Source organism: Dama dama, chromosome 9, assembly GCF_033118175.1.
Source record: "Dama dama isolate Ldn47 chromosome 9, ASM3311817v1, whole genome shotgun sequence".
Lineage (NCBI taxonomy): Eukaryota > Metazoa > Chordata > Mammalia > Artiodactyla > Cervidae > Dama > Dama dama.
This window is the reverse complement of record NC_083689.1, coordinates 18,215,647-18,353,702: the sequence shown is the minus strand read 5'-3', so window position 1 is coordinate 18,353,702 and position 138,056 is coordinate 18,215,647. Positions and strand designations below refer to the sequence as shown.

General features: G+C 50.6%; 7 protein-coding genes and 2 non-coding genes across 13 annotated transcripts; 3 read left to right on the top strand and 6 right to left on the bottom strand.

Moving 5' to 3' along the window:
* The first annotated feature begins 6,644 nt into the window (after positions 1-6,644).
* DNMT1 (DNA methyltransferase 1) lies at positions 6,645-49,234 on the top strand. 3 transcript variants are annotated; one of them, XM_061150265.1, is made up of 41 exons: positions 6,645-6,794; positions 14,849-14,885; positions 15,576-15,683; positions 15,878-16,097; positions 16,900-16,975; positions 18,261-18,336; positions 21,229-21,263; positions 21,659-21,740; positions 23,225-23,259; positions 24,198-24,285; positions 25,967-26,001; positions 26,454-26,535; positions 27,743-27,781; positions 28,549-28,583; positions 28,889-28,934; positions 29,029-29,109; positions 29,183-29,292; positions 32,341-32,459; positions 32,790-32,882; positions 33,349-33,500; positions 33,787-33,974; positions 34,082-34,265; positions 35,505-35,602; positions 35,946-36,093; positions 37,089-37,204; positions 37,615-37,819; positions 37,899-38,032; positions 38,961-39,134; positions 40,784-41,005; positions 41,868-42,060; positions 42,965-43,049; positions 43,244-43,372; positions 43,528-43,810; positions 44,129-44,270; positions 45,278-45,444; positions 45,829-46,006; positions 46,706-46,901; positions 47,215-47,378; positions 47,501-47,617; positions 48,382-48,472; positions 48,876-49,234. In XM_061150265.1, the coding sequence occupies exons 1-41, from the start codon at positions 6,715-6,717 to the stop codon at positions 48,905-48,907; spliced, it is 4,875 nt and encodes a 1,624-aa protein (XP_061006248.1). In that variant the 5' UTR covers positions 6,645-6,714; the 3' UTR covers positions 48,908-49,234. The 3 variants fall into 3 exon arrangements, with proteins under 3 accessions (XP_061006248.1, XP_061006250.1, XP_061006251.1); XM_061150268.1 differs by lacking the exon at positions 6,645-6,794 and adding an exon at positions 7,329-7,353; XM_061150267.1 differs by lacking the exon at positions 27,743-27,781.
* Positions 49,235-60,713: 11,479 nt separating this feature from the next.
* Positions 60,714-65,530, top strand: EIF3G (eukaryotic translation initiation factor 3 subunit G). Its single transcript, XM_061150263.1, has 11 exons — positions 60,714-60,788; positions 60,929-60,975; positions 61,550-61,633; positions 61,742-61,830; positions 61,968-62,027; positions 63,393-63,497; positions 63,599-63,788; positions 64,552-64,659; positions 64,777-64,913; positions 65,001-65,107; positions 65,407-65,530. The coding sequence occupies exons 1-11, from the start codon at positions 60,769-60,771 to the stop codon at positions 65,420-65,422; spliced, it is 963 nt and encodes a 320-aa protein (XP_061006246.1). The 5' UTR covers positions 60,714-60,768; the 3' UTR covers positions 65,423-65,530.
* Position 65,531: 1 nt separating this feature from the next.
* P2RY11 (purinergic receptor P2Y11) lies at positions 65,532-68,403 on the bottom strand. Its single transcript, XM_061150262.1, has 2 exons — positions 68,095-68,403; positions 65,532-66,906 (listed from the first exon to the last, which is right to left on the bottom strand). Exons 1-2 carry the CDS (start codon positions 68,120-68,122, stop codon positions 65,807-65,809), a joined length of 1,128 nt encoding a protein of 375 aa, XP_061006245.1. The 5' UTR covers positions 68,123-68,403; the 3' UTR covers positions 65,532-65,806.
* An 81-nt stretch (positions 68,404-68,484) lies between these two features.
* On the bottom strand, positions 68,485-72,451 carry PPAN (peter pan homolog). Its single transcript, XM_061150257.1, has 12 exons — positions 72,357-72,451; positions 72,098-72,268; positions 71,480-71,581; positions 71,221-71,271; positions 70,788-70,958; positions 70,129-70,205; positions 69,822-69,929; positions 69,586-69,709; positions 69,421-69,499; positions 69,188-69,317; positions 68,948-69,114; positions 68,485-68,858 (listed from the first exon to the last, which is right to left on the bottom strand). The coding sequence occupies exons 1-12, from the start codon at positions 72,372-72,374 to the stop codon at positions 68,647-68,649; spliced, it is 1,410 nt and encodes a 469-aa protein (XP_061006240.1). The 5' UTR covers positions 72,375-72,451; the 3' UTR covers positions 68,485-68,646.
* On the bottom strand, positions 70,006-70,085 carry LOC133063035 (small nucleolar RNA U105B). The gene has a single exon (XR_009694344.1). It is a non-coding gene; the product is annotated as a small nucleolar RNA U105B (small nucleolar RNA).
* On the bottom strand, positions 71,352-71,435 carry LOC133063028 (small nucleolar RNA SNORD105). Its single transcript, XR_009694338.1, has one exon. It is a non-coding gene; the product is annotated as a small nucleolar RNA SNORD105 (small nucleolar RNA).
* ANGPTL6 (angiopoietin like 6) lies at positions 72,328-81,869 on the top strand. Of its 3 annotated transcripts, none has more exons than XM_061150261.1 (6): positions 72,328-72,457; positions 78,007-78,589; positions 79,660-79,837; positions 80,386-80,573; positions 80,648-80,918; positions 81,419-81,869. In XM_061150261.1, exons 2-6 carry the CDS (start codon positions 78,014-78,016, stop codon positions 81,607-81,609), a joined length of 1,404 nt encoding a protein of 467 aa, XP_061006244.1. In that variant the 5' UTR covers positions 72,328-72,457; positions 78,007-78,013; the 3' UTR covers positions 81,610-81,869. The 3 variants fall into 3 exon arrangements, with proteins under 3 accessions (XP_061006244.1, XP_061006242.1, XP_061006243.1); XM_061150259.1 differs by lacking the exon at positions 72,328-72,457 and adding an exon at positions 73,215-73,644; XM_061150260.1 differs by lacking the exon at positions 72,328-72,457 and adding an exon at positions 74,784-74,915.
* A 19-nt stretch (positions 81,870-81,888) lies between these two features.
* Positions 81,889-86,187, bottom strand: SHFL (shiftless antiviral inhibitor of ribosomal frameshifting). Its single transcript, XM_061150264.1, has 8 exons — positions 86,037-86,187; positions 85,456-85,579; positions 85,215-85,264; positions 83,803-83,841; positions 83,512-83,661; positions 82,967-83,070; positions 82,662-82,816; positions 81,889-82,130 (listed from the first exon to the last, which is right to left on the bottom strand). Exons 1-8 carry the CDS (start codon positions 86,055-86,057, stop codon positions 81,904-81,906), a joined length of 870 nt encoding a protein of 289 aa, XP_061006247.1. The 5' UTR covers positions 86,058-86,187; the 3' UTR covers positions 81,889-81,903.
* A 12,340-nt stretch (positions 86,188-98,527) lies between these two features.
* On the bottom strand, positions 98,528-127,609 carry LOC133062769 (complement C3-like). Its single transcript, XM_061152158.1, has 39 exons — positions 127,539-127,609; positions 127,324-127,426; positions 125,426-125,600; positions 125,159-125,229; positions 124,990-125,078; positions 124,796-124,906; positions 123,514-123,616; positions 123,254-123,341; positions 122,883-122,998; positions 122,070-122,210; positions 121,775-121,903; positions 121,362-121,568; positions 120,911-121,072; positions 120,515-120,644; positions 119,541-119,621; positions 117,556-117,753; positions 117,288-117,399; positions 116,450-116,535; positions 116,185-116,324; positions 115,498-115,704; positions 114,219-114,345; positions 113,887-114,090; positions 111,812-111,887; positions 111,409-111,577; positions 109,065-109,160; positions 108,745-108,898; positions 107,548-107,729; positions 107,194-107,352; positions 105,931-105,990; positions 104,737-104,827; positions 102,470-102,515; positions 101,349-101,436; positions 100,980-101,066; positions 100,654-100,759; positions 99,884-99,973; positions 99,516-99,602; positions 99,334-99,423; positions 99,087-99,222; positions 98,528-98,660 (listed from the first exon to the last, which is right to left on the bottom strand). The coding sequence occupies exons 1-39, from the start codon at positions 127,607-127,609 to the stop codon at positions 98,528-98,530; spliced, it is 4,701 nt and encodes a 1,566-aa protein (XP_061008141.1).
* Positions 127,610-138,056: the final 10,447 nt, after the last annotated feature.

The window sequence follows — 138,056 nt, the reverse complement described above, 5'->3', positions numbered from 1 at the left end:
TAAAGCCAGTCAATCCTAAAGGAAATCAATCCTGAATACTCATTGCAAGGACTGATCCTGAAGCTGAAGCTCCAATACTTTGGCCACCTGAAGTGACGAGCCAACTCATTGGAAAAGACCCTGATGCTCGGAAAGATTAAGGGCAAAAGGAGAAAGGGGCAGCAGAGGATGAGATGGTTGGATGGCATCACTGACTCAATGGACATGAACTTGGGCAAACTCAGAGATAGTGAAGGACAGGGAAGCCTGGTGTGCTGCAGCCCATGGGGCCACAAAGCGTTGGACACGACTAAGTGACTGAACAGCAAGAACTCAGAAGTCCTGCACCTTCACTTCCACCATACTCTCTTGGCCGTAGAGACTGGCCCCGGTTCATTCTTGGAGAGGATTCCACAAGGGCGTGAGTACTGCGAGGCAAGGAATGTTGGAGGGCCCTGTAGGAGGTGGGCTTCCACAGCTCTTAGACAGGAAGGAGTGGGGAGCCTCTAGGATGTAGCTCAGCTGGGTGAACCAAGGGATGAGTGGCAAAAGCTGATGTGGTTGGAGCTAGGCCTGTAGGGGTTGGCTTTATCCTAAGAGCCCTGAGAAGCCATTCGGGTGTCTTCAGTAGGGTAGAGAGGAAGTGATAAGATCGGATCTAGATTTTTTAAAAATAACTTTATTTATTTTTGGCTGTGCTGGGTCTTCATTACTGTGTGGGCTTTTCTCTTATTGTGGCGACTGGGGGGCTACTCTAGTTGGGGTGCATGGAGTTCCCAGTGTGGTGGTTTCTCTTGTTGTGGAGTATGAGCTCTGGGACATGAAGGTTTCAGTAATTCTGACTCATGGGCGCAATAGTTGTGGTTCCTGGGCTCTAGAGCCCAGGCACATGGGCTTAGTTGCTCCTTGGCATGTGAGATCTTCCCGGACCAGGGATCGAACCCGTGTCTCCTGCATTGGCAGGCAGGTTCCTCACCACGGAGCCACCAGGGAAGCCCCTCAGATCTAGGAACTTCACACTTCCTTGTGGAGAGTAGGTGGTAGAAGGGCTGAAGGGCAGCCCAGAAAGGAGACCAGGCAGGTGTCCAGGAGAGCGGGGAGGAATGACTTGAGCTGGGGCACTGGCCCTGGAAGGGCAGATCAGCTAACTGACTCAAGGGCTGTTTGAAGGAAAACCTGGCCAGGCTTGGTGGCAAGCCTAAACAGAAAGCCCTCAGCCTGCTCAAAGGCCCTGCAGAGGAGCAGACGGGTCTGCCCAGCACTATTTCACCATTGGTTTCCCAAGATCTGATTTCCGGTCACTTGAGCCTAGAGAGAGAGTTTGTGAGGTTCTGTCCTGGTGGTCTTTCTGCTGAGCCACCTGCCTGGGGCTGAGAGTGGCGAAGTGTCCCTGTGCAAGCCTTGGGTGCTGCTGTCGTCTCCCAGGGCCTCTGCTGGGCTGGCATCAAGTAAGAGCTCAGTGGCCGTGACTAATTCCCCAGCATGTGGCGTGACTCATCTTCGGCCTTCTAACTGACCATGGCTCAGGACATGTAGCCATCCCTCCACCAGCCCTGTGCTCTGGGCTGCCGAGACCTCAGTTGGGCTGACCCCCAGGACTCTCCAGGCCTCTGGAGTGTGGCCCTCCAGCTAGAGGCAGGAATGTAGCCCAGGAACCAGGGAGGTGGGGCAAATCTTTTTTTAATTTTTTTGATTACACTGGGTCTTTGTACACGTGGGCTTTCTCGAGTGTGGAGAGCAAGGACTGCTCTTCATCACCGTGTGCGGGCTTCTCGTTGCGGTGGCTTCTCTTGCTGCAGAGCAGGGGCTCTAGGCACATGGGCTTCAGTGGTTGCAGCACACGGGCTCAGTAGTTGTGGCACATGGGCTTGGTTGCTCTGAGGCATGTGAATCTTCCCGGAGCAGGGATTGAACCCGTGTCCCCTGCACTGGTAGGCAGATTCCTATCCACTGCTGGGGAAAATCTTCTGCAGGGAAGGAGTCTGGTGGCCCAGCCAGTCACTCTGGAAGCCATCTGTAGCCCTTTCCCCTGACCTTGGCCAACATTTCACTGATCAGGTGAGTCGAGCGAAGCAGGTGCTTCAGGGACTGGAGACAGAACCTGGGTTTGCAACTGATCTGATTTGGGCTACAGTTTCCAAGTTTGTGAAATGGAAATCCTAGTGTTGTGGCGGAGGGTGGGGGAGAAAACCACTCTATTCCTACTAACATTTGCATCAGGCACCTCCCACGTGGTATCTCCCATGTCCTATGTATTCAAAGGATATTTGGATTCCAACTGAGTGAGCCCTTGGAGACTCAGCTGTGAATGAGACAGACCACCATATCCTTGCCCTCTGGAGACCAGTCTTTTCTTTAAAAAAAATAATTGATTTAATTTATTTTTGGCTGTTCTGGGTCTTCATTGCTGCATGTCGGCCTTCTCTAGCTGAAGCAAACCAGGGGTACTCTCTAGTTGCAGTGCTCGGGCTTCTCCTTGCAGTGGATTCTCTTGTTGTAGAGCATACACTCTAGGGCGTGTAGCCTTCAGTAGTTGTGGAGCACTGGCTTAGTTTTCCCACAGCACTGGAATCTTCCCAGACCGGGGATCAAAATGGTGTCCCCTGCATTGGCAGGTAAATTCTTAACCACTGGACCACAAGGGAAGTCTTGGAGCTCATAATTTTTGCAGGGGTTGGCTTGCTAAAGCCCCTGGGCTAAATCTGGCTCAGCAAATTTTTGGAGATTAAGTTGTTTTTTTTTAAATGTAAATGAAATTTTATTGGACTACAGCTATAGCTATTCATTTGTGTATTGTCTATGGCTATTTCTATGCTAGAAAGGCAGCATTGAGTAGTTGTGACTGAACATATGGCCCGCAGAACCTAAAATACTATCTGATTCTTCATAGTAAAGCGGTCAGCCTCTGCTCTGCTCTAGTGGAACAGAAAGACTATGACAGACAGAAATAAGAGTCAGTGACAGTGGTAAGTGCCATGATGCCACAGGAAGACAGAACAGTGAGGGGTTGTTTCCAGATGAGTGGACGGGTTGGGGGATCCTGTGGGTGGCAGCAACCTTTGAGCTGTAAATCTTCTAGGAGAGTAGCCGGGGCGGAATTGACATTGAAAGCAAAGGCTCTGGGGCACTTAAGAGCTTGAAAGACTGAAAGTGGGTCAAGGAAGCTGGGGCTCACTGAGGGGGGTGGAAATGAGTTGCATCATGGCAGGACCTTGTGGTGATATTGGTGGTTTAGTCATTAAGTCGTGTCCGACTCTTGTGACTCCATGGACTGTGGCCCGCCAGGCTCCTCTGTCCATGGGATTTCCCAGGCAAGAATACTGGAGTGGGTTGCCATTTCCTTGGGCCTTGTAAAGGTAGTTACATGCATGTTACATTTTATTTCAAGGGCAGTAGAAAGTTCTGTAAGGTTCTAGTGGGAAAGAAAAGGGCATTAAAAGTTTTTAAACATGCCCTTTGGATGCAATGGGCTGAGAGACTGGGGAAGGGGCTGCTATTATAGTACATGTGAGAGATGATGGCAGTCTGGGTTGGGGTGGCAGTGCAGTGGATACACAGAAAGTCTTGTGTGTATTGCAGAGGAAGAAGCAACAGATTTCTCACCTCCAGCAGGTGAGGGGAGGAGAGAAATTAAGAGATGGTTCCTGGCTGGTTGCTCCTGAGCAACACGAGCAGATCAGCTGGGCTGAAGGTGCAGTTTTGACACCAACTTGCTGGGTTAAAGTGAAAGTGTTAGTTGCTCAGTTGTGTCCAGCTCTTTGCAACCCATGGACTGCAGCCCACCGGGTTGCTCTGTCCACAGGATTTCCAGGCAAGAATACTGTAGTGGGTTGCCATTTCCTTCTCCAGAGGCTCTTCCCAACCCAGGGATTGAACCCAGGTCTCTTGCCTTGCAGGCAGATTTTTTACCATCTGAACCACCAGGAACCTTGGCCAATCTTTGTCCCTGAGCCCTTGTCCCATTTGTAGAATGGGTCAAATTATCCCTTGGCAAAGGGATTACAAAGAGAATCTACCTGAGAGGGAGTTTCCAGTAAGTGCAGCTGCTCTCCTGTGAGCTGAGGCCCTTGAACAGCAGGACTGCTCATCTATCGCTCTCCCCTCCCTCCCCTGTCCATGAGCGCCCCCTTTCCTAAGCTGGGTTAGGGACCCAGATGTTGGCTTTTGACAGGTCAACACATTCAGGCTTTGGAGTTAAAGACACCTGGATTGATAGTTCTTCCTGCTTACTGAACCTGTGATCTTGAGTAAGCCAGCCTCCTCTGTGATGAATCTCCTAGGCCATGGGAAATGGGGGGATCTTGAAACCTCCCTTTATGGTGGTTAAGGACTGAGTGTGTGTTAGTTGCTCAGTTGTGTCCGACTCGTTGAGACCCCATGGACCCTAGCCCACCAGGCTCCTCTGTCCATGGGATTCTCCAGACAAGAATACTGGAATGGGTAGCCATTCCCTTCTCCAGGGGATCTTCCTGATCCAGGGATCGAACCCAGGTCTCCTGCATTACAGGTGGATTCTTTACCATCTAAGCCACCAGGGAAGCCTGTTAAGGACTAAATAACTCCTAAAGATCCCGGTACAGTAAGTATGGAAGTGCTGATTAAATATTCAATTAATAGCTATTAGTTTTATTCCTAATATTTCAGTTCTCCTGGATCCTGCCCTGCAGTGGGTAACCCATGGCGACCAGAGGGTCTGAGGTCCACTTCTGGAAGCTCTCCACCAGTTGCTGGGGGAACTTAGTTTATGTGCATGTTTACAAACACGTTCACTTGTAAATTGCATAATACAAAAATGTAAATGTATACTGTAACCTGGAACTCCATTCTGATGCTTACATTGTGGCAGATAAAGTACTTTAAAAAAAATGTAGTCCTATCCTATTGATGATTTATTTCTTTATTGGGATAAAAAACCATAGCATTTATCATCTTAATCGTTTTTAAGTATACAGTACATTACTAACTGTATGCACATTGTTCTGCAGCAGATCTCAGACTTTCATCTTGTGAAACTGAAACTCTATTCCTATTGAACAACTTTCCTCTTCCTCTTCCTCCCAGCCCCTGGCAACCACCATTGTTCTTTCTTTATGAGGTGACCAAGTCAGATACCTCTAAGTGGAATCACACAGTGTGTCTTTTTGTGACTAGTTTATTTCACTTAGCATAATGACCTCAAGTTTCACCCAGGCTGTTGCAAAAGGGCAGGATTGCTTTTTTTTAAGGCTGAATAATCCATTTAATACATCCATAATGTATATGCCACATTTTCTTTATCCATTCACCCATCCTGTCCTTTGGGTTGCCTCCACCTCTCGGCTATTGTGAATACTGCCACTAAGAAGATGGGTGTGCAAATATCTCTGAGATCGTATTTCCTATTCTTTTGAATATTTATCTAGAAATGGGGGTGCTGTTCATATAATTCTATTTTTAGTTTTTTCAGGAGCCTCACACTTTTCTATAGCAGCTGCAGTATTCTAAATCCCCACTGACAGTGCAAGGGGGTTCTAATTTCCATGTTCCCACCAATATTTTTTGTTTTGATACTGGCCATCCTAAAGCATGTGAGGTGATCTCATTGTGGTTTTCATTTGCATTTCCCTGATTGGTCATATTGAACCTCTTTTCATATGCTTTTGTCCATCTGTATCTACTTCATGGAACTTTCTATTCAAGTCCCCTGTTTTCTAATTGTCTTCGAGTTGTAGGAATTCTTTATATATTCTAGATATTAAGCCCTTATCAGATACACGGGTTGCCTACATTTTTCTCTCATTCTATTGGTTGCTTTTTCACTTTGATTTCTTTGCTGTTCATGAGTTCACTTTAATTTTCATGAGTTCACTTTAACATAGTCCCATTTGTCTATCTTAGTTTTTGTGACCTATGGTTTTGGTGTCATTTTCAAGATATTATTACCAAGCCCAATGTTGTGAAGCTGCCCCCTCCCCGACCAAACACACTTTCTTTTAGAAGTGCCACAGTTTTAGGTCTAGGTTTAGGTCTTTAATCCATCTTTTGAGTTAACTTTTATATGTAGTGTAAGGTAAGGGTCCAATTTCATCCTTTCGCAGGTGGATATTCGCATTCTGAGTATCTTTGGCATGTAGATAACATGGTTTCTCAGCACCATGTGTTGAAGAGACTATCCTTGCCCGAGTTCTGATGCTTCTTTAAGCACACAGGCTGTGGAAGTGGCCCAGGTCTCCCTACGCTGTGAGATCCTTCCTGCATCCTCAACACTTTCTGGAGTAAGTTCTGTTAGCTCCTTTTCACCGATAAGGAAACAGGCTGGGTCCAAGTGACCTGCCTACGGTCGTTATAGTGAGCAAATATAGTGTAGGTGGGATTGGAAATGAGTACTTGAACTTTAGAGCCCACAGGGTGGAATGCCCTGGGGATGTTCCTCGTTCCAACCCCAGCATGCGGGTAAAGAATGAATGAATGAATGTCTCAGGCAAGGCTCCCAGCAAATGGAGGAGCTTGGACAAACCCACTGCTCCGCGCAGGGGTGCTCTCCTCCGTCGCGCATGCGCGACCCCCTGTGCGCAGCCAGTTCCACTGCCTCCGCCCACTCATGGTACAGCCTCTCTCCGTGTGGTACGGCCCGACTTCCCCCACGCCTGGGCCGGGATGGTACGCGCCGCCTCCGCTCGCGGCCCCTCCCCGTCGGTTTCCGCGCGAAAAGCCAGGGTTGCCTGTGCTGCTGCCGCCTTTGCTGCACCTTCCAAGATGCCTGCCCGTACCGCCCCGGCGCGGGTGCCTGCGCTGGCCTCCCGGGCCTTCTCACTGCCTGACGATGTCCGCAGGCGGTAGGTGCCGCGGGGAACCGGGAACCTGGGTGGGTGGCACGGCGGTGGGGGTGGGGGTCATTTCCCCTCGGGGTAGCCCGTGGCCGCCGCTGACAGACGGGCGCGCATGCGTGGGATGGCGCGGCGCGCGGCTGCGGTTGGCGCGGGCAGGGTGGCACTTCCGGTCGCGCGCGCCCCTGGCCGTTTGGCGCCAAAATGGGCCAATGCCCACCCCCCCGCCCAGTTCCCTGGTGACTAGAAACTTGGGGTCTCTTTTGACCTCAGAGTAGAGCGGGCTTTGGGTTTTCCTTGGAGAGCCCCTTCCCGGAGCAGCCTCGGGCCCAGCTCCTGCCGCCAGCCTGGTCGCGCAGGAAGTGGGCAGCCTGCCGCCTCGGGATACCCCTCGGCCCGGGCATTTCGGCCTCCACTTCCGGTGCCCGGTCCACTGGAGGGGGTTCGGCTGGCCTGGTCCCCGGGGGTATTTGGGGGGATTCTCTCGGCGTCCCACGCCAAGCATCCCGATGGCAGCCTCCAGAGACAGATGCCGCCGCCGGTCGGGGCCCAGGCGCGGCCGGCTCAGGTTTGCGAGCCCTGTCTTCCTTGGCGGGCTCCCTCCATCAGCTCATACGGCTAGGGTAGTCGCATTCTGGAAGTACCCCTTATCCTTCAGTGAGGGCTAGGGCTGGGCAGCGTGAAAACTGAGTGGTTTCTTCTAGTAAATCTGAGCCGCGGGCATCAAGGAAGCCTTGCTAGGGAGTACTGGCTGGTTTCCTTGTGTATGTGTGCGTATGTATGTGCATGTGTGGGGAGGGGAGTGAGGGGGGCAGCAGCTAATATTGGGGACGCAGCTACAGCTGATCTGTGTACATGGATCTTCAGGCAAGACCATTGTGCACCCTAGGCTTCTTGCTGGTGAAGGGCATCAGTTTCACTCTTGGAAACTCGCGGACCTCACTTGCAACAATGGTCATGGAAACCAGCCCTGAATGCTTCCAACCAGATTTGTGAACCTGATTTTGCCATTTCCCTATTTCCCTTTGCTTGTTTCCTGTAGTGGTGCCAGACCAGTTCTGATTTGGGCTTTTGAGGGGTGGAGAGTAGGTGATAGGAGGTATTTGGATCTTCCTCCCAGATGTCACACAACTTCTTAGCCACAGTCAGAGGGTGATGTGCCTTGCTAAAGAATCCCTATACATCTCCCCCAAGATAAAACATGACTTGAAGTGGAAATGGATTTATGAAAGTGCCTTGCTTCATTTTAGACCCAGCACAGGGATATTGGGCCCAGCCTTCTTTACCTTGACGGTGAGAGTGCTGCCTCCACTGAGACATCTATGACCTTGGGCAAGTTTCATAAACAAGTCGCATCTGTGGACTTGGACAGTTAACATGGGCTTTAAACTGGTATTGGATTAAATGAGAATATGCCTGGCACATAAAGGCCCCCATATTAGCATTCTTGACTAATCTAACTTGGTTTTTTTCAGTTCTGCTAATTGTATAGAGCACTTTACATGATCTCACTTAATCCTCAACTGTTCTCAAGAGTGGTTGCCTCAGGAATTAACTGTAAGGAAGCAAAGATTTCTGCTAAGATCTGCTTCTTGGCAAAACCTTTCCCTTCCGTGAGGGCTCTTATTGGGCCAGAGCAAGTGTTTTGTTTGGCTGAATTTGAATGTTCTTAGGTGAGTGTTACAGTCCATCAATCCATCATTCACCCTAGGTTCCATATTACCTTGAACTAGAATTGTGTACTGTTAGGTATAGAGTCTGGTTTTAGGGTTTTTTTTTTTTTTTTTGGGTTATTTTTTGACTACGCCTCACAGCATGTGGGCTTCATCCCTGATCAGGGATCGAACCCATGCCCCCCTGCATTGGGAACATGGAATCTTAACCCCTGGACCACCAGGGAAGTCCAGTATAGACTTAGGTTTCTTCCTCAGACCTCTGACATTGTCACCTTATGTGACCCTCTCAGCAGCTTTTCTTAAATTTTTAATTTTAGCTTCTAAAATACAGACATAAATGTGGCATTCAATACTCCCTTTAAAATGTTCCCTTATACCACCTTGTAAATGGAGATATAACTTTTTGATTCATGCAAACTAGGTACCTCATATTATGGATTATACTAAATCTAGTAGAATAGGAACAAAATTTAGGCCTCGTCCTCACTGAGGAATTCTTGTCACTTATGCTAACTTGTGTTTATATGGCAGCTTCTTTTAAGACTCATACTGTTACATTAGCTATATAATGATGCTAGAAAGTGTTCTTAATATTTAGGTATTTGTAAATTTACTTATGGCTGCACTGGGTCTTTGTTGCTGTTCGTGGGCTTTCCCCAGTTGCAGCAAGCAGGGGCTACTCTTTGTTGCAATGCGCAGGCTTCTCATTGGGGCTTTTCTTTCGAAGCACAAGCTCTAGGTGTGTGGGCTTCAGTAGTTGCAGCACTCAGGCTCTACGGCACAGGTTTAGTGGTGGTGGTGCACGGGCTTAGTTGCCCTGCGACATGTAGAATCTTCCCAGACCAAGGATGGAGCCTATGTCCCTGCATTGGCAGGCAGGTTCTTATCCACTGTGCCACCAGGCAAGTCCAGTGTTTGAGTTTTTAAAGTGTAACTAAGTGTAAAACTAAGTTTAGGGCTTCCCAGGTGGTGCTCGTGTTAAAGAATCTGCCTGCTAATGCAGGAGACATAAGAGACGTGGATTCAATCCCTGGATTGGGATGATCCCCTGGAGAAGGAAATGGCAACCCACTCCATTGTTCCTGCCTGGAGAATCCCATGGACAGAGAAGCCTGGTGGGCTACAGTCCATGGGATCATAAAGAGTCGAACATGACTGAAGCGACTTAGCACACACGTGTCCTAAGTCTTCTAAAAATCAGGCCTTTCAGGACAAGCCACATTTTTCCACTTGATTTTTCTTACTCTCCAAGCCATCATCTTTTGTATAGAAAATGCAGTAGTCTTCCCACTTGTCTTTCTGTTGCCACTTAGGTCTGTTTTCTCTAAGTGGAAACTTATCCTCTTAGGATATAAGTTGGAGCCGGAGGTTTTCCTGCCCCATACACCATGTGATGACTTGAAGTCCAGGACTGCCGTCCACTTGCCTGACTCATCCTGTGCCCTTCTTTTCCTTACAAGCCATTCAGGTTATCTTTTAGGTTCTTAGGGCCTGAGACCATGCAGAGCCACCAGTGTGAGGCTGGGCTCCAGCTAACCCCTTCCCCATGGTGGCTACTGTCCATTCATTCCCAAGACTGCTCAGAAAGACAGTCCCCTTTTCCCTGCGATGAGAAGAGGTTAAATTCTGTCCATGTACCCCTCATGCTGCCTCTGCAGTCTGGAGTTGATGATCACTTGTCGTCCAAGCATATTTGCCTCATTGGTTGCATCTGCAGCTTAGAATCCAGTAGACTCAGATTCTTGCTTGCTAGACTTTCACCTTCAGTGAAGCCTGAATTGACATACTAATACTTGATACCTCCTCACACAAATGTGACTCAGCCTTTGTAATTATGACAGCTTTCCTATCTGCTAACCACTCTGATTAGATTAGACTGGGTCTTCAAGTTCTTAACTAGTCTGTGGCTCCTGAGTAGGTACGGAAGGCATAACTGACTTTTCTAGCTCTCCCCTGAAGTAGGATTCTAGACGTGCAGACTCCTGGAGTTCAAAGCCCACCCTGCCACTTGCCAGCTATATGACCAAGTAGTCTAACCTCCTGGTGCTTTATCTATAAAATGGGAGAGAGGTGCCCGCCACACCAGGACTGTGAAGACTGAGCTGAAAGAGGTAAACGGGGCAGAGCAGCACCTGAACAGAAGCCTGCTTCCCTGCTTATCCCATGGCAGCTGTATGTTTCACCTCCGTTACTGGTGGTGGGGTGGGGTGGGGGACATACCTTATTAATCAATTACCAACTTGCAAACCTGATAACTAATAGAGCAGCCCATGCCTGCTTATCATGCCAACCTTCCTATTTGCCTGGCTTCTTGTATAATCATCTGGACCTGTTCTTTTTGCTGCCACCTTAGCTTAGCTTTTGTGCCAGGTGTCCAGCCATTCCTCAGTTAAAATGGTTTCCTATCCTTAATTCTTTGTATTCTTTTTTTTTTTTTTAATTCTTTGTATTCTTGACTTTTGTGATGTTGTTTACTATCTGGGAGCTTCTTCCCTGATCTCCCCCATATTTCTTTTCACTTCTCGGACCCTTATTTTCCTCCAGTCAGGATTTCTGCTTTCGGCAGTTGAACAGTACCAGCCAGAGATGCCTCTTTGGAGAGCCAGTTCTAATTTCTAGCTGTTAAATAGCCAGGTAGATTCACTGAAATGTCTTTCACTCCTAAAATTCATGGTCTGCTCCCTTCCTCCCTGCCAAAAAGTTCTGAGTTTCTGGTATTGTATTAGTTTTTAACTGCTGTCATAACAAACTACTGCAGTCTTAGTAGCTTAAATAAAACACATTTGTTATCCTCTGATTCTGTAGGTCAGAAATGTGGTGTGGGTCTCAGGATTAAAATCAAAGCATCAGCAGGCTATCTTCCTTCCTGGAGGCTCTAGGGAAGAACCCGTTTCTTACTCTCTCAGGTTGTCAGCAGAATTCAGTTCCTTGTGGTTGTCGGACTGAGGTCCCTCTTCTTTTGCTGGCTGTAGGGTGAGAGCTGTGACAGCATCTGTTGGCTCTCAGCCCCCTTCCTCCACCTTTTAAGCCTTCAAAGTCAGTTCTCATGTCACATCTTTTTGACCATTCTGTAGTCACATTACTTGAAATGCAGCTGGGGACTTTCTCTGCTCCTAGGATTTAAATGATTTGATGGGGCCCACGTGAGTCATCCAAAATAGCCTCTCCATCTCAAGGGCTGTACCCTTAATCACATCTGCAAAGTCCCTTTTGCCACGTAAAGTAACATATTCACAGGTTCTGGGGAGTTGGGGGAGAGGGTCCATTATCCTTCCCTCCACAAATACTGTCTCCGGCAACCCTGTACCACCCACCACGCAGCCAGTTACAGAAGGTACAATTAACAGAGCTTTGTAACTTCTCCAGGATGTTCTCAACTCCTGCTGTGAAACCATATTACCGATCAGCGTTTCTGATTTAGGATGTCAAGAGTTAGCCGCTCAGTCATGTCTGACTCTGCGATCCCATGCACTATAGCCCTCCAGGCTCCTCTGTCCATCGGATTTTCCAGGCAACAATACTGGAGTGGCTAGTCATTCCCTCCTAAGAGGATCTTCCTGACCAGGGATCGAACCCAGGTCTTCTGCGTTGGCAGGCAGATTCTTTACCATCCAGCCACCAGGGAAGCCCAATTGAGGATGTTAGAGTGATTTAACACCTTATCTCTTTTTAACTAATACATATTGTATATTTCGGGCACCTTGACTTTGTTTTTCCCCAACTAAAATATGACTGATTCTTGGGTTCTATCTCCCCCATGACTCTTCCAATGGTTTGTTAACTATGGAGAAAATCTGTGATTTTTCAGGCTGACATTGCTGACCTCCTTGAGACAGGCAGCCAGCTCCTCTCAGGATTGGCCTTTCTTCCCCTGGCCCGACTCGTGTGGGCTTCTTGCCCCTGCTATGGCAGCTGCTCTGCCCAGTTCCCACTGAGCTATCAGCTTCCCTGTGCCCCTCCTTTCTGATGCCATTTATACCCTTCTTCTTCAGAAGCCTCAGACTGAAACTCTGTTGGCCTTCACAGTTGTTGACGTATGTCTTTTTTGCCTTTCGAGAACTGCTCTGATGGAAGCAGCTAGGAATGAATCATGGGATCTTGGACCAGAAGGGAGCTAAGGTTTTATATATATATATATATATATATATATATTTATATATATATATATATAAAATGTTGCCATCCTCTGTGACTACTCTACTTGGTCCTTCATAGTTGCTTCTTATCCTCCTGGCTGTGAACCTAGATGGGAGGTAGTGTCACCAGTTTTACTGGGATGGGGATAAACTCTCCAGTGAAAGCCTGGGCGTCAGGGGAGGCACACTGACCGGCCTTCCTCCTGCCCCACCTCTGCCTCCTCGGTGCCTGCCCTGGGTTCCAGCCTCCCACTCCAGGGCTGAGCAGGTTAAATCTAGTCTTCACAGGATGAGACTTTTGAGATACCCCCAATGTCTGTTTCTCCCTGCCAAGCTAAATATCCCACTTCAATAGGAAAGATTAAAAAAAATTCCGACCCCCAGATCTGTCTCCTGCCCAGATATAGGCGTTGTCAGCATTGGGCAAAGGGCCGATTGACGGGCTTCCACCTGAGCGTTGTCCTTGACACCCGAGGTGACCGGGTCGAGGTAGGAGCTGTGTCCTGCCAGGGTTTTGTGACTGAAGGTGGGTAGCTGTGGTGCTCTGGCAGCAGTGTGTGTGCCTCTGGCTCTGAGTAACCTGTTCTGCAGTCGTCCTCAACTAAGGCTCTCCCAGGACCTGAGTTGCTTTGGGGGTAGAATGACTTTTGCCTGGAAGGGACTCCACATGCCTCTGGAAAGCCTGACTCTGAATCTTGAGTCCAAATTACACAATGCATGTGATACACAGTATATTAACTACTCTGTCGGTACACTGCTATCTTTTTTTTTTTTTTGGCTGTGCTCCATGGCAGTGTGGGTTCTCAGTTTCCTGACCAGGGATCAAATCCACGCCCCCTGCAGTGGAAGCGTGATTGTCTTAACCACTGGTCCACCAGGAAGCCCCTGCTCAGTCTTTTCTATAGCCAGACCTCTGCTGACCATCCAGCGCCAGTCAGGAGGCCCCTGCCTGGCAGTGCCTATATCTCAGCACTCAGCTCGTTGCCTGAAACAGGGTCTGGTGTAGAGGAGGCACCCACAGATGATGTTTGCAGCTGGAAGCAGGATCCCCACCCACTCGGAGTAGCCACTGTCTGTCACTAGTCCAGCAGAGCCTGTCACTCCCATTCCTGTCTGTGCTGCTTACATCTGCCCTCCCTCTGGGAAGGTCCGTCTGGGAGAGCTCTATTCCCGCCCTTTAGGTTGGTGGTAACTGAGTACCTTGCCTGGGTGCCCAAAGGGAGGACCCACGCATGGTGGCGGCTCAGTCCTTCCCTGCCCATGGCAACCCCCCTCTGCTGACAGATGCTGGCTTAGCTGGTTGGACCTGTTCTCACCCCGCTGCCCGCAGGAACACTGCCCGAGCCAGAAACAACAGGCTGTCCATTTCCTCTGTGTCTTTTGCTTCTTGTTCCCTTATTCTCTTTGCGCCCTTCCCCCCAAAAGAGGCAAGACACTCATCTTCAGTAATCATGTCAGACCATGATTTTCCCAGCGGAACTCATGCCAGTTCTGCACACCTGGATGACTGGGCACAGGTGTTCACAGGATGAGCTCTTGGGGGAGGCGCCAGCCAGCTTCTCTGACTTCTGTCTCTCGCTTGTGTGGGGGGCGCCCTGTGCTGCCCCAGGTGACCCCGACTCCATTTCCTACTCATCAGTGCTGCCACTCCCGCTCTCCCCATCCTGGCCTTTGGGGATGTTAGCTGACTGTTCCGCAGCCGCCTGTTGCCCTGGTCCACTCTTTCTAACCCCTATATGTCCTTCTATGGACTCTTGGTCAGGTCCAACTGGAGGAAGACCACCTGTTGGTCACTTAACTTGGGAAGGACCCCAACTATGCTTCCCCTTTCCCAGTGTCTTTTTTTTTTTTTTTAATCTTAAGTTTTGACTGCACTGTTCAATGTGCGGGATCTTAGTTCCCCAACCAGGGATCAAACCTGTGCCCCCTGCATTGGGAGTGCAGACTCTTAACCACTGGACCGCCAGCGTCTTTAAAATAACATTGTTATAGAGTGCCTGTATCATCCCTTTCCACTCTCAGAAAAACACCCCCCAAAAGGGGAACCTCATTTAGATTGCAGATGACTTCTTAATGTGTATGTAGGCACTGCAGTGGGGGCATTCTACACATTGGGGGACGGGGGAAGAAAACCGTTGTATTTTCTAATATCCGTGTTGAAGTTATTTCCAAAGTTCTTTAAACTGTGGTATTATAGATGGACAGTGTTGCTTAACAAGTGTTTTCTTTCTTCCCTTTTTTCTTTCTCCAGGCTCAAAGATTTGGAAAGAGATAGTTTGACAGAAAAGGTATGGTCATCTCCACCTTAACAAAATCTATTATCAGATGTGACTATCTGATAGACTGTGTAACTCATAAAAAGAAAACAAGTGGAATTGGCTCTCTTTTCCTTAAAGTCTTGAGGATAACTTGGATGTTTTTGTCTAATGTGCTATATTAATAGGCTGTTATCAGTTAGCTTTTGGTAACTCATCAAGTTTCCCAATCTAGGTTCCCTATCGTCAAGTCTAGATTATAACTTGCCCTGGTCACACTGTTTTTTTCAGAATCAGTTTTGTTCTAATATACCATTATGTGTCTGTTTCACTTCCTAATCTTCTCATTTTTTACCACCCTGTAGATGGTATGATACAATCTTTTTTAAAAAAAAATATTTATTTGGCTGCACCAGATCTTAGTTGTGGCACATGAAATCTAGTTCCCTTGCCAGGGATCGAACCTGGGTCCCCTGCTTTGGGAGTGTGGAGTCGTAGCCACTGGACCACTAGGAAAGTCCCTCTTAAAAAAAAAAAAAAGTAACATGGTCTTAATGAAAATATCACAAACATGTCTTGTGACTGTCTAGTTATCTTTTTAGCCGACTCAGTGTTGTCTGCCATTCAGTCATTGTTATGTGGCTAGGCAATGTAACTGTGCCTTAGTCCATTAGTTAATAGTTTTGGAGTGTGGGGACTTCTAAACATATATCCTTCCCTTAGGAATGTGTGAAGGAGAAACTGAATCTCTTGCACGAATTTCTGCAGACAGAAATAAAGAATCAGTTATGTGATTTGGAAACCAAATTACATAAAGAAGAATTATCTGAGGTAAGTCTTCAGGGTCCTGGCGTCCGGAAGACTTGGCCTCCCGAGTAACTGGTCTGTGACCAGGGAGGCTGAATAATCCCAACTCCCCATGTCACCTGATAGTAATATATAGGGAGCACATGTGTTTCCTTATTATTCTCTCATTGCCACTTGTTTACATTCACTGCTACTCAAATTATCCTTTCCTGCTGTAGGAGGGCTACCTGGCTAAAGTCAAATCCCTTTTAAATAAAGATTTGTCCTTGGAGAACGGAGGTCATGCTTTCAGTCGGGAAGCGAATGGATGTCTAGAGAACGGGAGCCAGACAAGCAGTGAGAATTGCAGAGTGGTAATGGCAGAGAAAGGCAAGCCTTCCAAACCTGTCTCCAGACTTTACATGCCCAGGAGAAGCAAGTCTGATGGAGAAGCAAAGTGTAAGAGCATTCAACTCGTTTGACCTTGTTGGAGTGTGGTATCACCAAAGGGGAGGACAGTTAGACTCGGTGCCATAGGTTCATCCCACCCTTCCCCTGGGCAACACTTACTTCTTGTGTATCCATATGTGTATATATTTTTGGCCGCACTACTCTGGCTTGTGGGATCTTAGTTCCCTGACCAGGGATCATACCTCGGCCCATGGCAGTGAAAGTGCCCCGTCTTAGCCACTGGACCGCCAGGGAATTCCCCCTTGTGTATACTTCTAACTAGCTTAGATGTAGACTAGAAATTTTTGTCTTTGACCAAGTTTGAGAGCATTAGATCTCCAAACGTGGTTGAATTTGAGGTATAAAGTAACAGGATCTACTGATACTTAGAACTTCTAAGTTATATGCCTGTTTAAGCTAAACATTTATTCTTAGACTCCTTCCCCGTTTGTAGTCAGAGTCACTCTTCTGAAATTTTTAAAAGAATAAGAGCATGGAACTTGAGCTCAGGTCAGTCTCTTGACCACTTCACCTTCTGAAGACGTAAGCAGAGGTTCTGTTTTCTGTTTCCTTGTGTGTGTCAGGGTTGGGCCCGTCATATAAGAGGTTGTGTTAAAATGGTTCAGCAAACTGGCAGGTGCTAATTCGGTGACTTTAATCAAGATGGTGGTTGCTGAGAATAAGAAGAGGAGGATTCTTAATCCTCAGAAGCTGGTCTCTGTAGCAGCCTGGTAATTCTGAAGAACTGTACCTTTGCTGTTAACTTTTTTATTTCTTAATGATTTTTTTTTGTTTCTTTTTCTTTAAACAGCTGAAGTCTCGTCTAGCCCCAGGATTACAAGGCAGGCTACCAGGCAGACCACCATCACATCTCATTTCACACGGGGGTCAGTATATAATGAATAGACAAGCCCCTCTTTTAAGGGCCAACTGTTTTTGGTAAAACACGTATAGAATTAGTAGGATGTAATTTAGTAATTCTGACTTCCACATTGCCTGGGTTTTCACTTTGGTATTTTGTTATTATATACTCATGAACAGCATTTCTGAAGACCTCATCCATTTTTACTGTTAATGTTGTTGTTCAGTTGCTAAGTCCTGTCCGCCTCTTTGCAACCCCATGGAGTGCTACACAGCAGGCTTCCCTGTTCTTCACTATCGCCCAGAGTTTATTCAAACTCAAGACAGTCGAGTTGGTGATGCCCTCCAACCATCTCATTCTCTCGCCCCCTTCTACTCCTGCCCTCAGTCTTTCTAGGAAGCTTCAAATATCTATACACAAAATCACCAAGAATAGTAAAATGAACCCCTGTGTATATGGCCCAGTGACAGCAGTTAATAGCTCCTGGTGATCATTTCATCTACAGCCCCATGTGCTCCAACTGAATTATTCCAAATGAATTACAACTCCATACATACCACATCCCCCTAATTGGGTTAGTTTGAAACAAGTCAGACATGTCATCTTATCCATAAATACTGTATTCTAGATGACAGGGTCTTCCTCTGACAAGTTTTAATTCATATTTTGCTATAGTTGCTAACATTTAGCAAATAGTCTTTCTAAGAAGACAGAACAGAACTGTAATTTCACGCCTCACAAAGTGTAATAGCTCCTGACTCCCAGGGATACAGCAGTGCTCACACTTCTGCATGTGTTAACAGAGTTTGGTTGATTTCTTCCTTAGTCCTTTTAAGAGTCCTTATTTTCTTGCCATCTATTTAAAGAAACTAGGTCTTGATTTAGCTTCTGGATCTGGCTGACCTCATCATTAATGGTGGTTAATGTGTTCACTTGTCTCTGGTTTTCTATAAACTGGTAGCTAGGTCTAAAGGCTTGTTCAGATTCCAGCTTTATTTTCTGAAACTTCATTGATCAACTGGGGCTGTCCATCAGAGGCATGTCAGGTCTCTTCGGTGATGTTAGCAGCTGTTGATCAAAGTCTAGATCCATGATTTCATAAGGTTTGCAAAATGGTGGTATTCTAAACCTGTCATTTGAAGAAACATTAAACTTTAACATCCTGACAATGAGGGCTTCTTGGAGGGAAGGGAGAGTCCATGCCCTGAATCTTCCCAAGCAGAGGGAGGAATGTATCAGTAAGTTGCTTCTTGCCCACTGGAGGTCTAGGGTTGGGCTGAGCTAACAGTTGGCTTTACTCTGTGTGACAGCCCTGCCAAACGAAAACCCGAGGAAGAACCTGAAAAAGTGAAGTCAGATGATTCTGTTGATGAAGAAAAAGACCAGGTAGGGCTTGCGTTAAGTTTCTTAACTCTGCATTATTTTGTTACATTTTCTGTAATTGTGAATTTATGCTTGGTCTGTCTATGGACCAGAAGTGACTGAGAAGGTGTTAGAACATATCCCTGGACCCAGGGCAGTACAAAGTGTATCATGATTAGACCCGAGGGCTTAGCAGGCCCATAACTTTAGTCTGTTCTCTCCTGTCTACTTTCCTTCCTGTCCACCTGTCAAGATTAGATAAACCAGCAGATATGTGTGTAAAGCATTTGCTTCTGACATCAGATACGCTCCTTTCCCACATCTAATTTTTCTATAAGAGCAGAATTGTCGTGTTATTATGTGCATTGTAATAATGCTGCTTAGACTTTTTAGGTTGGAAAACTGATGACTTGCCAAAGGCCTCCGGTAAAGACAGTGCCTCTGGTGCTGTGGCTTAAGGGCAAATCTAGGTAATACCAGCTGGCCACATGCTGTCTATTTCAGTTCTGCCACAGGATTAGCTGTGTAATTCGGGAAGTCTGTAGGCTTTTGGGTGGGTAGTAAATGCCTTGTTACCTGCTAAAGATGAATATCCATGGTTTGTTCTAAGGCTGGATGTCTCAACCAAGGCCTTGACTTTTGGGGGCAAGTAAACCTTTGCTGTGGGGGTCAGTCCTGTACACCGGAGAGTGTTCAGCAAGGTCCCAACCCCTGCTCACTAGATGCCGGTGACATTCCTTCTGTCTCCCAGTGTGACAACCAAAATCACTTTCAGTCTTTCCCAGATGTCTCAGAGGGGCAAAACTGCCCTGAGTGGAAAGCACTGAGCCTGGTATCACTGAGATAGACTTGATAAGACATGCTCATTCTCCTGTCTTATTGGAAATTATATGCGATCGTTCATGACCCTTATTCAGGTGTCTGTAGACTTAGCAGCAGCAGCAGCAGTTAGGTTTAGTCAGAGTACCCACTCACAGTGGGAAACCGAGACAGGGGAAATGTCTTGTCTAAGCCATGTGGCCAAGTCCCTTGCCTCCCAGGAGAACATGTCATGGGAAAGCTGGCTCTTACAATATTGATAAGTCTTTTAAAAAAACAAAAACACATGTACCAGTTTGAGTTGTTTTTTTCCCCTCTTCTGACATCTTGGAGGGCTTACATAGCCTTTTCTTTTCACTTTTAAAGAAATTAGCCAGGGCATTCTTTCCCAAGTAGGAAGCTGTTTCACTGGTGGTGTGTGTGAGGCCTTGGGGACTTCGAGGTTGAACCCCTGTAGGAACAGGGTTTATTCCAGCATGCTAGAGTCCTAGTGCACCAAACCAGTGATATCAGATGGTATTGGGCAAATAAGTAGTAATACGGAGGTAACCTTATACTTTAGCCAGTTTAAAGTATCTTTTTTAAAAAAATATTTTTGTGTTTATTTGGCTGCATTGGGTCTTAGTTGTGGCCCGCAGGCTTAGTTGCTCCACGCTGTGTGGGATCTTAGTTCCCCGACCAAGGTTTGAACCCTGCATTAAAAGGCGGATTATTTACTGCTGGACCACCAGGGAAGTCCCCCAATTTAAAGTTTTGTGACCTTACTATGTTTTTTTTCTTAAAACAAGTATGACCTACATTTGGTAAAACAGTACAAATAGCTATTGGGTACAAAGGGGTGGTACTCCCACCCTTCTGTCCATCCTTCTCCCGTCCCTCCTTCCTGTCTGTCCTTCTAGAGGCGAGCATTTATCAGTTTCTAATACATTGTTTTGGATTGTATGTCTATACATAGTACTGTATTATATTAGTATATAATCTGTATTAGGGTTCTCCAGAGAAATAGAGTCAGTGATATCTGTATATATGAGATTGATTTTAAGCAGCTGATTCACATGATGTCAGACTGGCAGGTCCAAAATATGCAGGACAAGCCAGTAGGCTGCAGATGCAGGGAAGTGTTGATGTTGTAGCTCAAGTCTGAAAGCAATCTGGAGTCAGAATTTTATATATAATACACACACACATAGACTAATTCCATATAATATATTATGGAGGGGTTCTGTGTAATTTACCCAACTTTCTCCAATGGTAACATCTCAACTGTAATACACCAGTAAAACCAAGGAATGGACATTGGTATAATCTACAGACTTTGTTCACTCTGCATGCATAGTCAGATGTATGTGTGTGTGAATTCTTGTAATCTCCACCTCAAACAAGGTATCTGCTTCATCACCACAATATTTTTATCCTGTTTAAATACATACATACAGATATCCTAGAAATGGCAAATCTTGTGAACCTAGGGAAGCAGTGTCCTGGCTGTTCATCAGAGGAGAGCTGGTAGCCAGTGTAGGTTGTCATCAGCACTCCCTGATGGGAATCCCAAAGTACTGGCTTGATGTTTTTGCTAACATTAACAAATCCCTGACATGAGGTGGATCTTTGACTTCACATAGCATCACTAGACAACCTCTAGTTGTGCAGACGTGTGCTGGGTCAACTCCTGGGCCTCTCCTTTGTTTTGAGGCTGGTGGGACATCAACACCAGAGTGACAGTTGCCCACATCTTTCCCAAACTCAGATTACCCCCAACGCCTGTTTATAACCGTGCATGCATGCATGCTGAGTTGCTTCAGTTGTGTCCGACTCTTTGTGACTCTCTGGACCGTAGCCCTCCAGGCTCCTCTGTCCATGGGATTCTCCAGGCAAGAATACTGGAGTGGGTTGCCATGCCCTCCTGCAGATTTTCCTGACCCAGGGATCGAACCCGTATCTCTTGTCTCCTGCATTGGCAGGCAAGTTCTTCACTACTAGCGCCACCTGGGAAGCCTGTATTTAAGCATATCAAATGTATTTACTTAACGCTTTGACTCGTGCTTTTGGTTTTGATCTTCTTTTGAAATATTCTTCTCGTCCCTTCTCTTCACATAGGAGGAAAAGAGACGTCGAGTTACATCCAGAGAACGGTAAGAGTTTATACCTTTTTGTTCTATGTAATTTGTAATCTTGACTACTGAAATTACTTTTCTGAAATGTTTTGAAAGGAAGAACTAGCGAGTTGCCAGGGTGATCATAGATAGCTTAAGGATGCTGAGTTTGCAGCCAGATTATTAAACCTTGTGATTCAGGTCAAATTCTCTTGCAAAGAGTGAATTGGGGTGGGGGGCAACTGGCAGTTATCAGAAGTAGATCTAAAGGTTGTATTGAATATTAAATGTTAAAGTAATATGTACTTTTCAGGGCTATTGAGATAAGGATTGGCTTTTGGTGGTCGGGGGGAGGAAGGAAGCCCTTTTGAAAACTGCTTCCAGGGGAGGAGTCTCTGAAAGTCATCCTTAGGGTGTATTATCTTGCTTGACAGAGTTGCTGGGCTGCTCCCTGCAGAAGAACCAGGAAGAGTAAGACCAGGAACACACATGGAAGAAGAAGGAAGAGATGATAAAGTAAAGCCTGGTCACCTCCGTGTTTGTCACTTCCACCTGAATCAGAGTCCCCATTGGTTCTAGGAAGAGGGATCAGGGAATGGAGAGCATGTAGGAACAGAATGACTTTCACTAATGATCACAATGACCTTGACTTAGCAAAAATGCTCTTCAAACTCCTCTTTCTGCTGCTTCTCTATGTGGAAGGTGTGTTTATGTGGTTCTGGTGACAGTAAACCACTGATAGGCCTAGAAGTCATCTGGACCTCTGTTCTTGATCAGTTAATCACACAGCTTCAGCCTCTCCCCTCGCCTGCGCATCTCAGTTGCTCACGAGGTCTTAGTGGAGATCTCACTTTCAGCCACACAAGGTGCTCAAGTGCTCTAGCGTTGTGCAGGGTTAAAGCTGCATTCTTAACTGAGATCAGGCCAGTTCTTTCCCCAGACTTGTGGCTCCTTTGTAAAAATCAGGGTGGGCTTAAGGTTCTGTGAAATACAGATTTACCACTGAATCCCATCTTAGGAGCTTGGGCGGGGATAGAAGAAGTAATTGGGGGTCTAAAAGTGGGAGCTTTACCATGAGACAGGACTGCCCCATATGATAAAAGGCTGACATTGGTCAGTCACAGGTGGTGGAACAAGCTCAGATCCCCAAAAGTTTTATGACCACACTGATTAGAATTTTCTCAGAAACTCCCATGGGTGGTGTGTGCTCTTGAGAGCCTGTTGAAGAATGGGTATCTGTTATTTTGTCCTAATGGGGAATCAACCAAGATGCATGATAATTCTTGAACCATTGGGTACTTGAAGCTAGTCTTTAATTGATCACTTCCCTACTCTGATCCTAGTTAAAGTTAGCAGCGGTTACAGTTGGGACACATGTTAAATCGTTTGAGAACAAGAGGTTCTGGTAGACTGGCTCAGACACCACCCTCCGAAGAAGGATTTAGGGCGTGATTGAAATCCCTCGTCTATGACCAGACTCTTGGGATCTCCTCTTGCAGTAGCAGAGTCTCCATGTGTTTTTTCTGTTTACATCACCAACCTTTGATCTCACAGAGTGGGAGGGGTTCCTGAGGCTGAATTCTGGAGACATGCGTTTAGCTCTCTAAATTCAGACTCAAAATGATTTGTTGTCCATGTTTGAGATGGAGCTCTTGTTCCAGTTGGGTCATACTACTTCATTCCTTTATATAGATTCTTGTTTGATAAAGTTATCAAGGAGATTGTCAACACTTAATCCTGACAAGTGACAGTAATTTTGCCCACAAATCCATCTTAAACAGCAGAATCTGTCTAAAAGTTCTTTAACTTCCTGCCTACCTACCCCACCAAAAAAAAAATGTGCTATCTGAAAAGAAGAGAATTCTTCTTACTAGCTAGACTATAGGATCAGTTTAGGTATTTTATTTCCGTAAAGTTCTTTAGTAGAAAGATTAGAATCAAATGGGGGTAAATTAACTAGTCTTTTTTTTTTTTTTTGCCTCCCCGTTCCATCCAATTAGGAAGAAAAGAGACTCAGAAGTCAAACCAAAGAATCGTAAGTACAGTTAACATAACATGCCTTTTGTACTTTGTGAAATTTACTTCCAAATTTACTTCCAAAAGTAAGTGTTCTCGTAAAAATTATGGATTGGACAGAGCATTAAGGTCATACATGTAATGTGTGGGTAACTTCTGTTCTTGGAAGGTCAGGCAACCACAGGGTAGGCTGAGGTCAACTGAGATTTACCTGACCTTGACCGCTGGCCTGTCCTTAGTGGTCTGTCCTTACTGGTGTTCACATAGGAAGCAGTTTGTCAGGTGGTGTTTAAGGAGCGTTGAGCAGCTCTGCCTCTCGCCCACAGCTGTGGAGACTATGTGACAAACCGCCCCAAAGCTCAGCGGCTTAGGACAGTAGGCACTTTTTGAGCTTATATGTTTGTGGCTCAGTGGCCATTGACTGACCTTGGCCAGGCAGACCCGCTTCAGCCCTCGGCCTAGGCCAGCTGGGGCGTGCACCCTCAGCAGTGGCAGTGTGTGAGGGCGGCAGTGGAGAGCAGCCTCTGACATGCAGTGGGCTGAAGCAGGTGGGCCTGAGTCTGGGGTGGGCAGAACTCCTGAGCCGAGTGCCCGGGCCCTGGTGGAAGGAGGGGAAGACTTGTCAGATGTCACCTCAGGCCAGCTAGCAATCCTGCACAGGAGTCCAGCACATGCAGGGTTCCCGTCAGGTTATCAGGGATCAGGGGAGCCCTTTTGTCCCTTGTTTTTAAACTGCGGCATGTCTCAGCAACACAGGGAGTGTTGGTGGCACTTCTGAGATCGTAAGTTCTGAAGTACCAAATGCCTCTTGGGTTTCTTGCAATGAAAACTTACCCTTCAGATGAGAAAAATCATCCATGCTCTAACTTGGGGGAGGGAACCGTGTAAACCCTCACTGGGGCTTCTTGAAAGGGAGATGGGCTCCCTGAGCTGACTGTGTGTTTCCTTCTGTGACAGGACATCTAGACAGAAAGCTCAGGAGGAGCCAGACAGAGATGCGATGCCTGGAGGAGCTCAGGCTGAAATGAGTGAAGGAGAAGACAAAGTAAAGACTGACTCGTATCACTTATCTCTAACCGACCCTTGTGTTCCCAGTTGGTTGGGAGAAATGTCATTGGTTGGGGCTGTGCGTTGAAATCCAGCCCTACCTTCCCTGGGGTGGTTTTGGGCAGGTGACCTGCCCCTCCTTGTGGGGGTTGGCAGCTGTCGCTGCATGTTAGCGCCTGATACGTAGTGAGCGTGCAGTTGTCTACTTATGGTAATGGTGGCAAGGGCCTGTGTGTGCCTGGACCAAGATGTTTGTGGAACCAGCTTCTCTTCATAGCCTCTGGCCTGAGAAGTCTTGACGTGTCACCCCAGTACACGTGTCATCATGCTTGTCCTGCTTTATCAACCAGCCAGTCTCCTGAGTTCTGAGTCTAGCACCTCGTATCCCCGCCAGCTCCCACAGTTCAGCTTAGTGAGCATAGTTAAACCCTGAAATATTGTACACTGACCCAGGGGGGCCTGTATAAAAGCCTCAGATGGTGAGGTTATCCACAGGGCTGTAAACTCCAGGGGAGTGGGCTACATCTGCTGGGGGCCGCAGCACAGGGATCTTATTAGGCTCCTTAGCAATTTGCTCTGAGAAAAGCCAAACCAGGATGGTCCCAAGACCATCTCTGGTTTTCTGTGAGACCCAGGGAGCAGAGCCTGAGGTCGGACGTGCTGGTCCTGAGTGTTGTCGCTCCAGTGGGCGTCCTGCTTGTTCTGTGGCACGTGATCCTTTCGGTGTATCACCTCCAGCTTGTTCTAACCTCTTACTGTCTCATCTTTTCTGATTACTTGTGATCTTAATCGTCGGCACTTGCCTGGGATCCCTTCAGGCCTAGAGAGATCTCAGCGATGGTGTCAGACCATCCGTTTTCCTCAGACAGCAGCTGGTAGGAGCTTCAGACTCCACAGCCAGCGCTCTTGTCTCATGGCAGAAAAGGACAAAAGGACCAAAAGTTTGACTTTGTCTAGTTTTTTTAAAAATTATTGACAATCTGTGTGTATACTTCTTTATAAAAATCAGTAGCATATCAGAAAGATAGTTTTTGTATGTGGGCTCAGCTGTCTTGAATGAGTTTGTGACCAAGTTGGGAATTCCTACTTTTGTTTCTTTCCCATACTGGATTCCAAAGTTTAGTTTTGTCACCCTCTTTCCCCACTCCTGTCCCAGTGCCTGTTTATATGACATCTTCACCCCTGACCAAATGACAGATGGAGCTATAGACATTTGGGCCAACATAAGCGAAATGGCTCTAATAGTCCCTTTTGCTTTGAGCTATCCCAGGACAGGGGTATGTAAATTGTGGTCCACAGGCCAAAGTTGGCCCTCTGCCTGTTTTCATAAAGTTTTATTGCAACACAGCCGTGCCATTTCACTTAGGTATTGTTTCTGGCTGTTCTGGTGCTGCAGTGGCGCAGTTGAGTAGCTGTGACGCAGGCCTGTGGCTTGGAAACCTGAAAATGTCTATTTTTTGGCCCTTTACAGGAAATCTGCCAACTCTTGTTTGTAGGCGTTAGGGAAATGACTTAAAATTTTTGAAGCCTCATCTCTAGCCTGTAGACCTGCCCAGATTTTCCAATTCTTTCATCCCACGGTGCTGCAATCATTAACTAATACTTTGGGGTTTTGTCTCACTCTTGCTCAAATTAATTTTCCCCCCTTTATTTCTCTACCCACACGTTTCCCCTCTCAGGATGAAAAGAGGCACAGAAGTCAACCCAAAGATCTGTAAGTGGCTAAAATGCTTGTGCTTTTGTGCTGTGCTTTCTGTAGTTTAAATTACCAAAATAACTGTTGGAGGTCTGTATGGAAGACTGGATCGGTTTGGGTGGGGCTGGATGAGAAATCAACCTGTGGGCCCATCTTACCTGTTGCCCTCTGCCACGTGGGTAGCACTCCTATCACCACACTGTCACGTGTCTTAGTCTCCAGTATCTCATCAGGCCCCACGTCTGAGGGTCACACGGGGCGTCTGAAGGCCTCTTTTCAGGGTCACGTGTTAGTGATGCACCTTTGCAGCCACTGTGACAAGGGACTTTCTTTTGGATGGGAAGAAAGTGTTCACCAGATCTGTTCTGAATATTTTGCTTTTCTATAGGGAGGCATTAGTTTGTCATTTTTTATGTGAACTGGCAATATAGGTTTTAAGCTGACATTCGGCTTATTTATTTATCCAATAGAGCTAGCAAACGGAGACCAGAAGAGAAAGAACCTGAAAGAGTAAAACCACAAGTTTCTGATGAGAAAGATGAAGATGAAAAGGTAAGCTTTTTAAAAAAAAAAGAAAAGAAAAGGTAAGCTTTTGTTTTTTCAATTCTACTGTTTCATAATCTCCCGTTGGCTGGAATATCTTAAAGTGATTTTTAAACAGTTTTCCTCATGGTGACTTTCAAATGTACCCCAGAGTAGGCAGAAAAGGGTAGTGCCCCCATATTGTCATCAACCTTCATCAGTTATCAACCCATGACTAGGCATGTTTTACCCAAGCCTCAGTTATTCTCCTTGCCCTCCCTCACTCTGATAAACAGATCCCAGACATATTACTGAAATATTAACAGAAGTGCTTCTATAAGGTGCTTCCTTCTAAAAAGGAAAAGAGTCTCTTGAAGATCATCACAGGGACTTCCCTGGTGGTCCAGTGGTTAAAACTTTACCTTCCAATGCAGGGGGTGCAGGTTCAGTTCCTGGTTGGGGAGCTAAGACCTCACATGCCTTGTAGCCAAAAAAACCAAAACATGGAACAGAAGCAATATTGTAACCAGTACAGTAAAGACTGTAAAAATGATCCACATCAAAAAATACTAAAATTAAATAAACATCACCACAATACCATTTTCCTAACACCGTAGTATCAGAGTCCAGTCTCTGTCCAGGTTTCCCTGATGGTCTGCATTGCGAGTTTTACTGTCTGGTCCAGGACCCCAGCTGAGTCTATACGAAATACTTGGTTGCTATTTGTCCTCAGTGTGCCATCTACAGTGTCACCCCATCCTCTTACTTGCAACTGGTGTAAGTAGCCAGCTTACCCATAGCATTTGTGGGTCCTGAGAACCCACAACCCTGTCCCCTGCAGACCACTCGTTAGGTCCAGAGGCTTGACCAGAGGCGTGTCTCTTGTTTCCCAGAGGACTTCTAAGGTGGTACTGTGTGCTTCCTGTTACATCACACCAGAGGCATGGTTATCTTTGTAAGGCTTTAGGACTAATCACTGAACCCAGGTGCCCTCAGCCTGATTCATCCATTATAAAGTTCCCCTCAGCTTTTCACCTTTTCACCTGTTTTTAACAATCATTGCTTAAATCCATTATTTAACTGGGAGTTGCAGAGTGATAGTTCTGTCATTCCTTCATTTACTCAGAATAATTCTAGAAATAAGTTTCTCATATTAGTCACCAGGGGTGGGGATGGTACCATAACCAAATACGACAGCCTGGGTGACTTAACCAACAGACGTTTATTTTTCTTACAGTTCTGGAGAATACAGTTCACATATCAAAGTACCAGCAGGGTTAGTTTCTGGAGAAGTCTTTCTTCCTGACGTGTGGATGGCTGCCTTCTTTCTGGGTCCTCACATGACCTTTCCCTGTGCAAGCACATAGGGAGAAGGAGAGCGCTCTGGTGTCCTGTTGGATTCGGTCTCTCCCACTTACGACCTCACTTAACCACAGTCACTTCCTTAAAAGCCTCATCTCTAAATACAGTCGCATTTGAGGTTAGGGCTTCAACATAAGAATTGGGTTGGGGAGCAGGGACAAAACTCAGTCCATAGCTCCCCATATCAATTATATACTTACTGAGGTACCACTTAATGCAGGAGAGCTAATTTTTGTCAGACTTCTCTGGTGGCTCAGGGATAAAGAATCTGCCTGCTAATGCAGGTTCTATACCTGGGTGGGGAAGATCTCCTGGAGGAGGAAATGGCAACCCACTCCAGTATTCTTGCCTGGGAAATCCCATGGACAGAGGAACCTGGTGGGCTGCAGTTCTCTGGGGTCTTCAAAGAGTCAGACGCGACTTGGTGACTGAACAACAAAAGTTTCTGTCTTTTTTAAAAAAACTAATCTCTTATGAGTCTTTTAAGGAAGTCTGGTTATAAGAATTTTGTTTATAAGACTAGACACTGGAGGTGGCTTGGGTCTCACTGGTTTTCTGACTGCCTTCCTGCCTCTGACTAGGTTTTGTGATGACCGTGTACATAAAATTCTTTTAACTTTGCAACATAGTCCGGATGGAAAAGACTTTTTTACCCATCACTCTTCTGTTTTCTCTACTTAGGAGGAGAAGAGACGCAGAACTACATACAGAGAACTGTAAGAACTTATTTTTTGTCTTTCTACCAAGCAGATCATAATACTAAAACAGTTGTCTGAGAAAGAAAGAAAAGGGGGCGTTCAGTGACTCCCTGGAGCCGCCTTAGCTGTGTGTGTGATGAATAGTGAGTGCAGGACTGAGCCGTGCCAGTTCTGCTGTGTGAGGCAGGTCCCCTCTGCATGGTAAAGACACACTTGCCCCTTAGGCAGCAGCTGGCGCTCATCTCTGTCTGGATCCAGTATGACTTTGGCAGAGTCTGACGTGTCATGTAATAACTAAAACAAACCTTCTGCTTTGTTCCCAGAACCGAGAAGAAAATGACTCGAACCAAAATAGCAGTAGTGTCCAAGGTAAACGCCCACCTGGGAATAGAAGCCGCTGTGCGGCGCTCAGGGGCGGGCTCGGGGCGGCCTCTGAGCGCCGTCTGTGCCCTTGTCCCCGCAGCCCGACCCTCCCAAGTGCACCGAGTGCTTGCAGTACCTGGACGACCCCGAGCTGAGATACGAGCAGCATCCCCCCGACGCGGTGAGTCCCCGCTCCGTCTGCGGCCGCGTGGTCCCGTCTCCTGCGTCTCTGCTCACTGGTCCATGTCTCTCAGGTGGAAGAGATACAGATACTGACCAACGAAAGGTTGTCCATCTTTGATGCCAACGAATCTGGCTTTGAGAGTTATGAGGATTTGCCCCAACACAAACTAACCTGCTTCAGGTAACTGATAGGTTTTGTGTGTGCGTGTGTGTTTTATTTTATTTTTTTTCCCTTAAATCCTGCTGGAGTCTTTTTTATTTATTTGGCTGTGCTGGGTCTTTGTTACCCCCTGGGTTTTTCTCTGGTTGTGGCGAGCAGGGGCTACTGTCTAGTTGCAGTGTGCAGGCTTCTCGTTTCGGTGACGGGGCTTCAGTAGTTGCAGCTTACGGGCTCTAGAGCACAGGCTCAGTAGTTGTGGTACGCGGACTCAGTTGCTCTGTGGCATGTGGGGTCTTCCCAGACCAGGGATCGAACCCATGTCCCCTGCATTGGCAGGAGGATTCTTTACCACTAAGTCACCAAGGAAGCACAGGTAACTAATATGCTTCTTATCATAACCGGGCATTTTCCTAAAGACACCTGAGTTCTTAATATCCTAGTAAAGTTTTCAACACCTAATTTGCAACATTTCTTAAGCTGCTAACACTTCAGGGCCACCAAGCTGGTAGACAAGTGGTAGGTCTTTGGTTGTTAAAGCTATACCTGTTAGATCTTGAGTAGGTAAATATCCTTTAAAAAAAATCACTTATTTGGCTGTGCCAAGTCTTAGTTGTGGCTTGCAAATCTTTAGTTCTGGTGTGTGGGATCTGGTTACCTGAAGAATTGAACCTGGCTCCCCTGCATTGGGGAGCATGGAGCCTTAGCCACTGGACCACCAGGGAAGGCCCTTGAGTAGGAAAATATCCTAAAGCTCATTCATTCTGCTGAGGGCCAGCTATGTGCAGTGGGTATTATAGATATAGCACTTCAGGCCCCTGGTTTCATGGAAGCAGAACAAGCTGTGCCTGTGGGTAGTGAAATTGTGATGGATGTGAAAAGCATGGGGAGCAGAGAGAGTGGGTGGGAGAAAGTTGTTCAGAATGGAGGGGAAGGGACTTGAGCAAAGACCTCAGCTTTAGAAGAAGCCAAGGAGATAGTGAGGGAAAGACATCCAGGAGGAGGGAACAGCAGATGAAGGCTGGGAGGGGGCGCGTGGGCTGTGGAAGACTGGGTAAGAGGCTGTGTGGCTGGAGTGGAAGGGCCGGCGGCGGGGTGAGTGGTAGGGGATGTGGTCGGGGAACAGGGACCCAGGGCGGGGGCTGGATCCTGCGGGACTCTTCATGTCGAGGCAGTGATGCTGGGGTCTTCTTAGTGGAGGTGCGTGGAGTTTGGACTGTGTTTGGGGCTCAGACAAGCCTGTGATTGAGCAGAGTCCCCCTCCTCTCCAGCCTCCTTCGTTCTGCTCTCTCCTGCTCACTGGAGGTGCTTCCCTTTCCTTCTCTGTGGGAAATAGCTTGGCTCCAGCTCTTGTCTCCTTTCAGGCCTCGGCACGTGCTTTCCCTCTCCCTGGACAAGAGAATAGTAGGGGCGGCTGGATCGCCTGTTATAAAGCCTCAGGTGGAATCATCTCGAGATGGTCTTTCTGACATTCCTGCCCCACAGTGGGCTGGAGGGCTCTAGGAAACCCCAGTGTGTTTCTTCCGCAGCACTCTGTATGATCGTCATGGTTGGGTGTGTCTCCCCCTCCCCACGAGCAGGAGCCTGATCCGCGCTGGGATGCTGTCCATGTCCCGGCCACTCCCCGGCTCAAACCTCTGCCTGACAGCACGACTGAAACGTGTTGTTAGCGTCACTCATGTTCACGGCCTCGTGCTTCCCTGTGGCGCTGCTAGGGCAGAGGCTCGCGAGAACCCAGGGCTGGAGCCACTACAATCAGGAGTGTCAGGGCTTGGGGTCTCTGGGTGGCTCCTCGAGAATAGGTCTGCCCCAGACTTCTTCCTGTGGGTTGGGAGGTAAGAACACATGTCCCAGGAATGACATGCCTTTGAGCATCAGGCCGTTGAATCCAGACCACCGGGGTTAGCTGGGGACTCTGTTTATCTCTGGTCCTTGGGCTGAAAGTGGCAGGTGGAAAGTAGCCCCTTCTGCATCCTAGTCGGCCCTGCCCCCGCCTGGGACTCAGCACTTCTCCCTGATGTCACCTTTCCTGACGAAGCACGTGGACAGTCTGTCAGGCTGGGCCCTGGACCCTCCCCTTCTGTGCATCCACAGCGTCCTGCCCTCCATGGGTATGTGTCCATCTTTCCCCCATCTTCAGGTCCTAATGACAAGGCCGTGACCCTTGTCTGTCTGCTATGCCTGGTGCAAGAGCTCCACTCAAAGTACTCATGTTTTCATTTTTTTTAATTTGGTAAGATTCCAAGATGAGAATTTCTTGGCTTCCAGGGGCCTCGGCGGTGGGAATGTGGTAGGGGGTACTCTCAGACCTGCACAGCACCTCTGGCCTTGAGGCACACACGGGCAGGTCCGTAAGCAGAACCCACCCCAGTCCCATCCTGTTTTCTCAAATTCAGCGTCCTGCTCAATGATGCACATTCTGCAGATGTCACGGAGCATCTCTAGGGGTTGGATGTTCTTGAACTTGAGGCTTAACCCCCCAGAAGGAGGTGGAAGTCCCTCCTTCCTGTGTCCTTAATGCACCTCGCCTCTTATGATGTTGTGTAATATGCGTTATTTTAATTTTTTTGAGGTGAAAGTCGTAATGCAAAACTAACATATAAAATAGTGTGAAGCAGTAAATCCAGAGAAACAAAGCAGATCAGGACTTGCCGGGGTGGTGTGGGGAGGGGGGAAGGAGTGACAGCTCAGTGGCTGTGAGGTTTCATTTTCAGCAACAAGAACGTTTTGGAGCCAGAGGGTGGTGGCACAAGTCGGTAGGATGTATTGGAGCAGCCAGTGCGTCTGCACAAGCCGCTCCCCAACGGAGGGCGCGCCAGGGGCTCCCCTGTGAGGCTTCCCGCTGTCGATCTTGCTGACCTCGCCACGTCCCCTTTTCATACTCTTACTCTTGGTACCCAGGGGGCAGATCAGAAGCTGTGGGGTGGAAGAGCACCGTACTGATCCAGTGTTCTGGCAGCCAGGGAGATAGTGGAGTCTAGGAACCACATCTCGTCCCCCCGTGTCTGAGCTTGACTCTGTACCTCTGCCTGCCTTTGGTCTCCTGGTAAATGGCCTCTGTCACCCGTCTAGCGTGTACTGTAAACGCGGTCACCTTTGCCCGATCGACACCGGCCTCATTGAGAAAGATGTCGAGCTCCTCTTTTCCGGTTCAGCAAAGCCGATATATGAGGATGACCCATCTCCCGAAGGTAAGGGGAATGTTCCACGTTGTCTGGGACGGTCAGTTTATAAGCCGAACAGAGTCTGGGCTGTGAGCAGATACGAGCAGTCTCGCTCTGATGGCTGCAGTAAGGCTGCCCGGCTCACCTGACTGGAGGTGTGGCTCAGGTGGGGACTCAGTGCCACTTAACCTGCTTGGGTTTTTGAGGCATATTCTTTTAGTCATGTCCAACTCTGCAACCCCATGGACTGTAGCCCGTCAAGGCTCCTCTGTCCATGGGATTTTCCAGGCAAGAAGACGAGTGAGTTGCCATTTCTTAGTCCACTTCATTTCAAGAAACCTTTTCCTCCTCTTTTAGGTGGTATTAATGGCAAAAATTTTGGCCCCATAAACGAATGGTGGATTGCTGGTTTTGATGGAGGTGAAAAGGCTCTTCTTGGCTTTAGCACCTGTAAGTATGTGGCCAACTGTGGACTGTTCTGGAATCTGAAAGATGCTTCTGTCTTCCACGGGGCTTGGTTGGGCTCTGGGAAGTCTCAGGCTCCCATGACCGGGCTTGGTTGGGCTCTGGAAAGTCTGAGACTCTTGTGACTGTGTGGGAAGCATGTCAGGCTTGATTGGGATGGCCTCTTGTACTAGTTACAACTGACCCTGGAACTGACCTTGCAGCTGAAACCCAGACTGAATTCCAAAAGCCAGACTCAAGCTAGAGGAAAGCCACTTGGCCAGTCTGTTCTCTGGTTGGCTTTACAGGCCCCTTCTGAATGAGCTAATCCTGACCATACGTCATGGGTTTTGACATTTGAGTGTGAAATGACTTTCTGCCTGTTCCGTGAGCCTTGTAGCCTCATCCCTGCCCTTTGGCTACTGCTGCTGCCATCAGGTTCACACTGCTCTTATCCATCTGTCCATTCCAGCATTTGCCGAGTATATCTTGATGGATCCCAGCCCAGAGTACGCACCACTATTCAGCGTGATGCAGGAGAAGATCTACATAAGTAAGATAGTGGTTGAGTTCCTGCAGAGCAACCCTGACTCCACCTATGAAGACCTGATCAATAAGATTGAGGTAAGAGGCTTAGGTCCTTCATTATCTGGGATTCACAGATTGTTTACATGTGATGTTGTTCATTCACTGATTTGGGTCCAACTCTTGGCGACCCCATGGGTGGCAGCCCTCCAGGCTCCTCTGTCCATGGGGTTTCCTGGGAAAGGATACTGGCAGGCGAGTTCTTTACCACTGAGCCACATGGGAAGTCCCACTTACATGTGATACAGATGTACTACATGTTTGTTTGACGTAAACCAGTTTTACTTAAGCCTAAGAGAAACTTCTGTGTTTTTTTCCCCGAAAGACCACTGTTCCTCCGTGTATGCTCAACTTGAATCGATTCACAGAGGATTCTCTCCTGCGGCATGCCCAGTTCGTGGTGGAGCAAGTAGAGAGTTATGATCGGGCAGGGGACAGTGATGAGCAGCCCATCTTCCTGAGCCCCTGCATGAGAGACCTCATCAAACTGGCCGGGGTCACCCTGGGAAAAAGGTGAGGGTGCAGCAGGAGTGAGCCTGAAGACCTGAGATGGAGTCTGGAAGGCCGGGCACTGCAGGAGCTCTTCCTGGGCCACTAACACCGTGGAATCTCTCTCCCAGGCGAGCCGAAAGGCGGCAGACCATCCGGCAACCTGCCAAGGAGAAGGACAAGGGCCCCACCAAGGCCACCACCACCAAGCTGGTCTACCAGATCTTCGACACTTTCTTTGCGGAGCAAATTGAAAAAGATGACAAGGAAGACAAGGAGAATGCCTTCAAGCGCCGGCGCTGTGGCGTCTGTGAGGTAACCTCGCCTAAGCCGGCTCTCCTGCCCCTCATGATCTCTGAGGAGCTCGCTGTTTTCTCTTTTTGGCCTGAGTGTCTTACTGCATAGACATGACCCCCCAGAAACAGAGCTCGGAGAAGGAGTTATCTGGGGGACTTGCATGTCTAACAAGACAGCTGTCAAAAGAGGCATGCTCAGGCACTTTGCCATCAGTGCCACTGCTGCTACCAAGGAGTCTGGCCATGTCCCATTGTGTCCTCAGGCCCTGGCGTGAGGGTGAGGGGGGTGACTGCCCCACGGAGGCCAGCACTGCTTCCTCCAAGTGGGGTCATCCTCCCAGGATCCTGTCTTGTCTCATGGTGTAACTTCCCTCAGAAAGTGGGGGCTTCATCCAGCTTAGCTTTGATGCCTGAGATGACCTCGCTCTGAATTTTTTAGTATAATATATATTTACTTCACCCTGGAGGAATTAATCTCCCTAATTCTATCACTGACCCAGATATCAGATCTGTTTTGGTGTCTGTTTGACTTAATTTGGATGAAAGCTTAAAAGTGAAAATACAGCACCTGCCTTTAGAACCGCCCTCCATTCACACTAGTCCCTGGATTCTGAGGGTCTCCTCTGTCTTCAGTGCTGCCCTCAGTAGAAATTTGCGTGTTGAACCCGTGTCCCCGAAGCAGTGGAAACACGGAGACCTAACCACTGGGCCACCAGTGAATTCCCTGTCCTTACCATTCTTGTTTTGGTTTTTATTTCATCTAGCACATGCGTATCCAAGCTTTAAATTTTCTTTTTTTTTTTTTTTTTAGTATACATAAACTGGCATCTTTCACAACTACTGTGTGTTGATCCGGGTAGACACAGTTACCACTTTATTCCATAGTATTTCACTGTGACTCTCCCAGCCTATCCCTCGGTGATGGGCAGTGTGATATTCTAATGTGTCTTCTGTGATTCTTCACTACTTAGAAGCAGAATTGCTGGGGTGTAGGTTACATACTTGACTTTGATCTCGAACACTGTTTTCCAGAGTGGTGTCACCAGCTTACCTCTGGGCCACCTGAGTTCTTCTTTCCCCATACCTGTGCCAGCACCATGTCTCAGGTTAACCTTTACAGACCTCATGGCTTGTTCCTAACTCTCACTTCCCTGAGTTCTAATGAGGTTAAACTTACATATGTATTTTAAAATTCACCAAAAACTGGTTATCAGTTGTGACTAATGGCCGTTTAATTTTTTTTTTTAATGTGTTTTAGATTTGTCAACAGCCCGAGTGTGGAAAGTGTAAGGCCTGTAAGGATATGGTTAAATTTGGTGGTAGCGGACGGAGCAAGCAGGCTTGCCAAAAGAGGAGGTAAGTTTGGCCAATGACTGTTTTTGGAATGGAGGGAAATGCCAGCTGATGGCAAATAGGCTTTGTGTGGGACAGCTGGGTTGACACGTATAGAACAGGCAAGATCCCTTTGTTTAACGTCGCCAGACCTGTCCCTGTTTTCTTAGTGAAACATTTTCAGTTGGTTTTACTTTTTTTTTCCGGCTGCACTGTGGGGGCTTGTGGGATCCTAGTTCCCCGACCAGGGATTGAACCTGGGCCCTTGGCAGTGAGAGCACAGAGTCCCAACCCCTGGACCACCAGGGAATTCCCAGTTGGTCTTATTTTTTAAAGAAGACCTTGCTTATCACAAGTGATTTTGTAGGTGTCCCAACATGGCCATGAAGGAGGCAGATGATGACGAGGAAGTGGATGACAATATTCCAGAGATGCCATCACCCAAAAAGATGCATCAGGGGAAGAAAAAGAAGCAGAACAAGAATCGGATCTCTTGGGTTGGAGATGCCGTCAAGGTAATCCAGGAGTGGGCTCTCGGCTGTCCTGCTGCACTACTGAGCAGCCAGCTGTCTCCTGCCAGCTGCTCTGAGAGCGGCCGGAGCCCTGGAGCTGAGAAACCTACCCATGCATCCCGCAGCCGTGAGCGGAGCAGAGCTGGCTGAGAGGCTGGGTCTGTGGTCAAGCACCAAAAATGCGTTTTTACTTGTTTGCCAAAGGACTCGATGTTCCTCGCCCTCCAAAGTGGGCATTTGATACGGTCCTGGTGTGTGAGACTGGTTCCCCTGTGAAGCTGGTTTTGAGGAGAGCCCTCACTGCCCCTCGGGCCTAGGAGTTGGTGTTTGGGAGCACTAGCAAACCGCCTCCGGGGCTTCTGTGCTCACCTGCCTAAGAGTCAAGTCCTTTACCACAGCTGGAGAGTGAATGTGTTCTCCGTGTTGGTCCCTTGGTGTCCATAAGCTGGAGATGGGCCAGTTCCCTCAGCAAGCCTGAGGCCTACCCCTGCTGGGTGCTGCTCTAGGTCTGGGCGACACAAGTGCTGTCAGGCGGGTGGGGCACGGGAAGGGAGCTGGGGCCACGGAGGCTTCTTGGTGGAACAACATCCCGAAGGGTTGGAGAGCAGCCGGCCACTTAAAGTCTTTGAGAGGAACCAGGGCAGAGGCCCTGTGGTGGGAACCAGCTTTCCTTGTGGGAGAGAAGGAAGGGGGTCCGTGTGTCTGAGGTGGGTGTGATGAGTGGGATGTGGTGCTGTTCTAATTGAAGGCTAGATCTGACTTGCTGCTGACAGAGGAGGTCAGAGCTGACGACAGAGGGCTGTGAGTGCCTTGGCTGCAGGCTTCTAGCCAGAGGAGGGGCTGCTCTCTGTAGTCAATAGCCAGGCTGCTGGAGCTCGCGGCTTCTTAGAGAAATCGTCATAAGCTATGCTTTGCTGTAAAGCAGCAGGAACTCGCAGGACAAGCCTTGCACAGACCTTCAGATCCATCCTCTCCTGAAACTAAGCTCTTGTTTTCAGACTGACGGGAAGAAGAGTTACTACAAGAAGGTATGCATCGACTCGGAAACCCTGGAAGTGGGGGACTGTGTTTCTGTTATTCCAGACGACTCTTCAAAACCACTGTATCTAGCAAGGTTTGTATCCTTCCTTCCGCCTAACTTCAGCCCATACTTTGAGTAAAAGCAGGAGGTGCCTGTTTTGCAAAAATAGCAACAGCTCTTTGCCCTAAACTAAAACCAAGAAATGACTTCCCTGGTGACTCAGTGGTAAAGAGTTCGCCTGCCAATGTAGGAGACCTGGGTTTGGTCCCTGGGTTGGGAAAATCCCCTGGAGAAGGAAATGGCAACCCACACCAGTATTCTTGCATGGAAAATCCCATGAACAGAGGAGTCTGGTGGACTGCAGTCCATAGGGTCGCAAGGAGTCAGACATGACTGAGTACACACGCCGGCAATACCAAAAAATTAACTGTACTCCTGAGGAGCCTCGGTCCAGCTCCACTGGTCGAGTTAGAACCTTCTCCCTCCCCGTCTTCCGGTTCCAGGGTCACCGCGCTGTGGGAGGACGGCAGCAATGGGCAGATGTTCCACGCCCACTGGTTCTGTGCTGGGACGGACACGGTCCTTGGGGCCACCTCGGACCCCCTGGAGCTGTTCCTGGTTGACGAGTGTGAGGACATGCAGCTCTCATACATCCACAGCAAGGTGCAGGTCGTCTATAAGGCTCCCTCGGAGAACTGGGCCTTGGAGGTGAGTGCCCGGTCCCCCGCATGTGTCCCCACCCCTTGCTGCACGCGGTCATCATGGCTGACGGTGGCCCCATCCCCAGGGAGGCGTGGACCCCGAGGCCCTGATGTCGGAGGATGACGGGAAGACCTACTTCTACCAGCTGTGGTATGACCAAGACTACGCGAGATTTGAGTCCCCTCCGAAAACTCAGCCGACGGAGGACAACAAGTACAAGTGAGTGTGGGGCCAGGGCTCCCAGGCCGCCCTGTCGGTGCTCTAGGATGCTGTGTGAGTGCCTGAACCCCCCTGCTTGTTCTATGCTTCTCTCTGCTGGGTCTGCTGTCCCCGCCAACCAGAGACCAGCCTGACTCGGTTGCAGTGGCTGTGAGCATGTGGACAGTCTGGTTGGGGGTGGGGGTCACCCCCTGAGAAGCTGTCCCACTCGGGTAGGATGTGTCTTTCTGTGTCTGTCCCACAAATCTGTGTCTTTCCTCATAGGTGAGATCTTTGATTCCATTTAACTCTAATGCTTTTAGAGAGGCTTGCTTCTTAAATGCTTAGTGCTCCTGTTTTCCTTTCTAACCTTGATACCTCACTTTTTTTAACTAAAGGTGGTGACTGGAGTCTTCCATCATGAGCAGTGTGTGGGAGTGAGGCTGGGAGGGCTCGCTGAGCTGCCTCTGGTATTTCTCCGGTCAGCCTGGGTCTGCTTTGGGGCTTGATCTGTTTTTAAGGCACTCTAACTCTCCTCTGAAGGGTTTATTAATCAGGAATGTTGCATTTTACCAAATCCCTCTTCAGCCTTTAGAGATAATAGTGTGAGCCTCGTTTGACATGGTTTGAGTTCCTGACTTTACCGTGGTCTGCATTATCATTCATGGTGGATTCTTAACCAGATTCTAGGTCATTTGCTAATGTCTCTGGGGTTTTATGTCAGCTACTCAAAAGTGGGGTCGACTTTTCGTTTTCCTGTTGTGCATATCTCTGGGCTTTGGTCCCCAGTCAAAGAGTGAACATAAAAGTGCAGGAGAGCCAGTGCCCTCTAACATCCATGCATACTTCCTCTTGGTCACCAGAGTCTCTGGAAACACGCCAGCAGCAGCTGCTTATAGTCACCACCAGCCACTCAAGGGCCTTTGGTTTCTGTCCACCGCTCCTTCAGGTTCTGCACGAGCTGTGCGCGTCTGGCCGAAATGAGGCAGAAGGAAATCCCCAGGGTCGTGGAGCAGCTCCAGGACCTGGAAGGCCGCGTCCTCTACAGCCTTGCCACCAAGAATGGCGTCCAGTACCGGGTGGGCGACGGCGTGTACCTCCCTCCCGAGGCCTTCACCTTCAAGTGAGTGCCCCTTGGAGCCAGCGGGGCCAGGCGCTCCGGGCCAGCAGCAGGCTGGCTCCACCACGTGCCCCCACCTCCGCCCACTACCAGCTGCTGCCGGGCCGTCGCACTGGCGTCTGTGGTGAGCAGACGCCATCCAGCGGTCCTGTGTGGAGCCGCTGCCCCTCTGTGGCAGTGAAGCTGTCTTTGAGAGAAGTCAGACAGAACCTGCTGGTAAAAGGAGGATGATGGCTTCCTGCCCAGCTGGTCATGTCAGACCCCGCCCCCAGTTCCCGTTATCAGAGGGGGACAGGAGTATCTTGTCTTGCCTGCCAGATGTCTAAGGGATAAGTGAGTTAGAAGTGCTTATTAGGGACTTCCCTTGTGGTCCAGTGGTTAAGACTCTGCCCTTCCAGTGCAGGGGGCACAGGTTCAATCCCTGGTCAGGGAACTAAGATCCCACATGCCCCATGGTATGGCCAAAAAAATTTTAAAACAAAAAAAAAAAGTGCTAATTAGCACAGCGCCTGGCTTAGTGTAAAAGCTGACTGTGAGTTACTGCTTGGTAACTGGGAATTGCATCAAAAGACTTCCACATCAAAGGACTGAAGCTCTTCAGGGAAAAATCAAAGCCACAGATATTTCCCACACTTGATCCCTTCCTCGTTGGCTCTTAGAACTAGTGTGTGGTTGGATTTACAACCAGCATTTTGGCAAGCTTAGCTCAGTTTCCCGACTTATTTTCCTCGAGTCCTCATTGGAACCCATTCAACTGAATGGGTTCAACCCAATCACCCCATGCACTGAATTGCAGAGCCGCAGTCCTCCCAGCCCTGCGCAGTGGGTGTACATGGCGCCCTTAAGCACCAGCTCTTGGCCTGGAAGGGGAGGCCGCTCTGTAGGGCTGTTGACCAGGTACTCCTGGCCCAGCCGGAAGTGAGAGCACAGGTGTTCAGAGGGCCTCTGGGGCCTGACAGACTTTGGGGGGCCTGGCGGGAACACATGGCAGCTGCCTTCCTGAACTGCTCAACTTCCTGTCTTCAGAGTGGGGCCCTGTGGTCCTGGCAGCTTGGCATCTGATGTGATGGCTGATTCCGCCAGTACATGGCCAGGCCAGGTTCGGCTAGCCCAGACTGCCCATCTTCTCCCCTGGCCTCTCCCGCAGTGCCCCGAGGTTAGTGCCTGTGTCGGAATGTAGGTTATGCCACGGCCGCAACTCTCAGATCACGCAAGTTTACCTCTTGCTTGGATTGTGTGTCCACTGTGGTTCGGAGAGTCAGACTGTGTGTCACTCAGGGACTGGGTTGACAGTGCCTCTGCCTTCTCAGAAGTGGCCCGTCCAAGGCAAGGGGAAGCGCACTGGCAGCTCTCCTGCCAGGGCTGGGCTTGTGTATTACGGCTGCTCGCACCCGTGGAGCTGAACACGTCACCTGCCAGGAAGTCCTGCCCTGAGGCCGGGTGTGGGGAGAATGTGAACAACCTCAGCAGCAAGACCCAGAGCACAGATGGGGAATGCCTGGATGAGATTGAATCTCTAAATCTGTGCTAAGGGTACTGAGCTGCGCTAGTTCAGGCGCTGGAATTTAAACAGTGATTATCACTGGTCAGTCACGCTGAACCACTTTCTAATGTTTCATGTTCAGTTACTCAGAGCAGTTGCTTCTCTGCAGCATCAAGCTGTCCAGTCCTGTGAAACGCCCCCGGAAGGAGCCTGTGGATGAAGCTCTGTATCCAGAACACTACCGGAAGTACTCCGACTACATCAAGGGCAGCAACCTGGATGCCCCTGAGCCCTACCGTATTGGCCGCATAAAGGAGATCTTCTGCAGCAAAAAGAGCAACGGCCGGCCCAATGAGACAGACATCAAGATCAGGGTTAACAAGTTCTACAGGTCAGTGAGGGCTCTGCCCTCCAGGGGCCTCTGCCTGAGTCTTGGGATGTAGAGAATCGCACTCACAGTGGTGGTCTAAGGGGGGGAGGAGGTGGTCCTCCCAGGTGTTCCTGATTACCTGCTGGTGCTGAGAATCACTGCAACTGTAGAGCACTGCCCTGGATTCCTGTCTTAAGGCTGCAGAGCTTTGTCCAAAAGAAATCAGTGAGCGGAGGTCCAAAGTGCGACCAAGGCAGGCATGGACTATCCTGGGCTCTGTCTGAGGTGCCATCAGAACCCTGATATCTGTTTAAACTGTCCTTGTGTTCCACGCCTCCCTGCTGCCAGTCCTCCTGTCCTTTTCAGGCCCTCTTCCCCATTTCTGGGGTTTCTCTCTGTTCCAAGATCTTGGCTTCACTGAGTTTCTGGGATCCTAATAGTAGTTAGGAGCTTAATCTGAAGCTAATCCATACAGATAGGTCTCCAGTTGCTCCACTTCTTAGCTAATGTACAGGAAAGATTTCCTGAGGTCTTTGAAATAACGAGGTACTGAGAGAACAAGGAGTCTGGCAGGCATAGGGGGAAGAAGACAGCTCTAGACATGCTTCTCAATAGGAGGTCAGCAACTGGTCTCAACCCAGGCCCACCCAGTCTTCTTGGAGGCATAAAGAGCAAACAAACCCTTAGTTGAGTTCATGGTAAGAAATCCCACTTAGTTTGTGGTGTTCAGTGCCGACTAAGGGGGTTAGTAATCAAGGTGACTTAGTGAGGCATGGGGCCTCGTCTTTACCCACTGATCGCATGAGCACATCCCCAGGAATATGCCATTTAATCCATTTTCAACCTGCTGCAGACAAACTAACAAAGACTCTTGCACTCCCAGGCCAGAGAACACACACAAGTCTACCCCGGCCAGTTACCACGCAGACATCAACCTGCTTTACTGGAGCGATGAGGAGGCCGTGGTGGACTTCAAGGCCGTGCAGGGCCGCTGCACCGTGGAGTACGGAGAGGATCTGCCTGAGTGCCTCCAGGACTTCTCCGCCGGTGGCCCCGATCGCTTCTACTTTCTCGAGGTGGGGCCCTGGGCTCACTGCAGGGAGGGCCTCCGGGTCAGACACAGTGCCCAAGAAGTTTACTTACCCAGAGCACAAGTCTGTGACACTCAGGTTGTTCTGGAATTTAACACTTAAAACGAAATATTTTAATGTCCTAATACAATAACTCAGACTTTCCTGGTGGCTCAGACAGTAAAGAATCCACCTGGAATGCGGAAGACCTGGGTTCAGTCTCTAGGTTGGGAAGAGTCCCTGAAGAAGGGAATGGCAACCCACTCCAGTATTCCTGCCTGAAGAATTCCATAGACAGAGGAGTCTGGCGGGCTACAGCCCATGGCATTGCAAAGAGCCAGACACAACTGAGTGACTAACACACACACACACAATGCAATAACAATTTTTGTAGACTGTTAGGTGGCCTCTGCTGGCCCGGCCAGTGTCTGTGAGTTAGGGAAATGGACCTCTGGCCCCAGGAGGTGAAGCCCTGCCCCTAGTCCCTTCAGTCTCAGCTGAGCTTGTGGCCTGGTTACTGAGAGAAGAGCCAGGGGTCTGTTGATTTAAGCTAATCACTTTTAAATTGTTTGAGCATGGCTTTTTTGTGACAGGTATGTATGATCTTAAGATAACCTGTGTCTCCCCCAGGTTCCGGTCTGTACAGCCTGATTACAAACAACATTTGCTGCCTATTTTTAGAATGAGTAGTCCAGGTACTTAAAATAGCAGGGATTTTTGTCAGCCACATAAAACATTTTTATTAATAGAATTTTCCCCTTCTCTCTATTATAGAATCAAAGTCCTCTTGGCTTCTGGCCATACTTAGGGAGAAATGAAGTATATTCTTATCAAATTAACTTAAATCCTATTTGTTAGAGAAGGGAACTGGTGTTTCTCTTCCAGACCACTATGGTTCTTTCCCCCTCAGGCCTATAACGCCAAGAGCAAAAGCTTTGAAGATCCTCCCAACCATGCCCGGAGCACTGGAAATAAAGGGAAGGGGAAGGGGAAAGGTATGTCGTGGTATGTCATTCCCCTAGGCTCCTTTTCAAGTCTGTGTCCTCTAACTTGGATACTCATGAGTCAATCAGTATGAAAGAGCAGCCTCTGATGTTGCCTTCCTCAAAACGAGGTGGACTCTGAGTCCCAGGGACTTTGAGGAGAGCAGGTCAGGACACTGCTCTGACTTGGGGCCCATCTCCTGCAGGAAAAAACAGGACGAAATCTCAGACATGTGAGCCGAGTGAACTGGAGACAGAAATCAAACTGCCAAAGCTGCGGACCCTGGACGTGTTTTCCGGCTGTGGGGGACTGTCGGAAGGCTTCCACCAAGCAGGTGCGCTCCAGGGGCGTCTCTCCAAACACCCTGTTAAAAACTGGATCGGACAGGCTGTGTCTGGAAGACCTCTGTGGGCCTGGTCACAGTTGTGACTAGAGAGTCTCTTTCTGGGGAGTTCGTGACACGTCTGTGTCCCTATATCTCCCACCCAGGCATCTCGGAGACACTGTGGGCCATCGAGATGTGGGACCCCGCAGCCCAGGCATTCCGGCTCAACAACCCTGGGTCCACGGTGTTCACAGAGGACTGCAACGTCCTGCTGAAGCTGGTCATGGCCGGGGAGGTGACCAACTCCCGCGGCCAGAAGCTGCCTCAGAAGGGAGATGTGGAGATGCTGTGTGGCGGGCCACCCTGCCAGGGCTTCAGTGGCATGAACCGCTTCAACTCTCGAACCTACTCCAAGTTCAAGAACTCCCTCGTGGTCTCCTTCCTCAGGTAAACAGAGTGAAAGCCCCTCTGCGTTCAGTGCCACCCAAGGGCAACTAGACGGCCTGCCCCTGCGCTGCAACGCCTGGTGCCAGGGCCAAGCAGTCACCGCTTTAGCCTTCACTCCTGCAGAAGGCCGCTGCTGAGTGAGGCGCCAGTCTCAGCCTTGAGGGAGTTCACGGCTCCCTCTCCACTAGGGAGAGACCCTGAGAGCCGGCAGGTGCGTCTTGACAAGCATCTAAGCAGCTGGGAGTGGCTTCTGGCCGAGGAGGCCTCTCTGCTCTCTCCAGGCGCGGGGCTGACTCCCGGCCACTCCTGCCCCCACAGCTACTGCGACTACTACCGGCCCCGCTACTTCCTCCTGGAGAATGTCCGGAACTTCGTCTCCTTCAAGCGCTCCATGGTCCTGAAGCTGACGCTGCGCTGCCTGGTCCGCATGGGCTACCAGTGCACCTTCGGCGTGCTGCAGGTGCGCCAGGTTGGGGGCAGACGCAGAGGCCAGAGACGGGCGGCCATCCCTGGGCTGCAACAAACGGTCCCTAACTGAAAGCAGAGCTCCAAAGGGGACTTCCCCAGCACTTCCACTGCAGGGGGTGTGGGTTCGATCCCTGGTGGGGAACTAAGACCCTACATGCTGCTGAATGCGGCCAAAAATTAAAAACAAAACAAAAGCGCTCAAAGGGTCAGTCTTTAGGGTGATGACCTTTAGTGTGGGGGAGGCAGATACTGGGGCGTCTGCAGTGACAGGGCCTTGGGATGGTCAGAGGGGACGAGGCCTCTTCTGAAGAGCAGCTGCCCTGTGTGTGCCTGATCAGTAACTGACGGCACAACTAAACCTGAAACAAGTGCTGAAACAGGAGGGAGAGCTGGCCGAAAACAGTGTGTGTGTGGAGGGGAGGGTGGCCCTCGGCCCCAAGCCCTTCCAGCCGGTGTCCGCAGTCTCAGCCTCACTGAACGAGCCTCGTTGGCGGCCGTGCTCTGTCCCTGTGACTGCGGGCTGCCAGCGGGAGGCGTGGCCCCCGGTGTCTCCTCTGGCCACTCTCCTCCCCACTGCTGAGCCCACGGTACCTCCGTGTGTCCAAAGAGCCGGCTGAGAGCATCTGCGGGGTTCACGCCCACCTCCTCCGCGGGCTGCCGGCCGCCTCCTGGGATCGCTTGTCCCTCCCTCTGGCCTCGCTCTGATCAGGTGTGAGCCTGTGGGTTAACTTCCTGGAGAACGACATAGCAACCCACTCCAGTGTTCCTGCCTGGGGGATCCCATGGACAGGGGAGTCTGGCGGGCTGCAGTCCATGGGATCGCAGATTGGGATGCGACTGAAGCAACTTAGCACTGGCACTGGGGTTAAGTAGGGGCTCTCTGGGTGAGCTTCACACCAGTCAGCTGCTCCCCAAAGTCAGGTGCCACGGGCCCCAGCCCTCAGACCAGCGAGTCAGGGTGCCCGCTGACTGTGTGTGTCTCTGGCCCTCCCTGCACAGGCTGGTCAGTACGGCGTGGCCCAGACTCGGAGGCGAGCCATCATCCTGGCCGCAGCCCCTGGGGAGCCACTCCCTCTGTTCCCGGAGCCGTTGCACGTGTTTGCACCCCGGGCCTGCCAGCTGAGTGTCGTGGTGGATGACAAGAAGTTTGTCAGCAACATCACCAGGTAGGAGCCTTGCCCACCTGTGGTCGTGGTGCTGGTGAGGCTCGGGGGAGCAGGGGGGATCCAGGGGACCTCAGTGACAAGGCCCGGGCCCAGAGAAAGTGTTAGTGAGGAGCAGTGGTGTGGGATCCAGCGTGACCCCAGAACGCTCTGCCCCTCTGGGCTCATCCTGCCCTAGCACCCTGAGTGCAGGGCCACAGCCAGAGCCCACACTCTACACAGGGTCTGAGGAGAGTGCTGCCTCGGTGACCTTGGGTGGCCCTTTGACCCGAAGTCAAGGTCCCCTTTTCTGGAGAAGACGGTGCTAGTCATCAGGGATAGCAGCTGTGACTCAGGTGACAGTAGCTATGTGTCCCAGAGGTGCCAACCCTCCATGCTTTGTTGCAGGTTGAGCTCGGGTCCCTTCCGAACCATCACCGTGCGGGACACCATGTCCGACCTCCCTGAAATCCGGAACGGGGCCTCGGCACTGGAGATCTCATACAACGGGGAGCCCCAGTCCTGGTTCCAGAGGCAGCTCCGGGGCTCGCAGTACCAGCCTATCCTCAGGGATCACATTTGCAAGGTGACCAGAGCAGGCCTTCCTGCAGCTGCCTCTTGGGGACAGAACTGCGGGTAGATCCCAGCCTGGGCTGGGGGGAGCTGATGTCCGCCCCTCCCCTTCCACTCCTTCTGCTCTTGATCCCTCACCCCTAGACCAGCGTTATCTCAGCCGCCCCCAGCCTCACCACCTCACTGCCTCCTGCTTCTCCTCTTACTTCCCACCCTCTCACCACCACCACCCTACCCCACCGCAGTACTTGGTTGCGGGAAGTGTTCATCAGAGCTTACACTCTGAAGTAATAGGTCTAGGAAGACCTCACTAGGTCTAGGAAGTGTAAACTCTTCCTAGAGTAGGTCTGGAATGGCCACTGTTTGCCACCACGTCTCTCACCACCCCTGTTCTCTGGGTGACCCCGGGGCTCTCCGCCTCTGGCTCCACCTGTGCCACGTCCGCTCCTCCAAATCCTCCCCGCACTTGGCGGAAGCCACCTCTTCACCCATGCCCCCTTACCCCCGTCCCCGCTCTGGAGCTGCCATGGCACGTGTATGACTCCAGGCTGTGCCCCGTGGTTCCTGTCAGTCTCCCCCAGTGGGATGCGACCCGGGGGGCTCCCAGTCGCCGCCAGTGCGCCCAGTGCCCCCACGACAGTGCCCAGCCCCCATGGCACCTGCTCGGTGCTCCCCGAGCTGGGCGACAGCCGGGCCTACTGTGCTCCTCCAGGACATGAGCGCCTTGGTGGCCGCCCGCATGCGGCACATCCCCCTGGCCCCGGGCTCGGACTGGCGTGACCTGCCCAACATTGAGGTGCGGCTCTCTGACGGCACCCTGGCCCGGAAGCTGCGGTACAACTACCACGACAAGAAGAACGGCTGCAGCAGCACCGGCGCCCTCCGCGGGGTCTGCTCCTGTGTGGAAGGTGGGGCACCCCCTCCCCGTGCCCTGGCCCCCGGGCCCCGGGTCGGGCTTCCTCCTGCTTGGTGCAAAGCTTCCAGCCCCCTTAGGGTCTGCAGCCACGCGGGGGGCTCAAGGGGAGGGGCACGGTCTCAGGCTTTGTCAACAGGAGGTACAGGGGCTCAGGAGCCCAACGGCCCTGAGCTGGGTGCAGACCCCCTGGACCTGGGTGTCCCTGCTCTAATAAAGGCTGCTGACGGGCTTATGGGGCGGCTCCGCCCGGGGCACTGTCCACACGTCCCGCCCCACAGCCCCGTCACCGCCCTCTCTCCCTGCAGGCAAGCCCTGTGAGCCTGCGGCCCGACAGTTCAACACCCTCATCCCCTGGTGCCTGCCCCACACCGGGAACAGGCACAACCACTGGGCCGGCCTCTACGGGCGTCTCGAGTGGGACGGCTTCTTCAGCACAACCGTCACCAACCCCGAGCCCATGGGCAAGCAGGTAGGTCTGCGGGCCCCTTGGGCCTGCGTGGGGGCGGACTCGCCGGCCAGGGCCAGGTGGCCTCCTGTGGCACGGTCGTAGGCGTTGCCCTCACACCCGCCCCCACCACGCTTCTCGCCCAGGGCCGCGTGCTCCACCCGGAGCAGCACCGAGTGGTGAGTGTCCGCGAGTGCGCCCGCTCCCAGGGCTTCCCAGACACCTACCGGCTCTTCGGCAACATCCTGGACAAACACCGGCAGGTCAGTGGATGGACATGGAGGCGGGCCGCCGGCGGCTCCCACGGAGCAGGCCTGGCGAGAGGAGGGCGGGGTGGGTCCGTGGGGAGCTCGGCTCACACGGTCACTTCTGAGGGGATGCTGAACCCCCTCAGCTGGTTGACTGGCTGGCCTCTGTTCCCAGGAGGGCGGTGGTAAGAAAGGGGTAACCCGCCCTCCCTGGGGCCTCGGGTCCTCATGGGTCAGACGGAATCACTAAGCGTGTGATTGTTGTTGACAGCTGAAGGAGATTTAGCCCAAAGGAAACTTCCAGCACGTCACACACAGCAGGCTAAGTGTGTGGTGGTGCAGACTCACTGTCTTGTCACCAGGCGTTGAAATGAACCAGTATCTCCTTCTGTTTTTCAGAGCACTGGGTTTGGCTCTTAAGTAAGGTTCATCTAAGTAATGCAGGTGCTTGGCTGGGGTTACAGTGGGACCTTGCCATTTCACACCGCCCTAACCCCCCAACATCCTGTTCTCCCGGAGTATCAACTCTCAGCCAGAAGTGAGACCTGGCAGCTTCTGTATCTGGATTCTGAGATTTTCTAAAGCCTTTTAAAGCCCCTTTCGCTGGCTGATTCTTGACCCATCAGTGTTTGGGGTGGGAGGAGGGTGCACCATCCCAATGGAAGGGCTTTGGAGGCCCCGTGAGCCTGAGGCCAGGGTCCCAGTGCCCGGGCCTGAATGGAGGCTGGTGCGGACTCCGGCCGTGCCAAACCAGGTGTTGCCCTCCTTCCCTCCTGCAGGTTGGTAATGCTGTGCCGCCGCCACTGGCCAAAGCCATCGGCTTGGAGATCAAGTGCTGCATGTTGGCCAAAGCGCGGGAGAGCACCTCAGGTATGGTGCGGGCGGAGCCAGCAAGGGTGTGGCGTCAGGCTCTGGGACTGGGGTGACTCACCCAGGGGCCTCGCGTCACTCAGGGCTGCTGAGAGACTGAGCAGGCGGGCGGGTGGGTAAGTGGACAGGCGCTGGGGCCCGGTTCTGTCCTGTGACGGAGTCTGGCTCAGTTGGGCCCACCGTGCACGCTAACCCAGGCAGTCTGGAAGCCTTTAGGGGACACCTGAGCAGTGCTCAGTCTCTGAATGTTGATACAGAGCTGCCGCAGGCTCTTACCTGGTTGTCCTGTAATGTCGACACCTGGGCATTAGCATAGCTCCTGATGAATGTACCTGTTGTACTTGTCTGTTGCTTACTGTAACATATGTTCCCTGCTGTGACTCTCCCTTTTATTTCCCTTCAGCTAAAATCAAGGAGGAGGCTGCCAAGGACTAGTTCTGTCCTCCCATCACCCATGTTTCTGCCACCAGAGATCCCCAACGTGCACTGATATTGTTGTATTTTTCACATGTCAATCAGTCAGTTCAGGTGTGTCGTATGCGGTGTTTGTGGCCTTGGCTGACACGAAGCTCTTCAGTGAGATTTGCCTATTGGCTAATTTGACTTAGTGATCAAACTGTGCAGTACTTTGTCCATTCTGGATTTTAAAAGTTTTTTATTACGCATTATATCAAATTTACCACTGTATGAAGTGGAAATTAAGACTTTATGTAGTTTTTATATGTTGTAATATTTCTTCAAATAAATCTCTCCTATAAATCACCCTGGGTGGCGACTCACAATTTACAAGGGACTTCTGGCTGCCTCTCCACTGAGGCCGGATGAGAGTGGGGTCATTAGTGCCGAGTATGACCCCACAGAGGTGTTCGTCTGAAGTTAGATCATGCCATGTGTGTTTGGGGTAGAGACTGTGACTCAGTGCTGGCCAATGACATGTAAGTAGAACTTGCTGGGGTTGTTTCCAGGAAAGCCTTTTATTTATTTATTTTTTGGCTACACTGTGAAGCATGCAGGATCTTAGTTTCCCAACCAGGGATCAAACCCATGCCACCTGCACTGGGAGCATGGAGTCTTAACCACTGGACCACTAGGGAAGTCCCCAGGAAGTCTTAGTTGGCCTTCATCATGGCCTTGAATCTCTTTGGTCTGGAGTGGGCTGTGATGCCTGGCAGTGCAGCAACTATCTTGTGACCACGAGGCCAGAAGCCCCACACAACAGATGGTGGCACAAGACGAGAAGCATCACTTGGACCCCTGGCCTGCCACCCCCAGACAGACCCTTTATTTGCTTAAGAATCTGTTAGGTGGACTTTCCACACTTTCAGCCTGACTCAATGCTACTGAACTCTAGGAGTATCTAGGAGTATTTTCTTTGGTTCATCTTTGGGAAAGACCTGCTGTAAAACGACGATGAAGCAGAAGCAGACCGAGAAGTGTCACTCCCCAGCACACACGCCCCAGAGGGCCACTGTTAGGATGTCAGGTAGCACCTGCCCCACCTCTTATCTACTCAGGAGGGCACTCGGTGGCGCCTCTACTGGAACATGCCATGTAAGTCACAGGTGCCTTAATCACAAGACTAAAGGACTAGAGAGCGTTCAGATGAAAAATCATTCAGCTCCTTCATAAGTAGTCTGGCTTCCCTGGTGGCTCAGTCAGTAAAGAATCTGCCTGCCAATGCAGGAGACAGGTTTGATCCCTGGGTCAGGAAGATCCCCTCAAGAAGGAAATAGCAACCCACTCTGGAGTTCTTGCCTGGAGAATCCCCATGGACAGAAGAGCCTGGTAGGCTACAGTCCATGGGGCTGCAAGAGTCAGACACGACTTCACAACTTAGCGACTAATCCACCACATAGTAAGTAATTAAATGTTTCATCTTCCTGCTGTTGTAAACGGCACCATGCTTGGCATCCTTGTGTGGACTCTTCTACTGTGTCACAAAGGTCCATCTAGTCAAAGCTATGGTTTTTTCCAGTAGTCATATAGCTGTGAGAATTGGACCATAAAGAAGGCTGAGCGCCAAAGAATTGATGCTTTCGAACCATCGTTCTGGAGAAGACTTGAGAGCCCCTAGGACTGCAAGGAGATCAAACCAGTCAATCCTAAAGGAAATCAACCCTGAATATTTATTGGGAAGGATTGATGCTGAAGCTAAAGCTCCAATACTTTGGCCACTTGATGTGAAGAGCCCAACTCATTAGAAAAGACCTTGAGGCTGGGAAAGATTGAAGGCAGGAGGAAAAGGGGATGACAGGATGAGATGGTTGGATGGCATCCCTGACTCAATGGACATGTGTTTGAGCAAACTCTGGGAGTTGGTGATGGACAGGGAGGCCTGGCGTGCTGCAATCCATGGGGTCGCAGAGTCCGAAATGACTTAACGACTGAATGATGATCTAATTTATTCTGTCAAAAATCATGACTGAGATTTGAGGGGTTTTTAAGCCTTTTTTTGTATGTTTGTGTACAGTTCAATGGCATTCAATACAATCACTCTATTGTAGAACCATCACCACTATGTATTTCCAGAACATTTTTGTCATCCCAAACAGAAACTTTATAGCCACTAAATAATAACCCCTCACTCCCCATCTTCCCCTGCCCAGCCCCTGGTAACCTCTACCCTGTACTTTCTGAGTTTCCCCATTCTAGGCATCTCATATAAATGGGACCACAGTTAGCCTTCTGTGTCTGACTTCTTTCACTCAGCAGAACACTTTCTAGGCTCATCCATGTTGTAGCACTGGTTAGAACTTCCTTTTTAAGGATGAATAATATTCCCTTGTATGTATACACATTTTGTCCATCAATCTGTCACTGGACATTTGCATTGCTTCCACCCTCTGGCTATTGTGAATAATGCTGGAGTAAACACTGATATACAAGTATCTCTCTGAGTTCCCGCTTTCAGGTCTCTGGAGTATATACCTAGGAACAGAATTGCTGGATCACACAGTACTTCTATGTTTAACTTTTTGAGGAACCAGCAAAAAAAAAACAACTTCTTTACAGCAACTGTACCATTTTATGTTTGTGCTAGCAACACACAGATGTTCAACTCTCTTTATATCTTTGCCCACACTTGTTATTTTCTGTTTCATAATAGCCATCCTAATAGTGTCTCGCTGTGGTTTTTACTGGTTTCAGGTTTATGGTGTGTGTGTGTGTGCATGTTCATTTTTATTTTTTTAAATTGTGAAATACATATGATGTAATTTTCCATCTTAACCATTTTTAAGCGTGCAGTTCAATGGCACTAAGTAATTTCACACTGCAATTACATCAGTATCATCCATCTCTAGAGCTCTCTTCATCTTGTGAAACTGAAACTGTCCCCATTAAACACCAATTCTGAAGGCTGAGGGAAGGATGGATTGGGAGTCTGGGGTCAGCAGATGCAAATTGTATATAGGATGGATAAACAAGGTCCTACTGTGTAGCACAAGGAACTATATTCAAAAGCCTGTGATAAACCACAGTGGAAAAGAATATGAAAAGAATATATACATATATAATTGACTCAGTTTGCTGTACAACAGAAATTAACAATACTGTAAATCAACTACACTTAGGAAAAAACCCTAACCCCCCATCCCTCCCCAACCTCAGCCCCAAGCTCCCACCATCTACTTTCTGTCTCTATGGGTTTGACTCCTCTAGGGACTTCATAGGAGCTGGAATCATACAGTATTCCTCTAGGGACCTCATTGGAGCTGGAGTCATGGAATCAGTACTGCATGGAATCATGCAGTACTTGTCCCCCTTTTTTTTTTTTTTTTTTGTCTTTTATTTGTTTTGGTTTTTTGTTTTGGCCATGCCCTGCAGCTTGCAGAATCTTTTCTTAAATTTTAATTTTTATTGGCGTATATGAAAGTGAAAGTTGCTTAGTCGTGTCCGACACTTTGCGACCCCGTGGACTCTAGCCTGCCAGGCTCCTCTGTCCATGGGATTCTCTGGGCTAGAATAGTGGAGTGGGTTCCCTTCTCCATGGGATCTTCCCAAACAAGGGATTGAACCCAGGTCTCCCGCATTGCAGGCAGATTCTTTACTGTCTGAGACACCAGGGCAGCCCACAAAAACTCAAGTGGGTAGGTAGGCTATCCCTTCTCCAGGAGATCTTCCCAACCCAGGGATCAAACCCCCGTCTCTTACATCTGCACTGGCAGACGGGCTCTTTACCAGTAGCACCACCTGGGAGGCCCTTAGGTCACCACAGAACATTGAATAGAGTTCCCTGTGCTATATAGTAGGTTCTCATTAGTTGTATATTATATATCGTAGTGTATATATGTCAGTTTCAGTCTCCCATTTCATCCCACCCTCTTCCCTTGATATCCGTAAGTTATTCTCTATATCTGTATCTCTATTTCTGCTTGGCAAATAAATTCCTCTGTACCGTTTTTCTAGATTCCACAATATTTTTCTCTTTCTGACTTACTTCACCCTGCATGCCAGTCTCTAGGTCCATCCATATCTCTGCAAATAGCACTATTTCATTCCTTTTTTATGGCTGAGTAATATTCCATTGGATATATGTACCACATCTTCTTTATCTATTCCTCTGTTGATGGACATTTAGGTTTCTTCCATGTCCTGGCTATTGTAAATAGTGTTGCATTGAACATTATGGTACATGTATCTTTTTGAGTTATGGTTCTCTCTGGGTATATGCCCATGACAGCTTGTAGAATTTTAGTTTCCTGACCACGGACTGAATAAACCTGGGCCCTCAGCAGTGAGAGCCCAGAGTCCTAACCACTGGACCACCAGGGAATTCCCAGAAGTTCCTTCCCTTTTAAGACTGAATAAAAAAAAAAAGTGAATAATATTCCACTGTATGGATGGACCACGTTTTGTTCATTCGTTCATCCATCAATGGACACTAGGGTTGCTTCCACATTCAGGCTAGCGTGGATCATGCTGCTATGAATGTGGATGTACAAACACCTGTTCAAGGCCATACTTTCAATTCCTTTCTGTATATACCCAGAAGTAGAATTGCTGGGTCATATTTCTATTCTGTAGTCATTTTATTTCTACATTTTTGAGGACCCATCATACTGTTTTCCATAACAGCCAAGTTGTGTTTTTGTTTTTTATTTTTTGGCTTCACCCCACGGCATGTGGGACCCTAATTCCCTGATCAGGGATTGAACCCACATCCCCTGCATTGAAAGATGGAGTCTTAACCACTGGACCACTGGGGAAGTCCAGATTGTTTTGTTTTGTTTTAAATGAAATAAGTATTGAAAGGACAGGTGAAGACTCTTGGTCTTCCCCGCTGCTACCTCCTCAGATGCAACCATGATGAAAGTGTTGCTGTGTTTCTTTCCTGTCCAGGTTTTTACCATTACCACATGTTCCTAAACTCAGTTAGTCTCTGCATCTTTAAAAAACATTAGGTTCATCTATTCTACTACACGTATCTATCGGCAACCTGTTCTTCTCCCTCATGCACGTTTGCAATTTTCAAACAAAGGCAAGCTATAGAAAAAAAAGACAACACTGAATCCCACAATGGCCAGAAAGAATGGTCAGTATTTGTTTCCCATTTTTGTGTCACAAGGAAGCTTTTCTAACACCCCATCGTCGCCACAATGACCACGATCACGCACATATGTAATGTGTCCACACTGACAAGCAATTGTTTGCAACTGCTAACTGAAAACTGACACAAACAATCACACAACCACTGACTATTCCAGCACTGGTTCCAGTGCTGGGCATGCATGCAACAATCACACAGACCAACATCATCCCCACTGTCTCAAGAGAAAAGCGGGCAGACAAACTCCACAAAGAGTGAGGGTTTTTTTTTTATTTGTTTGTTTGTTTTTGAATGAGGGGGTTTTAAAAAGCAAGAAATACTACAATCAAAATAAAGCAGAGAACTTGGGGATTTCTCTGGTGGTCCAGTAGCTAAGACTCCATGCTCCCAATGCAGGGGGCTCAGGTTTGATCCCTGGTAAGGGAACTAGATCCTGCATGCTACAACTAAGAGTTTGCATGCTGCAACTCAAGATCCTACATGCCACAACAAAGACAGAAAATTCCACTTGGCCAAATACATGATTTTTTTTTTAAAGCAATGAATTGGGATGGTCTGACTCTGACTCTGATCCTTACTTTGTTCCTCTCCAGATTTTATTATTAAAATGCACACATCTTATATATGCAGCTGGACTGTTTTCTAAGGATCTGGCTCTTTTTTTTCTTTTTTAAAGGATAGCTGGACTTTCTACTTGTGTATTTGCTTATGTCATCAACTTCCCAGATCAAGATGAAGAAAATTCCCTTCACCTGCCTGGCACTGCAAGCTGGTTCCATCTCCATTAAGAGATGATCACAGATGATTTGTTACTATGGATTAGTTATGCCTGCTAGAGAATTTCACACCAGTGGAATCATATGGTGTCTATTCGTTTGTGTCTGAGACATGCATCCATGTCACTGTATCAGTCATTTGCTTCCCTTTATTGCTACATGGTACTCCATTGTAGAGATGAACAGTTTGTCCATGCCTCTGCTGAGGGATTTTTTTTTTTTTTTTTTTGCTGATGGATTTTTGAATTCTGTTATGTCCTGAACTGTGTCTCCTACAAAATTCGTATGTTGTACCTCAGAATGTGAATATATTTTAGGATAGAATCTTTAGTATATGTGCTGCCGAATCGAGCACAGGATAGAATCTTAAAAAAAATTTTTTTTAATTAAAAATTTTTTTAAAAGATAAATAAAACGAGATCATTAGGGTGGGCCCTAAGCCAATAGGCCTGGTGTCCTTATAAGGACCATGTGAAGATGCAGGGAGAAGACAGCCATCCACAAGCCAGGGAGATAGGACTCAGAAGGACATTTTGATCTCAGACTCCCAATCTCCAGAACTGTGAGAACATAAATTTTTGTTGTTTATAAGCTGTTCAGTCTGTGGTATTTTGTTATGGCAGAAACAAATTCAAATGGTTCCCAATTTGGGCCATTGTGAATAAATCTGCTATGAAAGTTCATGTGCATGTCGGAATATGTGACCTTCTGTGGATGTGTGTTTCTGGTGCTCTTGAAGAATATCAAGAAGTGGAATTCCACCTGTGGGCACCAGTGAGTCCCTTGGAACTGCTGCCAAGTTTCCGAGCGGGGCCACACCCTGAGCATCCACACTCCCCTCCTGACGCCCTTTGTAGAGTGCCTTCTGCTTTTGTCTTTTTTTTTTTTTTAATTAATTATCTTTACTTTTGGCTGCACTGGGTCTTTGCTGCTGCGTTCGGGCTTTTCTCTAGCTGTGGGGAGCAGGGGGCTTCTCACTGCTGCGGCTTCTCTTGTGGTGCACGGGTTCCAGGCACGGGCCGGCTTCAGCAGGTGCCGCTCGCGGGCTCACTAGTTGCAGCTCCCAAGCTCCGGGTGCGCCAGCTCAGGAGCAGCACGGGAGGCTAGTGCTGCACGGCATGTGGGATCTTCCCAGACTGGGGATCAAACCCCTGTCCCCTGCATTGGCAGGCAGATGCTTTCCCACCGGACCACCAGGGAAGTCCTGCTCTTATCTTGGCTGCTGTCCTGTGGAATCTCTGGACATGGAAAGAATGTTGGTGTGATGATGAAGGACCAAAAGAATGGCTCAGGGACTTCTTTTCCATCCAACCTTGGACTCAGGCTTCTCCCCACTGTCCTAAGCTTCCCTTGCCCCCCTTTTATTACTCCTTAGAAATACCTGATTTGAAAGAAAAATACATATTCAGTGTTTAAGAAAAAGTTTTCCAGGGACTTCCCTGGCAGTCCAGTGGTTAAAACTCTGTGCTTCCACTGAAGCGGGTGCAGGTTCAAGTCTCAGTCAGGGAACTAAGGTCTCACATGATGTGTGGTGCAGCCACCACATAAAAAAATAAATAGAGAACTAAAACGAAAATTGTATTCCATACAGAAAGAATACTGAAATGGAAGTACAAGCAAACCTCAGAGATGTCGCAGGTTTAGTTGTAAACCACTGCAGTAAAGCAAATATTGAAATCAATCAATAAAGAAAATATCATGAGTCACAAATTTTTAAAAATTTTCTAGGGCATATAAAAGTCATGTTTGGGGGCTTCCTTGATGGCTCAGTGGTAAAGAATCTGCCGGCCAATGCAGGAGACATGGATTCACTCCCTGATCCAGGAAGATCCACATGCTGCAGGCCAGAATACTGGAGTGAGTAGCCTTTCCCTTCTCCAGGGGATTTTCCCAACCCAGGGATCAAACCCAGGTCTCCCGCATTGCAGACGTATTCTTTACCAGCTGAGCCACAAAGGAAGACAGCCAGTGCGGAGAAGAGGGGTTCAATCCCTGGCCCAAGAAGATTCCACATGCCATGGGGCAACTAAGCCTGTGAGCCACAACTACTGAGCCTGTGATCTAAAGACCCTGCTGTGCAACAAGGGAGGCCACCACAAGGAGAAATCCCCTTGGCTGCAACTGGAGATGTGGCCTCACAGTAATGAAGACCCAGCGCAGCCCAAAGTAAATAAAATAATTTTTTAAAAGGTCATGTTTACACTATGTGTATATGTGTGTGTGTGCTCAGTGGTGTCCAACTCTTCGTGACCCTGTGGACTGTAGCCCGCTAGGCTCCTCTGTCCATGGCATTCTACAGGCAAGAATACTGGAGTGGGTTGCCATTTTCTTCTCCAGGGAATCTTCCTGACCCAGGGATCAAACCCACATCTCCTGCACAGGCAGTTGGATTCTTTACCACCAGCGCCACCTGGGAAGCCCTATGTAGCCTATTTAAAGTGCACAATAGTATTATGTCTAGAAAAAAAAAACCAAACTTTTAATTTAATAATACTTTACTGCTAAAAATGCTAAATAAACATCATCTGATCATGCAGGGTTCCCACAAACCTCCAATTGGTAGAAAATCTATACAGTGCAATGAAACAAAGTATGCCTGTAAAGATGAGGCCAAATCGAAACACCCAGAAACATCAGTGTTTAGTGGTTAAGGTCCTTCTGGGTAGCCAGAAATGGGCACAGTTTTCTCTAACAGGGGTGAAGCTCATTGGGCAAAATTTAGCTAATCCCTTAATCATGACAATTGTGCTGTTTTCAATTCCAACCCTTTAAGCCACACTGCGCTGGACGCCTTCTTATAGCCAGTTTAGTGCACTTGGATGTATATTTCCTTAGGCCCCTTCTAGAAGAGGACATGCAAATTTGTGAATATGAAAAACACGTTAAAAGGACTTCCCTGGTGGTCCAGTGGCTAAGACTTCAAGTTATCAATGCAAGGGGTGGGGGAGGGGGCCCGGTTCAATCCCTGGTCAGGGAACTAGACTCCACATGCTGCAACTAAGAATTTGCATGCTGCAACTAAAAATCCCACATGCAACTAAGACACGGTGCAGCCAAGTAAGTAAATACAAAAAAAGAAGAGATTTAAAAAACATATTAAAATACATATATATATATTACATCTTACATATATAACATAGGATGTGTGCTATATATTAATATGAAAAATACAATTTTATAGTTGATGTATATATTTATATTTAAACCAAAAAAAAATCAGATGGTAAAAATTTTCAGTAAAGCAGAAAAGTTTAAAAATATGCTTCTCTTTCCTGATGGCTTCCTCTCAAAGCATTCCCTCAGCAACAGTTTGATAATTCTGTCCTAAAATAGCTTGAATGTATCTACATATCTATCTACTATTATTAAAGATGTACAAAAATTGGTTCCTATAGCATATGCCATTTTCTACCTTGCTTCCTCTCCTTTTCTTGGATGTATTTTTTTTTTTAACTTTTTATTTTCTTATTGCAGTATATTGGATGTATTTTTAACATGACCTCAAGTAGATCTACGTTCTTAAGGACTGAATAGCATTTAATTGATTACAGCATAGCATGTCTTTTTTTCTTTTAATATTTACTTATTTGGCTGCACCAGGTTTTAGCTGCAGCATGCCAGATCTTCCCTGACCAGGGATCAAACCCAGGCACCCTTCATCGGGAGCTTGAGTCTTAGCCACTGGACCACCAGGAAAGTCCCAGCAGCATAACATGTCTTAATCTATTTAACCAGCCACTGTTAATGGACAGATAGGAATTTCCAGTTTTTGCTATCATGAACAACAGTCCTCGGATAGCTTGTTCTCACATCTTTACCTACATTCCCAGGTTTTTCTCACAGGTTGAATTGTCAACTGGTTCAAAGGAAAACACATATGTGTATTTAAGTTTTAGTAGATATCATCAATATGCCATCTAAAGAGTTTGCATAATCTCACTAACAAAGTACAGGGGTGTCTTTTTCTCTGTATCTTTGCTACCATTGAGTAATATCAAATTTTTACAGCTTTGCCCATCTGCAACATTCATTGTTTGGATTTTGCATTTCTTGAAGTAAACGAGTGAGTTTGCACAAATGTTTATTGACCCTTTGTACAAACTTTATAATAGTTTCATCTGTTGTCAGACTGCCCTCTTTCTTTCTTTTTTTTTTTTTGGTGGTGCCTCACAGCTTGCAGTCCTAGTTTTCTGACCAGGAATTGACCCCATGACCTCTACAACAGAAGTTTGAAGTCCTAACCACTGACTGTTACTGTTGTTCAGTTGCTAAGTCTTGTCAGACTCTTTGTAACCCCATGGACTGCAGCATGCCAAACATCTCTGTCCTTCACTATCTCTCAGAGTTTGCTCAAATTCATGTCTACTGAGTCAGTGATGCTATCTAACCATCTCATCCTCTGGTGGCCTCTGGACCACCAGGAATTCCCAACCACCCTCTTTATTTACTTACTTTCCCAGCCTCCTTCCTGGTCTCCTGCTAATTTATTCCTTTCCACCCTATCCTCTACAGGCTTCCAGAATAATCTTTCTCACAAGAAAATCTGGTCACATTGGGTCACCATTCAGAACACGTCAGTGCCTCACCCACACCTCACAGCCTGCAGGATAAAGAGCCTATGCTGGGAATTCCCTTGTGGTCCAGTGGCTAAGACTCTATGCTCCTGATACAGGGGGGCTGGGTTCGATCCCTGGTTAGGGAACTAGATCTGACATGCCACAACTAAGACTCTATGCAGCCAAATAAATAGAAATAAATGTTTTTAAAAACCTTATATATATATAAAGACTATGATCTTTAGTCTAGTTTTTAAAGTCCTTTATAATCTGGTTCCTATCAGTCCCAAATACCCATGAATTGAGCACTTATCAAGTGTAGACACTCTGAAGGTGCTGGGGACCCAGAGGCAAATGAAGCAGGCAAATGTCTTTCTGCAGCAGTCTACAGCAGTTTTTACCATTTTTTTCATTATCATCCCTCTAAAGGAGAAAAATGGAATTATCTTTAATTTAAATCAGTGTTAATCTAATTACATTTAATTTCTCCCTCATAATAGAAATTAAATGTTTAGGAATAAGATATTGTCCGGGAGGGTAGGCTTTGGAGGGCCACAAGTCATTGTCATCTCCAAGTTGGTTTTTTCTTTTTTTGCCACGGAACAATTAATTTTGGTTCCCTTGGGAGTCATATCACTCCCACTGAGAATGCATGCGGTTGAGGGAAAGCTGGACAATAAGCAATAAATTAAAGAAAATGGAAAATATTATATCAGGGAGCCAAGAATGTTACTAGGAATTCCCTGGTGGTCCAGTGGTTAAGACTCTGCACTTCCACCGCAGGGCCCAGGTCTGATACCTGGTTAGGGAATTAAGATCCTATAAGCCTCACCGTGCGGGGGGCGGGGGGGGGGGGGGGGGGGGGGGAAGAAAAAGTTACTCACGGAGGCAGAACGGTTAGGGGGTGACTTGATATCTTGATCATTTGAATCAGGAAAGTTCTTTCCGGACAAGGAAACCAGTTTTGGTTTCTTCAGCTGAAAAATGGAAATTATAATTTCCTCCTCACAGTTCCTGCAAACAGTAAGAGCTCTATAATTGAGCTTTATTGTCATTATTTTTAATTTTTTAAAAAAGGTAAAAGAGGTTCTTCCTTGGTGGTCCGGTGGTGAAGACTCAGTGACCCCAATGCAGGCGCTTCTGGTCCAGGAACTAGACCCCACATGCTGCAACTAAGACCCAGCGCAGCCAAATAAATACATAAATAAGATTTTAAGGTAAATGAGCTGAGCCTCTATTCAGCTATTTATATAAGATACCAGGGCCCAGCCTCTCACACAGCCGGCGCCTCTACCTCCGTCCGTAGGGGTCGCTGTGGAGTGCTACGGCTTCTCTAGGCAGCGGAACCGGAAGCCTCTTTCACCTCTTACTTCCGGTCCTTGGTCCAGGCTTGGGCTGCGTGGAGAAGCTCTTGCAATGCCGACTGGAGATTTTGAGTGAGTCTGGGGTCGTGAAGAGGGGTTTGGGAGGCAGACGGGAGGGTCCTAGGAGTTAGTATGGAGCCTGGGTGCGTCGAGGCCGCGGGAGCCGGGCCTCGGCTCATTCATCCCTCCTTTTGACAAACTTGTCCCCGCAGTTCGAAGCCCAGTTGGGCGGACCAGGTGGAAGAGGAAGGAGAGGACGGTGAGTATACCTTGTCGCCTCGGATCACCACAGCCCGGCCTCCCCCCGCCGCCCTCAGGCCGTCACTGCTGCCTGCTCTGATCCTTCATCCTGGCACCGCCGTCAGGCCCTGCATCTCCCCTGACGGCCAGTCCCTGCCCCGCGCCACTCTCATCTGGGCCAGCCTATCACCAGTTCCATATGTTCACCAGCCAGCCCATCTTCTGCCATGCCACCGCCCAAGTCCTTGATGCCAGCAATGATGCTTCCCTACTCCGGGGAGGAAATTGTAACAGCCACATTCCTGCCTTTATTAATACTAGCGCCCGGCTGCCTATGGCCCGCGCCTGTCCTCAGGCCAGGGATCGCCTATGCTTCTCATTGCTGGAAGTTACTACTGGCCAGCTCCGTGTCCCTGGATGGCTATCCCAAGACACTTCCTAGCCAGTCCTCTGCCCTTGGTCCGGCCTTTCTCAGCTCCTGGTGCAGACATTATCCCAAAGTTCCCTTGATTTCAGCTTGGGAGTTCCTGTCCCTGCCCCCCTCCACCCCCCCACCCCCAGCTGACCCCTGCTCCTTCCACTCCCTGTCACAGACAAATGTGTCACCAGCGAACTCCTCAAGGGGATCCCCCTGGCCACTGGGGATACCAGTCCAGAGCCTGAATTATTGCCGGGAGGTGAGTGCCCGACTCCACTCCAGCCCCAGGCTGTCTCTCTCCCCAGCCTCCTTCCTTCTGGTCCCTGTTACCCAGGGCTCAGTTCCTTTGTCTCTTCCCCTCTCCCAGCTCCACTGCCGCCTCCCAAGGAGGTCATCAATGGAAACATCAAGACAGTGACGGAGTATAAGATAGATGAGGATGGCAAGAAGTTCAAGGTGAGGCTGGGGAAGAGGCGCGCTTGAGGGGCACTTGGACTAGGAGAGAGTGGTGTGTTGGATGTCTTGATGAGGAAGATCTGCTGGCTCTAGCAACCTTGAGCAGGAGGCCCACACCTTTCCCCTCCTGTCCACAGATTGTCCGCACCTTCAGAATTGAGACCCGGAAGGCCTCGAAGGCTGTGGCAAGGAGGAAGGTAAGACCCTTCTCCCCCTGTCCAGGGCTGACTCAGAGGAAAAATTGGAGTTCTTTTCCCCATTGCCTTCATTTTTAGAAGTGGGCTTTAACTGTTTGTGGGCTTCCCTGGTGGCTCAGTGGTAAAGAATCTGCCTGCAATGCAGGAGATGCCGGTTCATCCCTGGGTCGGGATGATACCCTGGAGAAGGGGATGTCTACCCACTCCAGTTTTCTTGCCTGGAGAATTCCATGGACAGAGGAGCCTGGTGGGCTACAGTCCATAAGGTCGCAAAGAGTTGGACATGATTGAGTGACTAATGCTTTTTTGTTTTTTTTCTAATTTTTTGGTTGCACCACACAGCATGTGGGATCTTAGTTCCCCCAGCAAGGCTTGAACCCACGCCTCGTGCATTGGGAGTGCGGAGTCTTAACCACTGGGCCACCAGGGAAGTCCCCTGGGTGTACCTGTTTTGTTGGAGCAGAACTGAGGCCTGTGTGCAGTCCGTGGGGGCCCTGAAAAGTCCAGCAGGTGCAGGAGTAGGGGCGGAGGGGTTGGTTCTTACTTCTCTTGGCTTGTCGCCTGGGAGGAACAGCCAATACCGCCTGTGAGGTGGTTGTAGCAGCAGAAGTGATGGCAGTAAATATATTTTGCACGGTTACCTACATACTCTGTGTTAGACCCAGGTGCTTCATGGGAAGTATTTTCTCATTCAGTCCCCGTAGCATTCCAGGGAGGTGTGGGGAGCATTGTGGTCCCTTAAAGGGAAGGCTGCCGAGGTGCAGGTAGTTTAAAGAGGTCAAGTGAAGTGAAGTCGCTCCGTCGTGTCCGACTTTTGGCGACCCCATCGACTGCAGCCTCCCAGGCTCCTCCGTCCATGGGATTTTCCAGGCAGGATATTGGAGTGGGTTGCCATTTCCTTCTCCAGGGGATCTTCCCGACCCAGGGGTTGAACCCAGGTCTCCCGCATTGCAGGCAGATGCTTTAACCTCTGAGCCACCAGGGAAGCCCACCCCTGGAAATCTGGGTGACCCTGCACACCTCTGAGTATCACTCGGTGGGAGCTAGTCTGTCTGTTACCCGCACAGCCCCGCCAGGGGTTGATGGCTCTGGGCCTGTTTACCCCTGAGCTTCAGTCTCATCTGTAACATGAGGCTGAGAGCTGCCCCTACGACCTCCTGGAGCTGGCCTGAAGCTGGGGCCTGGCATGCCCTCAGGGAACAGAAACTGTCATCGTCACTTCTCCAAGGAGCATTTGAGGAGGGCAGTGAATGGGGTTCAAGGCCCACCCACCCTCAGGGTGGCTCTTGTTAAGTCTAGGGTGCACATGGAGGGGGTCCCACTTGTCCCTGCCCTGACCTGTCCCCCATCCTGCCTTGAGCTCAGAACTGGAAGAAGTTTGGGAACTCAGAATTTGACCCACCGGGGCCCAACGTAGCCACCACCACAGTCAGCGATGATGTATCCATGACATTCATCACCAGCAAAGAGGTAAGTGGGGTGGCTGGCTGGGGGAGCCAGTGGCCAGGGTGTTGGTGGAGGCAGCGGGGGAGTGGCTGCCCCGTCTGAACTGCCCCCACCTGCCCTGCCAGGATCTGAACTGCCAGGAAGAGGAGGACCCAATGAACAAGCTCAAGGGCCAGAAGATCGTGTCCTGCCGAATCTGCAAGGGCGACCACTGGACCACCCGCTGCCCCTACAAGGACACGCTGGGGCCCATGCAGAAGGAGCTGGCCGAACAGCTGGGCCTGTCCACTGGCGAGAAGGAGAAGCTCCCCGGAGGTGCCAGGGCCCTGGGATATGGGATTCGGCTGGCAGACTTGGGGGTTGGGGGCAGGAGTGGGGGTGGAGCACAGGCATTGCGTGCATCTCTGGAAGTCGTGGGTCCTCACCTGGGGTCCGGACAGGACCACCGCTGTCGCTGCTTATCACCTCCCACACAACAGCAAGGCTGTGGCCACAGCCCACGTTGGTTTGTGTGAGAAACTGCAGGTGGGTGCTCTGCCGGTGACGTCACCTGTCTCTCCCTGTTGGGGTTTGTGAGAGCCTCTAGTGAGCACAGCTGCGGGTGTAAGGACATTGCGAGTGGTGAGGGGAGACGGCTGTTCTCTCAGTGTGTCTGTTCTGACTGGAGCTTGCTGTGTTTGCACGCATGTGTTTGCACACGCACGTGCGCGTGCACACACACACATTGGAGTTCTATCCTTGTGACTCGTGTGCACAGCCACTTGCCAGGTGTCCCAGGGTCAGGAACCTGGGGGCTGTTGCTACCCTGTCTTGGTGTGTGTGCATGAGGCTGGGCATTTTCTCACTGTGGGTTCTCTCGCTCTTCCTGTGCTGCTAGCAGGCACGGCATGTAAGTGGGTCAGCTTCCTGGATGTGACCTTTAAGTCCTTTTAAGACCTTTAGCCCTTGAAGAGATCCCCCAGATGCCTGTGGTTTGAGAGAGAGGGTGCTTGGGGCTGGATCATGGCCAGAGTGGCTAGCGTCCTGGGCCAGGCCTGTGCGAGGGGAGGCTTGACTTAACCTTGCTTTTGGTCCCCAGAGCTGGAGCCTGTGCAGGCCACTCAAAACAAGACTGGGAAGTATGTGCCTCCGAGCCTGCGTGACGGGGCCAGTCGCCGCGGGGAGTCCATGCAGCCCAACCGCAGAGGTGAGGCGGGGAGGGCACCCAGTGCCAGGCTGATGTGTGGGCGGGCACCTCCTGTACCCTATGATTATCCCACGGGCGGGGCCAGCCCCTCACTGACGCCTGTCCTTGCCTGCCCAGCTGATGACAATGCCACCATCCGTGTCACCAACTTGTCCGAGGACACTCGTGAGACCGACCTGCAGGAGCTCTTCCGGCCCTTTGGCTCCATCTCCCGCATCTACCTGGCAAAGGACAAGACCACCGGCCAGTCCAAGGTGGGCCAGCAGCCGTGGGGGCGGGGTGGGGTCCTGACTCCCAGCTGTGCCCTGAGCGTTGTCCCTGACCCCCACTCCCTCCCCCAGGGCTTTGCCTTCATCAGCTTCCACCGCCGCGAGGATGCTGCACGTGCCATCGCCGGGGTGTCCGGCTTTGGCTACGACCACCTCATCCTCAACGTCGAGTGGGCCAAGTAAGACCTCTGCCCCCCGCCGCCCCTCGTGGCATCAGAGCTGATACTTGGGCTGACTGTGGGCCTTACCAGGGTTGTCCCTGGGCCTGGGTCTCTGACTGTCCTCCCTTCTCCTGGAGGGCCTGTCTGGCCCCTGGTGTACTCTGCGCCTCCGCCCCATCTTTTCCTGCCCTGTCCCCCCACCCTGCCCCCATTGAGTTGTGTTGTGTATGTAAGATGGGTGGTGGTCCTGGGACTCCCTAAAGGGTCTAGAGCCCCCCCACTTGCCATCCTCACTCACCTCATGCTTCCCTTTCTAGGCCATCAACCAATTAAGTCAGCTACTGCTGTTGCTGCTCAGCCCCTGGCCCCGGGACCCTTCAGTGACAGAAGGCAGCCTCCTGGAGCAGGGGGCTTCAAGGGCAATAAAAAGTCTCTAGTTCCCTTGTGCTGTTCCATCCATTTATTCCCTGATGTCAATCACACTGTTGTGGGTGGGGCCAGCCCCCCCCCCGCCCCGCCCCCAATCATGGGTTTGCTCCGAGGCCCTGCCCAGGTTTAGTGCTGTGAGTGGAAGCTCCTGCAGCTCTGGCATGGGGGCCCCCTGGTTCCACCGGAGGCCCTTCTGTGGGGAGGAAGGGGGGACTCCTGGCCTGTTGGGGGGGCTCAGGGCTGGGTTCCAGCATCTTGTGATGAGGAGGGGGCTGAAGGTGGGCCAGGTCATGGGCTCAGTTCGGGAGACTGGAGCCCTGAGGTTTGGGGGGTGGCTGTGACGTTGAGGGGCAGGGCTTGGCATGCAGTGTCCCCTGGGGTCTGGCCCTGCCTGCAGCCTGGGCAGCATTGGCGGCAGCAGTCCAGGCTGGGCACCACAGCCATGTAGAGCAGCGGGTGGATGCAGATGGCCAGGGGCACCAGGCCCCGGGTCACCTGGTGGGCAAAGTACGTTCTCCAGGCCAGGGCCTTCTCAGCCGCGGCCTTGCTCTCAAAACCCGGGCAGAGGGCTTGCCAGCGCAGCCGGGCGTACATGTTAAGTGCTGCTGTGACGTAGTAGGGCACATAGGAACTCGCGTAGAGGGCCACGCCGCTGGCCACCAGCACCGTGACCTGCAGCTTGCTGGCCGCCGTCATGCCGTGGCTGTGCTGCACGGCCCGCACCAGGGCGCTGTAGGCTGCCAGGGTCAGCAGCAGCGGCAGGCCACAGCCCAGGGCCACCAGCACCAGGTGGTAGACCCGGTAGGCCTCGAGCTGGCTGTCATCTGCTGTCCCCAGGCACTTGGTACAGGCCCCCGGGCTGGCCACAGAGCACTGGCCTTTCTGCTGGGACCGGCTCAGGTGAGAGAAGCTGAGCGTGGGGGCAGCAAGCAGGACCGCCAGCGCCCAGCCAGCAGTGCTGACAGCCCAGGCGTGCTTGGGCCGCAGTTGGCTGTGGGTGAAGAAGGGGTGGACGATGCCCATGTAGCGGTTGAGGCTGATGCAGGTGATGAAGATGACGCTACCCAGCATGTTGCAGGTGAAGAGGAAGCGCTCCAGGCGGCAGGCAGCCTCCCCGTAGCTCCAGTGCTTGGGTGGGTAGAAGTAGGCAGCCAGGGGGGGCAGCGTCAGGGCGTAGAGCAGGTCGCTGACCGCCAGCTGGGCCGAGAAGATCACAGCTGGGGGCCAAGGGCGCTGCTCCCGGCTGCAGAAGCGGTACAGGGCCAGGCTATTGCCGACCAAGGCCACCAGGAACTCGGCTACCAGCATGGGCCACAGAAAGTCCTCCTGGAGGCCATTGAGGATGCGATCCGCAGCCTCTGAGAAGTTGACTGGGCACTGCATGGCACCTGTGAGCAGAGGGCGTGGCACAGCCCGGTCCCTCACTGTGGCTCCCGCTCTGGCACCCTTGCCTATTGTGTGCCAGGAGCCCCTTGTGGGCATGTTTCCAGAGTGCTTTTCCACACCCAGGAGGGGGAGTGCCAGCTACAGCACCTGTGTACAGAGGGACTCAGGCCAAGGAAGGTTAGAAGCCCAGAGTCTATTAGGCTCTGTGTCCTGGGGCAAGAACCAGGTATGCGCATAACCGGGCATTGACCACCAGAACCCTCAGGGCCTGGGGTGGAGAAGCATGAGCCTGAGGGAGGGGGAGGACCCCCACCCCCAGCCCCCTCTACAACTCCTAAGTCCCACGTGTCAATTTGTCACCCCAAGTGTCACCATCTACCTGGGCCAGTAGTCTGGTCCACCTTGGTGTCCCTGCTCCCACCCTCATCATCCATCTGTTCTCTCACAGCCTCTATAGGGCACCTGAGTCAGGTTACAACCGTACACTCCCAGACTCTCTCCCTACCTACCTGGAAGAAAGATCGGTGCTCACTGGAAAAACCAGTGCTCATCTCTTCCCACAATGCCCCGAGGAAGCTCCCGCTCCCACCAACCATGGTGTCCTGGCTGTTCCTTAGGGCAAAACCTACCTCAGGGCCTTTGCACTCAATGATGCACCAGGCATCCCTGGAGGCAGTCCCCCTCACCTCCTGGTCTCTGACCCTGAGATGACCCTAACCTGGCGACTGCTCCCCGTGGTCCCCTACCCTGCTTATTTTTCCTCCACAGCTCTATCCCCATCCATGTGACCACTATAAGGAAAATCCCCAGAACTTTCCCTCCCGAGGGTAGAAGTGCCATGCTCCTGGGCTCCCCATGCCAGCACCTGGGACGCAGCAGCACAGGGGAGCTGAGCTCTCTAGTCTGTCCTTCACACACCCCCCTCAACCTCAGCTTTCTGAGGAATGGCCTGGACTCCTGGCTGGTCCAGCAGGCTGGCCATAAGCTCTGTGCACGTACCCCTTCCGTGACCCAGACGGCTCCTCCACTTTCACTTCTGCTTTCCTATCCCATCCCTCTTGTCTGGGAGGAAGTGAGTCCAGCAGTGATTCCTTACCCATCTCCCCACCACCCTCTAGGAGCTGGCCACCTCCACCCCCAAGGCCCTGGATGTGCCTGGCTTCACTAGCGCCGTAGCGCTGGCTCCTCACCTGAGATGTTGCTGGCTAGGGCCCGCATGCCTGCCTCTGGGTCTGCAGCCACACTTTGCCCCGTGCAGCGTGGTCCCTTCTGAGGCACAAGCCGCTGGCTCCTCCCCTTCCTGGCAGCACCACCTTCAGCCCGCGAAGCGGGTCTGGGCTCACGCCTCACTTCCACTTCCTGCTTCCCTCCTTCTGACAGCACCCAACCTCCAGAGCTGGTTCATCTGCTGTGGGGGCACTAGGTAGGCTGGGGAGGGGTCCAGGACCCCAGGGCACCACAGGAGGGTCACACCTGTGTCACCCTGGGGTATGAAATAAGGTCTTGCACGTCCACTGCCCAGGTGCAGACAGGGGCCTGGGTGTGGAGCAGAAAGCAAGCTCGCCATTTCAAACGCAGACTCAGCCTCATGAGAAATGAGTTTATTAGAGGGGAAGGTGGAAAAGCAGCTCTCCTTTATGAAAGGAAACCGAGGGCTGCGCCTGGAGGCCCAGGAGGGGAGCCCAGCACAGCATCTCTCGGGCCCCAATCTGGGGCATTCCATCTGCCATCCAGGCTTGGCCTCAGGTTGCCCTCTTGGGTGGCCGAGGTCGGCCTTGCCCACGGTTCCTGGCAGGCCTCCTGGGTCCCACCTTGGCCTGGGCCCCTGGGCCCCTGCCCTTGGCCTTTTGAGGTCTCCGGTCACTGCCTCGGTCCAGCTTCCGTCCCTTCAGCCGCTGCTTCTTGCCTGGGGGCCCAGCAGGCCGCCTCCTCTTGGCTGCCTTTGGAAACATGTCTGCAGGGAGAAGCGGTGTCAGGGCCACCAGGCGTAGGGACAGACAGGCCCATGGTACCCAGGTGCCCAGAGCCCTGCCTGCCACACACCTTCATCAGGCTCCTCGCCCACAGCCTGGCGGAAATACTCAGCCTCATCCTCTTCTTCCTCTTGCTGGCTGGTCCCCTCTGCCTCTGGCGGGGCCCCGGGGTCCTCTGCATCACTATCTCCATCGGCCTCTGCCCGCGCCCGCTTCATGCCTGCCAGGCTCTTCTTCCTGGAGGAGGGACATTGGTCAACGTGGCAGCCTGCACCTGGGACCCCGCCTCAACTGCCTGTTGACCACACACTTGTGAGCCTCTCGCTGCTCCCGCTTGCGCCGAACGTTCTGGGCCTGCTGGTCCTGTCTCTGGGCCTTGAGCCGGAGCTTTTCCTCCTTGGCAGCCAGGATGGCCTGCAGCTCCTCCTCAGTTTTGTGCACTGAGCAGGAAGAGGAGGCCACTGAGCGCTTCATCCCCAAGACCCAGGTGAGCCCACCGTGGCCAGGCCTCGGGCCCCACTCTGCCCCTGGCCCCGCCCTCACCGAGCCTGTGGAACAGCACGTTGCCCTCTCCGACCCCCTCTTGGATCTTGATGAGCTCCAGCGTCATCCGAGGCCCAATCTGGAAGGATGGCAGAAGACGGGATGGGGTGTCAGTCCTTCCTGGGGGATGGGGGAGCACCAGGCCTGCCCCGCACTGAGCCTCACCTCCGTGAGCCGCACGGCGCTCTGCTGGGCCCGCATGTTGCCGCGCCCCGCCACAGCCTGTGGCAGCTCTGTGATGTTGTGCTCGCCGTCGGGCTCCGCCTCGCTCTCCGACAGCCCTGCACCCCTGCGTGGGGCACACAAGGGGCTCAGCAGGGGCTCCCTGGCTCCGAGGACAGCTTTGGGGTCCCCTGGAGTGTGGTGCCCCCCTCCCTGCCACCAGCCCAAGCCCTCCTCACGTGGCCAGCAGTTCACTGATGTCCTGCAGGCGACTCATGTTGGGGAACTTCTCCTGGAGAAGCTTCTTCATCCCACGACTGGCACCCACAGGGACCACCTTGATGCTGCTGCAGGGGTGGGAGGGAGGCGAGGATGGGGGTCAGGAGCCATGGGGTCACAGGTCAGCCCTACCCTGCCAACCCTTTCCAGTGCGTCAGCGCGTTTACTTTGAGACTGAGAAATCACAGAGTCTCAGCAGCTGTGCTGTCATCAGCCGCACATGGGGCCACGCACCCCCTACCCGCCCACTCCCCACTGAGAACTCACTAGTGACGGAAATCCAGCTCCTGGGAGTCAGGGTTGTAGTTGATGAGAAGGCAGCGCTTGATGGTGTTCAGGTTCACCTGGGGGAGAAAAGAGGGCAGGGCACCTGCTGAGAGGGCCATGGGCCCCCCTGTGTACTGCAGCCCCTGCTGAGCCCTGGCTATGGCCATACTCCACAAAGGCGGCCTGGGTGCTGCCAGCACTGCAGGGACGGATGGGGCTGCAACTGGTGTCCACGGGCTACCTGAGGCTAGAAATCCAGCTTGCGAGGCCCGCTGAGGTTACCCACACTGGACTCCCTGATGCCAGGGATCAGGAGCTGGGGCTCTGGAGCCAGACAGATTTAAAGAATTCAGTCCTACCTTCTTGTCCTTCATATCTAACCTGAGATTAGTATCTTCACCTCTGTCAGCCTCAGTTTCCCTCTCTGTAAAATGGAACATGCTACTTAGCTTAGATCAGCATTCAATGAATGCACCCTTAGGAAATGAAATACCACGGACATTATTTCCCCTGCCAGATGGGAGAGCATGAATGGGTTTAGAACTCAGGATCCAGAACTCTCAGCCTTAGGGCTGGGAGGTAAAGACTGAGGCTGAGTGTGGTGGTCCTTGCTGCCTGCTTCACCTACACTCACCTTCATCACACATGGCCTGGCTCACCTTATGCACATTGATGGAGGGGAACAGGTTCTGGAACATGGTGGCCATGAGCTTCACGTGCATGCCATGGGGGCCAAAGCTGTTAAGCACCAGGAGGGGTGGGTGGGCAAACTGCTGCTCATGCATGCGGTGCCGGCGTAGCGAGGAGACCACATCACGCACCAACGTGTACTGCAGGGCAAGGTGAGGAATGGGTGACCACCTGTCCAGCACACGCAGCTGGTGCAATCCCCAAACCCATCTCCTGCCCCTTGGAGGCCTCATGTCACCTCTTGTGTTGTTGTGAAAGTCGCTCAGTCGTGTCTGACTCTGCGACCCCATAGACACAGTCCATGGAATTCTCCAGGCCAAAATACTGGGATCAAACCCAGGTCTCCTGGGTTTGCAGGCCGATTCTTTACCAGCTGAGCCCCATGTCGCTTCGAGTCCTTACCTTGTTGATCCGGAAGGTGAGGGTAGGGCCTCCTGGGAGACGCATCAGTTTCTGCAGAAGAAAAGATCTGTGAGGGTTGAGGTGTCTAATTCAGGAGCGGGGTTGGGGGGGTGGGGGTGGGAAATGGAGATCACCGCCCATCTCTTCAGAGCGTTTACTTTGAAGCCAGAATCAGGGCAGCTCAGAGGCACAAGGGTCATCATGAGAGCTGGCGGCGGAGGAGGGTGTGGGGAGTGAGGGGGCGAGAGCATCCACTCACAAAGTAGACGTTGGTCTCTGTTTTGCTCACAATCAGGAAGTGAGTGACCCCAAGGGGCCCAGCCACTGCTACACAATCTTTCAGAGAGTTTTTCTTCCGTATCTGAAAACAATAAAAAGAAAAATGGATGATCACAGATAACCTCTTATTAAGCAAAGCCTTTAAGCCTAACCTGTTATGCCATTTCTTGCACTTAACCCTTTAGAGAACTAGGGGGAGAGGGGAATGGAATGCTCTTGGCCTCTAGAGCCAATCAGACTTTAACTGAAGCTTCTGTCTCTTGACACTGTATCACCACATTTTTCAGAGGGCCCATCTGAGGCTCAGCGAGGTTAAGTAACTTGGCTCGGGCCTTTGAGAGAAGCCAGCTTTGCTAACTCGAGTCCCCTCTTAACCATCAACCTTAGGCATTCAGCTAAGCTCCAGGCTGGGTGCGTTCATCTGCTCGCCCTCGCTGCTGCCCCTCAAATCCCTGAGAGGCAGGCATGATGGTCCCCATAAGGTTCCCTTTCTCCAGCCTAGGAAACTGAGGCCTCCAGCGGTTTCGAGGATGAAGCCACCCCCGCAGCTGAGAAGACGAGGCCCAGGGCGGGTGGAGGTGGGTTGGGTGATGCAGACCTGCAGGCGGGTGGCGGTGAGCGGCTCCATGACCCGCCTCAAGTCCATACTGAGCTGCTGGACGCTGCGACCTACGCGGCCCCGAGCGAACACAAACGAGTGCGGCTGCGCGGCATAGGCTTCGAGGTTCCGGAGATGGGCCTGGGCGCGCGCGCGCTTCTGGTGCCGGGACTGCGGGGACGAGAGGCAAGAGGTGAGTCTCGCTGCCGCTGGCGGAACCCCGCCCGCGCTGCCCGCTTTCCTGGCCGCTGCGACTCACCCTTCCCGACTGTCCCATGCCGCCGTCCTTTCCACGAGGCCTCGTCTGCCGGCTGCTTCCGGCGCCGCTCAGCTCACTTCCGGCTCCGGCGAGGCTACTAGGTGAGGCGCCTCGATGACGTCACCAACAGTGCATGCGCACCAGGTGGCGGGAAAAAAAAGTCCTCGGAGGGGTTGCTATGGAAACACCAAAGGGCCTGTTTCTACGGAAACCAGGGCGGGGCCATGGTTCTAAATGAGCCGCTGGTTCGAATCCCGCCTCGGCCATTTCCACCAGCTGTGCGATTTTGAGAGCCAAGTTCTCCACTCTGAGTCTCCTAAAATATCCTCAATGATCATCATTTCCTCTCTGACTCGCGAATTAAGAGAGATGATGTGTACACAATACTTGGCACCCTGGCGCCAGGCACTTGGGAGCCTGAGAAGGGGGTAGTGCCTTGGCAATTACTCGATTTGGCCCCCAGCTCCTGAGGATCATCTGTCCCTCGCAGAGGCCCTGTCTGTGGACTGGCTGGGGGATGGAAACTCCACATCATCTTCTGGAAATTCAGGGCAAGGCGGGCGCTTGGTCAATAATTCCCCCCCTCCCAGTTTCCACTCAAAGCCCCAGTCTTGGCCTCAGGCCTCTGGCTTCTTCCCCAGAACCTTCGGGTGGGGGAAGAGATTTCCCCCAACATCTCTCACCCTGTTCCATCTGTTTCCTTCCCCTGTCTTCCCTCCCCACTTTACTTCCCTCCCCCATTTGTCTCCTCCCCATTTGCTTCCCCTCTCCTGTCTCCCCACTCCAATTTTTTCTCCTCTCCCCACTTCTGTCTCCCCCTCCCCATCCCTGTCTTCTCCCTGTCTGCCTCCCTCTCCCAGCCTTGCTCCTGCCATCAATTGTCTCCTTCATCATCTATAAGTTTCCGTCTTTCTCCTCTCTCTGCCCCATTCCCATTTCTCTCTTCTCATCTGTCTCTTCATCGCCCACCTTTCTCCCCATCTTCCCTACGTCTTTCCTCTGTCTCTTGGACACTCTCTTCCACTGGCCCCTCTCCTTGACTTCTGAGGTTTCCTTCTCTGCGGCCAAAAGGGGGAGCCGGAGGAGACTACCAGTGGGGGGCGGAGGGGCCCCAGCCCAGGCCCAGAGCCCAGCCTGGCAGCGTCTCTCAGATCTGGGACGACCATTTCCTCCTTCAGCCCGGGAGGCCACTCGGGTTACAAGCTCAGGACAGTAGCAACTGGGAGAGTGTGTCTGCTGGTCGGGGAGGCCTTCTTACAAGGAGACCCTGGTCCGGTGGGGGCTCTACGTGAGTCACTTTGTACCTCTGAGAGATGAGTGTGTGGTTACTGCTGCCTGTTTTCGTCCTTGCAGGACTTGACCTGTGTGAGGATGTGAGAGTGTGTGGGAGATAAATGGAAACTTGAAGTGGGTGGCAGGCGGGTATCAGGGGCTTGTCTCTGCACTTTCCAGTTGGTTTGTGTCTCTGCCCTTGCTGGTGTGTGACTGAGTGTACTTGGGTGTGCATGTGCCTGACGCACAGATATGGACACACTCAGCCCATGGGATATTTTCCTTTGTCGTGATGTATGTGTGTATGTGACCACGCTTTGAAAAGTCACTGCCCAAATCTGTGCTGTTTCCAGCTGTCTTTTTTTCTTTTTTTTTTTTGCCACACCACAAGGCTTGTGGGATCCTAGTTCCCTGATCAGGGATGCAACCTGGCCCCTGGCAGTGAAAGAGCAGAATCCTACCACTGGGCCACCAGGGAATTCCCTCCAGTTGTGTCTTTATAATTGGGTGTGCCAGGCAAATCCATGGACACACACACATACACACAGATTCCATCGATCTTTGCTGCTTTGTGCAATGGTTTGCATGTCTTATTGGGGTATCTGTATGTCTTTGTGCTGCACTGTTAACAGGAGTATGTGGCTGTCGTGGTCATGTGTGTGAGTTCTGAAGCCATGTTACTTGGGCTGAATCCCACTGCTGATCTTTTCTTAGGCTGTGAGCCACAGGCCAGTTGCTCACCCTCTCTGAGGCTCAGTTCTCTGCTGTAAAATGTGGCTCCTTACAGAAACCAGCTCAGGTGGCCAGGATTAAATGAGATACAAAATGTCACGTTTAGAGTCACCCCTGCCAGGCAGCAGGTGCTGCTGCTATTCGCCGTTGTGGTTCTCTGTGATGTGTGTCTGTGTGTCTATGTCTGAGGCTGGGATCTGCCCCAGCCTCCTGGGCCTGCAGCCTCCCACGCTCTGAGCTCTGCTGTTGGGGGAACGTTCAGGGCACTGAACTGTGTTATCAGGCTCTGGTGGCCTGAGCAGGAGGGTCTGGCAATTCCCCCTCTGTCCTCACGTGGGAAATGCTAAATATTTACAGTTGGAGCTCCTTGGCTTAGCATTTCACAGCTCCAGTTCCAGGCTCTGGGTGGCTGGGGGTGGTTACCACGCCTCCTTCCTCCTTGCTCTCCCACTAGCCTCTCCCCTTCTCCAGAGGTCCTGCTGGACACTCGGCTCCTTCTCGGACTTCTTGTGTCTGCTGTGGGCCTTGTGAAACTCAGGGTCTTGGTCGTGAGAGGTGAGAGTGCAGGAGGGTGGGAGGGTAGGTGGAGGCTGAATCTGTCTGTTGGGAAACCTGGGCCTCGGTTTGGCTGGGGGGCTCCCCAGGCCTCCTCTTTACCACAGGCTGAGATCCCAAAAGGCAGCAGATGTTACACACATAGTTCCGAGGGGTTTGTGTGTGTGCATGTTCAGTGGTGTCCAACTGTTTTGCGACCCCATTGACTGTAGCCCGCCAGGCTCCTCTGTCCGTGGGATTTCCCAGGCAAGAATACTGGCGTGGGTTGCCATTTCCTACTCTAGGGGATCTTGCAGACCTGGGATTGAACCCGCGTCTCCTGCGTTAGCAGTCAGATTCTTTACCTGGGAAAGCCTCCAAGGGGTTTGGTCCATCCCTATTATGTAGGGCCTGATGTCTTCCAGGGTTGGGGGCAAGGAGAGGACCCTGCTCTGCTCTGGAGAGTTAGTGCTTGGTGTTTGAGTACCGTTGTGAATATGCCTTTCTGCAGCTCAGAACCCTCCCACTGCTCCCACGGAAGTTGGAGTAAAACTCCAGATCCTCCTCTGGTCCCTGCACACTGTGCCTCCATCACCTCCTTGTCCTCTCCCCCTCTCATTCCATTCCAGCCTCACAGGCCTCTCTGCTATTCCCTGGGCATATCAAGTTAGGTTCCACATTTCTCTCTTCCCTTTATCTCTCTTCCTTCACGTCTTCACTCAAGTGTCATTTTCTCAGTGAGGTCTGACTCCTCTACTTATTTATTATTTTTTTTTTGCCTCGCCATATGGCTTGTGGGATTTTAGCTCCCTGACCAGGGATAGAACCCAGGCCCCTGGCAATGAAAGCGAATTCTGACTCCTTTATTTAAAGTGCCCCCCAGCCCAGGTCTCTCACATCCTTCCATATTTTTTCTCCTAAGACTTAGCACTCTAAGACCTACTTACTGTGTTTTTTTCCAATCTGCTCTGTGAGGGCAGGGGTTTTGTCTGTGTTGGTCACAGCTGTGTCCCCATCTCCTGGCACACAATAGGTGCTCAAGGAATGTTTGTTGAGTGTGTGAACAAGGTAATGTGTGTGACCACCAGTTATGTGTGGGTTTGGACAAAGTGGATGTTGGTGCCGACAGGGCTGACATGTGGACCATTTTCTGAATGTGGGCAAATGCACATGGGAGGAAGGAACTTGTTTCCCCATCTGAGAGGCTGCAAGTGTGTGAACCCCAGGAATGAAGACAGTGGGGGCCTGGGTGTGGATCCTGCAGCGGGGTTAGTGGCCACAAGTATACATCCTTGAGCGAAGACACCTATATGAGCTTACCTGTGGGAGTCACGGAACACCTTGGGGGGAGCACGTGGGTGCTGCAGGGCGCGTGTGGCACCAAGCGCTGTTTTAGGAGCTGGGGACAGAGCAGTGAACAAAACCCAGACTCAGCCTCTGGGAGCTGATATTTTGGTGGAGGAATTCAGAGCATAAACAGTGGCAAATCAATGAGGCAAATGCAGAATGACAAATGCTAAAATGACAAAGACCATGGGGACTTCAAAGGTGGTTTACTGGCTGAGACTCTACGCTCTCAATGCAGGGGGCCTGGGTTAAATCCCTGGTCAGGAAACTAGACCCCACATGCCACAACTAAGACCGGTGCAGCCAAATAAATAAATATTAAAAAAGAAAGAAAGAAAAAGTCCATATAGGGTGTGCCCAGAAGGGGCGACTCTAAATGGGGTAGTCAAGGAGGGCTTCTAAGGAGACAGCTGAGACCTGAATAAGGAGAGGGAGGCATGATAAATTGAGGAAAGAATATTCCAGGCTGAGAAAACAGCAAGTGCAAATGCCTTGAGGCTGAAGGATGCCTTGTGTGTTTGAGGAACAGCCAGGAGGCCAGGGTGGCTGAAGCAGAGTGAGTGGGGTGAACAGGAGGAGGTGAGGAAGCAAGGGGACTGGACAGAGCTTGTAGAACTTTCTGCGCTGCAGGAGGACTCGGGCTTTTCCTCTAAGTGAGGGGAAATGACCTGACTTGGGTGTTCACAGGCATTCTCTGGCTGCTGTTGGAAAAACAGAGCAGAGCCTGAGGACAGAAGCCTGGAGACCTGGGAGGTAGCGACTCTAAGGAAAGCCAGATGGTGTCTTGAGCTTGGATCATGGGAGAGGGTTAGCATGGTGGTGGCGGCGGGTGAATGTGGAGGAATTCAGGGTCTAAACACCAGAACTGACAGGCCTGGCTGATGGGTTCCATCTGCCATGCAGAAAGAGACAGGGACAACCCTGGGATTTGGGGCTGGGTATATGGGAAATGTGGTGTCCGCTACTAGACTGAATTAGGGGGACTTTTCCCTCATCCCTTCTCTCCCCATTTTCCCATGGTTTCTGCTTCAGCCTCCTCCAGGTACTTTAATATATCAGGCATGATCCACCCTCAGGGCTTTTAAAATTTCAGTTCCCCCTGCCAGGGACCTCTTCTCCCCTAGAAACCCCCCTGGTTTCCTCCCTCAGGTTTTTGTATAAAAATGTCACCTCCTCCAGGTCTTCCCTCCTCTCAGATCCCCGTATCTCTGTCTTTTTACCGGTGTCTTTTTTTTTTTTTTTTTTTTTGCCTCTTGCGGGATCTCAGCTCCTGGACCGACCAGGGACGGAATCCAAGTCCCGAGCGGCGAAAGCACACAGTTAAACTACTGACGGCCAGGGTATTCTCCTGTCCTTTACTGTTATCCTTAGTACAAACTAGGGCCGTCTAATACTCTATTAATTCTAACTTAATTTTGTTCCTTGCTCACCGGGGCAGGGATTTTTTTGTGTGCTACCCCGACTGTATTCCCAAGCGCCTAGAACTGAGGCCAGCAAACAGTCAGCTCTCAGTGAAGACTTGCAGAGTGAATGCACGAAGCATATTGACCTGTAGGGCGCCTGGAACTCAGTGGTGAGGCCAGGGGCGGGTTCTACTGCAGCATCTCCAACCTCGGGGCTGGGAAGGGGATGTATCTGCTGTGTGCGGCCCCTGATACACGCAGGTGTAGACATGTGCGTTCCCGTGTGGGAGCGGACAGGGTTTGGTCCGACTTCAAAGTCGGGGGTCCAGCCCCCCTACTTCCCGTTCATTCTCTGCCCGCAGGTCCGCCATGTCGGCACCCCGGCTGCTCACGTTGCAGCTGCTGCTCCTGCTGGGCGCGTGGTGGGCGCGCGCGGCCGCCCCGCGTTGCACCTACACCTTCGTGCTGCCCCCGCAGAAGTTCACGGGCGCCGTGTGCTGGAGCGGGCCGGCGGCCGCGCGCCCGACGCCGGAGGCTGTGAACGCCAGTGAGGTGGCGGCGCTGCGCGTGCGCGTGAGCCGCCACGAGGAATTGCTGCGCGAACTTCAGCGGCTGGCAACGGCCGACGGCGCCGTAGCCGGCGAAGTGCGTGCGCTGCGCAAGGAGAGCCGAGGTTTGAGCGCGCGCCTGGGCCAGCTGCGCGCGCAGCTGCAGCACGAGGCGGGCCCGGGGGCGGGGCCTAGCCCGGGGGCGGAGCCCGCCTCCGCGCTAGCGCTGCTCGGGGATCGCGTGCTGAACGCCTCAGCCGAGGCGCAGCGCGCTGCCGCCCGCTTCCACCAGCTGGACGTCAAGTTCCGCGAGCTGGCACAGCTAGTCAGCCAGCAGAGTGGCCTCATCGCCCGCCTGGAGCGCTTGTGCCCGGGGAGTGCGGGCGGGCAGCAGCAGGTAACTCCGAAACTATCACCCTCCCCAAATCGCAGACACTTCTTGTGGGCATTGTCAGTAAGGTGAGGCCTCCTGAAACCCCACGATCTCTTATCCGCGGTTCTGAAGTACAAAAAGCTCCATAAACCGGATCCCTCTCTCTCCTCCAACAACTCATTTGGGTCAAAACGCTACTGGTAGCTACTTAAAGTCTTTACTTATCTACCTGATATGAATACTCATAGTGGTGGTGGTTTAGTCGCTAAGTCGTGTCCGATTCTTGCGACCCCATGGACTGTAGCCTGCCAGGCTCCTCTGTCCATGGGATTCTCCAGGCAAGAATACTGGAGTGGGTTGCCATTTCCTTCTTCAGGGGTTCTTCCCGACCCAGGAATTGAACCCAGCTCTCCTGCATTGCAGGCAGGTTCCTGTAATCAGGTATATTACTAATACGTGCATGAAGACCAGAGACCTCATTGGGGATGCTAGGGAATATATGTAGACCCTGTGTTACTGTTTCTTGTTGTCCTTTAGTCTAAGTCCTGTCTGACTCACTGCAACCCCATAGAGTGGGTTGCCATTTCCTTCTGTAGTTACTGTTTCTAACTCTTGCTGTATTATTCAGAGTTCTGGACTATGTCTGGCCTTGGGTTTTGAATAAGAGATTGTTGCTCTGATAGTAGTCACCTTACAGCTTTGGGAGGCTTCAGTAAGTTAATACTCAAGTGTTGGATTGCCTCATATTATCCCTGCTTTACAGAAAAGTTTGGAGGCACAGATTGGTTAAGCTGTGGACACCAGAGCTAGAGTTCAAGCCCAGCTCTGTCTCTTTTTTAATTTTTTGGCCACACCTTGAGGCATGGGGGAATCTTAGTTCCCCGACCAGGGACCGAACCACCCCCCCCAGGAGTAGAAGCACAGTCTTAACTGCTGGACCACCGGGAAGTCCGGCTCTGTCTCTTGACTGCTGGAGTTAGTCTTGGGAGGATCAAGCCATGCTCCTGCTTGATCGCCTTCCCATCTGGGTGCTGGGAAATGTAGGAGCCTAGAGCCTCCAGGGCTAAGGTATCTGACTTTCTTGGTTACCCCAGGTCCTGCCCCCACCACTGGTACCTGTGGTCCCTGTCAGTTTGGTGGGTGGCACTGGCGACACCGGCAGGAGGCTAGACTCAGCCGCAGAACCTCAGAGAGATCAGACCCTGAGACAGCCAAGACCCCTGGCCTCTCCTCTGCCCTCGGGGCACCCTGCTGTTCCTGCTAAGCCAGCAGGTAAGTCAGGGCCGTGGCTGTTGTGGGTGTGAGGAGCCAGGGGATTCCCAGTGCAGCGTGAACAGAGGGAAATAGGAGGCAGGACCTTAATGCGAGATTCCTCTTATGGTGAGGGGGCTGGGGGGAAATGATGCATTTTATTCTGTTGATGGAACAGTGAGATATGGCTCTGACTCTGATAAGGAACAAAATTCTTACTATGGTGTGAAACTAGGAGAGGTACTCTTATTTTGATGAGAGGGCAGCAGATTTAAGAATGCTACTTTGGTGAGCATTGGAGGAAGTTTAGAGGGCCATGTTCAGGACCTCTCTTCTGGTGAAACCATAGGATTTAAGAATCCCAGGCTCCACATTGGCTCTACTGAGAGAAGAGTGACTTAGAGTCTTATTTAGGTAAGAAAATGTGTATTGGGGCTTTTATTCTGGAGAGGGAATAAGAGAAGCAGTGCTGCTATTCTGGAGAGGGGACCAGTGAGAATCAAGATTCTTACTCCAGTAAGGGGTTGACTGGTCCAGCTTGTGCCTCTCCCATATCCCTGTGCCCATAGGCCCATGGCGGGATTGTGCAGAGGCCCGCCAGGCAGGCCATGGACAGAGTGGAGTGTATGAGTTACGAGTGGGCCGGCATGTGGTGTCAGCATGGTGCGAGCAACAGCTGGAGGGAGGAGGCTGGACTGTGATTCAGAGGCGGCAAGATGGCTCGGTCAACTTCTTCACTACCTGGCAGCACTACAAGGTGGGCACAGGTGGGTGGGGCGGGGCTGGGCAGGGGAAGGGGACCAGCTCCTGACTTTCTGACTTTTCTGCCAGGTGGGCTTCGGGCAGCCTGATGGGGAATACTGGCTGGGCCTTGAACCTGTGCATCAGCTCACCAGCCGTGGGGACCATGAGCTACTGGTGCTCCTTGAAGACTGGGGAGGCCGTGGGGCACGCGCCCACTATGATGGTTTTTCCCTGGAGCCTGAGAGTGACCACTACCGCCTGCGGCTTGGCCAGTACCATGGGGATGCTGGAGACTCTCTTTCCTGGCACAATGACAAGCCTTTCAGCACCGTGGATAGAGACCGAGACTCCTATTCTGGTAAAGGGCTCTTATTTTGGTGGTGTGTGGGGGCAGGATAGAAGACTCTTAGTGAGGAAATGAAAGAGGGTGGGGTAAGACTTTCCTCTGGTAGGGATCAGGGCAAACAAGAGCATGGAGGACAGGACTCTTATTCTGGTGAGGGAGTCTAGATTCATTCTCTAATGAGTCAATAAGTCACGGTCCCTGCCTTTGTGAAAGGGGTGGTGGGGGAAAGCGGGAGCTGTGAGACCTAGGACTTTTAATTATTCTAGAAAGAAAGTAGAGAAGGTTGTTTTTTCTGATAAAGGAATGAGAGGTAAAGCTCCTAGTTTGCAGAAAGGATGGAGAAAAATGTGACTTGTACTTTGGTAAGGGGATAAGGAAGAAACTAAGGCTATTACTTTGAAGTAGGGGGACAGAGGATGCCTGGCAAAAGCCTTGTGCTAGTGAGTTGCTGGTAGAGGCTTTTATGCTGGTGAGAAGAATAAAATAAGGCTTTTTTTCCCCTTTCTCCTCAGGTAACTGTGCCCTGTACCAGCGGGGAGGCTGGTGGTACCATGCCTGTGCCCACTCCAACCTCAATGGGGTGTGGCATCGAGGTGGCCACTACCGTAGCCGCTACCAGGACGGGGTCTACTGGGCCGAGTTTCGTGGTGGGGCTTACTCTCTCAAGAAGGCTGCCATGCTGATCAGGCCCCTGAGGCTGTGACCCTCTGTCCATCTGTCCCTCAGGTCCCAGGGGATGTGTGTCAGCAGGAGCCCAAGTTGTCCTGGTCACCCCTCCTTCGTGGCTCCACGCAGACCACGCCCCACAGACCTTTTCCAGTTGTGGATCTGCAGGGCTTCCCCAGAGCTCTGCAGACAGTGCCCAGGAATCCCCCTGCCAATATCTTGGACCCAGACAGCTCCCCAAGGGCATTGAGATTTCAGTTTGAGCTCATATTTTATAACAACACAAAATATCCACAGACCGTGTCTGGTTTGCATCTGCATCTGGCAGGGGTCACTCCCCATGCCCGCCCTCCTCCTCCTCCTCCTCTTCCTCCTCCTCCTCCTTCAGGTCCTCCAGAATGAGGTTGTCCAGGTCTTCCAGGAGGCCCCCCTGGCTCAGGCAGGTGGCCACAGTGGAGCCACTGCTGATGTGGAGGTTGCTGGGGTGCAGGACTTTGGGCAGGTGGTTCTGCTTTCGGCTCTTGGGGTGTGCACAGGACGTCCCAGGCACGTGGGGCTCTGGGGAGGGAGAGGTTCTGAGCCCCCTCCTGGGGCTGGAGGCCACGGGGTGCTCTGGGGGAGGGGAGGGGCTGAGGCCACAGGCTCTAGGGCAGAGGTGGAAGTCACAGACGTTGAAGCCACAGGAGACCCAGGGTCATGGGCATCACCTGAGACTACAGAGGACAAAACAGGAGCCAAGAACACAGAGGGACTACAGGGGCTGAGTCCACAGGACACCGGGATGTGGGTCATCAGGGTGAAACCACAAAGCCTTATGGGTGAAAACATGGAGGGTGGCTGATGCCATGGGAGGTGAGTGAGGAGGGACCCCCCTCCAGGCAAGGAGGTGGAGGACGGTGGAAGATGTGGAAGGAGGGGCCCATGGGGTAAGAGGTGAAATGGCCTCCAGAACTAGGACCTTAGGAGTTAGGTGGAAGAAGCAGGCAGACACCTTGGTGCTTAAAGCCCCAGAGACGGAAGTCCCAGGAGTCCACGCCACATAGATGGCCCGGAATAGGGGGAGGCCACCGGGACGCACCAGGCGCTCACCTCTCCGATTGTAGCAGTCCTCAGCGGAGCAGGAGTGGGTGTGGGTGCTGCGGCGATCCGGGTCGCGATCCCAGCGCGGAGGGAGGATCCGTGTCGGATACACAGGGAAGCCGCACCCGTAGCAGGGGGACCGGGACCCCATCTGTGCCCAGCCCCTGGGGGCGGGCAGGGCCGTGAGGGTCCAAAGGCCAGCCGGGCCAGGACGCCAGGACCGGGCCAGGGTAGGGAGGGGCGGGGCGGGGCTGGGGCGGGGCCGAGGGTGAGGGGGTGGGGTCAGCTCCCTCTCGGGGAAGTTGTGCCCTCACCGGAAGTTGTGCCGACATTTCGGGCAGTGGAATTCAGCCACGCCCCACATCTTGTCACTGGGCACCGGATCATAGCGCTTCCGGCATTTCCTGCATCTGGACACCTAGGGGTAGAGAAGAGCGGAGCAGATGGGCACTGATAGCCTGATGGTGTTCGCGGTGGGGTTTACACCATCGAAACTGGCAAACACTGTAAGTCTGGGGGCACTTCCGACAAGGGCTGGTTATTAGGCATTTACCAGAAGCACGCCACTGGTCAGGGGGTTCAGAAGCCAAATTTGGGGCTCAGGTTTGATTTCTGTGGTAGCGGTCAAACTGCGTAGTCAGAGTTCAGGGGTAAGTTGAGCTTCTCCAGTTGAATGTTAAGTTGGAAGTCCAACTCTGGGTCAGCATTGGGGCTGAGATTGGGGTTGATCTCTGAGGCTGCAGGTGTCTGGGGTTGGGTTCTCAGAGGCCGATGTTCTTGGGTAAGTTGGTTTGGACACTGGGAGTGGGGGTTGGGAGCAGAGCCAGGACAGAACCAAGGGCAGGGGTTGGGTCATCACCTCCTTCCGCTGAGGCACGCGACGCCACCAGACATGGTCACAGGAGGAGCAGGCAAACTGCCGGTCCACGGCAGGGATGAGGTCTTCCTGGGCACGCTGGAACATGCGTAGGTTGTCTTCTGTCAGCGGCAGGAGGGATGTCGCCACCGCCTGCAGAATGGGGTGGGTGGGGCCAAGAGGATGGTCAGTCCTCTTCTCTTCCAGCCCCTAAAGTGTCCCTCCTCCTCACGTATGGACACCCCCAGGGGTGTGCTCACCGCTCTACCTCCCTGTCCCACACCCTGGACTCACCTGGATGTCTCGGTCCTGCTTCATGTCCTCTGGGGGGTCCTGGGCAGAAACACCAGGGGCAGAAACTGGGGAGGTGGCTCATGCCTCTTTTCTGGGGGCAGGGCTTCTGGAGGGGGAGGCAGGGTTCTGGCCCCATATGAGTAAGGTGTCCCCAACTCAAGAGGAGTTAATTGAGCAGCCTCCACTTCCTGAGGGCAAGGGTGTGTGATCTCAGTTGTCCTTATAGCAACCCTGAGAGGTGGGCACACCTGTGATCCCCATTGCTCAGATGGGGAAACTGAGGCCCAGAGCCCTGAGAGGGCTTGCCTGAGATTACCCTGAGTGAGTGTGGGACAACAGGCCTGGGCCCTGTGCTCCCTTCATGCTGGCACACACTTGCTGGCATTGTGACAGGTCGCCTCTTTGAGGCTATGCTGCTTTAGGCTAAGTGCTTGAGCTCTGGATTCAGAGACCCACAGGTTGGAATCCTGGCCTCATCACTTCCAGCTGTAGGGTCATGGCCAAGCCACTCTCCCTAATGAAGGACATCTAGGAGTCCAGGTTCTGACTCTAGGTGACCTGGGTTCAAATCCCAGTTGCCACCTGCATTCAGCATGAACCTGGTGAGTGACTTCATCACCCTGTGTCTCAGTTTCCTCATCTGTCAAGTGGATATGATAAATAATAGGACTTGTCTTACAGGACCTGTGGCAATAAGTCAACAGGTAGAATTCCTGGAGTCCTACTGCAGGGAAAGTGCTCAATCAATGACACTCTTTGCTAGTTTTATTATACTCATTATATGTATAACTGTAAATATATAAATGTTAAAGTATAAAACATACTTTATTATACTCTTTAACAACTCTGTGCTGGGCGCTTTCAGACAGGCGAGCCAGTGCACCAGTTACCAAGGCCATCTAAGGGGCAAAGTGGCCGTACAAAGCCTTTCATTCATTCATTGTTTTATTCATTCATTCACATGGGCTTCCCTGCCCCTCTTTCCTCCCCCATCTCCCGCTCGTCCCAGCCTGTCTGCAAGTACCTCTGCTCAGGTCACCCTCTCTTCCAGGAAGATCTCCAACCCCTCCCCTTCCCAGGGATCACTCCTCCCTAGGCTTGAAGAATGTGGTACCACCTCCTCCAGGAAGCCTTCCCTGACCTCTTTGGCTCCTCTGTAATGATGATAATCCTGATTCTTTTCACTGCCTAGTTTCTTGTCTCTCTCTTCTATTTCATACAATCAGCATGTAATGAGCTCCTATGGTTTGCAGCCTTCTTGGTCAGATCCATGACTGAGGTGAGTAAGTGAATGAGGCTAGACCATGAGTTGTGGATGGACAGTGCATAGAAGGAGCTCTGCCATGGATGAGCCTGACCCTTCCATTCTTCCTCCCCTTACCACGTGTTTTGAGGGGAGGGGGGCAGTTTACCTGGGTATCCAGATCATTACTCAGTTCCTGTCCATCCTTCTGCTTTACCCCTGGTGGGGAGAGTAAGTGTAAGTGAAGGCCCCTTGAAAGGTTTTGTGGGAATTTCAGGGCCCCCAGAACCCCGATCCAGACCGCCCCCCAAAGAGATGATCTCATCGCCTCTTCCAGCCCCCAGCACAGACCACACCCCCTCCCTGCCCCCCAGCTTAACTCTCACCAGGCAGGACCCCCACCTGCTCACCATACACGATGGAGCGCCCCACTCCAGTGTGGTCGCTGCCAAATTTCCTCATCAGAGTCCCCGCCTTCTTGGAGGATACCTTTCCATGAAACTTCTCCCGGAGGCGCCGGACGCTTTTCTCCAGCTGGGGTGGGGACAGATGGGAGAAGGAGAGCGCAGTTGCCCTTCCTCCATCCCTAGGCTTCCTTTTTTCACGGCCTGAACTTGACCCTGGGTTTTGGCCTCCGTACCCCCCCCCCTCCATCCCTCTACTGCATTTCCTGGAAAAAGCCAAAGTCCCCATAGGGCACTGGGGGAGGGAGCGGACTAGGGCGAGCGTCCCAGGCTAAGGGATGAGGCCAGCCAGATGACCCCTGGCCTCTGACCCTTGACCCAGCAGCCCCCGCTTTTCCTCGAGGAGGCCGCATTTTGCTCCGGGGCATGTGGCGGTCACTCTCCTTTCCGAGGTGGACGAGTGCCAGCCTTGGGGGGAAGGTCTGGGCTTGGATGGAGTCCCCAGCAACTGCGAAGCCCGCTCCGTGCCCCTAGCTCCTCCTCAGCATCTCTCGGGGGCCCCCGGCCCAGTTGTAGCCATCTCCTACCTCCACACCTTCTTGAGACATGGTGGCGGCGTAGGTCCCCGCGAGGGTCCGCACTGCGCGCTCAGCGGCCCCCTACCTGGGCGCGCCCGTCGGTCCGGCCGCGCAGGGCAGGGGGCGGGGCCTCCAGGCCGGCTCCGCCCTTCCTTTCCTGCGCTCCGTTTCGCTTTCGTTTGGGACCGGGGGGGTGGACGGGGAGCGCTAGCTCCGCCCTGGCTCCGCCTCTGCTCTTGCGCCCCAAACCCAGGCGGGCGCCCCGGATCTGCACCCTGCGGCGGAGCGCGCAGAACTCGGGCGGGGGAAGCGGCGCGGCCTCTGCAGTCGGTCACATGTCCCCACGCTGCGCGGGGTCCGCGTCTTCACGTCCCTCGTGGGGGCGGGGCCGCATCTGAAGGCCGCGGCGAGTCTCCGTGCCCCCGCCTGTTCGCGCTCCCCTGTTCACCGCTCGGTCCCCTCCCTCCCCCGGGAATCAGGCGCTAATGAGGATCTGGACCCCTGTCTAGCTTTGAGTGTCTTACCCGGCTATGTCGCCTCTCTGAACCTCAGTTTACTTCTCTGTAAAATGGGGATGATGATAGTGGCTACATCCTGGGGGCGGGTTTGTGTACGCGCGCGCGCTCCTATCTGTGCGCGCGCGCGCGCACGTGCCAGGATTCGGGATCCCCAGGTCGAATATTTCGTAGCGCCTGGCATGCTGTAGACGTTCAACTAGTCACTGGGCCACCTACTATGTGCAAGATATTAAGAAGCAGGCAGTTGTGGTGGGGAGAAGGTGCTTGTTAAAAATACGGATTCCTGGTCCTTCGCAGTCTTGCAGAATCGGTCTGTCTAGGGGTTCCAGGGAATTTGCGCTGAAAAACGGAAGATTGAGAACCCCGAGGGATCAGGACAATTTTAGCCCAGCATGGGGGGTGGGCGAGGGGGCTGGAGGAGCCCTGCCTAGCGGCATCAGAAATGGTTTCTTAAAAAAAAAAAAAAAAGAAATGGCTTCTTGGAGGAGTCCGGAAGAGCGAGGTCTCAGCAGTCAGAAGATCGGAGTGCGGGATGGAACAGCTTTGGGTGCAGAGAGCCCCGAAAAAAGTGACTAGCGCTTTAAGCCAGGGCTTCTCAACCTCAACACTATTGACACTTGGGGCTGGGTGATCCTGGGGGCCTGGTCTGTGCATTGTAGGATATTTAGCAGCAGCCGTGGCTTCAACCCACTGGATGCCCGTGGCACCCTTGCCCCAGTCGTGGTAACTGAAAATGTCTCCAGACGTTGCCAAATGTTCTCTGGGGGTGGCAAAATTGTTAGGATAAATGACACCCCTCAAATTGTTTAACGTGCACCTCCATCAGTAAAAATGTGGAAGCTCAATTCCCCGAAGATTGTTTGTTTATGAATTATATACAGATAGTTATGCTCAGATTCTGTGGTGGTGGTTTAGTCTCTGTGTCCAACGCTTGCGACCCCATGGACCGCCAGGTTCCTCTGTCCATGAGATTTTCCAGGCAAGAATACTGGAATGGGTTGCCATTTCCTTCTCCATGGGACCTTTCCGACCCAGGAATCGAACCCGGGTCTCCTGCATTGCAGGCAGATTCTTTCCCAACTGAGCTACAAGGGAAGCCCAACTGAGCTACTAGAGAATGATCAGATTCTGTAGATCATTTTATAATAATGTATTTATTACATAATGATATTCCTTGGCCTTCCCAGGTGGCGCTAGTGGTAAAGAATCCATGCTAGTAGTAAAGAATCTGCCTGCCAATGCAGGAGACTCCAGAGATGGGGGTTCAATTCCTGGGTGGGGAAGATCCCCAATGATTAAAAATATAGATGTTCTAATGTTTTCTGCTCGAACTCCAAAGTTTTGTTTGTGGGGTCTAGGCACTCCTCCCTGGAGCCTACTCTTTTAGCAAATGTAAACAGTTCATGGTTCTTTGTGGCTGAGTGGTGGAGTTTCAGGTAGGAATGGGGGACTGTAGGTGTCACAGAGCAGTGGTCCCCAACCTCTGGGATCTGATGCCTGATGATTTGAGGTGGAGCTGATGCAATAATAATAGAAATAAATTGCACACTAAATGTAATGCACTTGAATCATCCTGAAAACCATCCCCCCACCCTCCACCCCATCTGTGGAAAAATTGTCTTCCAGGAAAATGGTCTCTGGTGCAGAAGAGGTTGAGGACTGCTGAGAGGACCTGGGATTTTATCCCAGGGAAGTGGGGAGGCATGGAGGGGCTCTCTTGCTATAGTTCCCAACTACTGCTTACCCAGTGGAAGGGGAGGTCACAGCTATGTCCCATCTCTGGTCATGGTGAGCACAGAACAGGCAGGAAACAGGTGGGAATCTGATCCAGCCCCAACACAACTCAAGTCTGTTTGATTCTCATCCTAATGATCACCATAGTGAGAGCTTGCTCTGTGCCAGGCACTGTTCCATCCACCATGGACACAGCATCGCAGGAAACAAAGACCCCTGCCCTGCAGAGCTAGCATTCTAGTGGGGGAGATAGAAGAAACAAATATGTGATGGGTATGCAGCTTCACTGGTGGCTCAGACAGTAAAGAATCTGCCCGCAATGCGGGAGACCTGGGTTCCATCCCTGGGTCAGGAAGATCCCCTGGAGAAGGGAATGGCTACCCATGCCAGTATTCTTGCCTGGAGAATCCCATGGACAGAGGAGCCTGGTGGGCTACAGTTCATGGAGTTGCAGTTGGACACAACTGAGTGACTAACACTCTTACTACTTTCAGGAGATAATACATGCCAGGATGAAAAATAAACTGCCACAGGGGGATGGGTAAAGAGAGTTTAGGGAAGGCTGTGCGAAGTCACATCTGAGTAGAGACCTGAAGGATATAGAGGAAGAGGGTTCCAGGAAGAATGGGAACTGGGGACTCTTGTTATCAGGTGTGGTAGTTCTCTGTTGCTATGAAACAAATTATCTCCCCAAATGTAATGGCTTAAGGGCTTCCCAGGTGGTGCTAGTGGTAAAAGAACCCGCCTGCCAATGCAGGAGACGTGGGTTCGATCCCAGGGGTTAGGAAGATCCCCTAGAAGAGGGCATGGCAAACCCACTCCAGTATTCTTGTCTGGAGAATCCTCATGGACAGAGGAGTCTAGCGGGTTACAGTCCACGGGGTGACAGAGTTGGACACAACTGAAGTGACTTCGCACACACACACGTAGTGACTTAAAACAAGAAACACTTATTAGCTCACGCAATGTTTGTGGGTCAGGAATCCAGGGACGGCTTTAGTAGGCTTTCTGGCTCAGGGTCTCCATAAGGTTGTAGTCGACATGTTGACTGGGGCTGCATTCCTCTGAAGGCTTGGCTGGGGCTGAAGGATCTCGCTTCCGAGGAAGCTCACTCACACAGGACCGGCAGGTGAGTGCTGGTTGTTGGCCGGATGCCTCAGTTCCTCCCTACCTAGGTTGACTTGAGCTTGATACGCACAACCTGGCAGCTGGCCTCTCCAGGGCAGGCAACCCAAGAGAAGCAAAGCCAGGCGGCAGTTGTATCATTTCATGACCTAGCATTGAAAGTCCCAGAGCATCACTTCAGCCGCCACATCCAGTGTGATAAAATTGAGTTGCTAGATCCAGCCAGTGTTTAGGAAGAGGAGGATAAAGACCCTGCCCTCTCTCCCCTCCTCCCTCCCCATCTCCTACTGGAGTCTCTCGCTTCTGGCGCCAGAAGGCAAGGAAGGGAAGGGAGCGGGTCAGGCAGTCAGCCTGTCAGGGCACAGAGCAGGAGGAGAGGGTGAGAGTCAATCTGGAAGGACAGAGATACAGCCTGTGACTATTGAATTTTGGCACTTGTAGATGAACAGAGAGCTTCCCTGGTGGCTTGGCAGTTTCCACCTGCCAATGCAGGAGATGCAGTTTGATCCCTGAGCTGAGAAGATGCCCTGGAGAAGGAAATGGCACCCTACTCCAATATTCATGCCTGGGAAATCCCATGGACAGAGGAGCCTAGCGGGCCACTGTCCATGGGGTCACAAAAGTCTCTGATGCGACTTAGCGACTAAACATGATGAACAGAAAAACAAAGATTCCTAGCGATCACATGGAGGCGCTGCCTACCTCAAAGTTTAGTTTGAACTTTGTAACCATCTTGGTCTGTCTGGACAGATATAGATAGCTTTGTTGTCCCATGATGTGAACACGAATGCATTTTATTCTTTGCCTTTATGGAAAGGTGTGAAAAGGGGGGGAAATGGATGTGGTGATAACAGTGATAAAAAGTGTAACCTCTGACATTTTAGTAATTGAATCAAAGATGGAGCCCATTTGACCCATCCATTCATTAATTGGACAGACATGGATCAAACACCTATCTGGCAGGCATGGTGCTGGGCACCATTTCTGCTCTTCTGGAGTCATGGTCTTAATCTGAAAGAGAAACAAGAAGCAGATGATAGCACAAGTAATTAGTTAATTATATTTATGGTATGTGCCAAAAAGAGAAATTGAGAGATTCATGCGAAAGGATAACAGATGGGAACCAGACGTGGGTAGGGCAGTCAGGGAGAGCTTCATGGATGAGGTGTCTCTCGAACTGAAGTTTTTATTTTTTTTTGCCGCATTTTGTGGCTTGCCGGATCTTAGTTCCTTTACAGGGATGGAACCTGGGGCCATGACAGTGAAAGCTATGAGTCCTAACCACTGGAGGCAAGGGAAGCCCCACTGAACTGAAGTCTTGACACTTTCTGAAACACTGTGTTAAGTGTTTTGAACTATGTATCTCATTGGATCCAGACAGAAATCATATAAAGGGGGTAATATTACTACAAAGGGGAAAATAAGAACCTCCCAGGGATGGGGGTCTCTCCAAAGGATGAATAGGCACTACCTAGGAGAAAGGGAAAAGGAGTATGTCAAGGTTGTATATTGTCGCCCTGCTTATTTAACTTATATACAGAGTACATCATGAGAAATGCTGGGCTGGAAGAAGCACAAACTGGAATCAGGATTGCCGGGAGAAATATCGATAACCTCAGATATGCAGATGACACCACCCTTATGGCAGAAAGTGAAGAGGAACTAAAAAGCCTCTTGATGAAAGTGAAAGAGGAGAGTGGAAAATTTGGCTTAAAGCTTAACATTCAGAAAACTAAGATCACGGCATCAGGTCCCACCACTTCATGGCAAATAGATGGGGAGACAGTGGAAACAGTGTCAGCCTTTATTTTTTTGGGCTCCAAAATCACTGCAGATGGTGACTGCAGCCATGAAATTAAAAGACACTTACTCCTTGGAAGGAAAGTTATGACCAACCTAGATAGCATATTAAAAAGCAGAGACATTACTTTGCCAACAAAGGTCCATCTGGTCAAGGCTGTGGTTTTTCCAGTGGTCATGTATGGATGTGAGAGATGGACTATGAAGAAAGCTGAGCGCCGAAAAATTGATGCTTTTGAACTGTGGTGTTGGAGAAGACTCTTGAGAGTCCCTTGGACTGCAAGGAGATCCAACCAGTCCATCCCAAAGGAGATCAGTCCTGGGTGTTCCTTGGAAGGACTGATGCTGAAGCTGAAACTCCAATACTTTGGCCACCTCATGCGAAGAGTTTACTCATTGGAAAAGACCCTGATGCTGGGAGGGATTGGGGGCGGGAGGAGAAGGGGACGACAGAGGATGAGATGGCTGGATGGCATCACCGACTCGATGGGCATGAGTTTGAGTAAACTCCGGGAGTTGGTGATGGACAGGGAGGCCTGGCGTGCTGCGATTCATAGGGTCGCAAAGAGTCAGACACAAATGAGCAAGTGAACTGAACTGAACTGAGGAGAAGGCAATGGCAACCCACTCCAGTACTCTTGCCTGGAAAATCCCATGGACATAGGAGCCTGGTAGGTTGCAGTCCATGGGGTCGCGAAGAGCCGGACACAACTGAATGACTTCACTTTCACTTTTCACTTTCCTGCATTGGAGAAGGAAATGGCAACCCACTCCAGTGTTCTTGCCTGGAGAATCCCAGGGACGGGGGAGCCTGGTGGGCAGCTGTCTATGGGGTCTCACAGAGTCGGACATGATTGAAACGACTTAGCAGCAGCAGCAGCAGCAGGGAAAAAATGGAAACAGTGACAAACTTTATTTCTTGGGCTCCAAAATCACTGCAGATGGTGACTGCAGCCTTGAAATTAAAAGACGCTTGCTCTTTGGAAGAAAAGCTGTGAGAAAGCAGAGATATCACTTTGCAGACAAAGGTCTGTCCAGTCAAAGCTACGGTTTTTCCAGTAGTCATGTATGGATGTGAGAGCTGGACAATAAAGAAAGCTGAGTGCTAAAGAACTGATGCTTTCAAACTGTAGTGCTGGAGAAGACTCTTGACAGTCCCTCGGGCAACAAGGAGATCAAATCAGTCAATCCTAAAGGAAATCAACCCTGGATACTCGCTGGAAGGACTGATGCTGAAGCTGAAGCTTCAATACTTTGGCCACCTGATGTGAAAAGCCAACTCACTGGAAATGACCCTGATGTTGGGGAAGATTGAGGGCAAGAGGAGAAGGGGGCAACAGGAGATGAGATGGTTGGACGGCATCACTGACTCAATGGACAGGAGTTTGAGCAAACTGTGGGAGATGGTGAAGAACAGGGAGGCCTGGGGTGCTGCTGTCCATGGGGTCACAAGGAGTCAGACACGACTGAGCAACTGAATAACAACAAGATGATGAGGTAGGTAGAGAGAGCAGCATGTGCAAAGGTCCTGAGGTGGGAGGGGGCTGGGTATATTGCAGGACTCTGTAGGCCACCTTGGCTGGGGTTTAGTGAGCAGGGTGGAGAGTGAACGGAGGGGAAGCTCATGCCCAAATCTTGACCTTCAACTGGGCCTTCAGAGGCATATGCTGGGTGAAAGTATGTTTAGTTGGGGAGGAAATGGACATGATTGGAGGATGTGTGTGCTTTTCACAACCTAGTCAATTTCTCCCTCAGCTTAATTAATTAGACCACGATGAGCAGCATGCAGCATCTTAGTTCCCTAACCAGGGGTTGAACCTGTGCCCCCTGCAGTGGAAGCACAGAGTCTTAACTACTGGACCGCTGGTTAAATCCCTCCCTCAGTTTAACCAAATGAAGAAATTTGGGAATGCCCAGAACTGAAGATGTTGGGGTATGGGAAATCTCCATATTGTTGGTCGGAAAGGGTGTCCCTTGGTAGAACTGTTGGAGAGAGCAACTCTGCAACACCTACTAAAGCATGTTTTTTTTTTTTTTTTTTTAATAACAAAGTGTTTTTATTAATTAACTGTCAAGCATGCCTCTCCAAACTTTCCCACCACATTTTATGGCTATATACTCTTTAACCAAGGCTTCCCAGGTGGCATAGTGGTAAAGAATCTGCCTGCAATTCAGGGAACTCAGGTTCGATCCCTGGGCCAGGAAGATCCCCTGGAGACTGAAATGGCTACCCACGCCAGTATTCTTACCTGGGAAATCTCATGGACAGAGGAGCCTGGCAGGCTATAGTCCATGGGGTCACAAAGAATCGGTCATGACTTAGTGGCTAAACAACAACAAACTCTTTAACTGACTCTTCATATGACACTGATTTGTATTATTTTCTTCAGATTGACTACAAAGATAATTTATTTTTTCTCTAGCATGGTTGATCAGTATTTGTTTTTTATCATTTATGGCTCAGAAAAAGATTTCATCCACATAGTTCATTATGTGTGTGTGTGTGTGTGTGTATGTATGAAATTTCAGAATATTGTGTGTTATTTTAATTGTCTTTTTCAACCTCTGTATTCTGATGCTTTGACAGCTGGGGCCTCGCTGACACTCCCTTGGCACACACACCCCATCTGTGTGCATTTCTGCATGTGGATCCCCCACACCACCTTTACTCTCAACATGAATTATTTCTCAGAGTATCAAATTTTTTTTTTATTCGCAACAAGCATCCATCACTTTTGTAATGAGAATCAAGAAAATACACAATAAGACAAATCCAATTACTTTTTAAAATAACATGTACGAGACCCTGGGAATCTGTCTTTGACAATGACACCTAAGAGGTGAGAAGTAATTTGGAATGTCATAATTTGTGTAGTCCTTTGTAAATGGAGTGCCCTTGACAGCACAGCAATCTATTGTTCTAGTTGTGCAGAATCGGCTACAAACACATTTTCAAGAATGTGTTATGTGCAAAGTTGGGTGGCCCAAATGAATTCAGTGAATAGAGAAATCACAGTGGCAGAAATAGCCTGCGTGTACCCAGGGGTCAGCGGCGTGCCGGACTCTGTGGAGTGTCCTCCAGGCTTTAGGCTAGCAAGTGACCCCTCAACCTTCTGGCTTAGGTATAATGATGAAGAATATGAAATTTCAGAGGAATTAAGCAAATCATGCAGTGACCTGGCTTGTAAGTGGCATGGTCAGGACTTGAACCCAGGACAGCTGAGCGCATTGCTCCTTCCAGATGGAATTGAGGATGAGTATAGAGGCCGAGGGGGTACACCTTGGAACCAGACAGTCTGGGTTTGAGTCCATTGCTAGCTCTCTGAGCAGTTTCTTCTGCTAAACTTTGGAGCCTAAATTTCCACATCTATGAAATGGGAATAGAGTTCTTGTAAAGATTCCATGAGTTAATATAAACCATTAAGGACTGGGCTGTCTGATAGGGTAGCCGCTGGTCACAGGTAGCACTTGAGCCCTCGGAATATGGTAGCTCCTTATTCAGATGTGTTGTCAGTGTCAAATGCACGTTGGATTTTGAAGATTTATGTGAAATAACACATTTTAAACTTTTTGTACTGATTACATTTTGAAATGATAATATTTTAGATATATTGGGCTAAATACAATTGTTATAATTAATTTCACTAGTTTTGTTTTGTCTTTTTAATGTGATGACTAGAATATTTAAAATTATATGTATGGGGACTTCTCTGGTGGTCCAGCAGTTAAGAATCCGCCTGCCAATGCAGGGGACACAGATTCGATCCCTGCTCAGGGAAGATCCCACATGTGGAGGGGCAACTAAGCCTGCGTGCCACAACTACTGAAGCCCGCAGCCTAGAGCCCGTACTCTGTGATAAGAGAGGCCACTCCAATGAGAAGCCTGTGCAATGCAACGAAGAGTAGCCCCCCTCTCGCCACAATTAGAGAAAGCCTGTGAACAGCAATGAAGACCCAGTGCAGCCAAAAACTTTTAAAAATCTTACAAAAAATTAAATGTGACTTTCCTTATATTCTTATGGGATTGTGTTGATTTAGAGGCTACAAAGCATAGTAATCCTTCAAGGACCATGTAGCTATTTTTATGATCATACTACCTTGGTTTATGGGCTTCCCAGGTGGTTCAGCGGTAAAGAATGCACCTGCCAATGCAGGAGGCACAGCTTTGATCCCTGGGTCAGGAAGATCCCCTAGAATCCACGGGATTCTCCAGGCAACCCACTCCAGTATTCTTCCCTGGAGAATCCCATGGACAGAGGAGCCTGGCGGGCTATAGTCCGTGGGGTCACAAAGAGTCGGACAGAACTGAGCAACTGAGTATGCAAGCACCTTGGTTTCTGTCGCTTTTCCTGAAGGTGTGAACTGTGGGAAAACAGTTCCGTGCTCCAGCCCTGGGCCTGTAGCCTTGTCTCTGCTTCTGGCAGCTGAAGCATTCACAGTTAATCATTGATCCCACATTCCGGAAAGCTCACAGGAAAAGTTTCAGGAAAGTGCGTGAGGTAACTCAGCTCTGGGAGCTCGGGTGGCCAGATGACTTCATCTCTTTCTATGTCACAGTTTGAAATTTCCAATCTGTGGAAATCCCCCTTGAGAAAAATAAGACTCTGCCCCCCCTTTTTTCCCCTGATTGCAAGAATTATGTGTTTGTTCTTAAAAAGAAAAAACAGATAAACATTAAGAAATGTTTGATTTAGGAAGAGGAGGTCTTTTTTTTTTTTTTTTTTTAAGAGGAGGTCTTTATATACATAGGAAATCAAAACCTTAAGTTATAGTTTTGCCTGTGGTCATCAGAGTGTCCATAAACAGCAGGAAAGAGAACATGGGGCATGCATGCAAACCATGGACAGTTCTAGTTCCTTTGTGGAGGGAACAGGGGGGCCTCACATTTTTTTCTCTTTATATCTGCCTTTTGGGGAATATTTTTTTTGCTAGAAGATCTTCATGTGTGATTAAAAATAACAAGAGGAAGAAGAAGAAGAATATAAGAAGGGGTAACTCCTTCTTGCAATAACTCCTCATTGCCCTGGTCCCAGGATAAGTCCCATTAAATTAAAAATAAAAATAATTACTTATTTGGCCATGCCGGTTGCTAGTTGCAGCATTCGGTATCTAATTCCCTGACCAGGGATCAAACCTGGGCCCTCTGAATTGGGAGTGTGGAGTCTTAGCCATTGGACCATCAGGGAAGTCTCACCTGGGCGGGGGTGGCGGGGGGAGGTTGGGCAGGGATTGCTGTGATCTGATTTTCTTTGACTGTGTGAATTCCAGCAGTTTTACTCCCTCCCCAAGGCCTCTTATCTGACTCACTGATAATAAGGCCGATGAAGGTTTATTGAATACTTAGAACTGAATACTTAGAACGCTGGACACTCACAGTAACTCTCTGATGGGAATAAGGTTAGAGATGAGGAAACCAAGGCACAAAGAGGTGAATAACTAGGTTAAGGCCGCACACAGCCATGAAGAGGTGAGGCAGTTAGAATTCAGGTGGCTGCAGCCATGCTATCCTGCGGGCCCACAACCCCAGCCTCCTCTTCAGCTTTCTTGCCATCAACTCAGTTTCTGCCCATCAGTCAACTGGGCCATTCCACCTCAGAGCTGGTCAAGTCCTCTTCCTGCTCAAACACCTTCCATGGCTCCCCACCACCCTTCGTAATGACCAAGCCCTTTAGCGTGGTGTTCAGAACACCATCTTTCTTTTTCTCCCTCACTTTCAGCCCCTCCTTGGCACTCTGAGTTCAAGCCATTCTGGATGACTTGCAATCCCTCCAGAACTCCTTGGGAGTGGGGGGGGGGGGGTCCCTTGACCCCATGGGCTACTCCCTTGGCTTGCCAGTCCCCTACTCCCATTCCAGCCCACAATGATGAAACTCAGTCATCCTACCCTGCCCCTTTTCTCAATTCTCCAGTTTCCTAGGATTCCTGGTCAAAGCTTCCATCAAGACCAAGTGCAGAGTGTATACTAAATTCATTCGTTCATTCAACAGTCATTTCCTGAGCACCTTCTGTATACCATCCCCTGCTACTGGAACTGGGAATTCCACAGTGAACCAGACAGACATATGGTCTCAATGAGCTGATATTGTGGGGCAAGAGAAATACCTGATTAGCTAACCATCAAATCAATAAATGTCACATACTATGTATTTTAACTGTTATTGAGAGTGATGGGAGGAGGCCTATTTTACTTATTAAAATATATTTATTTGTTTATTTTTGGCTGCATCAGGTCTTAATTATGGCACAGGGGGTCTCTTGTGGCTTGTGGGCTTAGTTGCTCTGCAGCATGTGGGATCACTGGTGGCCCAGATAGTAAGAAATCTGCCTGCAATGCAAGAGACCTAAGTTCGATCCCTGGGTCAGGAAGATGGAAGGCAACCCACTGCAGTATCCCTGGGTCAGGAAGAGGAAATGGCAACCCACTGCAGTATCCTTGCCTGGAGAATTTCATGGACAAAGGAGCCTGGCGGACTACAGTCCATGGGGTCACAAAGAGTCAGGCACAGCTTAGAGACTAACACTCTCACTCTCTCTCCTGTGGGATCTTAGTTCCCTGACCAGGGATTGAACTTATATCTCCTGCATTGGAAGGCAGATTCTTAACCATTGGACCACCAGGGAAGTCTTAAGAGAGGAGGTCTATTTTAGATGTTATTAAAGCATATATCTTTGAGGAAGTGATATTAAAACAGAGTCCAGAGATTTTCCTGGTGGTCCAGTGGTTAAGAATCTGCCTGTCAATGCAGGGGACACAGGTTCACTCCCTGGTCCGGAAAGATCCCAAATGCTGCGGAGCAACTAAGCCCATGCGTCACAACTATTGAAGCCCACAAGCCCATGCTCTGCAACAAGAGAAGCCACAGCAATGAGTAGCCCCTGCTGTCTACAACTAGAGAAAGTCTGCATGAAGCAACGAAGACCCAGCACGGCCATAAATTAACTAATTAAATTAAACAACCAAAGCGAACAACTTCCTCCCCCAGATTGCAAATAAGGTAAGTGTTCAACCTGTAAAGAAATCTGGAGGAAGGGTGTCCCTGACAGAGGGGACAGGGCCCTGTGCAAAGGCCCTGTGGTGGGAATCAACTTGGGTGTTGGAAAGGCACAAAGAAGGCCAGTGTGACTGGAATGGAATAGGAGTGACAAAGAGGAGGCAGGTCCATGTCAGAGCAGGTTCTGCAGGGTCCCTGCTTAATTCTCCAGGTTAGGAACACATCTCTGGAGTTTGGGTACAGCATTCTATGCTCTTTATTTGAGGTTAAGCCCCGGGGCTCAGGCGCGCTTGAAGACACCCTCCTGCGAGCAGCAGAAGCCCTTAGGGTCTCAGGACTCGCAGCCATGGGTGTGCATATAGTCTGAAAACCCTGCCAATTGGTCCAGCAATTCCTTCTTGCCCGCTGTCCCATTCGCTGGCCAGTGCATGAGAAACGTCTCCTTGCCCAGGACATGGATGTATCTGTGGATGAGAGGTGGTAAGGACAGTGAGGAGAGCCTGCTGCTTTGAAAGTGTGGAGACCTTTCTGACTTGCCCCTCTGCCCTGCTCGATGGAGCCCCAGAACCACAACCTATAATGTCCTCCACAAGGCCGTCTTGCCACCACCCCCCCCCCAATACTACTGGGGCTTAAAAAGGTCTCCCTTTTCCCTGACTCTTTCCTGCCCCCTGTTGGAAAACCACCATCGATATCTACTGCATCCCCTAATGAACAGTGTCCCCACTGTTCACAGCACACAGCCTACACCTTCATTCAGGGCAGCCCTGAAGCCCAAGACTGCTGTTGACAGGTGCAGTAGAAATTTTGACACCAAGGACTGGCCTGGGGTAGGGAAAGGGGCCCAGGCCTGAGTCCCCAGGGTAGCAGGAGCCCCCCCAGCCACGCACTCAGATTTGACTCTCCACAGGTCTGAAATCTGGCCCATTATGAGGTACGTCTCGTGTTCCTGCAGCCCCAGCGAGTCTTGGCAGGTGGTGTGAGTGACGAATTTCTTCACGGTGAGGGGTCTGGCAGAGTCTGTGCCTGGAGGAGAGGAGACCCGGTGTGTGTTCACTTGCATGGGTCTGGCCTGCCCCCATTTTGGGGCCCCCGGGGTGGGCCCCCACACCGTCTCCTCTGCGACCTCGGACATACCACTCTTGATGATGGCTTGGAGCTTCATGTTGTAGTAGATGTAGGGGTTGGAGTCGGAGGTCTCCACGGACTCCAGACTGGTCTTGTACACTGGGGAAGGGGGCCAGGGGTGTGTCGTGTTGGCGTCGTCTGAAGGTGTCCTGCCCCCCCTCCCCTCCGCCCCCGCCAAGCCCCACACTCACCGAAGTCCACTCCAGCCTCACAGGCTGCTGTCTGGAGCTCCTCCTGACTCAGGTAGCTACTGTCCTTCTTGGGGGATGGGCACTGCTCTGGAAGGTTGGGGGAGGGGAGGATGGGCTGGCTGCGCGCGGGGTGGGACCTCCCTCCACTCTGACCCCCATCCGGCCCCAGGCTCGACCCCCGGGGGCGGGGCGTGTCTGGCCTTTCTGGTCTGTAGCGTGCTCTGTCCTCCTCTGTCTATCTGTCTTTCTCTCTCTCTCTCTCTCTCCCTCTCGCTGTCTAAGCTCAACCCAGAAGGCACCCAGGAGGTGATAAAAAGCTCTTGAATCCCTAGCCTGGCAACCCCAGCCCTCCGTCTCCATGGCCTCACCCTCCGCGCATCTGCACACGTCTTTGTCGCAGATCTTCCGCAGGGAAGCGTGCTCTGTGGGCAGGTTGTAGAAGGAGGTGCACCTTCGGGCTGCGAGACGGGGCGAGTAACCCGGGTTGGCTTGGGCCTCTGCTCCTGGAGGGCTGGGCGCCGGTCTGGCCCCGCCCCCAGAAGGCCCCGCCCCACCGGCCCTGACCAACATTTGAACATTCTTCACGCTTCAGCCGTGTCCGACTTTTTGCGACCCCTTGGACTGCAGCCCACAAGTCTCCTCTGACCATGGGATTCTCCAGGTGAGAATACTGGGGTGGGTTGGGAATCTTCCCGACCCAGGGATCGAACCCGCATCTCTTAATGTCTCCTGAAGCGTCAGGAGGGTTCTTTACCACTAGCGGCCACCTGGGTGCCCAGCCACCCCCCTAACAGGTCTCTGCTCTTTGAAGACCCTGCCTGCTTTTTGCCCCCGTGACCCAGCAGGCCACGCCCAGTCCCTTCTCAGCTCGGCCACACTCCCTTCCGGGCAACCTACCACCCCACCTCCCCGCCACTTTAACCACCAAGGAAGGACATGCCCCTCAGCACCACGCGCCTTAAGTCCCTTCCCGCACCCTTCTGGCCAGCCCTCCCAGAGCCAAAGAAGACCCTCTCTGCCGCGCCCCATTTCGTTTTTGGGCTCCGCGCGCCTCTCCCTTCTGTTTTGTCTTCTGGCCCCATCCTTCTCAGGCCTTGCACGCCCTGAGGGTCCCCTCCATTCCCAGGCCCCTGCTCACAAGGCTCGTAGTAGTCGTAGACTGTGACCTGGGCAGCCTGCAGGAACTCGGCCTTCAGCATCCTGTGGACCCGGAAGCCCAGCACCGTGTCTTCTTTGTGGGAGAGCTGGAGGAGGGGCGTACTGTCTGAGGCGCAGGGCCACTGAGCATGGGGCTACCGACTACAGGGCCTTGGTCATGGCCACTGACCACGTGGTCTTGAATCCTGAAGAGCCGACCTTGGAGGACATGACTCTCCAGCGTCACTGACCAGGGTGCTGACCGTGGTTTCTCGGCCTACCCTGCTGCCCGCACGCCCCTGGCAGAGGACGCCTGGCTTGCCTTACCTTCTCCAGGTAGAGGACAACGGTGCTGTCGCTGGAGTTCATCTTGGTCTCGTACTGAAAGGCATACCTCTCCACCTCGCTTGTGAGCTGGGACAGAAGGTGAGACCTGCCGGTTGGCAGAGATCCACAGAGGCACCCAGCCCTGAGAGCTCCACTCTTAGAGCTCCCAACCTTTGTCCAGTCAGCTCCAGTGTTGGGGAAACTGAGGCACAATCAGGGCAAAGGTTTAGCTAAAGTCAGCCATGGCCACTGACCTTGGGGCACGGACCGTGCGGGCATTAACCTGGGGGCCTTGACCCACAGACAGGCGCTCTGCACTCACTTGGGGGGTGTGGGAGGTTTCCAGGGCATCCCCGCCCTGCTCATTACCTGTTTGAGGTCATCCTGGTTGGGGTAGAAGCCAGTGAGCAGGGAGACCTCCATGATGGTCATTGTGGCGTCTTGACGACCCTGGAACCTGGGGATTTCACAGCGCGAGTCTGTCCCCACTGTCCCCTTGCCCCTCCCCCACACTCCCACTGTTGTCACCTCTAGCCTGGACAAGGGCTGTAGCCTCCTCCTGTGACTCCCTGCCATTCTTCTGCCCCCAAATACAGCTTTAACAAACAGAAATCTGATACATCGCCTCCTGGTTTACCCTCCTGTCTTTACAAAACGCCTGGTCTCATCCTTCCAGTTCACTTCCTCCCACTCCAGCCTCCAATTGATTGCTCTGAAGTGTTGGTCTCTCTCCTGCCACTGGACCTTGGCACATGCTGCTCTCTCAGCCTAGAATTCTCCTTCCTCCCTCTTTGCCCTGAAAAACCCTTTCATCTTTGCAGCCTCACCTGATGCCTCCCTTCACCAACCGCCTCCCCCCACCCAGAAGCCTTCCTCCGCCCTCACAATCGATCATTCTCTAATTTGCCGTCCTGTGGCTCTGCGGACCTCTCCTTCACCACATTGAATCACAGCGGTCATTTTGCATTGATTCTGGGTGATTATTCAGTTATTGTTTGTCTCTCCTGAGAGGCTGTGGGCTTCACCAGGCAAGGAGGAGCTGTCTTGCTCACAACTGTCTCCGTAGCTCCTAGAACAGAGCCTGACACCCAGGAGGCACTCACTACATGTTTTGCTATCTAGACCTGGGCAAGGGTATGTGGGAGACATAGCCAGACTGGAGTGGGAGCTGGAATGTCTGGAGAAGATGAAGACAGGGGAGAGCCGCCAGGCTTGCCGCAGGCTCTGGGCATCTGGGTCACGGTGCGTGTCCACCATTCAGGAGCCTGCCCTTCTGGGACATGGCAGGATGGAGGACAGGACTGGGGCAGTGGGATGGTAGACGAGCAGGGGAGGGCAGGATGAGAGGTAGCGATGATGGAGCAGGCATGGAGTGGTGGGTTTGGCTGGTTTCCAGCCTCCACTCAGTACACAGGGAGAGCTGCTAAGGGCCTCTGGACCCCAGGAGGTGCATCCTTCCTCCTGCCTAGGTGAAGATCCTGTTTCCTGACCTTGTTTCCATCCGGAGCCGAAAGGTTGCTTCCCCCTTTTTATTCTCTGCAGAAAGAAAGCAGGGATTTAGAGGCTGGGTAACACAGTCTCTGGAGCTGGCTTCCTGGGTTCGAATCCTGGCTCTGCTGTGTGGCTTTGAGCAAGTTGTTTAACCTCTCTGTGCCTCGGTTTCTTTTTTTTTTTGGGGGGGGACAGCTTGGGGAGTTTATTTGGCTTCATTGGATCCTGAGGCCATGGCCCCAGCCCTGGCTGGGGCAGCAGGAAGGCACCCAGAGAGCCCCGGCCCCAGATGACCCCCAGGGCAGGGGGGCCCAGGCACTAAGGCCGGGCCTGCTCCCCTATGCCTCGGTTTCTTAATCTGGGAAAGGGGATCGTGATATTCCCAGCCAAGTTGGCTAATTTTAAGTGAGTAAATACAAGTGAAGCATTTAATATAGTGCTGGATCAGGGCTTTCTAACGGTCAGTTAGAAAGTACTATTAAGAAACGTGACCCCAACCAAAGTCCTGGTCTCTTTTATTTTCGTGTATTTATTTGTTGACTGCTCAGTGTGTGGGATCTTAGTCCCCTGACCAGGGATTGAACAAGTGCTCTGTGCATTTGGGCATGGAATCTTAACTACTGGACCACCAGGAAAGTCCCCTCTTGGTCACTTTTAGTCCCCAAAAGTCTTGGGACTGGTGAGGCTTGTTTCCCCCCCTACTCTGACAGTGAGTTCCCAGTGGCAGAGCCTTGGCTCTTCCTTCTTGGTACTCAGGACTGGAAATTCTAGAGTCCATTTCTTCCTTTTTAAAAAAATTTATTTTTTGGCCACACCATGTGACATGTGGGATCTTAGTTCCCTGACCAGGGATTGAACCCACACCCTCTGCATTGAAAGTGCAGAGTCTTAACCACTGGACCACCAGGCAAGTCCATTTCTGATCATCTCCAACACCCCTTCCCTGGTCCAGCCCATCATCTCCTGCAGGAACAGCGCAGTTGCTGCCTCCTTGTCCTCCCAGCTCCCACCTGTGCCCTCTATAGTCTGTTTCCCCCAGAGGGAACCTGTGCAAGCCTGTGCTATATCATGTCCCTCCTCTGTCCAGAACCCCCTCTGGCTCCTACTTCCCTCCAAGCCAAACCCAAAGTCCTCACCATGGTCCGCAAGTCCCCGCCTCATCAGCTCTCCAGCTCTTCCTCCTAAAACTACCCCTTCCTTCTCTGGGGGCTTCTCTGGTGGTTCAGACAGTTAAGAATCTGCCTGTAATGGAAGAGAGCTGGGGTTGATCCCTGGGTCAGGAAGATCCCCTGGAGAAGGGAATGGCTACCCACTCCAGTGTTCTTGCCTGGAGAATTCCATGGACAGAGGAGCCTGGCGGCTACAGTCCACGGGGTCGCAAAGAGTAGGACATGACTGAGCAACTTTCACCTCTGCTCCTCTGCAGCCACACTGGCCTCCCTGCTGTTACTCAAGCCAGGTGACCTCATTCTTGCCTCAGGGCCTTTGCACCTGCTGTTTTGCCTGCCTGGAGTGCCCTTCCCGCAGATCCTCCACAGCTCACTCTCTCACTTCTTCCATATCTCAGTAGAAAGCAGGCTGGGGAGAGCTTCCCCTGGACCTCCTTCAAGTCTGTAGCACCTCTTCCTACTTTATTTTATGTGGTACTTAGTCATCACCTGCTACTATGCTACATATTACATTTTACAATGCAGGTTAACTTATGTTATAAATAAATAACAATAAACATATGCCATACTGCTTTTATCATATTGCTTGTGTCCCTCTACTAAAGTGTGATTTCCCAGAGAAGGGCTGTTTTTCTTGTTCATGCCTATGTTCCCAGGACCAAGAAACTGAGTGAAGCACATGGTAAATGCTCACAAATTCTTTGTTTGAATGGCTGAATGAAGCAATAGATGTGATTACTGAATGGCAGCTAAAATAAAATAATAAAAAAGAAGAGTTAGGGACTTCCCTGGTGATGACAGTGGTAATAATTTGCCTGCCAATGCAGGGGACATGAGTTCGATCGCTGGTCTGGGAAGATTCCACATGTTGCAGAGCAACTAAACCCATGACCTGCAACTACTGAAGTCTGAGCTGAGAGCCTGTGCTCTGCAACAAGAGAAGCCACTGCAATGAGAAGCCCGGGCACCGCAACCTGCTTGCTGCAAATAGAGCAAGCCTGTAGCACAGCAATGAAGACCCAGCACAACCAAAAGTAAATGCATAAATACAATTATATTAAAAAAAAGAAGAAGAGCATCTCTGGGTCCAGGCTCACCTTCCTCGTTGTCGTTTAGAGTCACACTCAGGTGATACTGCTTGCAGGTGTCCTCCAGGAACTCTGGGGACCTGTGGTACATGGTCAGGATCTGTCGGGTAGGAGAGAGGTCAGAGCTCATTCACACCTACTCCTTTGCTCCTTGCTTCAATTCTTGCCTGCCCAGCTCTCTGCTCCATGGGGGATTCACAGCGAGGTCTTCCCTCCTCAATCTAGTAGGTTCAGTGGCCAGAACAGCCTATGGAGTCTACGCCACGTCTGTGCAATAGAACTTCCTGCACTGATGGCAAAATAGCCTCTATCTGTGCTTTCCATGTGGCAGCCACTGGACGCATGTGGCTATTTTTAGTTGTGACATACAGGATCTTAGTTCCCTGACCAGGGATTGAACCCATGCCCTTTGCAGTGGAAGTGCAGAGTCTTAACCCACTGGATTGCCGGAGAAGTCCACACATGTGGCCAACCGAGCACTTGAAATGTGGCCAGTTCCACTGAGGAACTGAATTTTTTATTTTATTTACTTTAAAATTGACTGAAGTTAAAGGCAGAGTGTGACTTGCCTGAGGTCATGCAATAAAGGCAGGGATTCAACTGTGACTCCATTGCCTGACACATGATAGCAGGCTACCTTGAATTCAGTGATCAAGAGGGCTGTCCTCCTGGATCACAGGGCATAGGGCCAGATGATATAATGGAGCCCCCAGATATTTGGGGAAGGATGGAGTTATTCTCTGGGCCTTGGGAGGCACCCAGGAGGGAGAATCTTCCCTTGGGGGGCAAGAAAAGAGACATCTTTTCAGGACTCAACATAGGAAGGGCAGAAGTCGTCCAAAAATCTTTGGCCTCGAGACTGCCCTGGGGGTCCAGTGGTTAGGACTCTGTGCTTCCACTGCTGGGGATGTGGGTTCCATCCCTGGTGGGAGAACTAAGATCATACCTGCTGCATGGTGTGGCCTAAACAAAACAAACCAAAACCCCAAGTATCTCTGGCCTTTACCCCAACTCTTGACTTACTGCAAGTAAAAACCTTATTTCTTCACCTGTCAAATGGAGCTGATATTTTTACCTACTTCTCAGGGTTTTTTTTGAGGTGTCCTTAGTTTGATTCCCATATTTGTGCTCTAAATGATAGCTAGGCTTTCTTCCCATGAACAGGGAGAGCCCTGGGCTCTAGCTAAGGAACACAAGACCTACCGAGATGGTGCCTCTTCCAGTGCCGCTGGCTTTGATCTGTAGGTCTTCCTCAGCAGAGAACTGAAATGAAGGGGGAGGAGGATTTGAGGGCAGAGAAAGCAACAAAACATGGCTCACATGCAATGAGGATGAAGAGGGAAGCGTCCATGGGCACTGGGGACTCAATTATTTCCCTAACTTGGGGTCTAGTGACTCTCTTGTCCCTCTCCATGAAGATGGCTTGACTTTTCCTTCTTGACTGAGCATTTGTGGTGTCTACACTGTCACAGATCAACTACAAATGCTGACTCAGTCCTAATGTAGATCTGTCTGCACCATCAACTTTGCAGTGTCTCTGAACTTCCCCATGTGTGAAGCCCCCCCACTCAAGACTCTTTTCTTTGGCTTCTCTGCACCCATTCTTGTTCCCCTCATACATTCTTCCCTCATTGGCCTGAGCAAAATCTTACGCATTCACATCCAATCACATCACGCTTGCTTAAATCCCACTGCTATTCTTACAACACTCTGGCCTCAGGGCCTTTGCACTTGCTGTTTATTCTGCCTAGATCTCCAGAAGGATCACACCTTCCTTTCTTTAAGATCTTTGCTCAAGTGCAACCTTCTTGGTGAGACCTTCCCTGCCCAACCTACTTAAAATGACAACCGCTTGATGTTCCTACCTCTCTCCCTGTTTCACTTTCCCGTAGCACTTGTCATCACTTAACACATTGCATATCTTACTTATTCACATCTCCTTATTGTCTGTTCTCACTAAAATATAAAATTCTACAGGGACAAGGATTTTTTGTCCTGTCTCATTAATGGCCATATTCCCAGAACCTAGAACAGTGCCTGGCACCCAGTAAATGCCCAGTAAAGATAACTGAGTGACTGAAGGTAAGTATCACCTCCTCCATGAGGTAAGGTCATGGAGATTACCTTTTCCACCATACCCAGGTTATTTTTTTCCTTTATACACTTATTTCCTTCCCCCGTGTTCAGAAAGCTTAAAACAGAATGTAGAATTAAATTTATTGTCTTAGTTTCTTTCTAGACTGTAAGTTCCTTGAGAACAGGGATCACAGATGCCTAATAATGTACCCCAGGAGAATGTCTGGCACACAGTGGGTATTCAGGAAGAATAAATGAACCAATACATTGACAGTATAGCCTATGGTGGCTAGATAATATTGGTGAGGGAGACTGTCAGGGACATGACTCCTGGCTTCATCTCCAGTGCCACTTCTGTGTGGACTTCCTGTCTGCCCCTGAGTTCCATACCTTTGCTGACCGTAGCTGGTAAGCGTTCTTTTCATCAATGACCCATTCCACATGCATGGCTCTCTTGGAACTTTTGATCTGGATGTGGAGATCCTGGACACCGTCGAAGGGGACAGCTTCGCGGAAGCGAGTGAGGGCTTCGATGGCCACGACCGTGGTCTGGGTGTTGGGACGGGGGTGGTGGGTATGTGTCGGATCAGCACCAGGGACAGCACATTGGGACCCCCCCCCCCACCAATCCGTGGGTACCAGCACCATGGACAGCTCCTCCCAAGGGCCAGTCGTGTCAGCACCTCGGCTAGCAACCCAACCCTCCACCCTCGACCCCTCCACCCCTAGTTTCCGTCCAGTCACCTGGGTGGACTTGAAGCCTCCTCCCAGCTGCCGTTTCTTCAATAGCCAGTTGGCGATGGCATGCGTTTCATTGCGCCGACCCAGCTCTAGTTTCTGCATCAGTGCGTAGGCCGTGGCCTCAATGGTGTATAGGGAGTCATCTAGATCCAGGTCATCCAAACCCACTGGCCAGTGGGTTTTGTCTAGAAGATGGGTGTCCCCCTGGTCATGTCGATCTGGAACCGCCTCCCTGAACCTGTCCTCTCCTTGTGTCATTGCTGGTGTTCCGCTGCCAAGTCCAAGTCATGTCTGACTCTCTGCAACCCCATGGACTGCAGCACGCCAGGCCTCCCTGTCCCCCACCATCTCCTGGAGTTTGCCCAAGTTCATGTCCATTGAATCAGTGATGTCATCCCACTGTCTCATCCTTCGTCACCCTCATGGCTATTTTATGGAGCACCTGCTTTATGTGAAAACCTTTGCTGAGGAGACATATGGACACTGCATTTTTCAGAACCACTCTAGGGGACAGGGACACTATTTAGAGTTGAGGACACTGAGGTTCAAAGGAACGCCTCCACATCCTTCCCAGACCCACCACAAGTGAGTTTCTCTAACTCCACTCCTCTCGACTTGGGGGATGGAGAGGATGAGATAAGGACCCTCAGGGATGGGATAGGGCAAGACCATGGGAAGCAGACCCCTCTCAATTACCTATGTCTAATGACCTTCTTTCTAGCCTCAAACATACCAAGCACTTGCCCACCTCAGGGCATTTGCGTGAGCCAGCCCCTCTGCTTGGAATAACTTTGACCTTTCATGTAGGTGAGCCTTCTCATCTTTCATTTCAGCTGAGGGGGTTGCCTTTTCACAGAGGCCTTTCCCAGCAATCTGGTCTATACTTCCTTCCCCTCATCATCATGGCTCCCACCCCCCTTGTATGTTACTATCTCAGCGCCCATCTCAATTTGTAATTCTCTATTGACCTGTTTGTCTTCTGCCAGCCTCCCCTAACTACAGTGGTAGTTTTGAGGAGAGGGGCCACATCGGTCTTGTTCACCTTGATTTCTCAGAGCCTGAGCTCAAGGGTTGGCACACAATAGGTGCTTAATAAATGATGAATCACACCTTGCTGGATTTGAGATCGTGCAATCTCCCTCACTCTGCCTCCATGGCTATGGTGAACACATAGCTGGTTAAAAAGTGGCCCACACCCACCCTTGCTGGCAAAGCTGTCCAGGTGGTCATTGGCTCGGGGGCTCCTGATGAGGGCCAGAGCATAGGAGGTTATGGCCATGGCAAAAGTTGTCTGAATGTGGGGGAGTTTTTTCTCCAGGAAGTCACCGGCACGCTTCATGCTGTCAGCCAAACTCTAGAAAGTCAAGAAAGGAGGCTAGAGGGAGGTGATGGGGTGGGGGGGTAAGGGGTCTGGGAGTTAGAAGAGAGGGATGCAATGAGAAGGACATGATGGCAAGGGGGCATCCTGTGTGCAAGGGTTACGGCACCTTGCAGAGCCTGCCCTCCTCTTTGAGTCCTACCGGTATCTTCTGGCTGCACAACTCCTTCCCCTCATTCAGGGCGATCAGGACAAGAGCTGTGAGTGATATGTCTGCCTCAGAGCCTTGGTAGCCACCCTGCAAATGCAGAACCACACCCATGACCCCTTTGCCATCTAGGAGGCACCTTCCCCAGGCTCTCCTCCCTGACCTTGAACAGCTCCTGGGTGCTCAGCTCTGGGCCGGATGATGTTGAAAGCAGGATGTGGAGACAGGGAAGGGAGGAGGAGTTATCTTGAGACTGGCCTGTGTGGGGTCTGCCTTACTAACAAAAGCTGACAGCCATGGGGGATGCTGTGCTAAACTCTAAGCTAGCTCGAAACATTCTTGCAGCGGCTCCATTTTCTTGACAAGGAACCGTAGGCTTGGAGACGTGTCTCCATTGCTAGTAAATGACCAACGTAAGGTTCAAACTCTTCTCCTGTCTCCCGGGTTCCACCCTCAATCCCTGTGCTGGGTTGAATAATGTCCACTCCCCGCCCCCCCCCCCCCCCCCCCGCCAATTCTTTTCCACCTAGAACGTTGGAATGTGATCTTATTAGGAAATAGGGTCTTTGTAGATGTAACTCGCTAAGTGAAGAACAGGTTATACTGGGACTTCCCTGGTAACTCAGTGGTGAGGAATCTGCCTGCTAATGCAAGAGACAAGTGTTCGATCCCTGGTCTGGAAAGATCCCACATGCCGTGGAGCAACTAAGCCCCTGTGCCACAACTACTGAGCCTGTGCTCTGGAGCCCGGGAACCACAACTACCAAACCCATGTGCTACAATTACTGAAGCCCGAGAGCTCTAGAGCCCGTGCTTTGCAACGAGAGAAGGCATGGCAATGAGAAGTCTACTCATTGCAACTGGAGAGTAGTCCCCACTCGCCACAACTAGAGAAAGTCCATGTGTAGCAATGAAGACCCAGTGCAGCCAAAAATAAATAAATAAAATGTAAAACTTAAGAAAATTTGGAAAAGAACAGGTTCTACTGCTTCCCTTGGTGGCTCAGATGGTAAAGAATCTGCCTGCCATGCAAGAAACTTGGGTTCAATTTCTGGGTTGGGAAGGTCCCCTGGAGGAGGAAATGGCAACCCACTCCAGCATTCTCGCCTGGAGAATTTCATGGCAGAGGAGCCTGGTGGTCATGGGGTCACAAAGAGTCAGACACGACTGAGCGGCTAGTAAAGTTCTACTGGGTTAGGGGGTGCCCAATATCCAATAACTGGTGCACATATAATAAAGCACACACAGAAGGAAGAAAGGCATGTGATGTTGGATGCAGAGATTGGAGGGATGTGGCTACAAGCCAAAGGATGCCAAGGATTGCCAGGAACCACTAAGCTGCTTTGTTTCGGAAGCTAATACATAGCCCACAGCTCCTTCTTCCCAGAGTGGCCAATGAAGCCTGTGAACTCTTGGATCAGTTTGCATCCATCCTCTGCTCAGAATCTTCTGTGGCTCCCACCTTCACTCAGGGGGAAAGCTCAAGTCCTCCCTTTGGCCCAGAAGGCCCTGCACAATCTGTACCACCATCTCCCTCCCCTCACCTCCTTCCCCTCTCCCCTTGCTCACTCTGTCCCAGACACACAAGCCTCCTCACTCTTGCTCAAACCTGTTGGACACATTCCAGTCTCAGGACCTTTGCACACGCTGCTTCCTCTGCTTGAAACACTCTGGCCTTAGTTATCCACTGGGATTGTTCCCTCACCTCCCCAGGTCTGTATAAATATCATGAATACAGGCGCTTGGTCACTCAGTCATGTCCGACTCTTTGCAACCCCATAAACTGTAGCCCACCAGGTTCCTCTGTCCATGGGATTCTCTAGGCAAGAATATTGGAGTGGGTTGCCATTTCCTCCTCCAGGGGATCTTCCCAAACCAGGGATCAAACCCACATCTCTTATGTCCCCTGCATTAGCAGGCAAATTCTTTATCACTGAGCTACCTGGGAAGCCCATCATCTCCTCATGAAGCCTTCCAGAATTTCATACCTCCCACTTTAAAAGTTGTTTCTGGAGGCTGGTGTGGAGGAATACTTGGTAAGGATGGGTGTATTGACTCAGGGAACAGGGAGGACTCAGACCCAGAGAAAGGTGGGCCAGGACTGGCAACTCGTTGAAGTGGGGTTGGAGGTGGGTGGGTCCTGGATGTACCCCACCTCCCCACATTGTAGTAGAGTCCAGGATGGTCCAGAGCAGGGAGATGTGATGCTGGGTGCTGGGCCTCAGCCCTTTCCTGTTCTCGTTCTACCTGTGAACATGCCAGGGGGCTGACATCCCCTCCCCGTACGCAGAGCCCTGGGGTTTTATGTGAACAGCTCAGCCAGGGGGACGGTGGGTACCTGCATGGACCACATGACCACAGGACTTTCCTCCACAAAGTTCCCATGCATCCCCTGTCTGTGGGTGATGATCCAGTTGGCGATGTTGCAGATAGAATCAAGACTGAGTGCCCTGATTGTCATGGTGGGGTAGGCCAAGGCATAGACTCGGAATACGTAACTCGTGAGCCTGTCGGGAGGGAGATGGGTGGGTGATGGCTGGCAACATTAACCAAGGCATTCCAGGACAGGGGCTTCTACTCTGTGGGGAAGTCTATGCCAGACACCATAGCAGCTTGGAACACCGCTGGCCCCACAGTCTGCCTGCCCCCACAGTCTGCCTGCCCCAAGATCCGACAGTGGGGGTACTCCTGGGGTCCCCCAGCCCCAGGCTGGCCCCTCCCACCAGTGTCCTCATCCTTACCAGGTGCTTCCTGGGTTCCCCTTGCTGGTGTGGTAGCTGCCGTCTTCACTCCGGTGGGTCAACATCCGGCTGTACCCTGGGGAAATAGGTGGATGGGAAATTTACAGGGAGAGTTGCTGTTTGGGTGTGGTTGTCAAGGGAGGAGCCAGTTACCAGGCAGAATCTGGGGAGCAGGGTGTGGGTGAGACTTAGGGGTGCCTTGCATATTGATGGAACCCGGAGGTGGTGACTTGTCCAGGTGCAGAATGGAGGGGCCTGTAGGGCCCAGGTGTAAATGTGTGACCATGGGATCCAGGGGACAGTTGTATATGGGAATAAACTGGAAAGTGCTGTCCTCTGGGGAAGGGTGTGATGGGGAATTACTGCTACCAAGGATTGTGGAAGGTAAAACTCAGGAAAGGGCATATTCTGAGGGGCCATTATTATTTAGTCGCTCAGTCATGTCTGACTCTTCCCGTGGACTGTAGCCCACCAGGCTCCTCTGTCCATGGGATTCTCCAGGCAAAAATGCTGGAGTGGGTTGCCATTCCCTTCCCCAGGGGATCTTCCCGACCCAGGGATGAACCAGCATCTCCTGCATTTTCAGGCAGATTCTTTACCACTGAGCCACCAGGAAAACCGTGAGGGGCCACGACCTGGTGTTTTTTCGGGGGCTATTTCTTGGCTGTAATCTAAAGGTGTCAGTAGTAGTCAGAAGGGGTTACTCCTGGGTGTAGTCTGTAGGGGGCACCTCTGCTGGATGCTGAGCATTGCTACTTGGGTATTATCTGAAGGTTATCTGGAGGCTTCCTGTTTTATTTTTTAAATTATTTACTTGGCTGCCCTGGGTCTTAGTTTCAGCATGTGGGATCTTCGATTTTCATTGTAGGCATGCAGGATCTTTCATCGTGGCATGCGGAATCTAGTTCCCTGACTAGGGATGGAACCCAGGCCCCTGCATTGGGAGTGCAGAGTCTTAGCCACTGGGCCCTCAGGGAAGTTCAGGTTTACTGTTTGGGTTTAACATGGGATGATAGCGTCTGGGTGTTAGCTGGATGGAGCACAATCCAGAGCACGTGGATGGAGGGTTGGTGTCTGAGTGTAACCAGGGAGAGGAGGGGTGAGTGTCCAAACTAACTTGAGGGTTTCTGTCTGGGGAAGTAGAAACTTGAGTCTGGTGCCTTAGACCACTTGGCCATCCTGACATGCTTGAGGGTTGCTGTCTGGGTGTAAGTAGGGTGTGTATCTCTGTTTGTTACCTAGGGGGTTTGGATGTAACCTGGGAAAGTGTTGTCATTCAGGTGTAACCAGGAAGCCACCACCTGGGATTATTCTGGAATTTTCTATGTGGGGATTCCCTGGGAATGTAGCCCAGGGCATGGAACTGACTAGCTAAAGCCTGGGACAGTGTCTAAATATAACATAACCTGGGAAGTTGCTGCTTTAGGGTAAACCAGGGTGTCTGTTATGAGATGTGTAGCCTGGGAGAAGGGTCAGGGTGAAGGAATACCCTGGGGGTCAGTCATAGTTGGAGGTCACCTGGGGAACTTGGTATCAGGCTGTCAACTGGGAGAGAAGTCAGAGTTTGAGAATTTTTTTTTTTGGCTGTGCCACAGTGCATGCAGATTCTTAGTTCCCTGACTAGGGATCCAGGGCTTCCCAGGTAGCTCAGTGGTAAAGAATCTGCCTGCCAGGTCAGGAGATACAAGAGATGCAGTTTTGAACCCTGGGTTGGGAAGATCCCCTGGAGGAGGGCGTGGCAACCCATTCCAGTATTCTAGTCTGGAGAATCCCATGGACAGAGGAGCCTGGCGGACTACAGTCCATAGGGTTGCAAAAGAGTCGGACATGACTGAACGACTGAGTGTGCACACCGCATGCACACTTGCAATCAAGGAGCCAACCCATGCCCCTTGCATTGGAAGTGTGGAGTCTTAATACTGGTGCAGCAGGGAAGTCCCCTGGGGGTCAGAATTTGGGTGCTATTGTCTGGGAGGGTCCAGTGGGGGCCTCCTCCAGCCCCAAGGGTACCTCAGCACTCTGCCTGAGAGACTCAGACGCCCTCATCAAGGTCCCAGGAGGTGACCCACTCTCACCGCTGGCCAGGTTCTTCATCACCTGCTGCCTGAGCTCCACCCCAACCTTGTCCCACTGGCCCGTGGTATCCAGGTAACGCGTCAGGATGACCACGGGGGTCAGGGAGCTCAGCGTCTGCTCGGGGCAGCCAGACGGGATCCTCAGCAGCCGCCACATTTCACTGGGAGTCAGGGTCCCCAGCATGGTCTCGCCAAGGATGTCGCCTGTCAGGTGGGCAGAGTCTAAGCCACCAGGTCTCCCCACCACTCTGTGCCCAGGCGGGCTCTGGAGGAGCCAGCGCGGCCCCACCCCCCACCCCAGCCCCCACAGGAACCAGCTGTTTCCCAGGTACCTTGGACGCTGACAAACACTTCCGCCTCTGTGTTGGGCATCTTGTTCAAGAATTCTTGTTTTGGCACCAGCTGCGTCTGGGTCTGACCTGAGCAGGCACAGCCTTGTGTGATGAGTGGGCTCTGGGACTGGGGAGGTCAGGGTGTGCAGACTTTGGGAGAAGCTCAGACGGCCCACCTGGCCAGAGCCCCTCATTTCAGACCTTCCCTCCACCAGAGCATGGCCCCAGGATCCCACAAGCCCCATGAAAACCCCACAAACCTTGGGGGTTCAGGAGGAAGCTCTGGGATATTTGCTCAATCTGACCTCCTGCCTGTAGGATGCAATGAAGAAGCAGGTTAAAAACAATAGTCATAATGACATTCATAATGACAGTAAGAGGAAGTCTTGCTTAGCTATTAAGAGCAGACTCAGTCTTTCCTGGCGGTCCAATGATTAAGACTCCTCCTGCTAATGCAGGGGACATGGGTTCAATCCCTGGTCCGGGAAAATTCCACATGCTTTGAGGCAACTAAGTCTATGGACCACAACTACTGAGCTCACTGCACCCTAGGGCCAGTGCTCTGCAACAAGAGAAGCCGCCACAATGAGAAGCCCGTGCACCACAAATAGAGAGTGGCCCCACTTGCTGCAACTAGAGAAAGCTGACAAGCAGCAACAAAGATCCAGCACAGCCACAAACAAACAAGTTAAAAAAAAAAAAAAAGACCACAGACTCTGGAGCTCAGATAACGAGGTTCAAATTCCAGCATTTTTGCTTCCTAGCTGCACGACTTTGGACAAAATACTTCATCCCCCTGTGCCTCAGTGTTCTCATCCATAAAAGGGAGAGGATAATAACTCCTACCTCACAGAGTTGTTCTGAGGGCTCAATGAGTTAATATCTTCAAAGTGCTATAACCTAAGTGTTAAACACGTGTTTGTCAAGTAAATAAAGTATTAATACTGATGGGTCAGGCACTGATTGTGTGTAATGTTCACAGCTCTCTGATCACTCATGGCTATGAGGATTATTCTCATCCTGCAAATGAGGCTCAGAGACATTAAGTAAGTTGCCCAAGATCACACAGCAGACACAAGGTTTGAACCCAAGCCTGACTCCAAAGTCCCAAAGCGGGGGGCTTTGTGATTGAACTTTTAAATCATCGTCATGCCCCTCACTCCTGCCTGTTTGTTGATCCTGGAACCACCACCCGCTCCCATGATCATACAACTTGGAGCCCCAAGTGTAGACACCCCACTGTCTACATGGGCAGCAAGGGCTGGGGAGTACCCATTACCTGGACCAGGAGTGTCTTCCTCACGTGGTCCTGGACCCCAGAGCCTCTGGCCTTGACCTCCACATCCACTTTGCCTATTTCAAGTGGAAGAAGCACGAAGGGCACCACCTTGGAGGAGGAGGGGGGCACAGCCACTATCTGGCGGGAAGGGGCATCTGGCTTTGCTGCACTGCATAATGACTCCTTGTGAGGGAACTCCACTCGGACCTGGGGCAGAGGGCACGGTTAGGAGGTCCTGATTGCATGAGGAGGCCCAGGACCCTAAAGTCACAGTCTCCTCCCTGCCTCCAGCCTGAGAATCCTGAGTATGTGACAATGTAGCTCAGTGGTTGAGAGTAAAGACCCTGCCTGGGTTCAACCCCCTTCTGTCCCTTATTGTTGATGTTCAGCCGCTAAGTGTTCGACTCTTTGTGACCCCATGAGCTGCAGCATGCCAGGCTTCTGTCACCACTTCCTGTGGTGTAACCCCAGGAAGCAATGTAAGTTTCCTTATCTCTAAACCGAGAATGGTCAGAGCCTCCATCTCCTGGGGTTATTGTGAGGCTTAAATGAGAAAATGTCTTAGAAGCTTTCGCAAAAATGCTGCCACTTCAGTGGCCCCTTCGGTAAACAGACAGGCTCCATCCCTTTTCATAAAACACACCAACAGATATGTTTGAAGGGACGGGGGAAGGCTGGGGGCTTCACCTTGACTGACTGCTGCAAGAAATTGTACAGTACAGCTTGGATCTGGACTTGCTCGTTCCTGATCACGGAGAAGGGCAACTTAAGATCCACAAAGAAGGGTTTCATAACTGTCAGCTCAAAGGGATCTGAGACGCAAATACCTAGAACCAGGAGAGCACTCGCCGTTAAGCAAAGGCCAACTGTCCTGGGTGTCGGGGCAGTGGAGGGGGGTGCTGGTCAGGGCCATTGTTCTCCTGTTTCCTCAGCACTGGGCTTGTGGGGTCACCTTGTCCAGTCTTGATGCTGACAGCCACGAACTGCCATGTGGTGATGGAATCGGGCATGGTCACATCGGTGATGTAGTGGGAGATGCTGCAGGAAGCCCCAGGGGGTGGGTGGAGGGAACATGATGAGTCTGTGCTGCCTGGACAGAGCCTCTGATTTGAGGGTCACTGTCTTGGGCTTAACATCACTATGGAGGGGTCAGTGAGTCACCCAATTGGAGAGATTATCCTTAGGGGACCATCATTTGGGAGGGGAACCCACTGGGATCTTTATCCCCATCCAGGAAGGCATGGGGTGATTCTGAGAGCTCAATGTCACCCTGGGAGCACTGACCTTGGGAAAAGTACATAATATGAATAGCTGTTTTATTTATGGCAATAATCAAGTTATATTACTGACCTATAGCTGTTCTAATCATGTTATGTGGTAGACAATAAGATGGCTAAATTGTTATATTTTTTAATCTTTAAGTGCATGCCTTCAGTTAGCTAATTTAGAAGCATTCAACTTGCAGAGAAGTTGAGCAACAGAGAGGTCAATACATTGGCCCAGGGTCACACAGCTCACGAGCAGCAGAGCTGGGGGTGGAATTTATGCCACTGCTTCTGTCTCTCTTCCTCCTTTCTTTTGGAGAGGTATGGGTGATGCCATGTTTACTTATTAAAGATGCAATCTTGGGACTTCCCTGGCAGTGCAGTGGTTAGGAATCTGCCTACCTAAGCAGGGGACACGGGTTCGATCCCTGGTCTGAGAAGATTCCACATGCCGTGGAGCAACATCCCCTGATAATGCATGGAAGGGCCAGGGGCCAGAGGCTGGCACGAGGGTCATAATCCTACCCCGATGTGCTTTCTGGCAGAGTAATGGTCTTCCAGAACCAACTTTCAGGGAACAAGCTCCGGACAGGCTCATCCTCCAGGAAGAAGTCGTCTAAATCATCATCTTCATCCGCTGCAGGGGGCAGATGCAGGGCAGGGTCTCCTCTACACACCTCCCATGACCCACCAGACCCTTCAGTGGGGCCCTCCCACTGAAACCCTCCATCGCACTCCACGCCTCCTCAGTGGGGCCCTCCCAACCCTGTGCTTCCTGCCATGGCCCCCTCACTTGTCCCCAGAAGCAGCTGCTCCTCTCGGGCCTCCCGAGTCAGGGTCTCAGACAGCTGGCAGCAGCTCAGGAAGGCAGCGATGCAGACTGGTCCATAGCGGACATACTGGCTCCTCTCCTTACACGACAGCCCCACTGGGTTCTCCCGGAGCCCAGCCTCACAGCACTTCTGCTCCAGCGCTGTCTCGAACTTGTTCACTGCAGGCCAGAGTTAGAGGGACAGAGGAGGGGCTGGGGGGGACCTGAGGAAGTGGGGACTCATCCACCTAAGCACCATGACATCAGCCTCTGTTTAGCCACATCTCTGGCAGTGCCGTCCCCAGAGCTTTGCCTATATCTTTCCCCTGAAGCTTCACATTGAACCCTTCCCTTGTGATGTGTTCTAATGAGGAAGTTGAGAGAGATCAGTTCCCTGGTCCAGGGTCACACTGCTCAGAAGCTGGAATTTATGGAATTCTAGGGGCTGGAATTTATGGTCCTGTTACTTCTGCTCCTCTTCCTCCTTCCTTTTGGACGGGGATTGGCAATGCCGTTTATTTATTAAAGATGCAATTTTGGGACTCCCCTCGTGGGGCAGTGATTAGGAATCTGCCCGTCAAGGCAGGGGACACAGGTTCGATCCCTGATCTGGGAAGATTTCACATGCCACAGGGCATCTAAGACCATGCACCACAACCACTGGGCCTGTGCCCTAGAGCTTGTGCTCCACAACAAGAGAAGCCGCCTCATTGAGAAGCCTGCGCATGGCAACGAGAGCACGGCCCCTGCTCCCTGCACCTAGAGAAAGCCTACCTGCAATAACGAAGACCCAGCACAACCAAAAATAACTAAATAAGCCTTAGAAAGATGCAATTTTGACTCCTGGTTCCATGGTGTATTTTTTAAAAATGAAAACGCAAAACTTGCTATAGAGCATGATGTCAAGTTGAAGGCTTCTAAATTAGCCAACTGAAGGAATGCACTTAAAGATTAAAATATTACAGCAATTTAAAAATCTTGCCATCCACCATATAACACGATTAGAACATCTATAGTTAAGTAATATGACTGATTGTTATCGTAAATATAACAACAGTTTATAGCATGTACTTTTCCATGAAGGTTAGCATAATTTTTGATATTGAAATTAGACAGCGTTTTACCTAAATTTTTATTAGACTTCACTTATTTCCCATTTATTTAGACCCACAAAATAATTAGCACTGCTCAAAGAGACTGAAAAGTCTAATATTCACAGAATCCATCTTCTAAAAACACCTAGTTTTACCTCCCATCTTTCTTCAGCTCTAGACTTCTTCATCCTGTCCACACCCTGCTCTTCACCTACATGTTATCCTTCTCCCCTTTCAGTATCACAGACTCTAGACATCTAAAAACTACATTTCCCGACTCCCTTGCTGCTAGGGTTCTGGATGGAATGAGATTCTGCCGCTGAGAAACTCTTGTAGGGGCTTTCCTGGTGGCTCAGACGGTAAAAGATCCGCCTGCAATGCCGGAGACCCGGGTTTGATCTCTGAGTCAGGAAGATCCCCTGGAGAAGGTAATGGCTACTCACTCCAGTATTCTTGCCTGGAGAATTCCATTTCACTTTCATTTTTCAGACACTCTTGTATAGGATTTGGAAGGTGGAAGAGAGGTGGAGACCATTTTCCCTACCATCAGTGGTAGTTGATGGGTGGGCTACAATCTGTTTTTGTAGCAGGCATAATTCTGTGTTTCATTATTAACCCATCAGCTTCCCAAAGAATACTGACAGCAATTTCCTGAGATTCTGTGCATTGCAAGATCTCCAGTGGCATGAACTTGAGTCCCAGGAAACACCCTTCCAACTTCCATTCCGAAGCTCAGCTAATGAATTTCAAAGCACTAAACTCCCATCATTAAATCACTCGTCTCCTCATTGGAGTTATCTAGAGTGGTTTCAGTTTTCTGTTCTAAGCCCTGGTTAGGGAGCCAAGAGGGCCACATCCAGCTTTAGTACTAACCTGCTTTCCTCTTGGTCTCCAACCTCTTCAAGGAGCGGCGGCGGCGGTGGCTGGGAGAGGGGCTTGGGGGGCAGTGCCAGTCTGGAGGTCAGAGGTAAGAGTGAGAGGACAAGTCAAGATCATTATTCACATTCTTGATACTTATTGGGTGCTTACTGCCTACCCAGTGCTTTATATGTATCACCTCATTTTATCTCATAGCCTCTTCGCACTCAAGTTTTGACACTTAAAAGTTGTGCAATCTTCAGCAAGTCAACCTCTCTGGGTTTTAATTTCTTCAGCGGTGTAAAATGGAATAATCATAGTTCTATCTGTGAGATCATGCATATAAAAGTACTTAGCACAGGCTCCAGCTTGCAGTAAATAGAAATCATTATTGTTTTCACTATTTATAGCTGAAAGAAGATACACCTAGTTGTCCCCATATATCCATTCTCCCCTGTGGTTTGTGGCAATTAAGCCTCCATCTTTAATGTATCACTCAGAAATGAATACTACATTTCCCAGCCTCCCTTGCATCTAGATGGGCCATGTGACTGAATTTTGGCCAATAAGATGAGAGAGAAGTGTCTTCTTCTCAAGTCCCTTTGTCCTGGTGCCTGGCAGGAGGTCCTGATGAGATTCCATCTTGGGATACAGCAGAGCAATAAGCTTGAAGGAGCCTGAGTCCCAGAATAATCTCTGGCCTGTTACTGAGCAAGAAATAAATGCCTCTCTTGTTTAAGATAATGTTAATTTGTATCTTTGATACACATGGCTAAAATTGCATCTTAATCAGCACACAGTGAATTACTTCTATTACTACGTATATTTTATGGTTAGAGAAACTGAGAATCAGAGAGGAAATATGACCGACCTACGGTAAGTGGCAGAGTCCTAGATTTTAGCTCATCTGTTTCACACCAAAGCCCATGTGCCTAACCACTGGATAGCATTTTCCCTACCTCTACCCTCCTCCTGTCCCCGGGCTATACCTGTGCTTGCCAGAGTGCCCATCCCTGTGCTCATCTTCATGTCCAATCCAGCATCCTTGAACACGGCAAGTCTGTCTTTCCCACTGCCTGCTGTGCAGCCGATGTCATGTTCCTCTACCGTATCCCAGATCTGAGGGTCAAGAGAGGACCCTGGATTTGGAACTTGTATTATCCCTCCAGGGAAGGTGCAATGGTACACTGTAATTGCTGGTTCAAATAATAATTTTCACACCATCATCGATTTATTGGGCTCTTACTACCTGCCAACTTCTATGCTGTCCACAGGCTCCTTGGATCCTTGCAATTATAAATATTACCCATTTAATAGGTGAAGAAACTGAGGCTCCAGCTAGAATCTCCAGGCAGTCTTTTGGCTCAAAGCCCACATGCTCTTACCTTCTTCTGTGTGAACTTGTGCTTGCTGTTCAAGATATGGACAGCCTTGTCCACAGCTACTAGCCCCACTGTGGCCTCTGCATCACCTGTAACCTTCAATGCCACCTTGCTGCTTGGTTGTATAGGCTGGAGGTATGCGTCATTCTTCAAGTCAATCTTCAGCTAAGCAAGGAAAAAGAGAGATGTGAGGAAAAGAGGCTCATAGGTCACCAAGAGGCTTCCCCAAGTCCACTTTCAAGTTCATGCTCCCTTCAGCTCTGATGGTGCATCTGGGAACTCCCCCAGGCCATTCGCAACTCTGCACACTTACTTGCATCTTCTTCACCTCTGAGGTTGAGCTTTTAATGCCACATCACTTCCTCTTGCCCCCAGACTGAGAGCCTTTGAATTTGTACAGACTATCTCCCAAGAATTATGACGGTGGTGTACAACTGTAAGGAGTTAGGCTCACCTTCTCCTGGCATTTGTCATTCACATCAATCAAAATGGAATCAGCCACCAGTTCAGGGTCCTGTCCTGTCCCCTTAGGCAGTAAATAAAAGGCGAGAATGCGGAAGGAGGGCAGCATCTTGGAAGTCACATCAATAATGGTGGATGCGAAGACACTCCCATGATTTTTTAATTCTTTGGCATGCACAATCTGACCCTTGCTCAAGACCTTGGAGACAAGGGAGATTAAGGATGAGAAGGACAGGACCAGCCCTTCCCCAAGGCTATCCCAGCCCACAAGGGAGGCCCATAGTCTCTTTGCTTCAGCCCACCCCTAGGTCTGCGTCCATCCTACATGGTTCCCACCAACTCAGCTTGCCAGGGTTGTACCAGAGAAAGAATTCCTCAGTGCAAGTCTTGGTCCCAGCCCCTCACCAAGATGGTGAAGCGAGTGATCTTGTTATTGACAGAAGAATCTTTCGTGTTAAGGCTCAGCTGGATGTTGCTGCCAACTTCTGTGTTCAACGCCTTCACGTCAATGTGCAGGAAGTTCCCTGACTCATCCTGAGTTGAGTAAGGCCGAGCCGTCATACTGGCTGAAGCCTGCTCCTCTGGCTGGATTGGCGCCTCAGTTTTCACCTGGGGAGGGTGATGGACAAGTAAATCCCCCAATAACTCTTCCAGCTTACGAAACCCCAGCCCCACTATCCCTGCCGCATAAGTGTGGTACCTGGACAGTGAGCTCCTTCAGATTTGCGTCTGTGTTGATGACCAGAGTAGCCTCACCTCTTGGTGTGGTGTGTACTTTCACATCTGTGCAGCTGACGAGGACTTTGGAGGCTGGGGACCCATCAGGATTTGAGACGAAGACCTGGAGTGGAATCTGGTGTGAGATCAAGGACAGGCCTGAGGGTGGCCCAAGGTAAGAGGTGGGAACTGTGAATGCAGTCTGGCTAAGACTGCTTTGTACAGCTGCACAGGTTGTGCACTGAGCAACACCAGGAGCACCACTCACTCAGTGCCAGTGAACGGCGCCCCTTAGAGTTTTGCAGAGTAAAGCCAGAAGTGGCAGTCCTGGGGTTTGGTGTGCCAGGTGGGTAGGGGTGGGGGGGAATTGAGGGTGAAAAGCATAGGAGGAGACACGCAGGGCTTGGTGAAAACTTGGAGCAGGATTGACACTGGCTTTTATAATGCCCACCAGACCTCTCAAAATCATCCCAAAAGAATGTATAAAAAAACAGCACACCTTCTGTGCAAATGCAGCCTCAAGATAAATGTCTAAACACCTCCTTCCAGCCTGACTGTGGTCTGTAACCAGCCCCCCTCCACCCTTGGAGAAATTCTGGGGCCATCTCTATGCTTTGGGGGGATTTGAGTTATGACTTGAGGGAACACTGGAATAGGTATGGAGACATGATGAACTCAACTCTCAGACAAATGAATGGGAGGCAGGTGAATCCAGCGTGGGATTTTGTCTCCTGGGAAGGTCTGTTTCAGGGAGGGGGGCCCTGAGTCCTTGAGTGGAGTAAATCCAGACTCTGACCCTAAAGCGGAATGGCATCCCCGGCTTGAAATACTGGGGTGTCTTGATGAACTTGATGTTGTATGGGCTCCGAACAATCTTCACCCCGGAGATCTCGGCCTGGACCATCTCACCCCCTGGAGAGACAAGGGGACCGTGAAATCTGCAGCAGATGTTAAGTTTCTTGGGGAAGAAGCAGGGCTGCTGGTACGGAAGCCACAACTTGGTGAAGGCAAGATAAGATGGTAATACAATTTCAGCTCCTTCCAGTCCTTCTGATGTTTCCCAAATTCTCTGCTAAGGAGCTGGTCTGAGGTCACATGGGTGGAGTGCTGGGTTGGGAAAGGACACAGGGTCTTGAGCTTAGCCAGGGGCCCAGGTAAGGATGGCACCTGAGGAGAAGACAGTGACGTTGACAAAGATTGAGGCCCCGATGAAGTCCTCTTCTGGGCCTTGGAAGGCAGCCATCAGCGTGTCCTTCTGGAGGGAGATGTGGCCATGGCCTTCAGAGATCTGCTCTCGGGGTAGGAGAGAGGAGAGGAGATGGTGTCTTCGGAAGTGGGGGATGGTTGAAGGAAGGGAGGTGGGAGAGGGGGAAGGAGGGGAGAGGAGGTGGGGAAGGAGAGACAGCAGAGGGGTAAGTCTCAGTCACCTCCACCCTCTGCAGGGAGCTTTGGATGGGGATCCGATGGGAGTCCTGCTTCACCCCGAAGATGGCCAGAGCATGTCCATCCACCAGCTTGTTGAATATATACCTGGAGGATGGACAGCCATCTCACTAGCTCTGAAGCACTCTCACAACCTCATGTGCCTGCAAACACAACCTCAAGTGTCTGCCTGCAGACACAACCTCAAGTGTCGGCCTGTAGACATAACTTCATGTGTCTGCAGACACAGCCTCATGGAGCTGGAGGAAAGGCTGTAGCACTTGGGAAGGGCAGAGGGGGTCCCTGGTGACTAAGATGATTCCATTACTGACCAACACAAGCCTGGGAGGTGACAAAAGAATCCCATGAAGCCTTGTTGGGTTGCAGATGTGGCCTATGCAACCTCCCAGGATGGTAGAGGTAGGCTGTACAGCCATATGGAGCCATAGGGACATCTGAACAACCCTGGGGTGGCAAAGGTGGTCTGTGAAGCCTCATCAGGCAGTCTAGGTGACCTGTGTAGGATGATAGAGTTGGAGAAGTGGTCTGTATAATGTCAAGAAGTGACAGACATGGCCACTACAACCCTAGGCAGACAATATGGCCTGTACAGCCTTATAGAGCTGTGGAGATGGTCCGTAAAAGGCAGCGAATGTGGCATTTGCAGCTTCGTTGAGCTCCAGAGATGACCTGGACAATCTCAGGAGATGGCAAAGGTGCCTATGTGACCTCATGGATCTTTAGAGACAGTCTGAACTGTGGGATATGATGTAACTCCGTTATGTAGACAAGGTGGCTTGTGCAAACCTGGAGACCTAGGGGATGATGTGCACAACCTCACAGGGACAAGAATGTCTCATGGGTGGCAGAGAGTGTCTCTCTTATACCCTAAGAGCTGCAGAAGGGCTCACTTCTCTGCTCATTCAGCTTCTTGGCCTCCCTGGTCCTCTGGCCAGGCTAGGGGTTAAGGAACTCACCGGGCCTGGATATTCACACCCAGAACCTCATCCCTGAGGTAGAAGAAAGTCTTGTTGGGTATCAGCTGGACCTCAAAAGATGGAAGCACTGGGTGGAGTAAAGAGAGTTATTTACTCTCAGCGTCTCACTGTGCCCACCCCACTCCTGTCCCTTCCCTGTCCCACTTGCTCCTTCCTTGGAGATTCTGGCAGCCCCGGTGGGCTGGACGCATGGCCCTGTCCACCAGCCCCCAGTTCAGGCCCTGGCACATGGAACATGCACCATGAGACCTGCTTTGCCTTTCCAGCTCCACTCCTTGCAGGGACCCACCTTGTCCTCCCCAGCACGCCCTTCTCACCATACTCCTTCACTTCAAAGCCTGTCTTGAACTTCTGCTTGGGTGCAGTTTGGTAACTGGCTTCAATGGTCCAGGTCCCAATACTGAGGCACAGAGAGTTAGGAGAGTTGGAGGCCGAGAAGGAGGACCTGCCCCCACTCCCTCCCTAGAGTTCCTGGCAGGGTACCTGATACGCTCTGGCAGGGTGAAAGTATCTGTGAAGACACCATTCTCGGGCATGAGATCCTTGCTGATCACAGCAATCCCCTCCGGGTTCTGCAGGAATAGAGAGCGGGTGGTTCACACCCCAGTCTTCCAGCACATGATAGATCCACCCTCCCCTCGGGACAGGTCACCTTGATGTCCAGGGTGAAAGTCCTGGGCACAGGATCCATCCTGTGGTTCACGGCATACACCCGGTATTGAACTGGAGAAGGAGGGAAGATTCTGAGCCTAGGCTAGGGTTTGGAGAGGAGGTGGGTATAGTCATGAGGATCTTGGGCAATGGGGGAGGGGAGCCTTGGACAGGAGGACACCTTGGGAGGTGGAACTTGGGGCCCACAAGGGGAAACGGGATGAGAGTCAGCACCTGCCCCAGGCCAAGTGCCCCGGGGGGGCTGTACCCGATTGCTCGGGAGTGTAGATGGTCTTGTCTGTCTGGATGAAGATGTAGCCAGCGTGGGGAGCCACCAGCACCAGCTTCTGCATGGATGAGGAGACTGAGGTAGGCGCCCAGTTTGCCTCGATGATGACATACTGCGTCCCAGGTTTTGGGGGGTAGACCAGGTTCTCGGGAATCTGGGGAGAGATGCCCACACTCCTCAGGGTCTGCTGGGGTCTCCATCCTTGCAGGCAAAGCCTTGCACCAGGTGTTGGCGAAGCAATTGAATGGGAGCTCTCTGGCTCTGCTGTTGGGAGCAAGCTCTCCGCTTGCAAGGCCCAGGTTGCTGCCCAACGAGTGCATCCCGCCTGGATGCAATCCCATTTAGGCTGTTTCCCAAGTCACCAGGAGAGGGCGCCTTTTATTCTTTCAAATCTCAAACTATGATTGATTTTATTTTAGTTTTAACTTTCTATTTTGTATCGGGGTATAGCCGATTAACAATGTTGTGATAGTCTCAGGTGAACCGTGAAGGGACTCAGCCATACACATACATGCATCATTGTCCCTCAAACTCCCCTCCCATGCAGCCTGCCACATAACATTGAGCAGAGTTCCCAGGTCCTTGCTGGTTACCCGTTTTAAATATAGCAGTGTGTACATGTCCATCCCAAACTCCCTAACTACCCCTCCCCCACATCCTTTCCCCCAGCAAGCATAAGTTCGTTCTTTAATACTGTGAGTCTCTTTCTGTTTTGTAAGTTCATTGGTATCATTTCTTTTTTAGATTTGCACAGAGGTGTCATGTGGGCTGACCAAGGCCTTTCTTGGAGCCCAGACTTAGGGGACTTTGAATATCTAAATGGATAGAGCATGCTCACCGGTATATATAGAAGGGATAAACAACAAGGTCCTACTGTAGGGCACAGGGAACTCTATTCAAAATCCTGTGATAAAACATATTAGAACAGAATACGAAAAAGAATGCATGAAAGTGGAAGTCACTCAGTTGTGTCTGATTCTTTGTGGCCGCATGAACTGTAGCCTGCCAGCCTCCTCTGTCCATGGAATTTTTCAGGCCAGAATACTGGAGTGGATAGCCATTCCCTTCTCCAGGGGGTCTTCCCAACCCAGGGATCGAACCCAGGTCTCCTGCCTTGCAGGTGGATTCTTTACCATCTGAGCCACCAGGGAAGCCCAAGAATACTGGAGTGGGTAGCCTATCCCTTCTCCAGTGGATCTTTCCAACCCAGGAGTCAAACCAGGGTCTCCTGCATTGGTGGTGGACTCTTTACCAGCTGAGCTGAGGCCTAATAAGAAAGATTTTAAAATCTTTTTCTGCTCCCCAAAGCACCATGCTGCATCCCCCTTCCAGGTCTTTGCTCAAATTGTTCACCCTGAAACAAAGCCATCTTCTCCTTCCCACCTTTAACCTTTCACTTGATTACTCTGAGATTTTCTGAAAAAAAAAAAAAAAAGAAGAAGAAGTGTTAGTTGCTCAGTCGTGTGTGACTCTTTGCGACCCTATGGACTATAGCCTGCCAGGCTCCTCTATGCATAGAATTCTCTGGGCAAGAATACTGGAGTGGGTTGCCATTCCCTTCTCCAGGGGATCTTCCCGACCCAGGGGTTGAATCCCTGTCTCCTGTGCTGCTGGTGGACACTTTACCGTTGAGCCACCAAGGAAGCCTATTGCTGTAAGCAGTAATTCACACAGTGTTGTAAATCAACGATACTTCAATAAGTTAAACGAAAAATAGGACATAAGAGGAGCAGTAAGTATATCCAGCCCACTCATCTTGGCCTGTCACCCACCGTCACTGATGCCTGGTCCATAAAGTGGTTTTCCTGTGAGAGAACAAGCTCTCTCCTGGCCACCAGAGTGTTCTTCATGGGGAAATCCCACACGCTGAGAGTCACCTCAAGGGGATTGCTGAGGGGCTCACTGGAGTCAGAATGAGCCTCCACATGGATGGTCTCTGGGCTGCCGATCCGGAGGACCCGGGGGGTCACCAGGATGTACCTGCCAGTGAACACACACGGGGGCATGGGGGGATTCAAGTGGGGGAAGCATTTGACTGGGGTCAAATGCAAGGAATCATGCCAGCGGCGGAGTCCCCTCAGTTCTGACTCACAGCGGCTCAGCCTGGGTGACCGGGATCCCCAGGAGGAGAAGAAGCAACCCCAGGCCCCGGGGCACGTCCATGGCGGTGGGTGGAAGATGCGTGTCCTCTTGTCCACCTCAGCGCTGGTCTGTTTACCTTGGCTTGTCCTGGTTGAGTTAATATCTAAACGAACAAGGGGAGGAACTTCCCATAAATCCAGTGAAAGATGAGGGGGCTGCTCTGCCCTTTTCAACCAGTGCTCTGCTAGGTCGAGGGCGGAGGCAAGTTGTGCTGAGATGTATTCCGGCCCCACCCCCACCTTGGGGGGCAGAGTGTGTGGGGGGGGCTGTCTTTCCCATCGGCCACTGGATCTCATCCTGAAGCCCTCTCCTCCCGCGGCAGGAAGGAGGTCACCTCCCAAGCCAGGTGACCCCCCTGGGCACGCACACACTCTGGGCGTGATTGGGCCTGGTTGGTAGGGGTAGGAAGAAACAGGACGTCCCCACCTCTGCCCTTGTGAAATCGGCAAGAGTTTCTGGGGAAGCTGCTCTAACGAGGGCAATGCAGGCATTATGTTTTTATTTCCCAATCACAAGTGTGACCAGCCGTATGAGGCATTTAGCCATCTGGCCTTGGGACCCACTGTAGTAGAAGCTTCTGAGAAATGCCCAGGTCAAATCCTCTTACTGGGCTTCTGAGCGACTGAGCGACTTTCACTCTGCATGCACCTCATGGCTTTTCTCCTTCCTTGCAGGAGGCGATTGTGTGTGTTAGTCGCTCAGTCGTGTCTGACTCTGTGTGATCCCCATGGACTGTAGCCCACCAGTGTCCTCTGTCCATGGGACTCTCCAGGCAAGAATACTGGAGTGGGTTGCCATTAAATCATGGAGAAAAACACATCCTGATCGAAGCATTCCTGGAAGAAGGCTTTCTGTGACCTGGAATCATTCTCACTGGCTGTCTAATATGCTCTGTTTGGACTTCCCTGGTGGAACAGTGGATAAGTAAGAATCGCCTGCCAATTCAGGGGACACAGGTTTGAACCCTGGTCCTGGAAGATGCCCCATGCCACAGAGCAACGAAGCCTGCGAGCCACAACTACTGAGCCTGGGATCCTCAAGTACTGAAGCCCACGCACCCTAGAGCCTGTGCTCTGCAACAAGAGACATCACTGCAATGAGAAGCCCACACACCACACCTAAAGAGTAGCCCCCACTCACCGCAACTGGAGAAAGCCCGCCTGCAGCAGTGAAGGCCCAATGCAACCAAAGATAAATATCAATGTATAAATAAATAAAAATAGGTCTCCTTCTTCAGTGAGGTCAACACTGCTGGCTTGGGGAGTCTTGCCTAGGAGGGACCCAGACCTTCCCAAACAATGATAATATACATTTATGCTACAAAGATTCACCAAATATTTACTATAAGCTTGGCCCTACTTAGCATGCTGGGGACACAGCAGTGACCATAATAGACAAAGTCTCTGCTTTCATGGAGTGGATACTCTCTGAGAACTTATTTTCTCCTTAGATTTCATAGCTTCCCATGACTTTGGTTCACTGTGTACCCACTTTGTAGATTCTAGCTTTTTAGAGAGCTGGGAAACTGAGTGTGTCAGACACAAAGAAGGTAGTCATTTATTCCTCAGGCACTTATTGTGCACCTACTACGTGCCAGATGTACACTTGCTAAAGTCTCAGAGTCATGCCGAAGTAAGAATTACCACCCGTTGTATGGATGAGAAAACTGAGGCCCAGAGACGGTTGGCGACTTCCCCCACATCAGGCACTTGAGCCCTGCGGGTTGGGTAATGCCTATGTCTATGGTAATGCCTAAGTCTATGGTAAACAGTCTCTTATGAAGCAAAGAATCAATAGAATGGAATTACGGCCTGGATCAGGGATGCAGGTGAGACCTAATTTAGAAGGTTCTAGGACATTGGTGTCCATTTGGGGTGGCATGTTCTACCGCTGTCCCAGGATCTCAGGGAACCTCCGTTGGTCTTGTTCAGCTCTCCCTTGGCTGGAGTGAGCTCTCCCACCTCACATCTTCATGCCTACACCAGGTGTTCACATCTCCCCCACCCGTGTCCGGGGACCACACGTGTCCAGGATGGGGCACACCCAATGGTGAGGGGCTGCAGAGGCTTATATAATCTCATCTTTCTCTCCAGACTGGGCTTCTTCCTCCATGCCAATGCCTCTGTCTCCTGAGTGGGAATCTTTGCCAGGTAGGTGCCTCCAAACCTCTTTGCAGCACACTCAGGCCTACAGCAGTCTCTTGAGTTTTTATCAGTATTTTGATTTGGAAGGGTCCAGGAAGGAAAAACTGCCCTTGAGTGCCAGTGAGCAGCAGAGGAGGCAGGAAGCACTTAGACTACTCTGGGATGTAGCCTTGCCACCCAAGGAACTAATGGATGGAGGTAAGAATGGGGGCTGACTGAATGAGTGACAACAGGAGTTCATATCTCACCCGCCTAACCCCTCCATCCCACCCCAATCCAGAAAAATGATAAGTGTTTGCTCAATAATTGAAATAAATTTGAGCACCTACTGCATGCCCAGCCTCGCCGTAGGTGCTGGGGACACAGCAGTGAACAGAATGGAAACCACCATCCTCCTGGAGTGGATATTTACCATAGCCACATTCACCTGGACTCTGAATCCTCTCAGCAATCTAAAGATCCATCACTGGCCCATTTTGCAGGTGAAAAAAAAACTAAGTGAAGTCTCCTGCCCCAAACTGTGCAGCTAGGAAACTGAAGCACAGGAATGTTAAGTGACTCACTCAGGGTCACACACCAAGTTAAGAGATGGAACTGCGCCTCAGAATCTGGATTTCAGAGGGAGCCCAAATTAGCAGATGCAAACAACTATATATATATCAATATATATGTAACTATATATATTTCAATACACATATATATAAAACTATGGATATATATATATATCAATAAAATGGATAAACATTGAGGTCCTATTGTATAGCATAGGGAATTATAGTCAATATACTGTGATAAATCATAATGCAGAGGACTTCCTTGTTGGTCCATTGTTAAGACTTTGCTTTCCAATTCAGGGGGTTTGGGTTCTTCCCTGGTCGAGGAGAAGGGAAAGGCTTACCCACTTCAGTATTCTGGCCAGGAGAATTCCATGGACTGTATAGTCCATGGAGTGGCACAGAGTCGGACACGACGGAGCGACTTTAATTTTCTTTCACTTTCCTGGTCGAGGAGCTAAGATCTCACATGCCTGGGGGTCAAAACCCAACAAAATAGAAGCAATATTGTAACAAATTCAATCAAGACTTAGAAATAATGAAAAAGAATATGAGAAAGAATATACGAAAGTGACAGTCAGTCTCTCAGTGGTGCCCGACTCTTTGCGACCCCATGGACTGTAGCCCGCCAGGCTCCTCTGTCCATGGGATTCTCCCCGCAAGAAGGCTGGAGGGGGTTGTCACTTCCTCCCCCACGGGATCTTCCCGACCGAGGGATGCAACCCGGGTCTCCAGCATTACAAGCAGCTTCTCTACCATCTGAAGCCTATGGCTCAATCACCTTGCTATACACCAGAAACTAACAACACTGTAAATCAACTCTGCTTCAATTAAAAAACGAAACGAAGGGAGCCCGAGAAGGGTAGGAGCTGGGGAGAGCAGCCAAGGGCTCCACCCAGGTCTTCGGCAGCCCCAGGGATCAAGTCCAACCTCTTGAACTTGGCCACGAGGGGGCGCCAGCGAACCTCCGGCCAGACGCTGAGTAGCGCTCGGTCTCCTCCCGCAGGAATGTCAGCGGCGGAGGGAGGGGACTTTGGCGGCCAGCCCAGAGCAGCTGCTGCTGCCGCCGCTCAGATTCCGCCCTCCTTCCCGCTCCCTCCCTGGGACACCGGGCTTGCAGAAAGGAGGCCGGGGCGGGAGGGGCGGCTTTGCACGGATTTGTGGCCTCTGTTTTCGCCCCCCTCCGCCTGGGCTTCCAGCCCGAGGCTTCCCGGGAAAGGCCGGGGAGGACCCAGGAGGCAGGGAATAACACCCACAGCAACATAACAACAGATCGCTGTCATTTGTAGTACACCTACGAAGTTCCTGCCCTTGGTGGGACTTCCCACCAACTGCTCCATTCTACCGATGAGGAAACTGAGGCTCAGAGAGGTCCGGTTGACTGCTCAGGTAGGGGGAGTCAGGAGCTTCTTAGTGTGGAAGGAACGGCCAGGATATGGCCAGCTTAGTCACTTCCAGTTCTAGCCCAGGCTCCTTGGGCCATTTCTTGGCTTTCTTGGAGCTTCAAGAACTGGCTTTGCTTTGCTTCCTGGTCCCTAAGGGAATCGCATGCTTTCTCTGCTGGTCAAAGGCGGTCTCTGAAGGCTGTCAGAGTTTTCAAGGGAAGCTTATTGCCAACAGAGGAGAAAGAATAATTTAGCAATCACATTTGGGGTTGATTACTGGGTCTGAAAGCACCATGGAATTTCAATAATATGTGTCCCCACAGAGCTCACAGCCGGGTCAGAGAGAACTAATAAATAAGCAGATGTGAGAGCCCAGAGGAGCCTGCTAACTGATTTAGTCTGAGGAGTCAAGGAAGGCTTCTTGGAGGAAGTGGTATTTAGGCTGAAATCAGAGAATCTCAGGTCTTCCATGGTGGCTCAGACAGTAAAGAATTTGTCTGTAAATCAGGAGACCTGGATTCAATCCCTGTGTTGGGAAGATCCCCTGGAGATGGGAATGGCTACCCACTCCAGGATTCTTGCCTGGAGAACTCCATGGGCAGAGGAGCCTAGTGGGCTGCAGTCCATGGGGTCTCAACGAGTTGGACAAGACTGAATGACTAACACTTTTCTTTTTTTTTTCCCAGAGAGTCTCAGACTAATCAGGTGAAAGATTAAGGGTGGGAGGGAGAAGATGGCTTTGTTTCAGGGTGAACAGTCTGAGCAAAGACCTGGAAGGGAGATGCAGCATGGTGGTTTGGGAAGCAGAAAAAGATTTTTAATTCTTATTAGGCCAAGGAAAGTCTCATTTTGATGTGTTAATATACTCATTCAGGGTCTTGCTTTGTGGTCCAGTGGTTGAGATTCCACACTTACAATGTAGGGAGCAAGGGTTCAATCCCTGATTGGGGAAGTTCCACATGCCCTGGGGGTGTGGCAAAAAAAATTATTAAAAAATTTCCCATTCATTCATTCATTTATCAGATATTTGGGATTCTATCATGTCAAAGTTATGGTTTTTCCAGTAGTCATATATGGATGTGAGAGTTGGACCATAAAGAAGACTGTGCACCAAAGAATTAATGCTTTTCAACTGTGGTGCTGGAGAAGACTCTCGAGAGTTCCCTGGACAGCAAGGTAATAAAATCAGTCCACCCTAAAGGAAATCAACCCTTAATATTCATTGGAAAGACTGATGCTGAAGCTGATACTGGCCAAAGCTCCAATACTTTGGCCACCTGATGGGAAGAGCCCACTCTTTGAAAAAGACCCTGATGCTGGGAAAGATTGAGGGCAGGAGGAGAAGAAGGCAACAGAGGATGAGATGGTTGTGTAGCACCACTGACTCAATGGATATGATTTTGAGCAAACTCTGGGAGATAGTGAAGGACAGAGAAGCCTGGCGTGCTACAGTCCATGGGGTCACAAAGAGTCAGACGCGACTTAGCAACTGAACAACAAGCAACCATGTGCCACAGGTGCTGGTGATGCAATTGAGCACACAGTCTCCTCCCCACGGAGATGATGTTCTAATGGGTGGAGATGGGCAAGAAACAAATATGTCCAGTGATGAGAAATAAAGCAGGTCCAAGGTCCACAATGAACCTGCTTGTGCCATCTTGTGGTGATCAGGGAGGGGCCCCTCTGAGTCCCTATATGAGATCAAGGAGGGAGACTTGTGGATATTTGGGAAAAGTGTTCTAGGCAGAGGAAACAGCAAGTGCAAAGGCCCTGAGGTGGAAGTGTGTGTGGAGATTTAAGAAATAGCAAGGAGGCCTGTGTTCTGGGACTGGAGTGAGTGATGGGGAGAGTGATGGAGATAATTTGAGATGAATATTCAGGGATTAGCATGTAGGAAGCCTCATCATTGTGGATTTGAATCTAAGAGAAGGAACCAGTGGAGAATTTTAAAGAAGGGAGGGGCATTTTCTTTCTGTGTTAGCAAATTAGTCTGAGGATGCCCTTTGTTACTATGACTTGAAATCCAAAAGTAACAAGAAGGTGAATAATTCCACAGCATAAAAATGAGGCCAGGACTTCCCCGGTGGTCCAGTGGTTAGAAATTGCCTGCCAGTGCAGGGGACATGGGCTCCATCCCTGGTCCAGGAAGATTCCCCATGCTGCAGGGCAACTAAACCCAAGTGCCACAACTAGTGAGCCTGCGTGCCCTGGAGCCCGTGCTCTGTAACAAGAGAAACCACTGCAATGAGAAGCCCATGCACCGAACCTAGAGAGTAGCCTGTGCTCACCACAACTAGAGAAAGACCGAGGACAGCAATGAAGACCCAATGTAGTCAAAATAAATAAATAAATAAACAAGTGCACCTTCATTAAAAAAAAAAAAAAAAAAGGGCCAAATACCACCACAGAAAAGTTAAAAAAAAAACCTGGGAAAGCATAACTGTACTTCATATTATAGACCCCTTAATGGCTATAATATGTAAAGAGTTTCTAAGAATTAATGATAAAAATATAAATATAAATTTATATATGCAAATCCCATAGGGAAAAAATTGAGCAAATGGTGTAGTCAGAATGTTCACAAAAAATGAAACACAAGGTTTCTTTAATGCGTTAAGAGACACTGGGCCTCGCTCTTCATAAGAGCAATGCAAGTTAAAATAAGAGGAAGGTGAGATACCAATTTTTACATGCTAGATTGGCAAAATGCTGCTCAATACAGTTGAGCTGTTGAAAAGTGAGCATATTAATATGTGGGCTTCAGTCCTCCCCCGTGGAGATGAATTTGATGATTTTCATAAAGATTACAAATGCTTAGCTTCTTTGGCCAAGAAGTCCCATGATAGAAAGTCTTGCACGTGTGTGAAATGATGTATAAACACACGGTTATTCATTGCAGCCATTTCTATCATAGCCAAAGATTGGAGGGAACCCCTAAGATTCTTCATGAACTCCAGGACCAGTTGCATAAATTATCCTCCATCTATACAATGGAATATATTACGGCTGAATCAAAGAATGAGGAAGTCTGCTCCAGCTGATGTGGAAAAACTCCCAGGACATACTCAAGGAAAGATCCCTTCACTTCACTCTTCACTCTTATGTGTATAGTATGTTGCTTTTTGTGAAAAAGTTTTTAAAGTGTATATTCATTTTCTCCACTAAAATGCTACACATTAATTTTTGTTTATTTTTTAAATGTAGGTGGTATTTGAGGATTTTATTTTTAAAAACTAAAAAAAAAATCTTTTTGTATTATTTTTGGCCGCACCCCCGCAGCATGTGGAATCTTAGTTCCCCGACCAGGATTGGAACACATGCCCCTCTGCCTTGGTAGGGCACAGTCCCAACCACTGAGCCACCAGGGAAGCCCCCTTATTTTTAAAGTTGTGGTAGAATACACACAACATAAAATTTACCATTTTGACCATTTTCGAGTGTACAGTTCACAAGCATTAGGTACATTCATATTGTTGTTGACCCACCACCACCATCCATCTCCAGGACTCTTTTTATCTTTCCAAACTGAAACTCTGTTCCCATTAAACCCTCACTCTCCATTCCCATTCCCCAGACTCTTTGAACCACTATTTTACTTCCTGTCATGAATTTACATATTCTAGGTACCTCATATAAATAGAATCATGCAATATATTTGTTCTTTTGCATCTGGCTTATATTATTGGCATAATGTCTTCAAGGTTCATCTGTGTAATGTCTTCAAGGTTCATTTGTGTTGTAGCACAGGTCAGGATTTCCTTCCCTTTTTTTTTTTTATAATCTTGCTTGCTCTGGGTCTTTGTTGCAGTGCTTGGGCTTCTCTAATTGCATCATGCAGGTTTAGTTGCCTGGTGGCACGTGGGATCTTAGTTCCCCGACACGGGCTCGAACCCATGTACCCTGCATTAAAAGGCAGATTCCTTACCCTTGGACCACCAGAGAAGTCCCTTCCTTTTTAAGGCTGAATACTATTCCTTTGTGTGTATATACCACAGTTCACTTATCCATTTATCAGGTGTTTTTTTCCCTTGTATATTCAGAAAGAAAATCTGGATAAATAACTCATGAAAGTTATAACAGGCAAGGGTGGGGAATCAGAAACTGGGCAGTTGAGTAACGAGGAGGATAAGATAATTGCTTAAAAATATTTCTTAATATGTATTTTTTATTTTTATTTTTATGTGTGTTCTTTTGTATTTTTTTATTTTGAAAAGCACTGTGAATGTTTTAACTGTTTTTTAAAACATTTACTTATTTATTTTTTGTTTGTTTTAACTATTTGAAAGATATTTTTAAGGATCCTCTGGGCTGTTGTCTGGAAAATATATTGTAGGGAGGAAAATACAGAAGGGGAGGAGGCTGGGGCAATATTCTAGGTGAGTAATCTTGGTGGTTGGACTAGGCTGGAAGCCAAGAAGGTGTTTTGATGTTGCTATCTGGATTGATGATGATTCTCCCTGATTTGCAACAGAAACTGACTCAGGGTGATTTAAGCTGCAGAGGAATTTCTTGGGTGGATACTGGGGGCTCATGGGATCACCAGCCTTAGAAGATGGAAAAGGATGAAGTGAGGGCAGGACAGCAGCTAAGACCACAGTTTAATCACCCCCTGGAACCAGCCAGCAGCTCTGGCTTTTGTTGCCAACACTGGTGATGCCATGCTTGCATCCCTTCTGCCCCCTCCTCTTGCTGATCACTCCTCCGGGTGGGCAGCTCTCCATTCTAAATCCTGTGCATCTGCAGAATGGGATCAAGGTCACGTGTTTGCCCTCAAGCTTCAAGGGAAGCTGGGAGAGAAGGTCTGGTGTGTTCTTGTGCCAGGAGTCTATACGGAGACTTCCCTGGTGGTTCAGTGGTTAGGAGTCTGCCTGCCAGTGCAGAGGACACAGGTCTGGGAAGATCCCACATGTTGCAGGGCCGCTAAGCCCGTGCTCCATGACTACTGAAGCCACGTGCCTAGAGCCCATGCTCTGCAAAAGAAAGCCACCGCAATGAGACGCTTGCGCACCGGAATGAAGAGTAACCCCTGCTCGCTGCAACTAGAGAAAGCCTGTGAGCTGCAATGAAGACATAGAGCATCCAAAAAAAAAAAAAAAATCTATGTGAATGGCGTTTGGAATACTGTCCACCCCACCTGCAAATAAAAATCAAGTTCGGGCTTCATTCATCCTGGGTGTGATGGCTCTTCCTTCTTGGTAAGGAGGTAATTGTGTCTTTTAAAAGAATTTACTTAAGGGAGTTTTAGAAACATTTTATAAATACAGGTTTTAGTTTGTGTTGGAGTATAGCTGCTTTACAATGTTGTGTTAGTTTCTGCTATACAGCAAAGTGATTCAGCTATATATACACATATATCCTTTCTTTTGCAGATACTTTTCCCATAGAGGTCATCACAGAATATTGAGGAGCATTCTAAAGGAGGTTTCTACATTAATTAGGCTGTGTTGAGTCTCAGTGGTGGCAGGTAGGCTTTTCTTGAGTTGTGGCTCATGGACTCCAGAGTGCCCGGGCTCAGTCGTTGCGGGTGGCTCCAAGGCATGTGGGATCTTAGTTCCCCAACCAGGGGTTGAATAGGTCCCTTGAATTGGAAGGTGGATCCTTAATCACTGTACCACTTTGGAAGTCCTAAAAAAAAAAAAAATTGAAGTTCTTTTTTTTTTATAAAGCAAGGAAATATTGGAAATTCATAAGATTCAGGACAGAGGAGACCTTTGGAGTGAGGCAGGCAGCCAAGATCGATCACGTTCTAATGGTAGAGTCTGACGGTAGGCTACTGTGTATGCACTTTGCTCCTCTGCCTTGTCAAGTGCATGGACTGTTGCATCAGTCAGCGTCCCAGATGGAAAGAGATAGCACACTCACAGTGGGTAATTTAGGGAGTGATGGGGACAGGCACAATGGTTAAAAGAAGGGCCAGGGGTCAGGAGCCTAATGGAGGATAACACAGTGCCTTCCTCCTGCCAACCATGGGGTCCCATCACTATCTTTAGCTGAAAGGGGCAAAAGAAGGGAGTGGTCCTCAGAAACTGGAGTCAGGGCCTGAGATGGACAGATGCTTCGAATCCACAGGGACTCTGCACATAAGGGACAAACGCCCTGGTCTTTCCCCTCCCACACCCTGACCTCCTGCTTATGCCTCCCACTGGCAGAACCCAACTCAACTGGAAGCCAGAGGTGAAGGAAATTGATTGATCTAATCCTTGGGTGAGCCTCCTGGTTAAAGACCTTTTGCACATGTGTATTTCATCTACTCTTTTTTACTTTATTTAAAATGTTTATTTGTCTGTGTGTGCTAATTTGCTTCAGTCGTATCTGATTCTGTGTGAGCCTATGGACTGTAGCCTGATAGGCTCCTTTGTCCATGGGATTCTCCAGGCAAGAATAG

Bases quoted from the DNA above. Each gene is read 5' to 3' on its own strand.
- P2RY11 (XM_061150262.1), bottom strand. From the start codon at position 68,122: ATGCGGGCCCTAGCCAGCAACATCTCAG. The intron at 66,907-68,094 runs GTGAGGAGCCAG...CTCTGCTCACAG, and splicing joins CCTAGCCAGCAACATCTCAG to GTGCCATGCAGTGCCCAGTC.
- SHFL (XM_061150264.1), bottom strand. From the start codon at position 86,057: ATGTCTCAAGAAGGTGTGGAG. The intron at 85,265-85,455 runs GTGAGCAGGTGG...TCTCCCCACCAG, and splicing joins GGGGCGCTCCATCGTGTATG to GGGTAAAGCAGAAGGATGGA. The intron at 83,071-83,511 runs GTGATGACCCAA...CTCTACCCCTAG, and splicing joins GCGTGCCTCAGCGGAAGGAG to GTGTCCAGATGCAGGAAATG.
- EIF3G (XM_061150263.1), top strand. From the start codon at position 60,769: ATGCCGACTGGAGATTTTGA. The intron at 60,789-60,928 runs GTGAGTCTGGGG...TTGTCCCCGCAG, and splicing joins ATGCCGACTGGAGATTTTGA to TTCGAAGCCCAGTTGGGCGG. The intron at 61,634-61,741 runs GTGAGTGCCCGA...CCCCTCTCCCAG, and splicing joins GCCTGAATTATTGCCGGGAG to CTCCACTGCCGCCTCCCAAG.
- DNMT1 (XM_061150265.1), top strand. From the start codon at position 6,715: ATGCCTGCCCGTACCGCCCCGGCGCGGGTGCCTGCGCTGGCCTCCCGG. The intron at 33,975-34,081 runs GTGAGGGTGCAG...TCTCTCTCCCAG, and splicing joins GGGGTCACCCTGGGAAAAAG to GCGAGCCGAAAGGCGGCAGA. The intron at 43,811-44,128 runs GTAAACAGAGTG...CTGCCCCCACAG, and splicing joins CTCGTGGTCTCCTTCCTCAG to CTACTGCGACTACTACCGGC.
- ANGPTL6 (XM_061150261.1), top strand. From the start codon at position 78,014: ATGTCGGCACCCCGGCTGCTCACGTTGCAGCTGCTGCTCCTGCTGGGC. The intron at 79,838-80,385 runs GTAAGTCAGGGC...CTGTGCCCATAG, and splicing joins TGTTCCTGCTAAGCCAGCAG to GCCCATGGCGGGATTGTGCA. The intron at 80,574-80,647 runs GTGGGCACAGGT...CTTTTCTGCCAG, and splicing joins CTACCTGGCAGCACTACAAG to GTGGGCTTCGGGCAGCCTGA.
- PPAN (XM_061150257.1), bottom strand. The intron at 71,582-72,097 runs GTCTGCATCACC...TATTGTTTTCAG, and splicing joins TCACCGCCACCCGCCTGCAG to ATACGGAAGAAAAACTCTCT. The intron at 70,959-71,220 runs GTAAGGACTCGA...CTTGCCCTGCAG, and splicing joins TCACCTTCCGGATCAACAAG to TACACGTTGGTGCGTGATGT.
- LOC133062769 (XM_061152158.1), bottom strand. From the start codon at position 127,609: ATGGACGTGCCCCGGGGCCTGGGGTTGCTTCTTCTCCTCCTGGGGATC. The intron at 125,230-125,425 runs GTACAGCCCCCC...CTCCTTCTCCAG, and splicing joins CTACACTCCCGAGCAATCGG to TTCAATACCGGGTGTATGCC. The intron at 99,603-99,883 runs GTGAGGCCATGG...CCAACCTTCCAG, and splicing joins CGTGTGCAGATGCGCGGAGG to AGCAGTGCCCATCCCCCAAG.